The sequence below is a fragment of the Camellia sinensis genome, chromosome 7 (genome assembly GCF_055761805.1).
Source record: "Camellia sinensis isolate YWXY chromosome 7, ASM5576180v1, whole genome shotgun sequence".
Taxonomy (NCBI): Eukaryota; Viridiplantae; Streptophyta; class Magnoliopsida; order Ericales; family Theaceae; genus Camellia; species Camellia sinensis.
The window spans coordinates 418,336-562,514 of record NC_138967.1 but is presented as its reverse complement, the minus strand read 5'-3'; the positions used below and the strand labels follow the sequence as shown (position 1 = coordinate 562,514).

Below are 144,179 nucleotides of genomic sequence, written 5' to 3'. Positions count from 1 at the left end.
AAATAAATTTTCCGCCAACTAATTGTTAACTTTTAGACAATTATCCCTATTGGTTGACTTTCATTTAACTTTTATTTTATAATTCCACATTGAGAAAAGAAAGAAAAAGTGAATTGTTTCACTTATATAAAGTGAATTTTATATTTCCATTTATATAAGCAAAATGAAATTTTAGTAAGAAACCTTCTGATTAATATCTCATACTAATTTTTTTGATTTTTTTAATTTTAAACAATTAAAAAAATTTCAATTGACTAAAAAAATTAAATATAATTATTATATTTTTATTAAATAATATATTATTTGATATGCTAGTTTTTTATATATTACGAGATGACCTGTTATAATTACACTGGTATCGGGGAACCTTTATACACACGAGATGACCTGTTATAATTACACTGGTATCGGGGAACCTTATACACAAGCCTGAGTTTAATTTCAGTGACAAATTGCATTTTGGGTGAACCTTTATTATACATTGGGGAATCACAGAATAGTGGAGCAATTTTTTACAAAACCATGGGGTGCCAGGCAAAAGCTGTGCCGGTGTAACTCACAGTGCGGCTGCCAAACAAGAAGCAATGAAACACCACACAGCAGCATCTGCTTCGTCGAAGAATCCCGTTAAGTTCAGGATGTAAATTTCCTTCTCTCTCTCTCTCTCTCTCTCTCTCTCTCTCAATTTTTCTTATTATTTTTACTATTAGGGTTTAGTTTCTTCTTGAATAAACTTTATCAATTGAAGAAATGGTCGTTTTGCTCGACGAATCCCTTTCCAATGGTAACATTACCTCTTTGGAACGCAGTCCAACCGCTGATAATTTAGTTCCAATCCGTCTGGACATCGAGATCGATGGTCAGAGGTTCAGAGATGCGTTTACCTGGAATCCTTCTGGTATTCAATCTCTCTCTTGAACTTCATTACCCTTTTCCCACTCTCAATGTTACTTTACTGCTTTCGTTGTTGCTTTGTTTTATCATTATTATTGTTTTTAGTTAGTTGTTCCAATCTACTTTTCAAATTCTGCTTTAATTGGTTCCTACATTGGAATGGATGGGTGAGGTGAGGTGAGGTGAGGTGTAATTGATATACATTATCCAGTGGACATGTTTCATATATTGGGTTATCAAAGAGTTTCGCTGTTTTTGTGAAAATAATGCAACGAGGCCAAATAAATTATGCAACTCTGGAATATGATAGTGAAGTTGCATATGAATGTTTTTCTTGTTCGTTCCCTTTTGTGTTGTTTTTTTTTTTTTTTTTTTTTTTTTGTTTTTGCGATATAAGTCCCAATATGAGTTGTTGGTCATTGAAGATCTATAAAATTCTCTTTTACATCCAATGGACTATTCGGACCTGCTTTTGAATATTATAGATCCAGATTCAGAGGTGGTTGTATTTGCAAGGAGGACAGTTAAAGACTTAAAGCTTCCTCCAGCATTTGTTACGCAGATTGCTCAATCCATTCAAGTAAGTGAACAAGTAAAACACAAAATTTAAAAGAAAATAAAAAAACTACTTCACTATCTTATTAATGTTTCTTTTCAAATTTGAATTTTTGCAGTCACAGCTGACAGAATTTCGATCTTTTGAAGGGCAAGATATGTACACTGGGGAGAAGATTGTCCCCATCAAGGTATGTCTTAGTTATCACATAATGCTAGTTGCTTTTTTTTTTTTTTTATATTTATCTTGCTGAACTTTCTTCCTTCTGATATTTGGTCATTAACATCAAGGTTATGAGTGGTGTCGATTGACCCCACTCAACTTTGAAAAATATTTAATACCTACATAGTGTCATGCAAAATTTTAGGGTGATTCCATAAATTGACTCCATAGAATCGTTTACATATATATAGATATCCTTTTTTCTTAAATTGTTGATCTATACATGATTCATTTAGGCAAATTATCAAACACTTAGTGATCTATTCAACCAATTTCCAAACAATCAATCAATTGACCAATTCATGATTTGATCTCTGTCAATTCACAGGATTTTAACATGGAAAACCTCCCAGTTGAGATGAAAAACCACCAGCCAATGGCTGCAAATCAATCCACTGTATAACCCAGTGTTATTAAAGGCGCGCCTAGGCGTGCGCCTAGGCCCAAGTCCCATCCAAGCCCAAGGTTTACGCCTTGTAGTGTTCCAGGCCACACGACTTCAATAAGGCGTGCCTAGGCGTGTGCCTAGGCCCAAGTCCCATCTAGGCCCAAGGTTTGCACTTTATAGTTTTCAGGCCAGGCGAATTCGATAAGGCACACGATTGGTCCAAGGCGCATTAAGGGCCAGGTCTTGAGGGCTTTTTTTATTGTTACTTTAATTAGTTTTGTTTAAAATTTGACCATTGATTTAAGATGATGTAGCTACAAAAGATCCCTACTCTTATTACATATACCAATTATAACTGAATGATTACAAAAGAAGTGTTACAATGGGACGGTGAATCATATCGTTTAATTCCAAGTCCTTTTCTTACTAGGATATTCTTGTGCAATGTGACCATATCCTTGACCTTCATAGCATTAATTCCAAGTCCTTTCCATTCTTCTCAGTTTTAGAACCAATTTTGATCGTCATTACTTTTGTTCTTTTCTTTTGAGTTGATTCTTTGAAATTAATCTTCTTTTTTTGATTATTTTTTTGAATTGCGTTATAATTAGAATCATCATCTCGGGATCAAACTCAATTTATCAATGGACTTCTTTGCATCCCATATGAGAAATTGAAAGCAACACTCTGTTGTTTCTTAGATAGAAGCAAATTAGTCACATAATTTTTTGTCCTCCAGTAGAATAAAAGAATTTCATTAAAAGAGAAAGTTTACATAGTACAGACCAAGGCAAAGCTAATGAAGCCAAAAACAAAACATAAAAGCCAGACCAGTTCGGCCATGGTAGCATGCATCAAGGCAGAGACAAATCAGTATCCCTAGCGGAGGAAAATTAGCAGCTATGTAGAGTGCTAAGTCGGGATAACATGAAGTAGCCCTTCACATGCTAGAGAATGAGCTGCCTTGACTTCCAACCGCTAAATTTTTGAGATACAATCTCCTCCAAAAGAAAACGGTCGCCTATCAATTGCAAGTTGCTGTTGAAAGAATTATTTTGAAACAATCACTAACCGATCGATTGCCTATCGATCTCTGCATTTTGTTTGAAAACCAATTTCAAGCGATCCTTGACTGATGGATCACCTTTTGATCACTTGTCACTGTTGAAGGTGGGATCGATTGCTCTTAAGAGGGATCGATTGCCAGGATAAGGCAATAGAGAATTAAGTGGGAAATCCACCTGAGGAACAGTGACCATTACCCACCCACCACTTGACTCCTTGGTTGATCAGATCCGTACCATAAAGGTGTCTTTTCCAAGCCCATGAGGAGCCAAAAGAAGCATTTCCATGGAGTAGATTATAGTGAGAGCAATATTTGGGCACTTTTGAGATGGATAGATTCGGGTTAGAGAGTAACCTCCAGCATTGTTTGCCCAAGAGTGTTCGTATGGTGAAAATCCCAAAGACCAAGTCCCCCCTCCATCTTTGGAACACAAAGAATGAACCAATCCAACCAGTAATTTGGTTTTTTGTCACTAGTGCTCCACCAAAAGGATGCGATGCAGGATGTGAGGTTATCACAAAGACCAAAAGGAATTTTGAAGGTGGTACAAAGAGAGTTAGGTAAAGTAGAAAGAATAGATTTGACCAAGAGTAGCTTTCCAGCTTGAGATAGAGTAAGTGCTTTCCACCCTTGAAGCTTCTTGTGAAAAGGTATCTAAAATGTAACGGAAGCACTCTTTTTTGTTAGAAGCAACTCTAAGAGGGAGCCTGAGGTAGTGATCTGCTACCACTTTGAGAGGGACAGGAAAGAAAGCCTTGAATAAATGTGTGAACCAATCAGGGACATTAGGGTTGAAGATAATGTATGACTTTTGGAGAATAACACATTGCCTTGAGACATGACTAAAGCTTTCTTTGGCATCATAGAGGACAGCACTACTTCGAATAGAAGGTTGAAAGAAAATGAGACAATCCTCTACAAAGAAAAGATGGGTATGGGGAGGCTATGCTGACTAAGCTTGGTGCCAACACATAGGTTGGATGAGTTAAGGTGATTAATGTAACATGAGAAGGCCTCAAGAAAAGGAATAAATAGATTAGGTGAGAGGGGATCACCTTGATGTAGGCCTCATAAGTTTTAAGATTACAAACCAATTGTTCCACATCGAGTTTGTCAATGTTTTAAATTTTTTCTATTGCGGTAGCCTTTGGTTGGAATCTTTCTGGCAATGATCTCAATGTTTCTAACCACCTTTTCACTTTGGTATTCTCTCTCCTAGGTTGAAACTTAAATTGACAATATCACTCAACTTGGTATAAATGTCAATCAAAGAACTCATTTTCTCCCATCCTTTGAAACTTAAATTGACGATGTCACTCAAATTGGCATAAAAATCAATCAAAGAATTCATTTTCTTCCGACCTTAAGGTTTCAAAACTAGTAGTGATCTTTTGATGTTTGAATGCTTAATGGTTTGGGCTATGAAGCACAAGCACAGATACGGATACGGATACGGGATACAGCGATTTCAAAAAAATGGGGACACGGCGGGGGACACAACAAATTATTATTATTATTTTAAATATATATGTTACGCATTTGCTATGTAGATTAATTTTATATTACCAAACAATCAAAATTAATAAAAACTAATATTAATTTAATGTGTACATAAAGACCATTACATTTAAACATTATAAACATATGTTCTATATATTGTAAACATTATATAAAGAAAAAAATTAAATTAAAATATACATTATATATATATGTATATATCTAATCTAATCATAAAATAAATAAAAAAATAAAGAAGAAAGAAGACAGAGAAGAGATATAATATATATAAACTAAAATATAATATATATATATATAAATAAAAATAAAAATTAAAATAAAAATATCTGATCAACAGAGAAGAGAGAGAAACAAGATAGAAGAGAGAGAGACGAGAGAGATGGCGATCGATTGAGAGAGAAGAGATAGATGAGAGAGAAGAGAGACAGAGACGAGAGCTTTACTACTTACCAGGTCGTTCGGTGATGGAGATTGACTGAGAATCGATGAAGAAGAAGACGGTGAAGAATCGAACAAAAGACACTCACCAGAGGGACTATTCGTCGCCTCACGTTGCCGGAGAGCTTCGTCTCGTTGTATCGCCGGAGGGCTTCGAAGGCAGTCGAATCAGTTCTGTTTAAGTTTGCTGAAGTGAAGAGATTCACGCACAACAACAAACAAAACCTAGGTTGTATATATTTTGTATTATTACAAAATAACCCTCTCATTTTTTTTAAATATTACACTTTGACCCCAAATAAATATAACAAAATTGAAAATGAGTCCCACTGTGTCCCATGTCGTGTCTCGATATGAACATGCGTGTCCCTACACTTATATGCTTAATCTTACTTTAGTATTCAGGTGATGTGGAACTTAGCTTCACAACACCATCCTTGGTAAGAGTAGGTTTTTTCCATCCATGCACAACAGATTGCCAAACTTTGTCATCAATAGCTTTTAAAAATGCTGTCATTTCAGCTTTCCAATGTGAATAGTTGGGAACCCTCAAGGAGTTATGGTCTGATAGTTAAATTGCCTTCTTTTATAGAATCCATGAATATATGAATGAACCGAACCTCGCTCGTATTCTCATTCGTAGAGCTTTGAAAAACAAAGAATGAGTGACCCACTATGATGCCAATTGAAAATCCCTTTTTCTTAAATGGTTGATTTATACTTGTGATTCAATTAGGTAAATCATCAAACACTTGATCAATTCAAGCGATCTCCAAGCCAGCCAATTAGTTGACTAATTCATGATTAGATCCATATCAATTTCTAATTGAGATGAAAAACCACGGTCCAAAGGCCACAAATCAATCCACTGTATAAACAAATGATTTCAAGAGAAGTCTTAGAATTGAATGGTGAGCTTCACCCAACGGACTTAGGGTTCTGTAGCTGCATCTGTGTTCATTGCTCTCTTAGGGATTGATCCAAGAACACTGCCGAATCCATGACAGTCAAGCTACATCTGGAATCCACCTAAAGTCTTTGCTCTTGCCTTTTGGAATCAACCAAAGTCTTCGTTGTCGGATGTGAATTTGATGAAGAAATACCTTTAAGATGGTCAAACCATGCTTGGTGATCAAGAGATAATTTAATCTTCTTCAAGGATTGAGTAATTCTCTTACTAGACCAGTTCTGAGGAGTTTTTGCATATCTATAGAGTGAAACTGAAGGGCTTATATTTGAAATTGATCATGATCTGCACTTTCTAACCAACTTAACTGACTGGGACTGCTCATTTCGTCACTTCATCGCTTGATCGATGAATTCAAACTCTTAGTATTTTGTAACAAGCTCTGATCCAATAAAGTGAAAATCACCTCTGGACAACTACTCGAACAGTGGTCACAAGCTCACTGCAACAAGTATAATTACAATAAAAGAAAAGATTACAATTGAGAATATGTTTGTCAAATGGGATTGCCAAAACTAAGTACTAACATGTATGTATGTATGTATATATATATATATATATATATATTTATATACAATCAGGGTCAATTTTTTGGAAAACAAAACGTAGCTATCCCCCTAGAATTGTAATAATAATAAAAAAAAAGAAACTAATTGGCAATGTTAAAATGAAAAAGAAACTTAAGATCCCATTGCCTATAAAATTTATCGTGTGAAATTGAGCATAAAATGTTGATTATTTATTGAATTTGTTTTGAAATTGTTTATGGAATTCAACTAAAACCTAGGAAAATTGTTAATATTATTTTTTTAATGAATTTGTTCTGAAAATTTTAATTATTGATGGAATTAGGCCAAAATTGTTGGGCAATTTGGTGAAACTAAGTGAAAATTGATATACAATTATTGGGGAAATTACAAGGTTTGACCTTTGTAACAAAATAAGTTTTTAATTTTTTCAATTTAAACTCTAAACTTTGAATTGTTTTCAATCTAAACTATTTGCCTATTTTCGTTAAGTAAAGTCAATATTTTAGCCATTAAACTCAATGAAAATGATATTTTAGACATTTTATGTATATGTACATTGAGTTTATTGACTAAAATACTATTTTTCCGTCAGTTTTATTTAACAAAAATAAGCGAATGGTTTAGATTGAAAATAAATCAAAAGATTAGGGTTTAAATTGACAAAATTGAAAATTCAGGGTTTATTTTGTTACAAGGCTAAAACCTTGGTGTTTTTTTTTTTTTTTTGGTAATTGTCCCAAAATTATTTGATTAGTTGATGAGTCTTATGTTGCAACTATCAATTATTTGGTACAATGAGTTGGAATTTAGTTGTAATCAAGTGAAATTGTTGTGTTCAATGAATTTAGGTTGAAATGGAATTATTTATTGAAGGAATAGCATCAATGTCATCAAGGTTTTTTTTTTTTTTTTTTTTTTGGGGGGGGGGGGGGGGGGTACATGTAATTTGAAAAGCTCGCATTAATTTTCTTGATTTTGTTGAAAATATATGATATTTTAATGGTGTTAAAGTTGATGTTGATATGTTCTACATGTCTAAAAATTTGATTTTTATAATTATTTATGAAATGGCCCCACTAATTAACATACAAAATTATAGTTTTATTGGTGCTTATTCTTCTGTCTCCTTTCCAGCTTGATCTTCGAGTGAATCATACGCTAATAAAGGACCAGTTTTTGTGGGTAAGTTTGATTAGAGAGTTAAGTATTCATAGGTTTGGAAATAGGATGGTCCATGTTTAATAGTGAATGTCTAATGCTTTTGGATTTTACATGTTCTACATTGTTGGTGCTATTGCACATTTTGAATTAAATTGATTGCCAGGACTTGAACAACTTTGATTGTGATCCAGAAGAATTTGCAAGAACATTCTGCAGAGATTTGGGTATTGAAGACCCTGAAGTTGGAGTAAGTAAAGCAAATTAACCATATCATTCGTAGACAATCAAATTGTTTTGGTTGACCCAATGTTTTCTTTTACTTGTTTATATTTGTGCTTAAACGTAGTTATTTGTGTGCCAACAACTTGTGTATTGTGAGGCACCAACCCCCTTGGCCAAGAAGGAAATGGTAGAAACAAAAAACAAAAAAGACAAAACCCACAGTTTCTGTGTTGTTACTTAACAGTTAGCATCAATCGAGCGAGGTTGATTTGGGCTGTGTGTGTCTCAAGCTCATCTTGAACAAATTTTCCTGAGTTCAGATCATCCCATGTGAACCTCATTATCCCTAGTCTAAGCTTGGCCCATTTCACAAAAAGGGAGTTGGAATGCATTCCTTTACAATTTCTCTTAAAATATTGGTGTATAAAACAAAATTTAAAATCCTGATGTAGAGCACAAGGTTTGAAGCCCGGACTTCATCATTGTATTTTAACTTTGGAAGCAAGTACTCAACCACCAAACCTATAATTATTTAGAGAAAGGACAAAATTTAGGATTTTCTTGTCTCAGTGGCTTTTCTTTTATTTCTTTGGGATCATATGTTTGAGTGGTAATATCCCAGTCTTGCTAGGCATTCGAACATCAGAGCCCTAGCCTGCTAGGCACGACAATCAAGTAAGCCCTAGCCTTGTTAGGTATTGAGAAGTTAGTCTTGCTAGGCATTTGAACATCAACGCCTTAGTGTGCTAGGCAGGGCTGTCAAGTAAGCCCTAGACCTGCTAGGCCTTGAGAAGCAAGCCCTAGTCTTGCTATGCATTCAAACATCAAAGCCCTAACTTGCTACGCATGGAAGTCAAGTAAGCCGTAGCCCTGCTAGGTATTGAGAAGTAAGCCCTAATCTTGCTAGGCATTCGAGCATCAAAGCGCTAGCTTGCTAGGCACGACAGTCAAGTAAACCCTGAGATGTAAGCCCCAACTTGCTAGACATGGAAGTCAAGTAAGTCCTAGCCCTGCTAGGCATTCAAACATTAAAGCCTTGGCTTGCTAGACATAAAATTTAAATGAGCCCTAGCTTCTTAGACATTCTTTATGAATTACATGGCTTGACTAGCGCTTTGGGATTAAAACCTATATCAGTTGGCATTCTTTATCAAGGGTCTTCTTCATAAAAAATTTGGTACCTGCTGGAAAGTCTAGCCAAAGGCCTAACTTGGCTAGGCATGATGTGAGAGGTACCCGTGCCAACATGACACGACACGGGTACGGGTATGGGTGCGAAATACGGCCAGGATACGGCTAGATACAAATGGATGAGGCTGAAACTCAAAGATGGAGAGAGAGAGAGAGAGAGAGAGGGCTGAAACTCACCTTTGTGAAGCAAGTTGAGTGGCAAAGCAAGATCGAAACGTGAACCCTAGTCGTGAGGTTGACCAAATTAAAGGAGATCATCGTAAAGTCAATTCCACCCAGAAAATGATCCTAGGGCTTCGATTCCCCTTTGGTCTCGGTCTCTCTCTCTCTTTCTCTTCTATGTTCTCTCTGTTCCCTTTCTTGATCTTAGTCTGCGTTCTCTCTCTCTTCTTCTTTTTGTCTTCTCCTCGTTGTTCTTTGGCCTCTTCTTTTAAATTAGATATATATTATATAATATAAATTAATATAATAATATATAATATTATTCATCTAAAAAAATATTATATAATATAATATAATTTTTATTCCTAAAATAAAAATAATTTATTTTATCATATATAATATAATTTATTTTATACCTAAAATAATTTTTATTTGTTATTTATATTTTATTTGTTATTTTTTTAAATAAATTTGTTATTCCTTAAATTTTTTTTAACCCAACTTCATATAATAAATATATTTTAAAAATAATTATTTAACGTATTTCCGTACCCGTATCCAAATTTGGATCTATATCCACGTATCCTTAATTTTTAATTTTGAAATGTCTGACTCCTAAATACACACCTGCACCCGATACCCACACCTGAGTCCGTGTAATGTAACATGGTATTCAGACATCACATGAAGACATGAGGAGCACATGGTTGTAGTACCTAGCATCCATGTATCACTCCAACCCAGCAACAACATGTTTGGCCATCATAGCAGCATCTCCTCCTCTTCTAGATAGATTAAAGAGTGAAAGTTGGGGAGCAATTGTGAGACACAAGGATCACCATGGTCTTGACCCATATAAGTTAGTAAAATGGGCCAGTCCAACCAAGATGCCCACCAAATAATTGCATTAGGGCAAAGCATCAACCACTATATAAATAGGGACCTCTCCTAGAAGACCATTCTTAGAAACTATAAAGCATGGATACTCCAAAATGGGCAGCGTACGAGTATCGGATACTTCTTGGATACGGATACGCGTTCGATACGCCAGGATATGTATTGGATACGGGAAAAAAGTATCCGATTTTTGTTTTATTTTTTTTTTGAATTTTGGATATGTTTTAGATATGCATGGATATGTAGGAGATATGTTCTGGATACTTTTGGGATACGGCGGGGCAGAAAATGTAATTTTCTAAACTTTTTTGTGGATCAAATCGTAAAAAAATAAAAATAACACAAATTAGATTTAGATCCCTCAAGGCTCAAATCCACAGGCAAATAAGAAATCAAAGAAATTGAAAAAGAAAAAACCTTAACCTTACCTCAAATACACAAATCCAAAAAGTTTGGAAGCAAATCAAGCAAGGAAGGAAGAACTCTAGTTGTTTGATCTCGTTTTTGTCTTGATTGACCACAGTGCAACAGGTTTCTCTCTCTCTCTCGTTCTCTGTCTCTCTTATTCTGTATTTGCTGATCCACTCCCCCCCCCCCTTTTATATTACTCTTTATTATCTATTATATATATGTATTTTTGTGGGTTTTGGATTTTTTTAAGTGAAGTCTTTGGATTAATATTAAGAGGTTTAATATTGGATTTTTTTTTGCTTTAGGTTTTATTTTCATGCTTATTACATTAATAAATTTAAAAGAATAAATAAATTTACAAATGTATCCTCGCCATACCTGTATCTTTCTTTTTCAAATTTTGGCGTATCGCCGTATCTGTATTGTATCGTACACAAATCCCGTATCCGTGCTTCCTTGCTTAGAAAAGAAGGTATGCCCTAAACTCTGCACATGACAGACCACCCATGGTTCTTTTTCTTTCTCTGATAGGTCCTTTATAACTTAGCCATCGGAGTGCCCTCCTGTTGGAAACCACTGGTCGGATCGCATTAATGTTGTTTTATTTTGCAGATTCACATGGCGAAGCTCATCTCTTTCTTGAATCACTCCATCCAAGGTTCTGAAAACCGGACCGGACTGGTCGGTTCGACCAGTTGAACCGTCGACCGGTCGGGGTTCCGGTCCAGATGGACCCTCTAAACCGGCCAGAAATGAAAACCGGCGTTTTTAAGGAGAACCGGAAAAACCGGCGGTTGGACCGGCGAACCGGTCGACCCGAAGCCAGTTCGCCGGGTTGATCTGAATCGGAATTTTTTTTTTTTAATTTTCTTTCTTTCTTTCTTATTTTATATATATATATATACATACATATAATATAAGAATATAATAAAATTTTAATTTGAAACTCTTTTTCAAGAGTCTCCTCTTGTGAGGAATCCCATTAAGAGTTTGATGAAATTATTGTGAAAGTCTTCACCTATTTATAAGAAAAAAACTCTTTCAAAAAAATTCAAGAAATCCATGTGGGATTCAATCAAATGTATTGGATGGAATATTGAAAATTTGATATCCCTCCAAAATTTTTGCTCTCCTTTCAATCAATTTATTTGAATTAAAATTATACGGAGGGAATATTAAATATTTGATTTCATCTTCCAAAATTGAAATTAATAATATTTTAAAATATATTATTATATTTTTCAGTAAAAAAATATATTAAGACAAATATTTAAGATAATTTAATATTTTTAATTTATAATTTTATTACTTATATTTTTAATTAAATATAATTTTAATATATTTATTACGTCACGGTTTGATTCCGGTTCAACCCGACGGTTGAACCGGTGACCCGTCCACCCGATCCCTTTTCCGGTTATTGACTCCACCAATCTATGTGAGCTGATTTTATGCGCTCACATGGACAATTAATTTTTCTCAGCCTTTTCTTGATCCTAATTTAGTTACATCCTGAACTAAGCTTTTTGAGAAGATCTCATTCTAAGAATTTGATTGCTTCAATTTGTTCAGTAAACCATAAAGAGAAAATTTATGAATTCAATTAATTTTTTTTTTATTTAAAATCAATTTATTTAAGGGTCCTATTTGGCCAGAAAAGAGGCAAAACATTATGACCCCATCGTCATTGTCACCTCCTCTATATTTGTGCACACACTTATATCCTCTTCCAAGTGTGTATATGTTTCTTTTTCTGGGGGTGTCTCTTGGAAATAGTCTGTTGTAAACCTAGCATCCAATTCTCAGTTTAACCATCCAATTCTCAGTTTAACCTCAACCCTCCTTTCCCGCTTAAAGTTTCTCATGTTTATTTTTCATTTGTAATTTCTGAAATATATTGCAACCTAAAATTTGACTACTGCCTTGCAGCCTGCAATTGCTGTTGCAATTAGGGAACAACTATATGAGGTTGGAATGTAACGCTCCTTTTGTCATACATTTTTGGTGGACATTATCAAACCTAGCTATTTTACGTCTCCTTACTATTTTAGTACATGTGCTAGATTGCAATCCAAAGTGTAGCTTCAGCAAGGGAAACTAGAATAAACAAGAAGGGTCGCAGAGGGGCTGAACAATTCCCAGCCAGGTTTGTGTTATTGCTTTTACTTTATCTGTTGTTGATCCTATTTGGTTTTGGTTGGGAAGATTGACTACTATCTGATTAACAATGTGAATATAGGTTTGAATATATGTCTGCTTTGTCTTTGTTGCTTCTCCCTAACCAAATTCTTTATCTTCCATCATCTCTCTCACTCTCTCTCTCTCTCAGTAAGGCAGGTGGAACTGCAGTAGACTTGATGAAGTTATTTGGTAACAAATCAAGTGCCATTCGGTAAGGCCTGTTAATTTCCTGCATTTTATAACTTACCAATATATATATATATATATATTGTTGAGCTTGTCATATTAAAGTTCTTGGTCAACATGCCTAGTATTGAGCTTTGTAGTCAACAACAATTTTCAATAGGAGGTATAAGTAGTAGGAAGCATCTAACACATGGCATTAATCTTTTTTTTTTTATGGCATTAAAATTAAAATTTGAATATCCATTGTGGATATCAATTGTACATTAATGATACAATTAGAATTAGTTCCATACAGGAGATTGACTGTAAATCTCTTGGTGCTTCTTCAGGAAGAGAAGGGAATGGGATGTCTATGAACCCATTGTTGATATTCTGTCGAATGAGGAAGTAGATGCCCTTGAAGCAAGAGAAGAGAGGGATGCTCGAACATGAAATTTCTGTTCATTTATGTACCTAAAAAGTAACTAAAGCCACCATGACCACATCAGGAGAGGGGAAGAGAAGATCAAGGTAAAGGACTATAAGCAAAAGATTATTACTATTATATATATGTATATATATATTTTTTTGTGATTTGATTGTCAGATCTCTGTTTATGAAGGTGAAAAAACCATTCTCCTTCAACCTATATGCTTCCATTTGAAAGAAAAACTCCAACGCCACCCCGCCAATTTTGCAAAATCCTGAGGCTCACAGAACGTAAACCCAATTAATCTTATCGATTAGAACGTAAACCCCAACCTCACAGAAGCTTTACATGACTTTTCATTCATTCACACCACTTCATATCGACAGAGAGTTACTAATCCACACACAAATCCCACCCTCCCGGCCAAAAGCATCTTCTTTGATGATGGGAGAGAAGGAATAAAATTTCATTTTCTTAACAAACGAAATCAACTTTTATGTTTAATTACAGGAATTCAATAAATTCTGTAAATCATTTATAATTGTTTGAAATAAAAAATAGACACCTAACGTTTAGAAAAAAAATTCTAAACGGTATTCACTTCTACGGTTTTGTGTTTGCAAAAAGAAAAGATAAAAAAGGCAATTTTCCTTTTTTGAAAATATAAAAAACAAGCCAGCTAGGTGCAAGTTTGCATCTGTCTCTTTGACGTATTATATTCCTGTAATCAAACAGTGATGTTGGTTTCTCTTGTATAGAAAAAGAAAATGAGTTACGCTAGGGTCTTAAATAAATTACTAAATTTTTTACCAAACTACACACATGTGATTTGTGTAGGTTCCATACCTATGTGAGAGGTTTGATAAAAAATTTGATAATTCATTTGGGTCTATAGTATTTTTCAAAGAAAATCTTCATTCCTTCCTCAGTCACTCCCTCCGACCACCACCCATTGCTCAGCACCATCACCAATCCCCACATCTGGTTACTTGCACCTCAGACCACTGTTGCCATCGACTTCCATTGGCTACAACACATGCAATAAACAAATATCAGAAAAAGCCTTGGCAACCTCCTCCAATGGCCAGAATCATGTTAAACCACACCTTTTTTCTGAAAACAAACACCGACTAGCTCTTGACACAAATCATCGGAGCCCTAAATTATAGTGAAGAAAAAAAAGAAGATTCAGAAAACGATCTCTTTGAAAGGCAACCCCTGGTAGCTCCTTTAATGGCTTGAATAACCAATCAGATCAACACAAAATCAACTCTTAGTTATACTCTCTTTTTATTCCATAAATTCCATTGTCAGCTGAAAAGAAACACACACAAAAGGAAAAAAGAAAAAAGAAATTCCGAAATATCAAATAAATTTGTTCAATATCCACCCAGTTATGTTCATATCTTGCATATACACAGGAAAATACACACTTGTAAAAAAGAAACACAGATCAAGCAAGATGAGTTGGCAGGCATGATAAGCTAAGTCAGGTCATCTTCATCCAGTGCCTCCTCTTGTTCTTTGGCTGCATCAACCCTCAGTGCACTCACATCACCAGTTGGCAACTTCCTTGCAAGCCTGATGATCTGCAGCCATTTATTTATTTTGGTAAAAAGCATCCATAAAATTATGCATTTGCCAAATACCTTCTATAAGAAACATACGTGTCAGTAGTAATAATAGCTATTTAACATAAGATGATGCTAATAGTATAGTGGAAAGCTTTTTTCTGACTAGTTCCCTTCATTCTCCCTTCCCTCTTTTGACATTCAGCTATTTCCAGCAGCCAGAAAAGGGATCTTAACAACCAAAAAGTGTTAAAATAAGAGAACTAGACGGTCAATTGGCTGATGCTTGAATACAATGGAAGGAACATTTCCAACCAAAAAGAAAATAATGACGGTGTTAACACAAAAACAAAATGCCAAACAGGAACACTCTTGAAAAGAAAGTGACGACGGAGGAGAGAAGTGGGTTGAACATCTTGTTCACATTTTTAAACTCACTGGTCTATTACCTTTTGTGGGGGGTGGGGATGCAACACGGTATTGTACTGTAATTGAGACCGTAAATTTGCTATACCCCTGAACTATGTAACTTAAATAACTAGTTGGAGAATCTTATTTGTTCATTGCAAATAAGATTGGAAGAGTTAAAAATAGAACACTGGCATAAAAAATAAAAAATAAAAATAAAAAAACCAATTGGAAGAGTACTATTGAAGTCGCATTTTGGGATCAGTGCTGAGCTCAACCACATTTCTGCCTCTGAAGGATGGCTTTTCTTGGTACACGTACATATTCTAAAAATGCTATGGTGTGAGATAACTGATAGTGTGGTACCTCATCAAAGTACTTGAGAATGCAAAACTATATCAATTATCATCTAAGCTACATGGAATCGAATAGGAGTGTCGGGTGAAGGTGTGTATCTAAGTGTCAGATTTTCATAAATTTAAATCTTAGGATCTTGGGATACGTATCCAAAATTGGATATGAGTACCGGGATGTGTCATATACGCATATATATATTGCACATTATATAATATAATATTTTTGTATGAGATGTTGTAAATTATGTGGAAATATACTACAAATTAAATCGGATTTAGGAAAAATACAAAATTTCTATATCTAATTCATGTGAGGCTAAAAATATTGTTTTACTAGCAAATGTGAGTTTTTTCTTCTTCATATGTTGTAACAAATTAAAGGATCTAAGTGTCTAAATTAGATATGAGTGTCGGACACATCCCACACACTTAGAAAATATGAGGACCGAAAATATGAGGAAGAAGGAATATATTTCTGTTATATTCAAAACTTCTTATCTTACAAGACCAAATGACACTCCTTATATAGGAGATATTACAAACATCATTATAACCCATTATATGCCACTTACATATTATATATTACCACTATCTACCACTATCATATTCTATACATGCCACCAACACCACTATCATATTATATACATGCCACCAACACCACTATCATATGCCACTATCTTATTATCTACCACTATCATATTCTATACATGCCACTAACACCACTATCATATTATATGCATTAACACAAATTTCCAGCACTCCCCCTCAAGCTGGTTTGAAGATATCTTCCATAGCCAGCTTGCTAGTCAGCTTATCAAATTGCTTCTTGTGTAGTCCCTTCGTTAGCACATCAACTAATTGTTCACCTGTTGGAAGGTAGGTCATACAGATTATGCCAGCATTGATTTTCTCCTTGATGAAATGTTTATCCACTTCTATATGTTTTGTGCGATCATGTAGAACTGGATTATGAGCTATAGATATAGCTGCTTTGTTGTCACAATAGACCTTCATAGGTGTCGGGTGAGAAAGCTTTAATTCTTCAAGAATTCTTTTAATCCACATTACTTCACAGATTCCATGGGCAACAGCTCTGAACTCTGCTTCTGCACTACTTCTAGCTACCACATTCTGTTTTTTACTCCGCCATGTAACTAGGTTCCCACCTACAAAGGAGCAGTATCCGGATGTTGATCTCCTGTCTGTAACACTTCCTGCCCAGTCTGCATCTGTGTATACTTCAACTTGAAGATGTCCATGTTTCTTGAACAGTAAGCCTCTCCCTGGAGTTCCTTTCAAATATCTTAAGATCTTATAAACGGCCTCAAAGTGCTCTGCCCCTGGTGAGTGCATGAACTGACTTACCATGCTGACTGCAAAGGCAATATCAGGCCGCGTATGAGACAAGTAAATCAATTTCCCTACAAGTCGCTGATATTGTTCCCTCTCTTTGACTTCTTCAGCCTTAGCAGCTTGTAACTTCAAGTTAGGCTCGATCGGAGTCTCCACCATCTTACAACCAAGCATACCTGTTTCTCCAAGGAGATCAAGAACATATTTTCTCTGATTAACGAATATACCTTCCTTGGATCTTGCAAATTCCATTCCGAGGAAATACTTGAGGGCTCCCAGATCCTTAATGTGAAATTCTTTTGCGAGTTTCTCTTTGAGGGCTGCTAACTCTGCTTCATCATTACCAGTTAAAATGATGTCATCAACATAAACAATTAAAATTGCAATTTTACTGTTTTTTGAATGTTTATAAAATATTGTGTGATCTGCTTGACTCTGCGAGAAGCCACAACTGATAACTGCCTTCCCAAAGCGTTCAAACCACGCTCTTGGTGATTGTTTGAGTCCGTATAATGACTTGTTCAATCGGCATACTCTGCCGCTTCCAAGTCTCTGCTCAAATCCCGGCGGTAGGCTCATCAACACCTCCTCTTCAAGATCACCATTGAGAAATGCATTTTTAATGTCAAGTTGATGTAGAGGCCAATCTGAATTTACTGCAAGAGATAACAGTACTCGGATGGAATTTATTTTAGCAACAGGAGCAAACGTCTCCTGATAGTCGATCCCATAAGTTTGAGTGAAGCCTTTAGCCACCAGTCTCGCCTTGTATCTCTCAACGCTTCCATCTGCGTTACATTTTATCGTAAACACCCATTTACACCCAACTGTTTTCTTGTCTTTGGGTAGATCAACTATCTCCCAAGTACCACTTCTCCTTAAAGCATTCATCTCCTCCATGACTGCTAATTTCCAATTCGGATCATCCAATGCTTCCTGTATATTCCTTGGAACAAACAAGTGTGAAATCCTAGATGCGAAAGCTCTATGGGTTTTAGACAGTCTTTGATAGGAGAGGTAATTTGCAATAGGATGTTTAATGCAATTTCGGACACCTTTCCTAATTGCTATAGGAACATCAAGGTCGGAAATAGAAGGAATAGGATTACCTAAAATTTCGATGCCAGAACTCGGGTGGACATTCGGGTCATTAGGATGGACATTCGGGTCATTATTCCTCAGATGAAATCGCTTCCTAGTATAAACCTGAAGCTCAGGATTTAGATCATTTTGTAGTACTTCTCCCCCTAAACAAAAATCTTTTTGACTAGGCACCATAGAACTTGGTTCTCCTAAGTGATCATTATCAGACAGATGTGGTGTTTGTGTAGGATAAATGACATTGGGGAGCGGGATAGAAATATCCCAAAAACGGTCTTCTACTCCACTTGTCTCCCCCTGAAGAGAAGTGTTGGGGAAATAGGATTTTGTTTCCATAAATGACACATCCATACTCACATGAAATTTCTTAGTTTGAGGATCGAAACACTTATACCCCTTTTTGTTTGAGGAATAACCCAAAAAAACACATTTTATAGCACGGGGGTCAAGTTTTGAACGAAATTGACTGGGAACATGAACATAGGCAGTACATCCAAAAACTTTGGCGGGTAAATCAGAAAACAACCTCGTGTCAGGAAAAAAAGTTTTGAGACAATCAAAAGGTGTTTTGTATGTTAACACCTTTGTAGGCATCCTGTTTATCAAATAAGAGGCTGTTAAAATTGCTTCACCCCATAAATATTTAGGAACATGCATGTAAAACATTATAGCACGTGCTACTTCAAGTAGATGTTTATTTTTTCGTTCTGCAATGCCATTTTGTTGAGGGGTATCCCGACATGTAGATTGATGAAAAATCCCATTTTTTTCCAAAAACTCACCCAACTGCTCATTGAAATATTCTGTTCCATTATCAGAATGTAAAATACCAATTTTGGTTTGAAATTGGTTTTCAATCATATTGTAAAAATTTGTGAATAAATTTTTCACGTCAGATTTTTTATTCATCAAATAAATCCAACATAAGTGGGTATGGTCATCAATAAATGTAACAAACCATCTTTTACCAGAAAAAGTAGTGATTTTAGAAGGGCCCCAAACATCACTATGAATCAAATAAAAAGGTTTGGAAGCCTGGTAAGGTTTTGGCAAATAAGTAGAGCGATGAAATTTTGCAAAAATGCAACTTTCACAATGAAAAGAAGAACAATCAATCCCTTTAAATAATTCTGGAAATAAATGTTTCAGATAAAGAAAACTAGGATGTCCTAGCCTATAGTGCCATAGCATTATTTTTTCTCGAACAGAGATTGAACTAGTACTATTAAAGCTCTGAGCTTTTTTATTACTAACAGGTACTTCATCAAAGTAGTAAAGACCTTCAAGCATCCTAGCACGCCCAATCATCATCCCCGAGTTCTGGTCCTGAAATTCACAATGGGATTCAAAAAATGTAACACGACAATTAGAATCCTTAGATAGTTTACTGACAGACAAAAGGTTACAGGCTAAGTTGGGGACGTGAAGAACAGCATTGAGATTAATTTTCTCAGTTAGTTTAATAAATCCTTTTCCTGCAATAGGTGAAAAACTACCATCGGCTATTCTGATTTTGTCATGACCAGAATAAGGGAAATAGGTACTAAATAAATGGGAAAAACTAGTCATGTGATCGGAGGCACCGGAATCTATGATCCACGGAGAGAAGTTTAGGCAAGAGAAGGCTTTAGGATTTCTACCTGTTTGTGCCAACAAAACACTAGGAGTACCGGATGAGGAGTTGGATTTTATCAGCTTTAAGAGTTGATCAATCTGCTCTTTGTTGAAGGAACCTGAATCGGCTTCATTAGCGGTAGGAAAGCCACGATTCTTCTCTCCTTGTTTCCTGCTTTTCCAGTTGACAGGTTTGCCATGGATCTTCCAACACGTTTCGCGTGTATGGCGAGGCTTGTTGCAAAAATCACACCAGACCCGTGGCTTATCATCAAACCTGCGCTGGTAATTTGCAGCCTTGTTGGCCGCAGCATTGCTAATTAAAGCAGAAATTTCAATCGATTCACCAGTACCTGTTTTCTTAAGCATGACGCTCCTTCGGCTCTCTTCCCTTCTGACTTCGGCAAATACTTCGCTAATGGATGGGAGAGGAGGTCTGCCAATAATTCTTCCTCGCACTTCATCGAACTCAATGTTGAGGCCGGCAAGAAACTTGTAAATACGGCTGTCTTCCACAGTTTTCTTGTGGTGGTTGCAGTCGTCAACCGATTTCCATTCGTATGTGTTGAAGATGTCAAGATCCTGCCACAACCTTTTCAACGAATTGAAATATTTGGTGACGGAATCATCTCCTTGACGAATCTCTCCCAACTTCAAAGTTAATTCGAAAACTTGAGATTGATTTCCTAGGTCAGAATACATCTGACTAACATTATCCCACAATTCTTGTGCAGTAGTATAGAACATGTAATTAGAGCTTATATCCTCCTCCATGGAATTGACCAACCATGTCATAACCATGGAGTTTTCAGCGTCCCAACTGTCGAACAGCGGATCATTAACAGCAGGAGCCTTCTTGTCACCAGTGATGTAACTGATCTTTCCTTGCCCACGGATATACATCCAGACAGATTGTGACCAGCGGAGAAAATTATCACCATTTAGGCGGATGGTGGTGATTTGGACAGAGTGAGAGTTGGACGTTTTCACCGGAATGACAGCGGCAGGGGTTGAAGTGGTTTCAGATGTGACTTCCGACATGGCTATGACGGTTTTAGGGCTGCTGTGTTTTTTGTTGCTCTGATACCAACTTAGAAAATATGAGGAAGAAGGAATATATTTCTGTTATATTCAAAACTTCTTATCTTACAAGACCAAATGACACTCCTTATATAGGAGATATTACAAACATCATTATAACCCATTATATGCCACTTGCATATTATATATTACCACTATCTACCACTATCATATTCTATACATGTCACCAACACCACTATCATATTATATACATGCCACCAACACCACTATCATATGCCACTATCTTATTATCTACCACTATCATATTCTATACATGCCACTAACACCACTATCATATTATATACATTAACACAAATTTCCAGCACACACCCTCCTTACCCATGTCATATCTGGTGGGCACAAGTATGCTGGGAGGAAATAGATGAGCCCATGTAACATAGATTATCATTTACTAACTTTGATCTCATTTCCCTCCTAGAACCACAAAAGCAAATAAGGATGAGGATGATCTTCAACCTTTTTTTTTTTTTTTTTGACGAACAATGATTTTCAACCTTGAGGTTCAACTTTCTAACTACTTATTGACAACTACATTCTTGCAACCACCGTTATCAATGATCATACTGTAAATGCAGCCGTCAATGTTGCAAGTGGTGTAAAAGATATTGGTACACAATCATTATCTTCATTTTCTTGCTTAGGTGTAAGAGGAGTCTTCTTGACCATGAGTTCAATCTCGACTATTTCCAATTTAATGCCTCACTAGTTGGACGGTCAGCAACTTGGCAACCCATCAACTTTTGGGAATATGTCAGGTTGATGTCCCCGCCTACCCCCAGTTTGTCCAGCAGTTCTATCAAAATATGTTTACAAATCCCGATTTCCGTAATTGTTTGAGGATCATAGTCGACAGCATTACCCTCACCATCCATCCCGAGGACTTGGCCACTATCCTTGGGTGCCACCGCACACATCTCCGCAACTCCTCATTCCAAGACTATGATGACAAACTGCTAGTCACTCATCTCATACAGACTGACTTTCTAGACAGTGTGGGTGATGCTAGTCATACTTTTGTTCACCGCCACAATTTGCCACCCCGGCTTTGGTTGATTGATGTCATTTTCTGGCAGAACATTATTCCTTTGGGATATAAGGAGGAATGTCGCGGTGCTTTTATTTGGGCTCTTTATCATTTTGAGTTCAAATTTTGGGTCGATGTCACGCATCTTATTTGGGATCAGATGTACGAAATCATGACAAATGTGCAAATCAAGCAAACCTAGAGCTCTCAAACTTGGATTCTTCCATTCACCAACTTGATCACTCACCTCTTCCGCCGTCACTCAAGCTGTCAGTTTGATCCTAAGGAGGAGGTCATGGTGGTCTTGCAGTATACCAAGCAGACTTAGCTTCACAGTTTGTCTCGCATGCCACCTCTTCAAATGTAGCCTCTCGCCACCCATGTTGACCCTGAGGGTTTGGGTGATGATGTTCCCATGGCTGATCCTACACATGGCATTGCTACCAACGCTCCTACTGATCCACCTGCACCCGTCTTTATAACTTGTGCTGATTATAAGGCCCTTCATCATGAGCACATCTACCTTCAACAATATGTTGATACCCTTCAGACCGATTTCTCAGCTTATCGGGACCTCTCAGCAGCGTTACAATGCCTTTCAGGCATATATGTAGCAGTCCTTTGTTGATATGTAGGCTCTTATGCATTCTCTTTTGCGGAGTACCACCCACCACCACCACCACCACCGTCACCTCAGTGACACCATACTCTTCATTGCTCTGTTCTTCTCAAGCTATGCTATCACTATTCTCCACACTACGGATATTTCCCTTTTCTCTTTCTTTTGTTTTATTTATTTTTTGTCGAGTTTGTATATATATATTTGTTTAACTTTCCTTGCTCTGCACCTCCTATCTTCTCGTATATATATTTTCTCATGTGGCATATCGGGTCTTCCATTGCAGGTCATTGTGCTCCACCGTTAGGGGTGTTTCTCTCACTTGCTCTTCTCCCACTTCTGACTACTTTGGTGCTCTTCTCTCCTTCTCTTGGTCGCTTAATTTCCTTGTTATTTGCCAGTGAGGGCATTGCCATGTTTAGTTGGGGGTTTTGGGGGTTTTGGGGGAGGGGGGGAAGGGGGGGATTGTTGACGTTGTTGTCATATATTTGCACTTAGGCTTGGTCAATGGGATTTATGCTTATTATAGAGTTCATATGTGAATATGGTTGTACTACACTCTTTACCGTTTTGACCATCCTAGTTTGCTTAGGCCTTCGATTGATGGTGCGTGAGTTAGATATTTTTGGGTTATTCATAACCTATGAAATATAAATTCATTTCGGTATCATTGCATGAGGATTGTTAGTATCACTAGTCACTTTGTGCACTTACATGCACACATTTGGTTATGGTAGTTGAAGCCGACATTTCCAATCATGTGTTGCTTCCAACTGCTTATGATTACTTAGGTTTTGAGAGATTAACATGGGTTCTTGTATAAAAAAACAAAAAACAAAAAACAAAAAACAAAAAAAAAATTGACTAGTTTAGGTTTGTAGCATTTTTAACTTGAGTTATTAAGCCTGTTGGGATGTCTCTACACCTAGTGCCCTAAGTCCATCTGGATTGGGACTCATTGGCCTAACACTTGCTACAAAGGTTAATTAGAAAGCTTAAGGGACCTAGACATTGTACAATGTAGCCTTTTTAAGTCGAGTTATTAAGCCAGTTGGGGTGTCTCTACACCTAGTGCTCTAGATTCGTCTAGATTGAGAGTCATTGGCCTAAAACTTGTTACATGGGTTAGTTAGAAAACTTAAAAGATTCATTCATTAAGGGAAAAAATAAAAAGAAAAGAAAATTTGGGACCCGTGTTTGATTTCAAATATTCAAGACACTTAGTTTGTTGGGAGTTAGTACATAAGTAAGAGATGTTGCCTTTCACTCCACACCAAATCTCACTTTACACGAAAGCAACATGTGATACATTCCATCTGATTGTGATTCGATGCTGTTTGTTTGCATATTTATGGGCTCATGAATAGTTTGAAAATCCATCTGACTTGTTTGCTTGAAATTGATCATTAGTAAGGGGCTGGTTTTGATGAAAATGGAGTGGTGCCAAGTATTTGTGTATAAACCTATGCTAAATTTCAATTCCTTCAATCAAGTATGATGTTTGTGGGTACCATCTCTAGAAACCCTCACGAGACTTCACTCATCCACTTGGGTAACATTGTGGTTTAAAAGACTTGTTGCATATACTAAATGTAATCGTGAGCCCTACAAAAGTGGCTCAGATAGGTTTTGTTTTGTTTTGTTTTGCTTTACTCGAGGACTAATAGTGTGTAAGTTGGGGGGGAGTGATCTAAACCAAAATATTACACTTTAAAACTCTCTAGCTTATATTTTTAGTCTTTTAGCTTATGATATTTGACACAATAAAGTATTTTTCTTCCGCTTCAAGGTAATATCACTCTAGACACAAAAGGATTGCAAAAAGAGTGAAAAACCATGATTGAATAGATCCGCTCAAGCAGAATTCACAATCCGCACGAGCGGATTTTCTTGAGCCAAGTTTCACCTCTAGGTTGATCCACTTGAGCAGAATATTTAAACCGCACGAGTGGATTTGCCTCGTTTTGCATGCACGCGTTTTTGACTCAAAATTGATTGGAGGTGATAAAAAGAGATTTTGGGCACTTGTTTTTGGATCCAAAACCCTAGAGAAGTTTGCTAGAAGCTAGAGAAGAAAAACAATCATCAATCCATGTCATTCTCTTCAACCTTCAAAGTGTTTAATCTCTCCATGAGTATCTAAGCTTTCTTCTTAGGATTGAGATGAAACTCTAATCAAGTATCATGTAATTTTGTATTTTAATTCTAGTTTTTCTTTGGAATTGGATAATCATTGTATGATCGCTTTTAGATATTTTATTCAAACAATCTTTTCATTCGATTTATGTATTCAATTTATGTGATTGAGAATGCATGATCATGCAATTGTTTTACTTTTTTGTATATACAAACTGTGAGGTGAGTCATGCTTAGGGAAGATGAGTTGTGTCGTAACCCTAGTTTAGTGTGGACGATTCATACCAACCAAAGATGATTCGTGCCTACGTTTTGAATATACTCATCCTCTTGGCGATGTTATCGCAGGTTGTAGCGAAGATACATCATTATTATCCGGGCCATTGATTTACTAGAATTGGGTGTTTAAATTACGTGATATGCAATTAGTACTGGATTCGAGATCCTAAGTCTCTTTTCCAATTCAGAACAACTCTTTTTAATTGTAATTAATTTAGTTTTAATTTAAATTCTCATTAGTAAAAATCAATCATCCTCTCTTCTTCAAATTAATTTAGAAATTGTCAATTGAATTGATACAACTCAGCCCAAAGTCCTCGTGGTTCGATATCTGGACAATCCACTGTTCTGCTGAATTAGTATTTTGTTTAGTTCTTTATTTTTTATTGAAAAACGACTAATCAAGCAAGTCCATCTTCCTCACTATCCCCTCTAAACTCTCCATTAGATGGTTGGTCATAAATAAGAACGTCATCATTGCAATCTTGCTTCACTACTTTCTTAATAGGAAGCGCTTTGCTCTTGTTGTTGCCCAAAGTCTTGCGACAATCCAAAGACCTATGACCCAGGTCTCCACACTTAAAAGAACTTAAAACCACAACTTTGGGGTGAATTCCGGCTTCCGAAAACCCCATTAGTGCGTTGAATTTTCACCGAGGCAGACCCATCCACACTATTCGATGAAAGACTAAGGACTAGCCTTGGAAGCAGGCAGTGGATTAGCCCAGCCTAAAACCACCTTGGATATGCCCTCGAAGGTGTTGTCTTATCCTATAAACACCTTGGCTTTGTTGCTTCTCAACTGTCAAAGCTCTATTGTAAGGCCTGAAGATGGACCACAAAGTGTGTAGAACATGCACATCTTGAATATAAGGCTCCAAGTTGCTAATAGATCTTGCAGCTATTTGTTCCTCACTCTCATTGAGGCCAACTCGAACAAGAAGTTGGTGGAATGTTTCTGTGTACTCCTCAAGGCTCCATGTTGCTTGAGGTTATATAAGTTCTTGTAAAAGGTTTGCAAGTAATTGAAATGCAAGAATTGCTTCTTGAGTTTCTTTATTTCTCCCTCTTAGATCTTGCCCTTGTGTCAAGGTGTGCCCATCCAAGGGTCAACACCTTGATGCCACACTCATTTGTGCCATTTGGAGAGCCAAAAGCATGCCCAAGAAGTTGTTAGTGTAAGTGCAAGCCAAGGTCCAAGGCATGCCATAAAGCAGCCCAACCACAGCAGGCCACAGACTTGCCTGCCCAGCAGCAACATTAGGCTAACTTTTGGAGGGTCAAATGTCATCTTTTTGTCTTGTAAATTTTTATGTAAATACCTTAGTATTAAAGGTGTTTTGGGTCTAAGTATTGAAATTTTTCTCTTTTTGTAGAATTTTTAAAAATCCATTATGACTCCTCAAATATAGTGGATGTTTCCTCTTGCCAACTAGGAAATGGCTTAACAAGCTATATTAAGGAGGGGGTACCCAAGTGTTGAACCAAACCACTTGCGCCTTTAAAGTACCCCGACCTAGCCAATGGTAAAGCAACTTTTGTAGCACTTTTGGTGCATTGTTCAACTATTGTAATAACTTCTTTTGATCAATGAAAAGTTTATTTCGCCTTTAAATTGTACAAAGTTTTTCTAGTGTTGCTTGCTTTAATTTTAGCTTGTTGATTGCTATCTTATGGCTTGTCTCCAAACTTATTGGCTTATCAACTAATTAGTATTGTGTTTGCTTGTCTTTACAAACCCTTTGAGCATTATTGGCGGGCTAGTGAAGAGAGTTAACTAGCGCCACATACACTTGCATATCTATTGGCAAGGCTTCTACACAGCCGGTGTGTGACAGTTGGTATTAGAGCCTAGTCTATTTGGCTTTCTCTATTATTGGCTTTCTAAATGGATGCTGCTGGCAACATCAACCCATGCAAATGGAGAGAATTAAGCTCTTAGAGCAGCGTATGGACAATATGGATGCCTTGGCAACTTCATTAGCCAACCTTGAGCGACGGTTCATGATCTTAAGAAAACTCATGGCCTTACTCAAGGGCAAGATTGGGAGGATGTTGTCACTGAACTCAAGCTAGAGATTGAAGATCTTAGTGGCCGGGTTGGGGTTCTTACCCGTGCCTTTGGCAACGCACCTGGTGGTGGCATGGAATTCCCTAGGGTGCGTGTGCCCGAGCCCCGTGCCTACGGTGGCGCCTGAGATGCCAAGGAGTTAGACAACTTCTTTTCGACATGGAGCAATATTTCAAAGCTGTGAAAGCTGAAGCTGAGGAGACAAGGATTTCTATGGCCACAATGTATTTGTCCAGTGATGCCAAGTTGTGGTGGAGGACTAAACATGATGAGATGCAACGCGACTTATGCATAATTGAGACTTCAGAGCAATTTAAGTATGAACTTAAACTCCAATTCTTCCCTGAAAATGTTGAGTATAATGCCCAGCGTGCTTTGCGAGATCTCACACACACCGGCACTATAAGAGATTATGTGAAACAATTCTCTGGGCTTATGGTAGACATCAAAGACATGTCAAAGAAAGACAAGCTCTTCTTCTTTCTTAAGAGATTGAAGCCATGGGCTAGAGTTGAACTTCAAAGGCAAAGAGTGCAAGATTTAGCCCATGCACAAGCAACAACTAAGTGCCTTATGGACTACGCCGAACCTAAGCAACGGGGATAGTGGTTCCCCACGCAAGAGTAGGAGAGGTGGAAAGTCCCAAGGCTATGGCAAACCTAAGAATGGAGGAGCCAACACTTTTACATCCAAAACCCATTCAGGTGGAGGACAATGGCAACAAAAGAGCTATGGTGACAAGGCAAAAGCCCCTCAACAATTATCTACAAGCAAAGCAAAGGGCCCTATCTCTTGTTTCTTATGCAATGGGCCACATTGGTTATCTGAATGTCCATAAAAGTGTGCCTTGAATGCTTTAGCAACGGTACTTGACCATATCTCTCAACCAAGTGACTATGATAGTGAGGAAGAAGACGTGCTGTCTAGGCAAAGTGGCAAGGGTTCTAAGGTAGCTGGCTCTAGAGTGGGAGCCTTTCATATGATGAATGCCATGGAGAAGAAGGCGTCTACAAAAAGGCCTAAGAAAAATGCTAGGAGTGGCAAAGTAGGCAAGTATTCGGATCCTAAACAGCTTGTGGAGTCTAAAGATAAAGGCAAAGTGAAGAAGTCCATGTATAGTGGGGAATAATCAGGCAAGTTGAACAAGAGCAAGTCATCCAACAAAGATTTGATGTTTGTGGATGTAAAACTCAATGGGAAGCCCCTCCGTGCTTTGATTGACATAGGGGCCATCCACGACTTTGTTGCTGGGACGAAAGTTGAAAGACTTGGGCTATCTTTAAAGAAGGATGGCAACCACATCAAGGAGGTTAACTCGGCAGCGCAGCCCATTTATGGGGTTGCAAAATCTATTCATTTGAAGGACAGCACTTAGGAAGAAAGAGTAGATTTTACCGCAGTACTCATGGATGACTTCCAAGCCATCCCTAGGTTGGATTTCTTGAGAAGCACAAAGACGACAGTCATACCTTATTCTAATAGTATGTGTGTTATGGGGGATAAGCCATGTCTTATTCTTGCTATGGCCACCAACAACAGTGACCGGTTTGTCTCAATTATGCAACTCAAGAGAGGTGTTAGGCATGGTGAACAAACTTGGGTTGCCGCATCAAAGTTGAATGAAGCTCTTGAATCTGCTCTTGTCCCAGCCACAGTCAAGAAGGTCTTAAGGCAATTTGCAGATGTTATGTCTGAACAGTTGCCTAAGGAGTTGCCTCCACGCCGAGGTGTGGATCCTGCTATTGAGTTAGTGCCAAGGGCAAAGTCACCAGCTCGTGCACCGTATAGAATGGCTATTCCTGAGTTGAATGAATTAAGGAAGCAGCTTACAGAGTTATTGGAAGCAGGCTTCATTAGGCCATCCAAGGCCCCATTTGGTGCACTTGTCTTATTTCAAAAGAAGCATGATGGTAGTCTTCGCTTATGTATGGATTATCAGGCACTCAACAAGCTAACCATCAAGAACAAGTATCCCTTTCCCCTAATTGCGGATTCATTTGATCAATTGAGCATAGCGAGGTATTTCACAAAGCTAGATCTTTGATCGGGGTACTATCAAGTAAGAATTATGGAGGGAGACGAGCCTAAAACCACATGTGTTACTCGCTATAGTTCCTATGAGTTCTTAGTCATGCCATTTGGCTTAACCAATGCCCCAGCAACATTTTGCACCATGATGAATGAAGTTTTTCAAGAGTACTTAGACCAATTCGTGGTAGTATACTTGGACGACATTGTCATTTATAGCTCCACTTTAGAAGAGCACGTGGAACATCTCATAAAAGCATTGGTCTTGTTTGGTGTAGCTGTTAAAACAGATTATAGATTATGACTTTAATCAGAAGCTGTTAATCTGTTTGGTATAACTGTTGGATTATAGATTTAAATTGTTAAGTAGTGTTTGTTAAATAAACTGTGAAGTAGCTTTTTTAATTAACTTTTATTTTTTATTATTCATTATTTGTCTACATTTCTCATAAAAAATAATAATAATATTTTATAGTCCGTTTGTGTCTTTTTCTACTTTTAAGAAAATAAAAAATCTAAGAGTATAACCGTGAATTAACATGTCCACAGCAGAAGCTGATAATCAGATGTAAGGAGTGAGCAGCTTCTCAGAATCAGCTTTTTTGACTTAAAATAAGTTGTTAGAATCAGAAGTGGTTTGAAATAAGTTTAACCAAACAGTCCGAAATAACTTTTTAAAAGCCAGAAGCCATAAGTTGGCTCAAAAAAGCTCCACCAAACACCCCTATTGTCCAAGTTAAGGGAGCACAATCTTTATGTCAAGCTAGAGAAGTGTTCTTTTGCCCAAGAGAGGATTAAGTTCCTAGGGCACATTATTGAGCATGGATGCATCAAAATGGACCAAGAGAAGGTCAAAGCTATTCAAGAGTGGCAGCCACCCGCTAATGTCTTGGAGTTGCGGTCATTCCTTGGGTTAGCTAATTATTATCGCAAGTTTGTTGAAGGTTACTCAAGACTAGCTTCCCCATTGACAGAGTTGCTAAAGAAGGGCAAGCTATATGTTTGGGCAAAAAAGTGCCAACAAGCCTTTCAAGCCTTGAAAAAAACTATGTCAAAAGACCCTGTTCTTGCTCTACCAGACTTAGGTAAAGCTTTTGAGATACAAACTGATACATCTGATTTTGCTTTGGGTGGTGTTCTTTTGCAGGATGGTCACCCAATTGCCTATGAAAGTAGGAAGCTCAATGATGCCAAGCGAAGATATCCAACTCATGAGAAAGAGTTGCTTGCAGTAGTGCATTGTCAGAGGACTTGGAGGCACTACATCTTGGGCTCACGGTTTGTTGTAAAGACTGACAACAAGGCAGTTATCCATTTCTTAACACAGCCCAAGCTAAGCGCACGACAAGCACGATGGCAAGAGAAGTTGGCAGAGTTTGATTTTGCCTTAGAATACAAGGCTGGTGCCACCAACCATGTTGCTGATGCACTAAGTAGGAAGGCGGAGCTTGCCATGTGCCATCAAATATGTTCACTTACTTCCATTTCAACCAGCATCGAGGAAAAAATCAAGGCTCATCTAGACAAGGATGCTATGGCAGAGAATCTTATGAACCTTGTCAAAATGGCAAGACTCGCCAATTTTGGGTGCAAGATGGACTTCTAATGACAACAGGCAACCGCATCTTTGTACCTAGGGCTGGTAATTTAAAAAAGACACTTCTTAGGGAGTGCTATGACACACTTTGGGCAGGACATCCGGGTTGAGAGCGAACATTGGCCTTGGTGAAGCAAGGATATTATTGGCCCCAGATACGTGATGATGTGTAAGAATATGTTCGCACTTGTCTCACTTGACAGCAAGACAAGGTTGAACATAAGAAGAAAGCAGGCTTGCTTGAACCTTTTCCCGTGCCTAAACATTCGTAGGAAAGTGTATCACTTGACTTCATCATTGGACTGCCTAAAGTGGGAGACATCGGGACTATCTTGACTATTGTGGACCAGTTCTCCAAATATTCCACCTTTGTAGTTGCCCCAAAGTATGTTTCAGCAGAGGAGACTGCCCAACTCTTCTTCAAGCACATTGTTAAATATTGGGGTGTGCTTAAAAGCATTATTAGTGACCAAGATTCATGTTTTGTTGGCAACTTCTGGATGGAGTTATTTAAGCTGCTTGGGTCACAACTTAATACTTCATCAAGCTACCATCCAGAGACAGATGGACAAACTGAACGCTTTAACTATATGCTCGAGGAGTATTTGCGCCACTTTGTCAATGCTAATCAACGAAATTGGGTGCAACTTCTTGATGTAGCACAGTTATGCTTTAACTCTCAAAAGAGTAGCTCTATGGGGCAAGAGTGCTTTTGAGTAGTGAATGGACAGCAGCCACTGTTGCCCCGCACAGTGGATAGACCTTCTAAAGGAAAGTCTCCCAGGGCTTACCAATTTGCTAAGGAATGAAAGAGAAACCAAAGCAGCAAGTAAAATGAAGAAATAGGCTGATGAAAAGAGGATGCCACTTAAGTTTAGAGTTGAGGATCAAGTTCTTGTCAAGCTCAACCCTGAGCAACGCAAGTTCATGAGGGGAAAAGACAAAAGGCTAGTGCGCAAGTATGAGGGACCGGTAACCATTTTGAAAAGAATTGGCAAGTGTGCTTACAAGATAGATGCTCCATCTTGGCTGAAAGTGCACCTGGTTTTCCATATGAGTTATTTGAAGCCTTACTATCCAGACAAGGAAGGTCTAACCTGAAATGAGCTGAAACACCAAACCATCATAGCCAAAGCAGGAAAAAAGTCTGTTGAATCTATCTTGGCCGATCGGGTGAAAATGGTTTCCAAGAAGAAACAAAGACAATACTTGGTGAAATGGAGAGGCCTTGGAGATGAAGCAATCAGCTGGAACGGGAGGCAGACTCTTTGGCTTTTCAAGACGAGATTGATACTTATTGGGCAAAGTCATCGAGGGCGTCGACCGTTCAAGTGGAGGAGATTGTCAAGGTGCGCCCATGCAAGGGTCAACACCTTGATGCCACACTCATTTGTGCCTTTTGGAGAGCCAAAAACATGCCCATGAAGTTATTGGTGCAAGTGCAAACCAAAGCCCAAGGCATGGTGTAAGATAGTCCAAGGCATGCCATGAAGCAGCCCAGCCACAATAGGCCACAAACTTGCCTGCCCAGCAATAACTTTAGGCCAATTTTTATGTAAATACCTTAGTATTAAAGGTCTTTTGGGTCCAAGTATTGTAATTTTTCTTTTTTTTTGTAGAATTTTTAAAAATCTATTATGACTCCTCAAACATAATGGATATTTCCTCTTGCCAACTAGGAAATAGTTTAACAAGTTATATTAAGAAAGGGGTACCCAAGTGTTGAACCAAATCACTTGTGCCTTTTAAGTATCCCAACCTAGCCAATGGTAAGGCAACTTTTATAGCACTTTTGGTGCATTGTTCAACTATAGTAACCTTCTTTTGATCAATGAAAAATTCATTTCACCCTTAAACTGTGCAAAGCTTTTCTAGTGTTGCTTACTTTAATTTTAGCTTGCTGCTTGCTATCTTGTGGCTTGTCTCCAAACTTATTGGTCATCAACTAATTAGTATTGTGTTTGCTTGTCTTTGCAAACCCTTTGAGTATTATTGGCAGGCGAGTGAAGAGAGTTAACTAGCGCCACACATACCTGCATATCTATTGGCAAGGCTTCTGCACAGCTGGTGTGTGACACCTTGCCATGGCGTTGCCTATTCACTTGCCATTGCTTCCATCAAGCATAAGCTCTTCCCTTGAGACGAATTATCACTAACTTCACGTTCTCATTAGAAACATCGATATACTGAAAAACATGTTTAATAGTTTTGAGCCAGTCCACAAATTGATCCAGATTGAGACTTCTATGAAATTTAGGAAACTCCATCATAATGTTGATCTCCATTTGTATTTGAAACATTCTGAATTAGCTTGGCAACATTGTGGACCACCAAGAGAATTCTCAAAAGAACAGTGAGCATCCTTGGTATATTTGGAAGCATCACTATCATCGATAGGAGCTTACAAACGTTGCACTTAAGAAGCATGGACATGGATGTGGACAGGGACACAGACACGGACACGGTGATTTATAAAAAAATGGGGACATGGACACTGACAAAATTAACAAAAACTAACACTAATTCGATATAAAAAAAAAACCTCACTCTTAAGTTAACTTTTATCGTTTATTATTGTTTTTCTCTATGAAAGATCTATTAATTATTTAAATATAAACAAAATGTAATAAACATGCAACATTCATCAAAATCACTAAAGAAGATAAGACAAATACTAATTGGCGTGTCCCTAGAAACAAAATTAATCAAATAAAGGGACATACGTGTCCGACACTGCTACAACCCTATTTTGAGTGTCAATGCTTCAAAGAGTTGCACCATTTCGGTCAACATGACAATTCGCCTTCTCAACTTGGCAATTTCATCTCTTTGATATGAATTCCCATTGTTCCTCCCAATCCTCTGTTTCTCCCAAATTCGCAGCAAAACCTCTACCTACCTCCTCTTCTTCCCCTACCTTGTTGAGCCATCAATTCTTGATATTGGAAAACAAATGTATATTCAACTTGGACTGAGACAAGCAACACTACACTCAAGGCTATGAAAAAAACACTGGTCCAAACAAATTTGCATTGTTTGGTTTACACTGTTTTTGAAAATTGAGTTTTTTTTGTGAATTTTTAAAAATATTTTATCTAATTTTTTTATTTTTTAGACACGTCTAATCTATATACACTTAAAAAAATAGAATATTTGTGAAAAAAAAATTAAAAAATTCTCCAAATACAAAAAATATAAAATAAAACAGACAAAAATTTAACATATTTTCGTATTTTATTGTATTCAATGAATTTTTTAAAGATTTTTGTATAAATTTTATACTTTTTAAGTATTTCAAGATTAAGTGCATCCAAAAAGTTTTTTTTAAAAAAAATCATTAAAATATTTTAAAACATCACTGAAAATAGAAAAAATATGAACCGACAATCACCAACATAGGACACACAGCAATGGAGACACAAACAACAACAGGACACACAGCAATTCAGACAATCACCAACATAGGTCTGAAATCATGATTCAATACAAAATCAGACTCCTAATCGATCGCCAGGTCAATTATGCAATCCGTGACTTTGTAGCTAGGTCGAAATTGAGCTACGAGGCCATATCTAGATCAGAATCAAGATCAAAATTTGTTTCTCAAAACAGAGACAAAATTGAAGTCAAAACTTGATTCATGAAGTCTAATCTAGATTGCAATCAGTTCGGGAACTCAAATCAAGGTTGAATCCATGTGAAGTCAGATCGAAATAAGAAAAAAGGAATTGTGAGGTCGAACTCAACAGATTCTCGTTGCAATATAAGAATCACAACAACGAAGTCGATTCATAGATCATGAATGTGAATCAAAGGCCGAAATCAGATTGCAAAGTCCACTCACAGACCAAAATCAAATTGCGAAATCAAATCTGAGATTGAAACTAGAAATTGAAGCTCAATCTCTGGTGAATCGCAAAGCACTGAGAAATTGTAAGTCTTGCTTGCTCGAAGTGGCTCAACTAAGGGCTCGAACCACTATAATCAACTGATCAACTCTTCGACACTAGGCTAGGTCTTCAAAACACCATTCAAGTCTCACGAGGTAAGTGATATGAAAATCAAATGCTGAATTAGGGTTGAAATCTAGTTCTCACAATTGAAACAGAGAAATCCTTCTCAATTCATGTGATCAATATCTACGGATAAAAACAAAGGAATGAGCCTTGGGCGCTGGTAGCAAATGATGTATCAAAGGATCAAAGAGAAAATTTCCAATGACAAATTACAAGAGCTCAAGATCTGAAAATACAATTAATTGATCAACGGTTAATTAGGAGGTATCTACACCCTATTTACAGGCAATTAACATGACGACTAACGAAACAACTAATTAGCCTCCGTTTGGGAAGGGGTTGACTTTTTGGCTTTTTGACTTTTTTGGTTATTTTAGCCTGGACTAAAAAGTTTGGTTCAGGAAGGGTTTTTTAACTTTTTGACTTTTTTGACTTTTTTTGTGAGAGAAGAGTGTGATGATTATGGGTTGGATGTGATGTTTTGTTTGTTATGGCTAAAATAGCCTATTTTATTTTTTGTAGCTAAAATAGCCAAAAAAGCCCAACCAACTTCTTCCCAAACGGTGCCTTACATATATTAACTACTTCCCTCCGAGCCCGCCTTGAAATTTTCGGAGTCCAAAGCGATAATCAATTAATAAGTATCGTTTAATTCTTGTTTTTCTTATATTTTTAAAAGTAAATAAATTAATAATACTAGCATAATTTAGTTTTTTTTTTTACAAAATAATTTTCAGTGGATGACAATGTTAATTATTTTAAATGGGTCTTTTAATTTTTCAATGGATCAATTTATTTTAAGATAATTTGGGTCTTCCTTAATTTTTTTGGGACTTAATATATTATACTAAACTATAATAGGAGAGGCCTCTCTTTTGGGTCTATTTTCAATGGATTACAATACTATTTTTTTTAATGGGTCTTTTAATTTTTTAATGAGTCAATTTATTTTAAGTTAATTTTGGCCTTCTTTAATTTTTTTTGAACGTAAAATATATCTAATATATTTTATTAAACTATAATAGGAGGGGTCCCTTTTTTGGGTCTATTTTGAGGGGTCTTAGATTATGACCTTGTGGGCCTATGCCCAGGGCCGGCCTTGCTTACATCTTAAGTGGGAAAGAAAGAAAGAGTGAGGACAGGGAGATCACATGGGTCATATGCTAGTGATGTGTTGAAAAAACAAATGAATTTGGTGTATTTGGTTACAAGAAAAGAATAATATAGAATTTAATTAGGGATTGTTTGTTCACAAATTAGTGATAGAAATTTGATTTTGTGTTTTCAATCTAGTTCTATCTTGACCAAATTAGGACTAAATCATGTTCCAAGTTATAATTAATCTTCCTAATCAACCTCCATTTCATTCCATTCTTTAGTTTCACAAGCTAAAGAATCCTTCTATTAGTTTCACAAGCTAAAGAACAGTGGTCAATGCCACCCTAACTTTTGCCAAAATCAAAACCTCAGACCTTTCATTTGTTAGCAACGGGTGATAACTGCCTGTGGCAGCCATTTTGTGTATGCAAATAACGTAATTTAACTTGGAATTGATAAGCCTGATCTTCTAACTAGATCGGTGGAATTTGGAGCATACAGAGATAATCACAGTGAGCATACAAAAATAAACCATGACTTTGCAGTTCTCAGCCAATTTCAACCAAGATTCCAAGCCTCAAATGGAACTTAAAAGGTGACATAAATCAAAAATTTCCCAATACATATTGCTTGTGTAGGGATTTTAGGCCTCAAGTAACAGACATCGCGCACCATGGCATAGCAATACACTTGGAACACAAAAAAAATCAATGGCCAAAGAAAACAAAATGGAAACATGTTCATAAACACTCAGCAGTTGGGACCAAAAAATTGTTCTGAAAAAAAACACAACAACTTCTCTTCAACGAACTAAAATTAAAACCTAGAGACTATCAAAATGATCAGCAGCAGAGCTCATTGATTCATTTGATCAAGGGGCAACCACAATCTGACCTGCAATTTGGTCAAGATCTCGTTGGCTAGTGGATGTGATTCTTCTCCCACTGATACAACCAAACCACAAAAAAAAATATAAAATAAAATAAAATAAAATAATAAATTAGCGAACTAATTGACAACCTAGCAATAAGATATATGCTTAAAGAAAATCATGCATTATATATTGCTTGTAACTGATTCACATGTATGTCTAACGAAGATAAAACATCGTCTTAATAATCACCAAACTGGATATTAAATATAGCTCATAATCAAGAAATAAATGAGTCAATAAATAAAATAATTCGAAAAGTAAATCATTAGCTTACCCTTTCACATCAATGTCAATAATGTTCATCATTTGCAATTACTGAAGAATGTGACGAGCAACGGCCCCACTGCTTTTGCAGAAATGAGGTGGACAACTTCCATTCCTCTTATTTCCACCATAAATCCTCTGAAGGCACCAACACCAAGACCCTATCTCAGGTATATCTTCGTTGACATGAAATTTGCCATAAATTTTGGATAATAAACAACCAGGAACCATCTAAGTCACAATAAATGACCAACAAATTTCAAATCATTCAAGCAACACCAACATAATTGTGAACAAGCATGTGCTCACCGACACACTAACTCACCCATAGAGAGAGCTTACTAGTTCGGATATAATACCAATCTGAATCATAAGGGGCAAGCTCCTTGAACCTACCAGTCTTCACAATGTCAGTCTAGTGAGGTAGTTCCATCTGCTCAAAATCAATGAAAGAAAAGAGCAAGCAAAATTATGATATCTACAGCACTACTGAAACCCAAACAGAATCACTTCAAAAAATATCAATTTCATATCATAATGTTCCTTTAAGCAGCAAAATTACAAAGGAAAAGCATAATTTTCATTTATACGGTACATAATGTGTCCACCAAGAGAAATGTTTTACTTTAAACATCTACTGATTATAAAAAGCATTCATCAACAACACAAACAATACATAGAAACATATATATATACACACAAACATTTATATTAACGTTTAGTGTATCATTCCAATTTTCCCACAATTAGACTCCACATTTGCACATTTTTCATATAATTGGAATGCATAGCCATATCCCAAAATAAATGCAAGGTTTTAAGCAAGGAAACAAGCAATATTAGCAAAAGGGGCTGTTCAAAGTCCAATACTAAATCCATCATAGCAATCCAAATAATATTACATGTGTATGATCAGTGTGCGAATACCACGCAGAAGAAGATAGCAGCAAGATGGGTAAATTGAGACATGCATAAGGCTTTTTTTTTTTTTTTTTAAACAATAATTTATGTCTGACTTACATTGGAGATTGACAAGTTGGATTCAACTAGATTATTTGCAATTTATATTTATTAAGCCAAAATCTAATTTTCTATTTCCTTAAACTTTCATGGCATCCAAATAGAGAAACTATCGGTGTAGAATTTGACATTATATGTCACGACCCCATTCTGCCCCTAGTAGAATGGTGCCATGATGGCCAGTAATCGAAGATTACCGAAGGCCAACTTTCAAAATTCACACACAATCAGAGTATTGCTTATGGGGCTAACTTGTGCGGAAGCAATATACACAATGTAATTAGTCCATAAGAGCAGTGCATAAGTTAAATGGAATGGCATACATCTTTATGTAGCTTTAATACAACAAAATGAGGTACAAAAATACATTTTGACCAAAAGGCTTCTCAGCCATCAAATACAAAATACAATGAAACACAACTAAGAAGCATAATCTTCAAGATGCTGTAATAGTGCAAGATCCAAAACAAGTAGCAAGTACATCTAGGCGTCACCGCCGTCCTGCTCGTCACCTACATATATATAGAGAGGGGTGAGCTTGGATACTCAGTGAATGGTATAAATAATAGAGGTTTTACATGAATAATATCCGAAATCTTTATCAAATCAAGGCACATTACATCTTGTACAAAATCCAAGGGCAAATCAAGTTTATCTAACAAATCTTTCAAGTCTCAACAATTAAAGTCTTTCAAGGCTTTCAAGTTCCAAGGGATGACATTAACAAAGGTTGTGCTACAAATGCTTATAGTCCCCTAGCACGTACGGACTTCTAAAGATTGTGTTACAAATGCTTATAGTCCCCTAGCACGTACGAACTTTCAAAGATTGTGCTACAAATGCTTATAGTCCCCTAGCACGTACGGACTTTCAAAGATTGTGCTACAAATGCTTATAGTCCCCTAGCACGTACGGACTTTCAAAGATTGTGCTATAATTGCTTATAATTCCCTAGCACGTACGAACTTTCAAAGATTGTGCTACAAATGCTTATAGTCCCCTAGCACGTACGGACTTTCAAAGATTGTGCTACAAATGCTTATAGTCCCCTAGCACGTACGGACTTCCAAAGATTGTCAAAACCAAAGCTAATACTTGATACACAAAATAGGGATAGTCATTCATGCTTAACAAATACTTTTCCAAAACAAGCAAGGTAAAGCTTTATCAAAACTTAATAACATAACTTTATTAAAAATACCACTCACATAGTTCTTCAGACGTCGGGATCAAGGCAAGTCCAAGTCCTACAAACACATGGCAAAGTCTATTGAATGCACTTCTTAAAACAAGTCTTGCATGCATACAGATGATCTCGGCATCCTTCAAAACCAAGCTAAGTCAAAACAAAACACTGTTTCTCATCTCGGGAAAACATGCTGGGCGACTGCCAGGTCTAGGTCGAGGTCCCACACCTCCTTGCCGAGGTGTTGCCTCGATGGCCGCATTCAAGGAAATGAGGTCGGGAAAATCTGGGTTTCCCTCTCTTGAAGAACATACCGAACATGAAGAACATGAACATGAGGAAGATGAATACAAGATCATAATTTGCTATAACAAAATCTGAGATTTCATGCTATGAATTCAAAAACATGGACCTAGGTACCTATATTCAAGGATCTTGCGAGAACAAACACAAAACATGAATCCTAATGCAACCCTTACGAATCAAACAAGACTTTTTCTTCAAGAACACATGAACACTATTTTCTTTTTCTAAAACCAACTTTAAACCAATGCATGACATGCTAAACAGGTTCGATCGTGCAATGCAGCTTGATAAACATGAAGAACAACAAGAGTAAATCAAGAATCTAACCTCAATGCACGGATCTAACGGTTTGATCTCTAGGAATCAAGCTCGAAAGCCCACTCTCTCACTCAAAAACTTCTTCTTCTTCTAGAGCTTCTCTCTCCTCACAAACAAAGACATATAGCAAATGATACATTTCTAGGTCTGCTGGCTGACTTAACACTCAGCTGGGACAAGTGGCACTACCGGGTTGGTTCTCCTCAAAAAGGTGGCTGAGCGAAAAGACAAGACTATGACAAAGTGTGTTCAACAAGCAAGATGGCATGGGCACTCCGGCGGGTAATGATCTCGGCTAAGAACAATACATCGGCAAGTAGGGGAACAATGATCTCGGCTAGGAAGGACAATACTTGGCTAAGCTGTGCCACACCTTGGCCCAGATGTGCCACACCTTGGTCTAGGTCATACCACTCCAGGACAAGATCACTTAGGTGCAAAGGTAACATCTCGGCCTAGATAATACACATCTCGGCCTTGGTGATGAACACCTTGGCCTAGATAATGACATCTCAGCCAATATGTCAGGGCGAAGGTGGAGGTCAAACAAAGTGGTTCCAAGATAATTCTAGACTGAAGATGACCTCGGCTAAACTCACACCAAGCAAGGTACAAAACATGCGAGAGACACTTGAGCAAGACAAATCAAGGTTTGCAAAGATGCAATATATCAAGACAAGATCATGCAATATATGCAAGCATGACTAGGGTAGAGTGAGGGTCGTTACATTATACCTTGCCTGATCACTTGAGCTGGGCAGAGTAAGCCTTCACAAACTCGTGAGGTGAGATGTCCTTGACTGATTTCGCAGTCGCCATGGCTGGATTGATGCAAAGAAGAACAAGATGTCGCAGGCGATAGAGACGACTGGAGGGACGTCCACCCCCATGTCGGGTGGAGTCCAGTCGTCAAGGATGACTTTTGCGGATGTCGAGGATATTGCTGGGTTGACAGCTGGTGAGAAGCAAATTTGAACTGAAGCAAAACTGGGATGGCCGATCGTCCGGTAGGATGTCCGGTCAATGTTGTGCTGGACTGTTTGAACTGCTGTACTAGACTGATTTGGACCCTGTTTTTGGGATGTAATAATCACTTGATTAAGCATATATATTTACTCCAAAAATATATTTAGTATAAGAATTTTGGTAAAAAATAATGGAATAAAATATAAGTTTCAATATATTTTTCTTTTCTAAATAAATCAAACAAGGAATCAAAATAATCATCAAAATAAATAAGTCCAACAAAACTAATAAGGGGGACTTACGTGTAGGTCCTAACAAGTGGATTTATTGTCCAATAAGTTCTATAATAACTAATGACATTTTTTACTAAATACTATTAAAATCACTAATTGTTAATTTTCAGCGACAATATAAAAATTGTCACAAAAAATGTAATTAATTATAAGTTTTAGCGACAGTTTAAAAAAAATCATCACAAAAAAGTCACTAATTCACAACTTTTAGCAACAATTTAAAAAATTCGTCATAGAAAAAGTCACTAATTGTAAGTTTTAGTGACAATTTATAAAAATCATGACAAAAAAAAGTCACTAATTGTTAATTTTTAGCGACATATGTAAAAAATAGTCACAAAAGATATATTTTTAGTGATGATTTTACTAAGACTTATTTTCAATAAGACTTGATGGGAATTAAGTCCAATTATTAGGACCTATTGGTAGTTTACCCACCTAATAATATTTCATTGGTTAAGGACTTAAAATAAAAGATTGTTTGGGATAATATATTTTTTAATTTTTTACGAATAAATATGTAAAAAAATAAAAAGATAATATAACTAAAAAAAGATTTTAAAAAATAAAAATATGTGCTAATATCCAACTTTCCAAACAACCTCTAATTCACCTCTGGGTGATAGAATAATTTCCTTTTTCACATATACACACACACCCCCTCCTACCTATAAGTATTTCCAATTTTTCATCAAATCTTTCATCAAATTGAAATTTAATAAAAATTTTAGTGAAATGAAATTTAATCATTTTATCAAACTTATATCAAATCAATGAAGAAACAAAGGTAGCGTTTGGTTGAATTTTCTAAATATGATTTGAGAATAAAGTTGTATTTTGAGTTTGTGAGTTTTGGAATTAGAATTTGAGTGTGGAAAATTTGTTTGGTTATAAGTTTTGAAAAGAGTTTTGAATTGAGTTTGAAATGAATGATGTGACATATGATATTTAATTCAAAAACTTACAACTCATAACCAAACACATAACCCAAAATCCTATTCAAAACTCATAAAAAAATTTAAAAATTTTCTAGAAATATTTTTTATTTAAAATATAAAAATAACAGATGCAAAAAAAAAAAGAAAAAAAAAACAAACCAAACACTATTCTAATCAATCGGCCAGACGTCCGGGTTAGCCAAATTTTCCTGCCTAGAAAGGAGTTTTCAAAAGTGTGTATAGAATTATAATTTAAAATCTCAAAACAAATACCACACTGAAATCAATGGGTGGAAATGTGTTGAGAGAGCTTCTCCAAACATAGCCAATTTTTTTGTCAAATTAAGGATGAACCAAATCTTTCACTAATTGTTTGGGATGGACTATATAAGTACACTTTTTGGATAAAAAAATAGAGAAAAAAAGATGATTCTTTGAGATAACTTTTAGACTTTTTACGAAAAAATATGTATTAAAATATTATATAAAATAGCAAAATTACCGTAGTACCCCTATGCCCTATGCGTACTGACATTGATACTCTAAGGAACAAGCACAGATTGCTTTGAAATGAGATGGTGCCTTCAAAAGATATATATAGGATGAGGCTTCCTTATATATATTCATTGAACTGGAAGGTACTCATGGGTCCCATTTCGATAATTCGAACCGATCAATGTATAGAACTTGTCGAGTACTATATGGCTGTAAAAAACCACATTGATCAATGTGTAGAAGTTACTCATTTTATTCATTAATTACCGAGTCGCCACCGAGTCCAACCTCTCCACCAAGACCGCCACCATCGAAGTCTGGATCGACGCCAGAAGCAGGTTCAAGACTAATCAGACCAACGACACTGCTCATTTTCTAGAGCATATGATATTCAAGGGCATTGAGAAGAGGACTGCTAGGGAATTGGAGGAGGAGATTGAGAATATGGGGGGACATCTCAATGCTTATACTTCCAGGGAACATACTGCTTATTATGCTAAGGTTATGGATAATGATGTGCCTAAAGCATTGGATATATTGGCCGATATTCTGCAGAATTCTAAGTTTGATGAGAATCGGATTAATCAGTAGTGTGATGTCATTTTGAGGGAGATGGAGGAGGTAGTAACATTCATTGTTTGATAAAGTTTGTGTTTTGCTTCAATTTTCCTCATAATTTGATTTGTTTTCCGGGAATGATTCTATATTCTAATTGTTTGATGTAAAAAGCCACTGCACTATAGACCACATGAATCTTTGGTGGCGTAAATTGCGTATGAGAATTATTAGAATTGGTGTTAATCCTAGTAAAGAACATAGTCAATAGGAAAAGGCGCATCATGATTCACAGGGTAAACGGTAAAGCCTATGTTACATGGGGAATAAAAACCAATAATAGTTTGTTAAGGTAGTTATTGTTTTAATAATGAGAAGGGGATGCGAACACTAAGGAGTTGTTGGATGATCAAAATGTTTTGATTTTAAGAAAAAGGAATACAATGAGTTCTATTAATTGCTATTAGTTGCTTGAGCAGTTGAAAGGAATGCCCTAGTGTGACTGACCTCCTTGTGCTTTACTTTTTCCACCCTTTGCATTAATGTACCAATAGATGCTGATCGAGTCAGTTTTCTGAATGATGAATGCCTTTGCATATTCATTTGTGGTCTTGTGATTTCATTAATTAAATCATCTCTATATTTTGTTTTAACAAAAAATTCTAATTGCATTGTCATTAGTTATTTCATTTTTTATTGTGATGCTTGTATATTATTTATTATAGGTCGAAGGGCAAACTGACGAAGCAATTTCTGACCATCTGCATGCAACTGCTTTTCAGCACACTCCTTTGGGCAAAACCATTCTTGGACCTGCTCAAAATATCAAGACGATCACCAAATATAATCTTTAAAAGTATATATCGACACACTACACTGCGCCTAGAATGGTAGGTGATATTCATATTGATTGTTAAGTCTACTTGGTTGGTTGGTTGGTTACATGCTGCTTCGCCGTCATTTTATCATCAATTATTTTACTCTATTGACTTACTTATTGAAGTCTTAAGCATTGGTCTTCTATTTTAGGTAATTACTGCTTCTGGAGCTATGAAGCATGAGGACATTGTTGAGCAAGTAAAGAAATTGTTTACCAAGTTGTCAACAGATCCAACTACAGCGTCTAAATTAGTTGCTAAAGAACCAGCAATTTTTACAGGTTCCGAGGTGTGCTTATATCATATAAATATTTCATGATTTGTTTAATTTAAGCATTCTCTTCCATCTTGTCTTTCTACAAAATTTATTAATTGGCATTCGTTATGTGAAAATCAAGTTAGGATAATAGATGATGATATAGCTTTGGCATAATTTGCGATTGCTTTCAATGGGGCTTCTTAGACGGATCCAAATTCCATTACTTTGATGGACATGCAGTCTATGTTGGGATCTTGGAATAAGAATGCAGGTGGTGGGAAGCACATAGGGTGAGCTATTTGAACATCATTTGTCGGGTTTTAATAACTAAGTTGGATATTTTCCTGTTATATAACCTGTGAGCACATGCATTAATTAGTTTTTGACAATTTGTAAGCAGTTCTTAGCTTGCGCAGAGGGTTGGCATTAATGAGATTGCTAAAAACATGATGGCCTTTAACACCAACTATAAGGACACTGGTCTATTTGGTGTTTATGCCATTGCCAAGGTGAGATTATGTCCTATAATTATGATTTTGTTAGTTTCAGGGCCTTCTTTCCCTCTTCATAGCATGTTCTTTCAAATTTTTATCATTTTTTTGCCATGACTCCATATTTTGTTAGCAAATTGAGAACATCTATAAGTCACTCCCTGAAATGATTGGGTTGTATCTCTTGTTCCCTTTTGTTCCATTTCTTTCCTCACTCACTTTTCTGATGGACTAGGTCCCCATTTGGCACTATTGTGTGTTTGGCTTGGAATTACTTTTCTTTCCCTTGAAATAATGCTTTAGGTTGTGTTTGGCTGCATCTAAAAGTACTTTGACGTGTATAGGCTCCCCTGAAGGCACTTTTTTAGTGAAATAAAGCATACAAGAGGATATGCAAGTGCTTTTGAAGTGCAGCAAATAAACACTCCTAAGACTTTTTACAACAATATCTTCTATAGAGCTCTTAACTTATTGGAGGCCTATACACCACAAAACAGGTCTAATAAGTGAAACATATTATTGGATGTTGAGGGGGACACTGGTTGCTTGCATTCTGGGTGAGTTCAGACCTGAAATATAGTCAAAAGTAAAACAAAATAGCCCAGCTGGTTCTGTTGTGGGTGATTTAGGTATGTCAGAAATGGAAAAAGGGAGTACTGTGCCAGAGGATTAGGTTCACCCCTTCCAGTACCCTTTATTGGCACGGATTAACACTAGGATAGTGGTTATGGCGTCTAAAAGCTTCTCAAAATCAAGAAGGGGGACACCAGGAGAGCAGGGAAAACTGCAGTAAGTCAAGCGAGAAGAATAAAAGGGTGACAAGTGCAAAAAGTTACAGTGGAAATTTTGAAAAATTGCAATTCTTTCTCTCCATAAATTAATATGATACCAAGCTAACTTTTAGAATGATTTCCTTTCCATTAATGTCTTGGGATCAAACTGTTATGGCTTAATAGCCAATACCTTAGAACTCTTGATCATGGTAATCTATAGCAAAAAAATTAAGTATCAAGATTTTGCTTAGACTGAGATGCCCATTAATCGTAATTTTAGAGCATCACAAACATGATAAAAACAACTATCTGTATTGCCCATCAGTTTCCACATCTGTCATGTGGAGCTTTAGTGTGATTGATTTTAATTCACAATTGATGTTGTATGTTATGCCTCAATAATTCTCGTTATTCATTTTCATTTTAGCATTTTGTTTTTAGCCGGATTGTTTGGATGATCTGGCTTATGCAATTATGTATGAGATGAGCAAGTTATGTTATCGAGTTTCTGAAGTTGATGTTACTCATGCTTGTAACCAGGTAGTTACCAGTTCTTGTACTGAACCTTGATATTATCTGCTTGTTTGTCCTCAGGTTTTAAGTGCTTTTAGTAAAACTATATTGCATATATATATATATATATATGTATATTGTTTTGTAATTCAAAAACAATACGACATATATGGCTACCACCCTAATTTGTGGATCAATATGCCTTCCATATATGCTCAAGTCTTAAGTCTTTATTTCTTTATAGTTGAGTTTTGGAGATAATGAAAGCCATAAGTTATGAATTGAACTTTCAATATACTTCTATTAATGACTAAGAAATAATTATAAAGTTGGGGATGTTTAAAACTGTTTTTGGTCCACCAAGCAAATAACCCTTTGCCAAGCTTCCCATATTTTGCCTGTAGTTCTAACGTACCTTAGATAAGTATTTGTTGTGCCAAAGTGAGTCAGAGCTACATCATTTGTTGAATAAAATGTGTTATCCACATTTTTTATTACACACATTAAAACTAAAATATGGACAAATGAGGTGTGGTAGATTAACTTGTATCCATGCAACATGCTTAGTTTTATGAAAGGGAAATCGATTTTAGCTTGGCCACTTATTTTTTATCTTGTGGTGTTCAGTATATTGGCATTCACTTACAGTTCTATTGCACTGCAGTTGAAATCTTCTTTGCTGCTTCACATAGAAGGAACCAATCCTGTTGCTGAAGATATTGGGCGCCAGGTAAAGTACTTGATGCATTTTTCATTTGCTTATAGTAAAAAAAAGGTGGATAAAATAAAATGAAAGAATGCCTTGTATGTTACTTGCAGAAAATGAAAGGATTCCCTTGTATTACTTTTGAATCTCTTGGATTGTCTACTTAAGAGCCTGCTAAGTGAGTAGCGTTGGATAAAGGCGGTTTAGTTTAGTTTCTAAAACATGGACTCTTTTTGTCAAATGATAATTACTCTCATGAAATGTTGTCAGAAGACGCAAGCTTTTGTTTTCAAAAATTTTCCTTCCCGGTAAATACCTAGATTGTTTGGCGTAATCCATTCTGTTCTTGCAGCTACTTACGTACTGGAGAATAATCCCATTCGTTGAATTGTTTGCAAGAATTGATGCTGTAGATGCTAGCATTGTCAAACATGTGGCAATTCATTTTATATTTGATCAGGTAAGGATTAATGCATCCCCATTGCTAATTGCAAATTTACCTACTATGAGGGGAAAATGTTAAAAAATTATTATTTTCCTCCGTACATTCAATATTTGTTCTAAGTCATGTTTGGCCTTTTTGCAAGATGTTGTCATCGCTGCCATGGGACCCATCCAAGGTTTACCTGACTACAACTGGTTCAGGCGTAGGATCTACTGGCTCCGTTACTAGGTTCTTTCGCATTTAGTTTTCTTCATTATTACTCCTCACCTTATTACCTTTTTCATGTGGTCTCCAAAACATTTTGCTATTTCATAATGCAAACCAAATTCCTCGGTGAGTCCCTTGGAGGGTGGCCCCTTTATTTAATTTTTGTTCCCGGATATTTTCTCTGTTACATTGTTCTATCAGTAAAAAATAATTAAGCTGTTTTCAGTGATGTAAGAGACATCAGTGTAGCCAGTCAGACTTTTGAATGTTCAATTTTTTTCATGGCATTAAAGCTTTGGGTGTATTATTACTTACAATTCTCATATGGGTGAGTGCTATGTGATGATACAAGCCCATTCAACTTTTTGTGTGCTCATGTCCCTATTAATAACTCTGGGTGCCATGAAATTGAGCTTTGAGTTTTGTTTTGTAAATTGATCATACTTGTGTAGTTTTTGAGCCAGAATGAATGATAGGCACGAGTTGACAACTCTGAAGCTTTTCATCTCACCACCACTCTATCTTTACACCGCCAATGGGCTTCTAGCTAGTGGAGGGCCTCACATATGAGAGGTTGGGGGTATAACTATCTCCAGCATTGCTTCTATAGCATATCTGTACAACTTGTCACTTATTGCAATTGTAGCTCAGTAGTTCTCCTTCGCCACACCCTTAATAGTAGGCTAGATATATAAATTCTATTGGAAATTGTATATATAAAAAATAATTATTATATCTGCACCAGTGTTGCTCCATAAGCTTCTAAATTGTACCTACTCTCCTTTTATATAAGTTGATTTGAGAGAGAATGCAGTTACAGTCATAATGGTTGTGGATTACATTTAGCAATTTCTATTAAATTTGCCAGAGAGAGTTGAGTGATGGTAAAATCCCTCACTCTCTACACTCCCCAGGGTCATTATAAAAAGATACACAAGTCTCCTAATCATATGACGAGAATTTCAAAGTCTACCATATGAACCATATTAGAACTCACCAAAGAATTATCATTGCATGAAAGTAAGTAATGTCACATTTGCAAAGAACATCAGGAAGCCCACATTTTGGCTCCATCCATATCTGCACATCTTACCTATATAACATGTTGGTTTATCAAATTATATGCATATTCTCTCATATGCTAATCACATTTAAGATGTCTAACCACACAAGGAGTTGCAACAATAATGACGAACCAATGAGTTCTGTCTCAACATGGCACATACACATTAAACAATGGACAAATAAATGGGATAATCAATACCATTGACCCAACCAACTTACATGATTTCCAAAAAAAAAAAAAAGTTACATGAGGGAATCAATTACACAAATCGCTCCTCTGCCACACAACCTTGTGAAATATATGGCAGTACTGGTTTTGCATCAATATTCTATTACCTTTTCTGTTCTTAATTCTAACCTCCTTTTTTTTCTTTTCTTCCCCCCTTCTTACATAATATACATGATGTTAGATTTACCTGTAAATGTATGTACAAACTACGACCATTGCCTACCTCTACTACTGTTGTTTTTCCTCCCACTGTTATTTAGCCTCCGGGCCCCACTTCTACTTCCTTCCCAATCTTCATCATCATCATAATCTTCATCATCCCTGCCTGCACCACACCTAGACCTCTCCCTTCTCCTCGAAGGGGTGTGCAACTATCACCTAATGGGTGATGATGATGACTTCGAGATCCAATGGTAAGTGTTATATAAAATTGACCGGGTCCATTCATCTATCCTCAGATTTGTTGCATAATATTCAGGACACTATTCGTGGGTTATGTTATGTCAATAAGGCAAGCATCAAATTATGCTACTAGTACTGTTTGATCATTCCCTTGTGGAAGTAGTGGTATATTGATAGTAATAACTGACGTACCATTTTGTGACCAAACTTACCTTTGCATATAGAGAGCATTAGCACCTTCCAAACTAGGGCAGGATACCCTCCTTTCTAGGACTGTGTTATTGTCTCTTTGAATGATTTAGTGAATCCTAGAGTTCATTTCTAAATTAGGACAGGGCAACCCTTACCTCCCCCAATAGGCATGAATGCAAATTATGTGCTTATGTGATATTTTGAAAATGATTTGATTTGATTCGAGGGATCAATAATCAGAAAGACAGCGATTTCATTCAAAAAATTTGGGGAGTCTGATATAGCAGTGATTTGATTCTGTGGCAATCCGAGTTATTTGGGGCAATGATCCAATTACAAAGATTTGGGGCTTCAATTTAGGTAGTGATTCATATTTTGAGGGTGGTTTCCCAATTTTAAACAATTTGAGTTTGAATTTGGGTTCTTACCTTATTGATCCAAAAAAAAGGAAAAAAAGAGAGAAGAATTATTGCCTTTTTAAAATTTAAATCCCAAATAAAACATGTGATTATAGAATAACTTCTAAAAAAAAGAAACTTTCTAACTTAAGTAGAGCCTTGGATGTTCTGGAAGGTGTTTGATTGAATAAGAATCTTTAAGTCATTGACTTTAGGGGGAATTTCAACTTTTATGAAAAATGGTAGATAAGAAAGTGGTGACCACATATTCAAATTTGAATAAAATTCCAAATCCCCTAAAAGATATTTGACAAAGGAGACAATTGTTTGATTAGATACTTGGAATAAAATCCAAAGCTCCTTGGGAGCAAAGAATTTTGAAAGAAAACCCGAGTAGAATTTAGAAATTATGAAAAGTTTTTGATGAGACAAAAATCTTTAGGTTTTTGACATTAGAGGGAATTTGATTTTATGGAAAAGTGTTGATAAGGAGGTAATGACCGAGTCTTTCACTTTGAAATGAAATTTTGAATTTCCTTAGAAGACATTTGACTATAAGGTAACTGTTTAATTGATTTCTTCGAATAAGATCTTAAATTCCTTGGAAATATTTTGAAAATAAAATTTTGAGTAGAGTTTGGAAATAATGGAAAGTTCTTTTCATCAAGTAAAAATCCTTGGGCCACTGATTTTAAGGGAACCTTAATTTTATGGAGAAATGTTAGACAAGGAAGTGATGACCAAGTCTCTCATTTTGAACAAAATTTTGGTTTCTCTATAAGATATTTGGCTAAAGGATGATTGTTTGATTGATTCCTTGGAATAAAATCCGAACTCCTCAAATCTTTTGGAAAAAAAGAAGAAAGGAAAATTTTGAAAATTTAAATAAAAAAAGATACTTTATTTTGAAAAAGGATTTTGAAAAAAAATTGAAGTTGAAATTTGATTTTGAAAATAAATTGGGGCACATTTCGGGAAAACAATAAATAATGGAAAGACAATTGTTTAGATTGATCACTCTGGTAGGATTCCTTAACATTCCTCAAAATTCCGTTGGTTGGGTAACTATCACCTAATGGGTGATGATAATGACTTCAAGATCCAATGGTAAGTGTTAAACAAAATTGACAGGGTCCATTCACCTATCCTCAGGTTTGTCGCATAATATCCCAGACACTATTTGCGGGCTATGTTATGCCAATAAGGCAAGCATCAGATTATGCTATTAGTACTGTTTGATCATTCCCTTGTGGAATGAGAGGTATATTGATAATAATAACTAATGTACCCTTTTGTGACCAGACTTACCTTTTGCATATAAAGAGCATTAGCACCTTCCAAACTAGGGCAAGATACCCTCCTTTCTGGGATTGTATTATTGTCTCTTTGAATGATTTAGTGAATCCTATATCTCATTTCTAAATTAGTATAGGTCAACCCTACCCCCCCTCAATAGGGATGAATGCAAATTATGTGCTTATGCGATATTTTGAAAATGATTTGATTTAATTCCAGGGATCAACAATAAGAAAGACAGTGATTTCATTCCCAAAATCTGGGGAGTCTAATATGGCAGTAATTTGATTCTGTGGCAATCTGAGTTATTCAGGGCAATGTTCCAATTACAAAGATTTGGGGGTTCAATTTAGGCAGTGATTCATATTGTGATCAAAATTTGAGTAATCAGTAGTAAATTAGGGGGATGGTTTCCCAATTTTGAAGAATTTGAGTTTGAATTTGGGTTTTTACCTTAGTGATCAAAAAAGAAAAAAAAAATTATTGTCTTTTTAAAATTTAAATCCCCAATAAAACATGTGGTTATAGAATAACTTCTGAAAAAAAGAAATTTTCCAACTTAAGTAGTGCCTTCGAGGTTATGGAAGGTGTTTGATTGAATAAGAATCTTTAAGTCATTGACTTTAGGGTGAATTTCAACTTTTATGAAAAATGGTAGAGAAGGAAGTGGTGACCAAATCTTGAATTTTGAATAAAATTCCAAATCCCCTAAAAGATAATTGACTAAGAAGACAATTGATTGATTAGATACTTGGAATAAAATCCAAAGCTCCTTGGAAGGAAAGAATTTTGAAAGAAAACCCAAGTAGAATTTTTTAAATTATGAAAAGTTTTTGATTAGATAGAAATCTTTAGGTTTTTGACTTTAGAGAGAATTTGATTTATGGAAAAGTGTTAGATAAGGAGGTAATGACCGAGTCTTTCACTTTGAAATGGAATTTTGAATTTCCTTAGAAGACATTTGACTATAAGGTAACTGTTTGATTGATTTCTTCGAATAAGATGTTAAATTCCTTGGAAATTTTTTGAAAACAAAATTTGAGTGGAGTTCGAAAATTATGGAAAGTTCTTTTCATCAAGTAAAAATCCTTGGACCACTGACTTTAAGGAAACCTTAATTTTATGGAGAAATGTTAGACAAGGAAGTGATGACCAAGTCTCTCATTTTGAATCAAAATTTTGGTTCCCCTATAAGATATTTGGTTAAAGGATGATTGTTTGATTGATTCCTTAGAATAAAACGCGAACTCCTCGAAACTTATGAAAAAAAAAATAAGAAAAGGAAAACTTTGAAAATTTAAATGAAAAAAGGGACTTTATTTTGAAAAAGAATTTTGAAAAAAAATTGAAGTTGAAATTTGATCATGCACTTTTGAAAATAAATTGGGGCACATTTCAGGAAACAATAAATAATGGAAAGACAATTGTTTAGTTTGATCACTCTGGTAGGATTCCTTAAAATTCCTCAAAATTCCCTTGGTTCGGCAACTATCACCTAATGGGTGATGATAATGACTTCAAGATCCAATGGTAAGCATTAAACAAAATTGACAGGGTCCATTTACATATCCTCAGGTTTGTTGCATAATATCCCGGACACTATTTGCGGGCTATGTTATGCCTAACATTGATAGTAATAACTATCAATGAGAGGTACTATTTAGTACTGTTTGATCATCCAATGGTAAGCATCAGATTATGCTATTAGTACTGTTTGATCATTCCTATGTGGAATGAGAGGTATATTGATAGTAATAACTAATGTACCCTTTTGTGACCAAACTTACCTTTTGCATATAGAGAGCATTAGCACCTTCCAAACTAGGGCAGGATACCTTCCTTTCTAGGATTGTATTATTGCCTCTTTGACTGATTTAGTGAATCCTAAATCTCATTTCTAAATTAGGACAGGGCAACCCTACCCCCCCCCCAATATTGATGAATGCAAATTATGTGCTTATGTGATATTTTGAAAATGATTTGATTTGATTCTAGGGATCAACAATCAGAAGGACATTGATTTCATTCCCAAAATCTGGGGAGTCTAATATGGTAGTAATTTGAGTCTGTGGCAATCCGAGTTATTTGGGGCAATGATCCAATTACAATGATTTGGGGGTTCAATTTAGGCAGTAATTCATATTTTGATCATGATTTGAGTAATCAATAGTAAATTAGGGTGGTGGTTTCACAATTTGAAAGAATTGGAGTTTGAATTTGGGTTCTTACCTTAGTGATCGGGAAAAAAAAAAAAAAACCTTTTGCATATAGAGAGCATTATCACCTTCCTAACTAGGGGATGACACCCTCCTTTCTAGGATTGTATTATTGCCTCTTTGAAAGATTTAGTGAATCCTAGATCTCATTTCTAAATTAGAACAGGGCAACCCTACCCCCCAATAGGCATGAATGCAAATTATGTGCATATGTGATATTTTGAAAATGATTTGATTTGATTCCAGGGATCAACAATCGGAAAGACAATGATTTCATTCCTAAAATCTGGGGAGTCTGATGTGGCAGTGATTTGATTCTGTGGTAATCCGAGTTATTTGGGGCAATGATCCAATTAGAAAGATTTGGGGGTTCAATTTAGGCAGTGATTCATATTGTGATCATGATTTGAGTAATCAGTAGTAAATTAGGGGGGTGGTTTCGCAATTTTAAAAAAATTGGAGTTTGAATTTGGGTTCTTACTTTACTGATCGGAAAAAATAAAATAAAATAAAATAAAAGAATGATTGACTTTTTAAAATTTAAATCCCCAAGAAAACATGTGATTAAAGAATAATTTCAAAAAAAAAAGAAACTTTCCAACTTAAGTAGAGCCTTGGAGGTTATGGAAAGTGTTTGATTTAATAAGAATCTTTAAGTCATTGACTTTAGGGGGAATTTCAACTTTTATGAAAAATGGTAGATAAGGAAGTGGTGACCAAATCTTCAATTTGGAATAAAATTCCAAATCCCCTATAAGATATTTGACTAAGGAGATAATTGTTTTGTTAGATATTTGGAATAAAATCCAAAGCTCCTTGGGAGCAAAGAATTTTGAAAGAAAACCTGAGTAAAATTTTAGAAATTATGAGAAGTTTTTGATTAGACAGAAATCTTTGGGTTTTTGACTTTAGAAGGAATTTGATTTTATGGAAAAGTGTTAGATAAGGAGATAATGACCGAGTCTTTCACTTTGAAATAAAATTTTGAATTTCCTTAGAAGACATTTGACTATAAGGTAATTGTTTGATTGATTTCTTCGAATAAGATTTGAAATTCCTTGGAAATTTTCTGAAAATGAAATTTGAGTAGAATTCGGAAATTATGAAAAGTTCTTTTCATCAAGTAAAAATCATTGGGCCACTGACTTGGAGGGAACCTTAGCTTTATGGAGAAATTTTAGACAAGGAAGTGATGACCAAGTCTCTCATTTCAAATAAAACTTTGGTTGCTCTATAAGATATTTGGCTAAAGGATGACTGTTTGATTGATTCCTTGGAATAAAATCTGAACTCCTGAAAACTTTTGAAAAAAAAAAGAGGAAAGGAAAACTTTGAAAATTTAAATAAAAAAGGGACTTTATTTTGAAAAAGGATTTTGAAAAAAAATACAAGTTGAAATTTGATCATGTACTTTTGAAAATAAATTGGGGCACATTTCGGGAAACAATAAGTAATGGAAAGACAATTGTTTAGATTGATCATTTTGGTAAGAATCATTAAAATTCCTCAAAATTCCCTTGGTTGGGCAACTATCACCTAATGGGTGATGATGACGACCTCGAGATCCAATGGTAACTGTTAAACAAAATTGACTGGGTCCATTCACCTATCCTCAGGTTGGTTGCATAATATCCCGGACACTATTCGCGGGCTATGTTATGTCAATAAGGCAAGCATTAGATTATGCTCTTAGTACTCTTTGATAATTCCCTTGTGGAATGAGAGATATATGGATTGTAATAATTGATGTACCCTTTTGTGACCGGACTTACCTTTTGCATATAGAGAGCATTAGCACATTTCAAACTAGGACAGGATACTCTCTTTTTTAGGATTGTCTTATTGTCTCTTTAAATGATTTAGTGAATTCTAGATCTCATTTCTAAATTAGGATAGGGCAATCCTACCCCCCAGTAGGCATGAATGCAAATTATGTGCTTATGTGATATTTTGATAATGATTTGATTTCAGGGATCAACAATCAGAAAGATTGTGATTTCATTCCCAAAATCTAGAGTCTGATATGGCAGTGATTTGATTCTGTGGCAATCCGAGTTATTTGGGTCAATGATCCAATTACAAAGATTTGGGGGTTCAATTTAGGCCGTGATTCATATTTTGATCATGATTTGAGTAATCAGTAGTAAATTACGGGAGTGGTTTCCCAATTTTAAAGAATTTGAGTTTGAGTTTGAGTTTGAATTTGAATTTGGATTCTTACCTTAGTGATAAAAAAAAAAAAAAAATAAGAAAAAGAAGAAGATGGTTTCCTTTTTAAAATTTAAATCCCCAAGAAAACATGTGATTAAAGAATAACTTCTAAAATAAAGAAACTTTCCAACTTAAGTAGACTTTTGGAGGTTATGGAAGGTGTTTGATTGAATAAGAATCTTTAAGTCATTGACTTTAGGGGGAATTTCAACTTTTTTGAAAAATGGTAGATAAGGAAGTGGTGATCAAATCTTCAATTTTGAATAAAATTCCAAATCCCCTAAAAGATATTTTACAAGGTGACAATTGTTTGATTAGATATTTGGAATAAAATGCAAAGCTCTGTGAGAGGAAAGAATTTTGAAAGAAAATCCGAGTAGAATTTTAGAAATTATGGAAAGTTTTTGATTAGACAGAAATATTTAGGTTTTTTGACTTTAGACAGAATTTGATTTTATGGAAAAGTGTTAGATAGGGAGGTACTGACCAAGTCTTTCACTTTGAAATAAATCTTTGAATTTCTTAGAAGGCATTTGACTATAAGGTAGCTGTTTGATTGATTTCTTTGAATAAGATCTAAAATTCTTTGGAAATTTTTTGAAAATAAAATTTGAGTAGAGTTCGGAAATTATGGAAAGTTCTTTTCATGAAGTAAAAATCTTTGGGCCACTGACTGTGAGAGAATCTTAATTTTATGGAGAAATGTTAGACAAGGAAGTGATGACCATGTCTCTCATTTTGAATAAAATTTTGGTTCCTCTATAAAATATTTGGCTAAAAGATGATTGTTTGATTGATTCATTGGAATAAAATCTGAACTCTTGAAAACTTTTGAAAAAAGAGGAAAGGAAAACTTTAAAAATTTAAATAAAAAAAGGGACTTTATTTTGAAAATGGATTTTGAAAAAAAATATATGTTGAAATTTGATCATGCACTTTTGAAAATAAATTGGGGCACATTTCAGGAAACAATAAATAATGAAAAGACAATTGTTTAGATTGATCATTATGGTAGTAATCATTAAAATTCCTCAAAATTCCCTTGGTTAGGCAACTATCACCTAATGGGTGGTGATGACGGCTTCAAGATCCAATGGTAACTATTAAACAAAATTGACTGGGTCCATTCACCTATCATCACGTTTGTTGCATAATATCTCGGACACTATTCGCGGGCTATGTTATGTCAATAAGTCAATCACCAGATTATGCCATAAAAAATGTATATTTTTACGATTTACAAAAATATGTCGTAAAATATTTATACTTAAGACTTCATATATTTCATGTTATAAAATATTATAGCTTTACACGACATGCTAATGAATGTCGTGAAAACTTGTACAAAAATAAATAAATAAGTACAATCTGATTTTTTTATGGCATGCAAAAATATGCGGTAAAAAATATATATTTTCACGACATACAAAAATATGTTATAAAATATTTATACTTAAAGACAACATACATTTCATGTCGTAAAATATTAAATTTTATATGTTTTTGAATTTAATGATATTTTTAGAAAATAAAAAAATATTTTTCCTTCTAAGTATATATAAATTATTTGAATTTAAAAAGTAAAAAAAAAAAAAATTTATTTAAGAACTTATGCCGCACTTCTTTTCATTCTAAATCCATACCTCTTTTTATTCCAAACCGTCTCATTCTCTAGAGAAATTATATGTTAATTATAAATAATAATAAAAAATTCTAGAAGTTCTTAAATACTTATAAATTTCTAATAGATATGACAATTTTTTTATTTTTTTTCCAATAAACTAGATATTCTAGTTATAATCTAGATTTTTTTAATACAAAAATAATTTATAAAATTACATCTTTTTTCCTAAAATTTTCTACTCCTACTCCAAATTTCATTTATTTATTAATATTGTTAAAATTACACATTCTTTGCATTTCAATTTTTTTTTATTAATATTGTCATTTGTTTTTTTAACAGATTTATTGCAATCTGATTTAAAATAACAGTTTTTTTTTTTTTTGGAACAGATTTATTAGCAAACTGTTAGCCCACATATTTTCTTTTTGTATATACGTCTCTCTCTCTCTCTCTCTCTCTTCTCTCCATCGACATCTCACACAAACACACGAGCACCACCAGCGACCACCACCAGCCACTGCCCCTCCGATGATGTTAGTTACACGAGCACCAATCGATTGATTCCGAGCTTGGCATTTGATTTTAATTCCGAGCCTCGTATTAATTCGGTGACAGCCTTGGATTGCATCCCTTATTCGATTAATTCAGTTTCTCCTCTCTCATCTCTCTTTGATTTTGATTTTGATTTCTAGGGTTTTGATTTTGATTTGATTTCTATTCAATTAACCTAAATTTTTCTCCCTTGTAGTTTCATTTCAACTTTATGATCTCAAGCAGCAAGGATTCATAGAGAGACAGGAGCTTATGAGGTATTTTGAATTGTGTTGTGTTTATGGCTCTTCAATGAAAATTTCTATTGATTTGGTTATGTAACATGTTTTGATGGTTTGAATGTCTCTGTTCTTACAGAATTTTTTTCCAATTGCTAGTTGAATTTTGCTTTGTTCTGAATTTTGATGGAGACATTAGTTGCTTAGTTAGTATTATTAAATTTAACTGCTATGCTTGACAACTGATTCACTGTATGCTGTATTACTTCTACAACTATGTAATATTGAAGTTCACACTATTTCATGGGTTTTAAGAATCCTATGAGCCCTTGCCTGTGCTCGAAGATCAACCTGATAGGACACCACAGAAAATATATACATATATTTAGAATCAATAAGTTATAGTTTGAATGTAATTGACAATTAAGCAGTCTAGACTTGGTGCTCATCTTCATCATTGGTAAGTTGGGGGTCTCGAAGTAAACAGGAAGTAGGCATAACCTATGACTAAGCCAGTTGTGGTGGTGAAAAATGCAATTGGCTCCATAACATCCCATGAGAATTCCCAGAATGTAAGACGAAAAAGAGCCCGACCTGCATGATAGCCAACCCTAGCCCTGACTGGAGGATGTGCCGGACCTGCTTATGTGCCAGCATGTCGATTTCTTCCTTCTTCTCCTGGAACTTCTTTAGCTCATACCTCCTGGGGTCATCTTCAAGTGTCAGGGCAAGGGGCACTGCTCTTCTAACCAAATCCACCACCTGAATACGTAGAAGTAAATGGAACAACAAAAATCAATTTAAGTAATAATATCAAATATGTAAGGCTTCTAAACAGAAAGGACCATGGCTGTAAGAATTGTGTGATTCATGATTAGATTCATACGTTTTGATATGAGTTTCAACCAAAAAGATGTTTCGCCCCTCTATCAAGAAATAAAGAGATCAATTAATTATATTAATGAACTTAATTATATATACATGTATATATAATTTAGTTCTATTGATATTCATTTTATTTTAAACATTGTGTGTATTTTTATATGTATATATACATGTATAAGAATATGTTATTTTTTCATAAATTATATTAGATTATATTAAATAAAGTGCTCTTATGATTCATGATTCACTATTGTAGCAAAACGATTCACGGTTCGGTTCGCTATTTGACAATAATGGAAATGACAGATAGATTGGGAGAAAAAAACTTTTGAGACTCACCAAAATGAAAGTTCATATCGTGTCAACAACTCAAGCCAATTTATCCCAGTTGGATAGCCGATACAAATCTAATCAACATATCTACAACATTCAAGTAGGCTAAATAAAGAAAGAAACACACCATCCACGGGTCAAATGTTTCATTTCAACAGTCTAAGAGGTACACTTGCAGAAATAAAAATCACCATATGGAGAGAATAATCATAGAAATAATAAACCTCTAAGAAGGAAGGTTAAACTAAGAAGAAAAAGAAGAAGAAGAAATGGCAATCATAATTATGTCTAGTTGGACATGCACACATTATGTATTGAGTGTACCTCATAACTTTGCATAAAACTCTCATTTTATGTCTAAAACACTCTACATTAGTTGATAAACACAATTTTACTCTAAATAAATAAAGTACTTAAGAAATATGAAATCAAGCCATAGTTTGGTATCCTCTTGGACATGACAATTAGATGATATGACACACTTAAACACAAACCTGTACACAACACTCGTACCCAAGTCTAGGTATCCATATATGATATACCACACAAGAACTTGGCACCTTTTGCATTGTAACACAATTTAAATTGAGGCTATACCAGTAACTGGTTGCTGGAGATAGTCAAACTTGGGTTTTAATCACTTGATTTGCAAGATATCACCTATTGTTTAACTGATTCCATCTCATTCTATATGGCAGATGGAAGAGTACATCTTATGTTTAATGCTGTTGGGGACATTGCCAACGGCAACATTCACTATGTCAACCGAATCATTTCTGATTTTAAAGTTCTTCACGATCAAATGCACAATCTATGAAATTGAAAACTAAACTTTGAGAAAGTACTCATTTAATCTGTCATGACCTTATCTTGACTCTTTCATAATATATTCAAAATACAATCAAGTAATAAACATTTGACAATCCAAAATCTATGACAAACACAAACTAAGAACTTGGAAGTGCCCAAACTTCATTAATATGGTATTGTGCCTTTGATTGATCAAAGCATTTCATTTAACATAGATTGGGCTCTGTAGAGGGTTGCTAGCTGCATTTTCATCAGTTTGATGAAGGAGCTCTTAATCAGCTAATGAAAAGGACATAATTTTAGAGCTGTAAGCAGAAAGTTTTAGATAGCATCATAATCCTGTAATGACAAAAAGGAAAAAAATTAAAATAAAATACTACAAAGTAACAGCAGAAAAAACAATTGAGAGGGGAAAGGAGGATAAGCAAGAAGCATGAGACAAAGGCTTGAATAAGTAATAATTGTGCAACCAATTGAGTGAAGTGATTGCCAGAAACAGAGATTAACCAAAACAGGTTTGAAACATCATTACACAATTAGCATTTGGGTATATCACCACCACTGGTTTAGTCATAGGTTATGCCATCTGCACCTTTAGATGCATCTAGACTTGGTGCAAATACTAATGATGAAGATAAGCACTACGTGAGGACGGATTGTGAAGGTGTGGAAGTGTTGCATGATTAATGAGAAGTAGGAACATTTGATTTTCATATAACCGAATGCTTGTTGGGCTTGACTAGTTCTCCTTTACTATTAGCTGTGATGCAATCTTTTAAAGAATTAGTTTTAGGATATTTTTTTCCATCTTGTGTGAAGTGTATTTTTTCAGATGAACATGATAATTTATTATGATTATTATGTTTTGGAGTCTTTTTGTGAGGTAGTAGATTATGTGAATTTTGTTACACAATGAAAACTTAGGTGCTTTGGTTTGATGCGAAAAACTATTTCTGCAACCCAATAGTGAAGGAAATGGTCATGTAATTGGTGGTACAGAATTAATGATGTGATATTGTTGTTGCACCAACTGGAATATCATTCTATTTGTGCTATGTTAAATCGAGAATAGGCTTTCTAATATGAATGTTTATACCTGTGACTTGTGATTTATTTGAGTGCAGTGTCAGTTGTGGAAATTTAATATTTGTATGATGAAACCTACACTTTGAATGAATCTCAACCACACTTGTGTTTCTTCATATTTTTCTTTGTTTGAGTTTCTTATCCCTAGCATTACTCTTACCAAAAACTAATCAGGTAAGTCCCAGAGATTAGGCTAGACAAGACTTGTTCAATTAGGTAACTAGGCTAGAGAAGATGAGTTCAATTAGGCTAGACAATACGTCTTCAATTAGCAATCTTTCAAATTGGAGATGGAAGGCAAGAACACAGAAGGTATGATTTCCTATTAAAAATTGAAGGAAACTAAGTTTCTATTAAAAAAAATTTGGCTGTAAAACACTGCTTTAGGAGTTTAGAACATTTCTAGTTAATTAGATTGAAACAGACTAATCACTATCATCATAAAGAAAAAGAAAAAAAAGTTTAGCAATTCAGCTAGTAACCTTACTTGTATTAGTGTTAATCATCCAAGACAATGACCCCAGGCTCTGATTTATTGGTGCTTTCTTCAGTTGGTTCATCGGCACTTGAATCCACATCATCTCTAGTTCCATATTTTACGTTGCATAACATATTGTTTAGACCAGACGTATTTTACATTACATCAGTTTCTTCAACTTTAACTAATGTATTAATGCATTGATATATTTTCTAGTATTGCATTTCCTATATCAAAGGTCAAAGCCTGATGTTTATTATTACATTTGCATTATGTTACTCCACCAGAAGTAGCTTATTTCCGTTACTAGAGCATAACATATTGTTTTGTGAAATTCTTATTAATTTGCTGATCTAATTGTTATTGTGAGTGCCCATTTTCTTATTAACAGTTGAATCTTGAAATTGTTAGGCAAGGTTATGTTTCTGTATATATATATATTATATTTTAAAAATAACCTTCTACGGCATATAAAATTGTCATAAAAAGTGTAATGATTTACGACATGCAAGAAAATGCCGTAAAAGATTATATATGACATACTTTGTATGTCATAAGTATATTAAAAATGACCTTCTACGGCGTACAAAATTATGTGGTAAGAAGTGATGATGTATGACATGTAAGAAAATGCCGTAAAATATTATATACGGCATGCAAAGTATGCCATAAATATATTCAAAATAACCTTCTACGAAATGCAAAATTATGCCATGGAAAGTATGATGATTTATGGCATGACAAAAATGTCGTAAAAAATAATATATGACATACAAAATGTCATTAATGTTTAATTTATTACTTTTTACAACTTTACCTGCATGTCGTAAATGATGCTAAACTTTTCACGGCATGTCATATAACGGCATTTGTGTGCATGCCGTGAAAGAGTTTTTACGACATGCATTGCAAGTCGTAAAAATTCAATTTTATTGTAGTGTTGTATCTTTTGTTAAGTAGCATTTTCCTTTTTGGATCAATCTCTATTTAGAGACTTTGATCGTCAAATGGTCCCAACAATGGTTTGTTGCTCTTAGTTTCTTATTTGATAACTTTGAAGTATGGAACTTCCCTTGGATCTTGTGAATTTTCTCATGGATTAAAGAGGTCTAATGTTGGGCTCATTTTTTATTTTTATTTTTAATTGCAGTTCTGTCATCGGTATCGGGCTTCAAGATAGAGTACAAAATTTGAAAAATGGTAACTTGTTGTCATTTAGTTTCGCTGCTTAAGTTTTGAGACAATGTGCTGGCTTTACTCTCCTAATTGTCACTGCTTTCTTCTATGTAGGGGAAGTGCTATTGCTTGCTTGTGTCATATTGGTTGGCCTGTTTGCATTGCAGCATTATGGCACCCACAGGGTAGCTTTTATGTTTGCACCAATTGTGATTATCTGGTTGATATCAATTTTTGCTATTGGGTTGTACAATACCATATATTGGAACCCGAAAATTGTTTATGCAATATCTCCACATTATATCATCAAGTTCGTTAGTGATATTGGTAAAGATGGATGGATTTCGCTTGGAGGGATCCTTCTCTCCATCACAGGTATATGGGATCTGTGCACTTGTGCCTTGTTCCATGTTTTCAGATATGAGTGGTGTTATGAGTTTGGAAAATTGAAATTTTAGGTAGCATTTGGTTTAGTTTTAGAATTATGATTTGAATATGGAGTTGTGTTTTGAGTTTGTGAGTTTTGAAATTATGATTTGAAAAGAGAAAATTTGTTTGGTTATGAGTTTTGAATTGAGTGTTGAATTTTTGAAATAAGAAAAGTTATTTGATTATGAGTTTTGGAAAGAGTTTTTAAAGCTTAATTAAAAAACTTAAACTCATAATTAAACACACAATTCAAAATTCTATTGAAAATTCTATTCAAAGCTCATAACCAAACTCTTTTTAAAATTTAATTCAAAAAAATAATTATTGAAAAAACTAATTTTTTTATTTAAAAAATTAAAAAAATTCCGAAAATATTACTTTTGATTGTATATTTGGTTGGAATTTTTTTAAAAATTGTTTTGTTTAAAAATATTTTTTTATTTTTTAAAAATTTCTATGACAAATTAATTTTTATTTAATTTTTTTTTTGGGTAATTTTAAATAAATGGTCAAAAAAAAAAAAAGCACTGTTCTGGTCAACCGGGCGGACGACCGGGTAGACCAAAATTCAAAACCTCCCTGCCCTGCCAAACATGTTGTCAAATGAGTTTTGAAATGTGGCCTTGGTATCAATTTTTTAAAACTTAAACCAAACAAAGTATTGAAACATAAGGGTGGAATCATGTTTCCAGAGTTAAACCAAACAGAGCCTTAGTTTTTCTTTTCTCTTTCTCTCATTTTCATGAATCTAGACACTGGTTATTATTTGTTGAATGTATACAATATTTTACTTCATGAACCAAAGAATACTGAATCTTTTCTTGAAACATGCCACCTTAATCACTGAGCTTTTGTGTGGTCTCATCAGGTACTGAAGCTATGTTTGCAGATCTGGGGCATTTCATTGCGTTGTCAATAAGGGTAAGTCCTTTTTTTAAGGTACACGGTAAGTCTTTATCTAACCTATATTCTGGAAAGTGGCAATAGGAATTACTGAGGTCAGATGTTGATAATAAAAATGGGTTATTGGTGTAGTTGTACTCTGATGCTCAGTTGAGAACCCACGATATTTTTTCATTTCTGTTAGGTCTTTATGCTAACTTTTGAGCCAGTTTGTTTAATCTTGCATTGTGTGTGAGGCAGAAACTAAAATTTGAACCACCACTGGTCCCAGCTATTGTGGTTTGCATCCTTGTGTGTCTTAGTGTTCAAGCCTGGCATGTGCGTAGATATGCTAATCACTTCACCCAGTCTCTCCTTTATTTATTGTTTTGCGTTACATGAGGTGTCTGTGGATATCTCTGATCTCTTCATGTCAGTTGCACACATGGCAGATTTCATGTTGTGTATATGTCGGATTAAAGATTTACATGTGGCTTCACACGTCTATCGTTTATGAAGACATGTCTAAGTGATTTACTTAGAAAAGACTTATCCCCACCAAGAAATCTATGCCACGCAGCGCATGATGTACCGCAGTGATTTAAACAGTGCCTCAAATGACTCATTCAACTATAGCTCACCGTGATGTTTACACAGCAGGATGTCACCTCCCGCGGAAGGGTTTGCCATGCTCCTCTCCCAATACCTAAGTTAAAGAGGCAGGACTATGGTATTCTGAGTTTTTCAGCATAGCGCTGTAGGACTCTGGGATTGACTGGTTTTCTGGCTAGAGACAAAGTTATCACTTGGCATGTCATCCTGCAGGGGGACATTGTCTTTGGTAAATTCATTTGAGAGAGAGACCACACCACGGAGTTTCTTGTACAGATGCTTGGGGATCAAGGTAAAACCCAAGGGATTGATATGCTCTGACACATGAGCTGACATATGCTAACGAAATTCCAAAATATATGGGGAATTCGTCATTGTGGATCATGTGACCCTCCTATAAATAGATTAGACTTTTTCATTTGGCCCATTTTCTCACTTTGACCCTTTGTTTTGCAAATCTGCAACTTGTTTTTCAAATTGCAACACTTGCAGCCCTGTGATATGGATCAAAGTGAAACTATTAGTTTTTCAGTTATATATATATATATATATTTTTTTTTTTTCACTTAGGCATTTATATTCAAAATTTTAAATATTTTTTCTCATGAAATTAAAATGTTAAAATTGTTTTTATTGTAGACTTTTTTTTTTTTTTTTCTTTTCTTTTATTTAGATGCTTTAACTTGGTGACAAAATAATTCATCCATACAAAATTTAATTTTCCACATGTATTGTTATCTTTGACAGAAAAATTAAGGGTAAATTACACAGACCATCTCGGAGATTTAGTAATAAAATATAGCAAGTCTCACAAGGTTGACATAATTACACTAACCTCCCTCGTAATAAGGCTAAAATGACCTAAAAAAATACAGATGGTGTGTAGACAAAGGGATAATCATTGATAAGATATATATTTTAATGTAAAAAAGATGACAACATCATTTTTCTATCAATTCGGCTAACAAATGATTGATGGAAAGAGTGCGAAGTGTTTTGTGAATTAAAATCCTAAGGGAACATGATGCAACGGGAAACGCAAATAGATAAAGGTAATGATCTTAGAGAGCGTTGATTCAAGGATGGATACCGGAAGCACGATTCTTCTCTAGACTTGTTCATTCGCAAAGAAAACCAAGAATAAAGGCTCAATAGTGGTTGATTCTCAAAGAATACCCAAGTTTGGAAAGAAGACTATAAAATCGAAATTGTATTAATTCTTAAAATTTGTTTTTTCCCCTAAGATTGACAACCCTTATTTATAATAAAATAAATCTAATTCTTATAGAACAAGAAACTAATAAAATAGGAAAACTAATTAAATCAACACAATTTAAGAAATGCAAACATTCTTAGATTCTATACTAAACTAGAAGATTCCTAATAAAATACTAACACCAAAATAAATAAAATAAAATAATTTGAAATTCTAAAATCTTGTCTACATCATTCTCCCCCACTTGAGAAAACTCGTCCTTGAGGTTTCATTATTCGAAACAATTTGATATGTCTACACTTGTCCACAATCACTTTGTATTTAAGATTAATTTTCTCAAATTTGAATTTTAAAGAATTGTCTTCCAAAGTTAAATGATCACCAAAATGATTCCATAATTCTTAGTGATTATCTGTTGGTTTATTTCGATCCACAATCGGATCTAGAATAATTTTTTATGTGAATGGCCACGCAATTGTATCCTCTTGTTCAAGGACTTGGTTCACGTGATCTGTATCCTCCTTGGATGCATGATCCTTCCTTAGTCTTTGTTTGTGGAAACTCAACACGTTGAGATCATCATCAATTGCCCCTTCTTCCACAGGAACAATCGTAAGCTTTGATACCACCTGATGCAGTGGCAAACACAAAATAGGTAAGGTAAGGTAACAATCTTAGAGACCGCCAATTCAAGAATGAATACCGGATGCAAGATCCTTCTGTAGACTTATTGAATCACGAAGAATATCGAGAATAAGGGCTCAATAGCGGTTGATTCTTAAAGAATACCCAAGGTTAGAAAGGAGTATAAACTCAAATTTGTATTAATTCTCAAAATTGTTTTTCCATAAGGCTTACAACCCTTATTTATAATAAACCCAATTCTTCTAACATGGATACTCATAGGAATGATCTTTTAATGGAGGAATCTCCTAATCATAGGCTCCAGAGGAACAATGTTTGTGGTCATGATGGTGATGAGTCTGAAAAGTGGCTGTGGAAAATGAGTAAGTACGTGTCTTTCCCTTTGGAGGAGGATGATGTACCTCATTTTACACAATTACTTGACACTCTTGGGCTGGCATTAGTAAGTAAAGGTGGGAAGAAGTTTTGGTCTAGGAAGGGGGGGGGGGGGGTTTACATTTAAGGGGGGTGGTAGTCATAGAGGGGGGAATGGGACAAGGGGTGATGATGGTTCTCGATGAAGATCTTCAGTTGGAATGTTAGAGGACTACGGTCTCGTAGGAAAAGGGACGTAGTTAAAGATATTTTGAAAACGCAACAACCAGATATAGTGATGTTTCAAGAGACAAAGTGTGAGGAGTGTGATAGGGTTTTTATTAGGAGTGTTTGGGGGACTCGATTTAGGAGATGGGCTGTTTTGCCTTCTACAGGGAGATCCGGGGGAATTTTGATTATGTGGGATGATAGAGTCGTATCGGAGTGTGAGGTAGTTGTTGGGGTATTTTCATTGTCTATTAAATTTAGGAATAAGGAATGGTGGCTCACAGGGGTTTATGGTCCTAATAGACCCTGGAGTCAGCAAGATTGGTGGGATGAGTTAGGAGGATTATTTGGGCTTTGTACTCCTAATTGGTGTGTGGGTTGGGATTTCAATGTGGTTAGGCTCGCTTCGGAAAAACTCAATGGGGTTTCTACCAACAGGAGTATGCGGGATTTCGATTCTTTTATAAGGGAGTGTGAGTTGATTGATCCTCCCTTGAGTAATGCAAGGTTCACCTGGTCTAATCTTCAGGAAAATCGGGTGTGTCGCAGATTGGATAGGTTTCTTCATACTTTAGGATGGGAGGAGTTATTTCTGAACATAAGGAAAGAGGTAAGGCCTAGAGTAGTGTCAGATCATTTTCCCGTGATTCTTGAGAGTTGTCCCTTTAAATGGGGTCCTTCCCCATTCAGGTTCGAGAATATGTGGTTGGAAAATCGATCTTTTAAGGAGTTCTTTAGAGATTGGTGGGAAAATGGTAGAGTCCATGGATGGGAGGGCTTTAAGTTTATACAAAAGTTGAGAGGTGTCAAGGATAATTTAAAAGTTTGGAAACGTGAAGTTTTTGGGGATTTAGGTGCGGTGAAAATGGGGTTAGTTCGGGATATTGAGGAATTAGATGTGAAGGAGGCTGGGGAGGGTTTATCTAGAGCATTAAGGGAAAGGCGGTCTATGCTCAGAATGAAACTGGAAGAAATTGTCTTTGAGGAGGATGAGACAAGACAGGCTGTATTTGAGTGTGAAAGAGATAAGGCTCGAGGTCCGGATGGTTTTTCAATAGCCGTATTTCAAGATTGTTGGGATATTGTAAAAAGTGATCTCTTGAGAGTGTTTGGTGAGTTCTTTGAGAGTGGGAATGTTAATTTGTGTACCAACGCATCCTTTATTTGTCTAATTCCCAAGGAGGGGTCGGTCAAGATTGGGGATTTTAGACCCATTAGCTTGGTTACATCTCTCTATAAGATTTTAGCAAAGGTGCTTTCTAGGAGACTTAAAGAGTTGTTCTTGGGGAAACTATTTCCTTGGCACAAGGTGCGTTCGTGTAGGGTCGGCAGATATTGGATGTAGTCTTAGTGACTAACGAGGTTGTAGAGGAGTATAGGGGGCAACGTAAGGAAGGCGTTGTATTCAAGGTAGACTTCGAGAAGGCATATGATCATGTTGATTGGGGCTTTGTGGATTTTGTTTTGGAAAGAAAGGGGTTTGGAGCTAGGTGGAGAATGTGGATTTGGGGGTGTTTGTCGTCATGCAATATGTCGGTCATTGTGAACGGTAAAGCTGGGAATTCTTTTCAGGCATCTAGGGGTCTAAGGAAGGGTGATCCTTTATCACCATTTTTGTTTATTTTAGTTGCTGATGTGTTGGGTAGGATTATTGATTTAGCTAAGGATAAGGGTGTCATCGAGGGGTTTGTGGTGGGAAGGGATAGGATTGGAGTTACTCATTTACAATTTACGGATGATACTATATTCTTTTCATCAAAGGAGGAAAATAAAGTGGGGGGTTTACTACAGATTTTGAGAATTTTTGAAATTGTGTCGGGCCTCAAGGTCAATCTTAACAAGAGCAGGGTTGTGGGTATTAATCTGGATGATAGCTATGTGCATAGGGTAGCGGATGTGTTGGGATGTTCCATTGAATCCTTTCCCATCAAATACTTAGGGCTTCCATTAGGAGGAAATCCTAGATTGGCGTCCTTTTGGGAACCTGTTCTTGTCAAGATTGGGAAAAGATTGGAGGGATGGAAGCGAGCTTTGTTGTCTAAGGGGGGGAGATATATTTTGGTGCAATCCGTATTAGGATCTGTCTCTATTTATTTCCTGTCCATCTTTAAAATCCTGGTTAGCATAGGGAGGAAGATTAAGAAATTGGTGAGAGACTTTCTTTGGGAAGGGTGTGAAGAGGGCACAGGGGGTCATTTGGTTAGATGGGATACAGTTTCTCTTCTAAAGGAGAAAGGAGGATTAGCTATTGGAAATATTGTTGCTAGGAATGTTGCTCTTTTGGGCAAGTGGTTGTGGAGATTTCTGAGTCAAAGTGAGTCACTATGGTGTTCAGTTATTAAAAGCAAGTATGAAGTTCAACCCAATGGTAGAGATTCTAATGTGGTTAATAGAGGCAATTGTCGTTCACTGTGGAAATCCATTTCTCGTTTGTATCCCCTTGTGTCTAACTACTTTTCGTTGAGAGTGGGGAATGGGTGAACATTCGCTTTTGGGAGGATGTTTGGTTAGGGGATATCTCGTTTGCTAGATCTTTCCTTCTTCTTTATCGGTTGCTTTGTTCTTTAAATGTTTCAATAGCATCGGTGGCTTGTTCTTCTATGGCACCCATCTCTTGGAATTTTGATTTCATTAGAAATTTGAATGATAGGGAGGCGGGGGAGCTGGCATCTTTGTTGGTAGTGCTTGAGGGGGTCTCTCTTTCTTCATCTTGTGATATTAGGATGTGGAATTTGGGCTCTTTAGGGGTCTTTTCATGTAAATCATTTTTTGATAAGCTCATTGATAATCCCTCTATTTCCTTGTTTCCTTCTTATAAGATAATTTGGAAAGCGGATGGCCCTCATAAAGTGAAGTTTTTCATGTGGTCTTTGGCTCAAAGGGTGTAACAACTAATGATGTTCTCCAAAGGAGAAGGCCTAATCACTCTCTGTCCTTAATGGTGTGTGATGTGCAAGAGGAATTTGGAGGAAATGGATCATTTATTTCTTCATTGCCCGATGGCTTGTGTATTATGGCAGCGATTGTTTAGCTTATGCGATGAGCAGTGGGTTGCTCCGTGGGAGTGCGTTCAGATGCTTCTTATTCGGTTTACAGGGTTAGGGAGAACCAAGAGAGGCAAAACAATGTGGACAAGCATTGTTTTTGCTATTTTTTGGGCCATTTGGTTGGAGAGAAATGCTAGAATCTTTGATGGCAAGGAAGCAAGTGTAGAGGCTTTGTGGGATAGGGTAGATTATTTGGCATCATTTTGGGCATTTGTATCTCCTCCTTTTAAAGGAGTTCCCTTGTTCTTGATCTCTAGGGATTAGGCTGCTATTTGCCTTCCTTAGGGGGATGAGTTTTATGTTTTTGTTTTGCTCTTTATCTTCCTCTCTTTGTATGAGGACTCCTTGTCCTCTTTCACACTTTCACATTTTTTAATAATAAAGTTTTGTTGTTGCTCTTCAAAAAAAAAAAAAAGAAACTAATAAAATAGGAAACTAGTTAAATATACACAATTTAAGAAACATAATAATTAATAAAGTGGTAATACCAAAATAAATAAAATAAAAGTGTAAAAATTCTAGAATCTCGTCTATATCAGAATACAGTGTAATTATGCCAAACTTGTGAGGATCAATGTAATTTTTTCAATCCTCAAGGGAGTTTAGTGTAATTTACCCAAATATTATTGGTTTCACTTTAGTTGGTACCATAGGGGTTGTAACTGTCACATTTTGAAATATAGGTTCACATGATTTATTGTGTGTCATGGTGTGCATCCCTATTTATTATGTGCAGGTGTTAATTTGAACATTCTTCTTGTTTGTGCAACTCGCGTTTGCATTTGTTGTATATCCCTGTTTGGTTGTACAATACATGGGCCAGGCTGCTTTCCTATCTAGAAATATCTCATCCATTCCTAAAAGCTTCTATGACTCAATGCCTGGTTTTTGCATTTTTACTTGACTTGGAATTCTTTCATGCATTTTGTTCTTGAAGCCAAATTTAATCTTAATCTACTTTTAACTGTTGGTTGTCTTGCAGATGTTGTATTTTGGCCTGTCTTCATTATTGTCACTCTAGCAACTATTGTTGGAAGTCAGGTTATCATCACCGCAACATTCTCCATTGTCAAGCAATGCCATGTCCTTGGGTGCTTTCCACGAGTAAAGGTTGTGCACACCTCAAAACATATTCACGGGCAGATATATATACCAGAAATAAACTGGATCCTCATGATCATTACGTTTGCTATAACTATTGGGTTTCACGATACAACTTTAATTGGAAATGCTTATGGTAAGTTGATTGATTTTGGAAATCGCATGATCTCGTTCTCTCAAATCTTTGAGCATTGCATTGAGCTTGCGTGTTTGCTTGTACTGTTTATTTACAACTTTAAAACTTTCTGTCCAAGTGTTGTTTGGTGGATTGGAGAGGAGTGATTTATTTACCAACTATTGTTTTTATACTCCTATTTTAAACATATGAGATTTGTGTACTCACCTAAAACACAGGAAGTAAGCATGGGTATACTCCTATTTTAAACATAGGGGCAGAACTATGATTATTTCGTGGGGGCACGTTGGAAGAAACCCATGTATATCTCACATATGTAGTATATGATATCTAAAATAAATAAATAAATCTATATATGGCCTTACCATAGCATTTGAAATGCTACACATACCAACATGTTGTACATTGCGCTCCAAAAATGACCACCTTTATTCATTCAACCAATTAAAAAAGTTGACCATCAGTTTTTTTAATATTTTTTTGATAATCCCTTTCAAGTTAGTTTTTTTTTAATATAAGAGCATCTCGAACAATGATAGTGAAATTTTTTTTCCATAATTAGCTTTTTTAAAAATTTATTTATTTTAGCTATTCACTTTTTCAATTCACACACTGACAATACTCTCCACTTAAACCATCTTTCATTAAAATATTTGTTCTTTCTCTTTTGGATAAATTTGTAAATAGCTTGATCATCAATGACACATTGGGAATAAAGTAATAAAAAATGAATAGCCCTGTAATAGTACCTTGCCGAAGGAAGCTAGCAACTGTAGCTTTCATCAAATTGTTGGAGCATTTGATGAGACTGTTGGAGGTCTTTTTTATTGTTTTGGCTTGCTATTTGGATTTAAAATGCAAGGCTGTAGGAGATGCTCTAATATGGTAGGTGTTGGAGAAAAAATGCATGACCAAAAGGTATATTGATGTGATAAAAGACATGTATAATGGACTTGTGATTACGATTAGAACACCTGCAAGAGAAACTAGTGAATTTCCAATTACTATAGGATTGCATCAAGGGTCAATTGAAGTCCTTACCTCCTATTTTCTTTAGTCAATTAACTAAACACATTCATGATGATGTCCCATGGTGTATGTTATTCTCAGATGATATTGTTAAACCCAACTAAACGAAGCCTTAAGTCCCATCAAATGGGGTTACCTATATTAATCCTTCTTCTCCACTCGACTCTATCAGAGGCTGTTTGATTAGTCAAAATAAGGAGATTCGTATCTTTATTTATTACACTAGCCCATGTTAATTTAGGCCTGCCCTTTCCCCTAACACTTTCATCTACCGTCATTGTGTTGCATCTCTTCACTACTGCCTCTGCTAATCTTCGTTGTATATGACCAAACCATCTCAATCTATTCTCTCTCAGCTTATCTTTTATCAGTACTTCTTTTACCCATTCATGAACATTTCTAACTCTATTTTTTCTAGTTTTGCCACACATCTATTTTAGTATTCTCATTTCAACAACACTCATTTTATCTACATATTATTTCTTAGTTATTCAACATTCCGTGCCATACAACATCTTTGGTTTAATAGTTGTTCTATAGAACTTTTTTTTTATTCTAGTGGGTACTTGTTCATCGCACATTGTTTCTTAGTTGCCCAAATGCACTCTTCCACTTAAGCCACTCTGCCTTAATTCTATGAGCCACATCTGCTCTAATCTCCCTAGCTGTTGTGATGATCGACAATACCAGCAAAATTGAAAGAATTTTTTTATAGAACAACTATAAGGCGAACAATGCTTTACAGGACAAAACGATGGGCAACTAAGAAACAATGTGTTCACAAGTTGGTTATGTACAACAAAGACCTATAAATGCATCAGTTAGAAAGAGTGATATGATTACTATAAATGGAAATGTTAGGACTTACATGAGATGTAGTTGTAAAAAAATAATGAATTTATTTAATTTAACTAAGCATATAATCCTTGACAAAGTAGAATGGAGAAAAGTGATTCATGTAGTTGACCCCACTTGAGTGGGACTTGAGGCTTAGGTTGGTTTGATTTGGGGACCATCATTTATCCAAAATACAAAATTTGATTAATTTTTAATTGTTGTTTTGTAGTAAATATTTTGTAATTATAGTAGTGAAATCATAAGTATTTCATAAACCGGGAGGTTCATTCTTTATTAATTGTTTGTATTTGTAATTCTACTTGAAATGATTGTAATTTAATTTGATTAGATGACCTCAATATGTGTTTATGATGAACATTAGTTCTAGTTATAATTAATGTTGAACAGTTTAATATGGAACGATGGGATAGCTTCTTTTTCTTTCTTTCTTTCTTTCTCTCTCACTTTTATTTTACATACATGATAATATATATGATAAATATTAGTCTAAATTTAGTTGTAATTGAATGATTATGTAATTAAATTGACTTGAAATAATTATGTTTAGTGAAATTTATATGAGATTACGTTGTAATTGATTGTATGATGCAATTCATTTGAAATCATACACATACTTGATCTGTCAAGGAGGGAGGGAGGCGAGATAGGACACTGCTTGGCACCCCCGAAATGATATCCTAGTTCCACTTAGATATGAAGACCTAAATGACTGCCCATTGACCCCACTTCAAAGGAAAACACAAACAAATAAAAAAAATCCATAAAAAAGATAAAGAAACAAATAAATATATAAATAGAGAGTAGGAAGTACTAGAGCTAGATGAACGAACTTGTGAGTTGCATAGAAACACAGATATTTCTAGATTTTGATTTTGCTCTTCCACAAAAGAAACATAAAAATAATAAGTAAAAGAGAAATTTGGAGACACTTGTAAACACTTCTACATGCGGGCACATGGTTGCACATGGTTGCACAGTTCATGCAGATAACAACAAGTTGCACTCTAGATTTTGCTTTTTGTTAGATCACAAGCATAGATTATGCCTGTAAGTCAATCAGTTATTAGCTAGGATGCATGAACACTTCTGCGGAGGAAAGGTGTCATGTCTGACTTATGTCGGATACTAACGCTCTTCGAACACTCCTAAAAGCATGTTCGACACTTCTCCAACGCATTTCAATTAAAATATCAAATCCATAATATCGGACACTTTACAAACACTTCTTGAACCCTCCAAACACATCCTGTATAATGAATCTCTTCACAATAATAATGTTTTCCATTCTTCATAATATAATTTATGCACTCTAAATATGTTTTTAAATATTTATGAGATGAATAAATCATTTGTATTACAAAGTTTTATATTTGTTTTGCATGCTATAGAATGTAATTCCCATGGAGTGGTATTTTGATGTTAAAGTTATGAAATATATAGCTTGTTAACGGAATTAGTGTTATGTTACATATTTTTCATTAACTTTGAATAAATAATTCACATATGTGACGTAACAAATTTGTAAAATTATAAAATTTTAAGTTGTCCCAAGTATGTATCATGTCTTGTATTTTTTTGAAAATCGACGTGTCGATGTATCCATGTTTGTGCTACTTTGGTTATAAGGTTATTACTATAAGGAGTGTCCATTGAGGGAGCTAGAAGCTCTTTACATCTGCCATTTTAAAAACAATAGCAGGAAGCAGGAGGAATGCTTTGTTGTTCTCTCTCTCTCTCTCTCTCTCTCTCTCTCTCTCAGTTTCTTCTTGAGGGTATCTTACTTTTCTGTGGTTATGTTTGTTTTGAAGGAATTATCCTTATTATCTGGTTTTTGGTTCCTTGACCTCGCTTGCATGACAGTTACGTTTATCACAATGTGTCTCGTGGCACTTGTTGTAGTCTTCGTCTGGCAGAGAAGCATTCTACTAGCTGCAGCATTTCTTCTCTTTTTTGGGTTTATTGAGGGTGTCTACCTGTCATCTGCACTCATGAAAGTTCTTCAGGGTGGCTCGGTTTCTCTTGTTCTCTCCTTCATCTTTATGGTCATCATGTATGTCTGGCACTATGGAACTCGCAAGAAGTATAACTTTGATCTTCACAACAAAGTTCCATTGCATTGGCTACTTGGCCTGGGCCCCAGCCTTGGTATTGTCCGGGTGCCAGGAATAGGACTTGTGTACTCAGAATTGGCGACAGGAGTGCCTGCAATCTTCTCTCACTTTGTGACAAATCTCCCAGCATTTCACTCTGTTAGTTTTTGTTTGTGTAAAATCTGTTCTGGTACCCCATGTCTCCCCTGAGGAACGATGCCTCATTGGCCGTATTTGCCCAAGACCCTACCGGATGTACCGGTGCATTGTGAGGTATGGGTATAAAGACATTCAACGAGATGATGGAGACTTTGAGAACCAGCTCATCCAAAGTGTAGCAGAGTTCATCCAGATGGAGGCAGTAGAGCCAACATTATCAAGCTCTGACAGAGACACTGCATCATTTGATGGGAGGATGGCTGTCATAAGCACCAGAACTATTCAATCAAGCTCATGCTTGATAGTATCTGAGCAAGAGGATTGTGGTGCATTCAACTCCATCCAAATTAGCAAGTCTTTAACCCTTCTGAGTTTGCGGTCTTCTTATGATGATGAAAATCCTCAGATGAGGAGGCGCCAAGTGAGGTTTCAATTGCCACCAAACCCTGGGATGGACCCTTTGGTTAGAGAAGAGCTCTTGGACTTGATCCAGGCAAAGGAAGCAGGGGTTGCATACATAATAGGCCATTCTTATGTTAAGGCAAGGAGATATTCGTCATTTTTGAGAAAGCTTGTTATTGACATTGGATATTCATATCTCCGAAAGAACTGCAGGGGCCACTACTAGAAAAATCACCTTTTGCTACCGTATAATTTGCGACCACCTGATTATCAGTCTCAAATAATCAATTTATCCTTTATTTTCTTTTATTTTTTTTTCTTTTCCTTATATTTGCCTGGCCCTTCACAAATATTGATCATTGTCTCTCGTACGTGGTCTCACTATCTCTCTCTCTCGGTCTCACATTGGTATGAATCTCTCAATCTCGTTCTCTCACTCTCTCTCTTCTTTCGGTCTCACTCTCTCTCTCTGTCCCTTAGTCTCGTTCTCTCTCTCTCTCTCTCTCTCTCCTTGATGTTCTTCTCAAGCTTGTGCTCTCTTTGTTTCTTATACATATATATATTCTAAAAACACAATTAACTTTTCCCGATACTTTCGAACTCGATCATTGAAGGTATGCTCTCTCTTTCTCTCTCTCTCAAGTTTCTTCTTGTTTTTAGGTTTGAATCTACACCTAGGGTTTCGATCGAGTTCAAGGTACTCTCTTTTAGAAGGTACTCTCTCTGTTTCTATCTTCCGTCGTTTCTTCTTATTTTGTGATTTGAATATGCTCCTAGGGTTTGGATCGACGGATGACCCTTGCAATATTCAAATTTGATGATTTATATCATTCCATGAATGCAATTCAATTTTATTTCTTCATTTCATTTTTTGTTCCTAAGCCTGAAAATTCAGCATGTTTGTGTTTTGTCTGACCTATTTCTCCATTTTGCCTCTGTTTATCTGCTTAGAAATTGTCAAAAAAGAGAACTGAAGAAATTGAGTTTTATTCTTTAGCTCTGTTTTTAGTCCCTTTGAATGAAAATTAAGATGACAGTTTTATGCTATAAATTTTTCTTATAATATTTATAGTTTTTGCCTAGGTTTTGTTGTTGAGAAAATGCCGGAAAAGAGATTCTATTTCATGCTTTACGTTTGTTTTAGTTCTTGAGAATGAAAATCAGCTAAAGTTAGAGCAAAATTTGAGTTTTATGCGCCAGGTTGGTCTGATCATATGTTTTGATTTTGCCTATGTCTGGTTGCTTAGCAAATGCTGGAAATGGGAAGAAAAGGAAATCGAATCTTATGCTTTAGACTTGTTTTAGTTAGAAATTTCTACTTAATAGAGCCAAAATTAATTAAATCATGGACATCCTTGGGTCTTCAATGTTTTTGTATTGTTGAATAGAACTGATAGAAACGCTGTTGGGGCAAGTTTTGATACATTGTTGCTCAATGATAAGGAAGAAGTAAATTAATTCTTTGTAGCCCTCCAGTTTTTTTGAACAAGAAAATTAGAGCAATATGTGAATGTTCAATTGGTGCACAAATGCAAACCAAACTAATTATGAAGCGGATGGCTCTCTCTTTGTAAATGTCAATATATCATAGGTATAAATGCTAGCTGTATTCGGTATGTGGGGAGAATTAAATCTTCTAAAAACTATAGGATGATAAAGCATGTGAAATAAGACCAAATTTGCACTACAGGTTGTTAACAAAGTTACACCAATAGAAGTTTGCATACTTCATGTGGATAGCTAGTGCTTTTTTTTTTTTTTTTGAACAATTGGTGCTCGTGAAACTTCTGTTATGCTACCGTTGCAATTATTGGAGTTTCCAAAATAGATTAGTTTATTGCTATTGATAGTTGATTTGTAAAAAATTTGCACTTTAGGTTGTTAACAAAGTTACACCAGCTGAAGTTTGTATACTTCATGTGGATAGCCAGTGATCATGCTTTTTTTTTTTTTGAACAATTGGTGCTCATGAAACAATTACTTGAGTTTCCAAAATAGATTAGTTTATTGTTAGTGATAGTTGATTTGTAAACCACTTGTTTTTCCTTAATTGAATAGTAAATTGAAATAAAAAATTAAAAAAAAAATTGTGGCGTTCTTGTTTTTCCATTCGTAGATTTTTTGATTTTTGCTTTTGAGGACACTTGTCCTTCTTTGTACTTCTCTTTTCTTCTTTTTAATAAAATTCTTCTTTTGTTGCTGATAAAAAAAATAAAAATAAAATTGAAATAAATTTTTTTACGGTATAATAAAAAAAAAAGTTCTAGCTTCTGAACAGATTGTTTAAGAGAGGATTTTTTCTACTTGATTCCTATTTCCTCTTCTTCTAGCATCATTTCTTCTTTAAATAGCTGAAAATTTAGCATCAGCTTTGTGTTGTCGTTAGATTGTATTAACCTGATGAAAAAAGCAGGGCCTGTTGCCTTCTTGTGGGAAATCATTTTTTCATTGTTATTGGGTGAACCTCTTGAGTATTTATGATTGAATGTTCAGTAAATGATTGGACATTATAATTAATTTAAGTATGTTAGTTCATGTTTTAAAATTGTAATAGCTTCTAGATTGGTGTTTTAGGCTGAGCTTATGTTAGAGAGAGACATTTCTAGAAACCATAAATGCTATATGAAAGAATAACCACATGGTTTATGTATTTGCTGTGTCTATTGCAATGGCTTTTACGGAGGAACAATATTGTTTATTAAGTGATGTGAATTATACAATTATTCTCTCTGTCGGCTATGTAATTATGCTAAGAGTAACCATGCACATGTTTTAGCTAATGATTCTTTGTTTCTTGTCAAGTATCTAACTGATTTTTTCAGCATCTTCTTTGTTTGAACTATTAAGTTAGGTAATCTAAAGCCCAGACTCAATAGCTCAAAACATTGTTCTACATTTAAGCTCGATTTCATCTCATGTCTCTCATTCAACTTTAGAAAAAATTTATCTTTAAACTTGCAATCATATAGCAACCAAAAAAAATAAAAATAAAAATAAAATTTGTGAACATTTCTTTGTGGGGAAATTTTTTGCATCACTTGATGTAAGGCTTGCTTGTACTTGTTTGGATTAGTCCATTTTTTTTATGCTGCAGTTTATGGTTTTGATTACTCTTTTTTTTTTTTTCTTTGATGGGGTTTGATTTGATTACTCTTACTTAATCATGTTATGCGTAGAAGCTGTCAGGAAGATTGATTTCCATTGTCAGTGAAGAGGGCCCATTTTAGATTATTGGCCATGAAGAGAGGATACCAAGAATCTTCATCGTCGGGTTCTCTTAGACCGCCTCAATCCAAAATCAGACACAACCCAGAAGGTATTTTGTGGTTTTTTATAGACAATTCATTTTGTCTATGGTTTTGATTTGTGGATTTGAGTAAATATAGATTTGGGTGTTTTGGTTTCTCTGTTAATTGCTGGAGCTGAGCTTTTGGATGGTAAGAAATCAGGGGAAACTGAATGGGAACCCCTCCAAAAAAAAAAATTCTCAACTTTATTTTGTATATTTTTATTTTAAAGTATGTTTTATGAAAAGGGGAAAAAAATATAATGTGGAAAATTGATTGTCTACTATCTTGCTGCATTTTGGTAGCAGCCGGACATAGTATATTAGTATTGAATTTTGGTAGTTATAGGTTATTGTGTTATGGTCAGGTGATGCCCATTTTCTAGAGGATGAGAGTACAAAGGTATTTGCCAGGAAAGTTGCTGACCATTATAGTGCTAGGATGAATCAAACTCTAGAAGAGCAAGGGGCTAGTCCTATTATTCATTTAAAGAAACTTAACAATTGTGTATGCCTTTCGATCTCATCAAATTCATTGTTCTCTTTAGAACCTATGATACATGAAGTATTAACCATTGAAGTTATCAATATTTTATTTATTTATTTATTTATTTATTATTTTTTTAATGCTTCTGTGAACAGATTGAAAGTGTATTAATTCAACTTTATGCGCACCGAGGAGACGCAGTTCTTGATCTTGCTTGTGGCAAGGTACTATAGGTCCCTTATACTGTTAAAAATGGACAGTTGCCTTGTTCAAATGTATCTATCTAGGTGTGTTTTTACGCAGATATTTGAAATTATATTCCTAACTTTGAGAAATTTGAAATTTAAATTGAGAAGGCAAAGAAGATGCTGAAGGTAAAAAACTGAGATGTATCCTACAATATATATATATATATATATATGTATATATATCACTTTGTTAACGTTATTGTTTGGCACTAAGTGCTCGAATGAACAAGCACTGATTAGCAATACAAATGGTCAATTATTATTTATAATAGCCTTTGAAAGATTTGGTTATGATAAATTTTGGAGGAAATAACTATTGACATTGACAACCTGAAGCTCATCTTGTTATGATAGCTTGTGGCTCTGCTTTGGAGGTAATTTATATTGTTGTTATCTCTTTTGAAGTTGAGATTTCTGCGATGCTCTTCAATATGATTTTGATTAAAATTTCAGCATTTGATAGATAGATAGATTGATAGCATTGCACCAATAGAATGGTTACAAAAGAAAAAACCTGAATTCTACCTTAAACAGAGAAAAAATTATTTTAATCAAGGAGAATGGAATGTGAGGTGAAAGGAAGAAAAAAGAATAAATCAGTTTAGTGGCTTTCCACACTAAGGTTTAGGATTATTTAAGAGATGATTTTTTCTACTTGATTCCTATTTCCTCTTCTTCTAGCAGCATTTCTTCTTTAAATAGCTGAAAATTTAGCATCACCTTTGTGTTGTCGTTAGATTGTATTAACCTAATGAAAAAAGCATGGGCCTGTTGCCTTCTTGTGGGAAATCATTTTTTCATTGTTATTGGGTGAATCTCTTAAGTAGTTAATGATTGAATGTTCAGTAAATGATTCAGTTCTATCTTTCATATTGTAAACACTTAGAAAATATGAGGAAGAAGGCAACAGGTAATTATATGCCACTATCTACCACCAACACCACTATCATATTCTATACATGCCACTATCTACCACCAACACCACTATCATATGCCACTATCTTATTATATGCATTAACACAAATTTCCAGCACTCCCCCTCAAGCTGGTTTGAAGATATCTTCCATAGCCAGCTTGCTAGTCAGCTTATCAAATTGCTTCTTGTGTAGTCCCTTCGTTAGCACATCAGCTAATTGTTCACCTGTTGGAAGGTAGGTCATACAGATTATGCCAGCATTGATTTTCTCCTTGATGAAATGTTTATCCACTTCTATATGTTTTGTGCGATCATGTAGAACTGGATTATGAGCTATAGATATAGCTGCTTTGTTGTCACAATAGACCTTCATAGGTGTCGGGTGAGAAAGCTTTAATTCTTCAAGAATTCTTTTAATCCACATTACTTCACAGATTCCATGGGCAACAGCTCTGAACTCTGCTTCTGCACTACTTCTAGCTACCACATTCTGTTTTTTACTCCGCCATGTAACTAGGTTCCCACCTACAAAGGAGCAGTATCCGGATGTTGATCTCCTGTCTGTAACACTTCCTGCCCAGTCTGCATCTGTGTATACTTCAACTTGAAGATGTCCATGTTTCTTGAACAGTAAGCCTCTCCCTGGAGTTCCTTTCAAATATCTTAAGATCTTATAAACGGCCTCAAAGTGCTCTGCCCCTGGTGAGTGCATGAACTGACTTACCATGCTGACTGCAAAGGCAATATCAGGCCGCGTATGAGACAAGTAAATCAATTTCCCGACAAGTCGCTGATATTGTTCCCTCTCTTTGACTTCTTCAGCCTTAGCAGCTTGTAACTTCAAGTTAGGCTCGATCGGAGTCTCCACCATCTTACAACCAAGCATACCTGTTTCTCCAAGGAAATCAAGAACATATTTTCTCTGATTAACGAATATACCTTCCTTGGATCTTGCAAATTCCATTCCGAGGAAATACTTGAGGGCTCCCAGATCCTTAATGTGAAATTCTTTTGCGAGTTTCTCTTTGAGGGCTGCTAACTCTGCTTCATCATTACCAGTTAAAATGATGTCATCAACATAAATAATCAAAATTGCAATTTTACTGTTTTTTGAATGTTTATAAAATATTGTGTGATCTGCTTGACTCTGCGAGAAGCCACAACTGATAACTGCCTTCCCAAAGCGTTCAAACCATGCTCTTGGTGATTGTTTGAGTCCGTATAATGACTTGTTCAATCTGCATACTCTGTCGCTTCCAAGTCTCTGCTCAAATCCCGGCGGTAGGCTCATGAACACCTCCTCTTCAAGATCACCATTGAGAAATGCATTTTTAATGTCAAGTTGATGTAGAGGCCAATCTGAATTTACTGCAAGAGATAACAGTACTCTGATGGAATTTATTTTAGCAACAGGAGCAAACGTCTCCTGATAGTCGATCCCATAAGTTTGAGTGAAGCCTTTAGCCACCAGTCTCGCCTTGTATCTCTCAACGCTTCCATCTGCGTTACATTTTATCGTAAACACCCATTTACACCCAACTGTTTTCTTGTCTTTGGGTAGATCAACTATCTCCCAAGTACCACTTCTCCTTAAAGCATTCATCTCCTCCATGACTGCTAATTTCCAATTCGGATCATCCAATGCTTCCTGTATATTCCTTGGAACAAACAAGTGTGAAATCCTAGATGTGAAAGCTTTATGGTTTTTAGACAGTCTTTGATAGGAGAGGTAATTTGCAATAGGATGTTTAATGCAATTTCGGACACCTTTCCTAATTGCTATAGGAACATCAAGGTCGGAAATAGAAGGAATAGGATTACTTAAAATTTCGATGCCAGAACTCGTGTGGACATTCGGGTCATTAGGATGGACATTCGGGTCATTATTCCTCAGATGAAATCGCTTCCTAGTATAAACCTGAAGCTCAGGATTTAGATCATTTTGTAGTACTTCTCCCCCTAAACAAGAATCTTCTTGACTAGTGAAGGTGTAGGTGAATTTTAACAGCCCCCCGCAAACTCAAGGGGGATAGGAACTAACCAACTTGAGTTTGGAGAGAGTAACAAAATTGTATGTATTATTGATTGATTAATGTAAGAATTTATGTATTATTGATTGATGTCTTGATTGATAGATTACAAGATTCATGATTCCTATATATAGAAGAGGTGTAGTGGATGGTGTGTAGTGGATGGTGATAGTGGTGTAGTGGGTTAGGTTTAGTGGAGTAGGTGAGGTGGTAGTGGTGGTAGGTGATGGTAAATTCTAACAGCCCCCCGCAAACTCAAGGAGGATAGAAACTAACCAACTTGAGTTTGAAGAGAGGAACAAAACAAGAAAATACATAAAAATAAAAGAGGATAAGAGACACTGTATGGTCGTGTCAGACCATTGGTGAAGACACTGGATGGTGGTGTCATAACGTTGTAGAGGACACTGTATGGGGGTGCCATAACCATGTAGAGGACACTGTATGGTGGTGTCATAACGGTGTAGAGGACACTGGATGGCGGTGTCAGACCGATGTAGAAGACAGTTTATGGGGTCATGTCGGACCGTTGTAGCAGACAATGTTGTGACAGTTGTGGTGACAGTTTACGGAGTCTTGCTGGACCCTTGTAGAAACTAACCGGAATCAATGTCGGGACAGTTTACAGAGTCTTGTCGGACCCATAAAGGAGCTAACCGGAATCAATGTCGGGACAGTTTACAGAGTCTTGTCGGACCCATAAAGGAGCTAACCCATAAAGGAGCTAACCGGAATCAATGTCGGGACAGTTTACAGAGTCTTGTCGGACCCTTATAAAAACTAACCGGAATCAATGTCGGGACAGTTTACAGAGTCTTGTCGGACTCTTAAAAAGTTGCACCCTCAAAAGGTGTGCCCAATTTTGTCAAAAGGCGTGCCATCAAAAGGCGTGCCCAATTCATCAAAAGGCGTGCCATCAAAAGGCGTGCCATCAAAAGGCGTGTCCACTTTGTCAAAAGATGTGCCATGAAAAGGCGTGCCAGTTTGTCGGGCGGCAAGAGGCGTGCGATACGCGTGGCTGCCTCGGCTATTTAACCAAGACGAAGGCTGAGGCTGAGGCATACCATTCTGAAACCTCTGAAACCAACCCTTCGCTGAAAAAACTCTGCCTCTGCGGAGAGAGAAACTGTGGAACACTTTGTTGCCATTCTGTCACCAACCCTTCCGAACATTACCAGCCTGAAATTGCTATTTCGCTGAAACACTTAGCAACCCAAAAACATGGCCTCTTCTTCCCGTCCAGCTACCCAGAACCTGCTCACGCTCTTTCCAGAACTGAACGAGCCCACAAGAGAAATAACTGGTGCGGTGGCCAGTGAACCTCAACCAAACACCTCTGGTTTTGCTCCATTGAACTTTCCGATGCGGTCGGTGGAGCAAAAAATGGCGGTGCAAACTGATATTGAGGCTAATCAGTATACTCTGAAGTCATGCGTGGAAACCATGACGGCGGTCACAAATTTGTCGAACCGGCTGCAGAGTAGGACAAATGAGGTGCAGCATTTAAATTCCCAGCTGGCTCTGCTCCAACGCATGTATAAGGATGCGCGAGCAGAGATAAGTGTGCTGAAAGCAGAAAATAAGGAGCTGAAGCGGAAGGCCACTGTGATGTTCCGATTTGGAGGTCCGCCGTATGCTGCAGTGGAGGAGTATGGAGGAGTGAACGTGCTCGGCGGCGTAGGAAACACGGAGGCAGCACCGTCAAGGGCCGCCCAAGACGGAGGAAAGAAGAAGAGATCTGCAGCAGAGTAGAGAAGAAAAATCCCACTGTGGGTGTTGGGTGTGTTATGGTGGTTTTTTTTTTTTTTTTTTTTCGTGTAAAATTATGATCGGGGTTGATCCTGACATGAATAAAATAAGTGTGTTTGGCAAACTCGAATGGTAGGTGTGGTAAGGCAGAAAAATCAACTGGAATGAATTTTTTTTTTTTTTTTTTTTTTTTGTGAAAATAATAATAATAATAATAATAATAATAATAATAATAATAATATTAATATGGAAATCATGAGTGGGCGGTGGTACAAAAATATTGTGTAGAAAAAGAGGGAGATGGTGGAAAAGAGAGGCCACTCATGTTATTAAAATAAATTAAGGAATTAAAAAAAGTGATATTGGTTTTGTTTTCAAAAAGATGGATTAAAATAAATATAAAAAAAGAAAAAGAAAGTGGAGACCATGATGAAAGGTGGGAACAAGTGTGCTGGTGCTGTGTTGTAATGGTCAGAAAGAGAGATAAGAAAATAAAATAAAATAAATTTCAAGGTGCTGTGTTGTAATGGCATTGAAATATCCACCATCATAAAGAGTATCAGTGGTGCTGCATATGTTTATGAGCATTATTTGAGGCCTTTCTTTCTTAACCCACAGCAGACTGTTAACGTCTAGTATGTCCCAAGGAAGAAGGACATCTTTAGTAAGCCAGATGACATTCTAACTGCTGCTGAGAAGTACATAGAAGAACATGGCCCGGAAGCATTTGAGAAGCTTGTTAGCAAGGATAGGGAAACCAAGTTCAGGAGTAGCAATTACACGTATTTTGATGAGGACCACAGCTATTGAGCCTTGTTTGGCTGAGGGAAACACCTTTTTTCCGCTGCTGTTAGGAGTATCTTTCCGGTGGAGAAGCTGCTATGGACTATTTGGGGAGAGTGATGTCGAAAGCCGGAGCCTTGGATCTCGCCACCGGCGTCGGCGGAAAGATCGAGAAAGACGATGTTCTCTCCGCTGTCCAGAAGTATGAGCAGTATCACGGCTACTATGATGCCGAGAGAGAATGAGATGTTATGAAGATATGATGAGGAGGTAGGTATGTAGTAGACAATTCTAGCGGACTAGGTTGAGGTCCGGCGGGCGGCCAAGGCGAGGTTGCCGCCCGCCGGTGAAGCGAAAAAATATTAAATTCTTAACCTTGCTCTGATACCATGTAAGAATTTATGTATTATTGATTGATGTCTTGATTGATAGATTACAAGATTCATGATTCCTATATATAGAAGAGGTGTAGTGGATGGTGTGTAGTGGATGGTGATAGTGGTGTAGTGGGTTAGGTTTAGTGGAGTAGGTGAGGTGGTAGTGGTGGTAGGTGATGGTAAATTCTAACAACTAGGCACCATAGAACTTGGTTCTCCTAAGTGATCATTATCAGACAGATGTGGTTTTTGTGTAGGATAAATGACATTGGGGAGCGGGATAGAAATATCCCAAAAAACGGTCTTCTACTCCACTTGTCTCCCCCTGAAGAGAAGTGTTGGGGAAATAGGATTTTGTTTCCACAAATGACACATCCATACTCACATGAAATTTCTTGGTTTGAGGATCGAAACACTTATACCCCTTTTTGTTTGAGGAATAACCCAAAAAAACACATTTTATAGCACGGGGGTCAAGTTTTGAACGAAATTGACTAGGAACATGAACATAGGCAGTACATCCAAAAACTTTGGCGGGTAAATCAGAAAACAACCTCGTGTCAGGAAAAAAAGTTTTGAGACAATCGAAAGGTGTTTTGTATGTTAACACCTTTGTAGGCATCCTGTTTATCAAATAAGAGGCTGTTAAAATTGCTTCACCCCATAAATATTTAGGAACATGCATGTAAAACATTATAGCACGTGCTACTTCAAGTAGATGTTTATTTTTTCATTCTGCAATGCCATTTTGTTGAGGGGTATCCCGACATGTAGATTGATGAAAAATCCCCTTTTTTTCCAAAAACTCACCCAACTGCTCATTGAAATATTCTGTTCCATTATCAGAATGTAAAATACCAATTTTGGTTTGAAATTGATTTTCAATCATATTGTAAAAATTTGTGAATAAATTTTTCACGTCAGATTTTTTATTCATCAAATAAATCCAACATAAGCGGGTATGGTCATCAATAAATGTAACAAACCATCTTTTACCAGAAAGAGTAGTGATTTTAGAAGGGCCCCAAACATCACTATGAATCAAATAAAAAGGTTTGGAAGCCTGGTAAGGTTTTGGCAAATAAGTAGAGCGATGAAATTTTGCAAAAATGCAACTTTCACAATGAAAAGAAGAACAATCAATCCCTTTAAATAATTCTAGAAATAAATGTTTCAGATAAAGAAAACTAGGATGTCCTAGCCTATAGTGCCATATCATTATTTTTTCTCGAACAGAGATTGAACTAGTACTATTAAAGCTCTGAGCTTTTTTATTACTAACAGGTACTTCATCAAAGTAGTAAAGACCTTCAAGCATCCTAGCACGCCCAATCATCATCCCCGAGTTCTGGTCCTGAAATTCACAATGGGATTCAAAAAATGTAACACGACCATTAGAATCCTTAGATAGTTTACTGACAGACAAAAGGTTACAGGCTAAGTTGGGGACGTGAAGAACAGCATTGAGATTAATTTTCTCAGTTAGTTTAATAAATCCTTTTCCTGCAATAGGTGAAAAACTACCATCGGCTATTCTGATTTTGTCATGACCAGAACAAGGGAAATAGGTACTAAATAAATGGGAAAAACTAGTCATGTGATCGGAGGCACCGGAATCTATGATCCACGGAGAGAAGTTTAGGCAAGAGAAGGCTTTAGGATTTCTACCTGTTTGTGCTAACAAAACACTAGGAGTACCGGATGAGGAGTTGGATTTTATCAGCTTTAAGAGTTGATCAATCTGCTCTTTGTTGAAGGGACCTGAATCGGCTTCATTAGCGGTAGGAAAGCCACGATTCTTCTCTCCTTGTTTGCTGCTTTTCCAGTTGACAGGTTTGCCATGGATCTTCCAACACGTTTCGCGTGTATGGCGAGGCTTGTTGCAAAAATCACACCAGACCCGTGGCTTATCATCAAACTTGCGCTGGTAATTTGCGGCCTTGTTGGCCGCAGCATCGCTAATTAAAGCAGAAATTTCAATTGATTCACCAGTACCTTTTTTCTTAAGCATGACGCTCCTTCGGCTCTCTTCCCTTCTGACTTCGGCAAATACTTCGCCAATGGATGGGAGAGGAGGTCTGCCAATAATTCTTCCTCGCACTTCATCGAACTCAATGTTGAGGCCGGCAAGAAACTTGTAAATACGGCTGTCTTCCACAGTTTTCTTGTGGTGGTTGCAGTCGTCAACCGATTTCCATTCGTATGTGTTGAAGATGTCAAGATCCTGCCACAACCTTTTCAACGAATTGAAATATTTGGTGACGGAATCATCTCCTTGACGAATCTCTCCCAACTTCAAAGTTAATTCGAAAACTTGAGATTGATTTCCTAGGTCAGAATACATCTGACTAACATTATCCCACAATTCTTGTGCAGTAGGATAGCACATGTAATTAGAGCTTATATCCTCCTCCATGGAATTGACCAACCATGTCATAACCATGGAGTTTTCAGCGTCCCAACTGTCGAACAGCGGATCATTAACAGCAGGAGCCTTCTTGTCACCAGTGATGTAACCGATCTTTCCTTGCCCACGGATATACATCCGGACAGATTGTGACCAGCGGAGAAAATTATCACGATTTAGGCGGATGGTGGTGATTTGGACAGAGTGAGAGTTTGACGTTTTCACCGGAATGGCAGCGGCAGGGGTTGAAGTGGTTTCGGACGTGACTTCCGACATGGCTATGACGGTTTTAGGGCTGCTGTGTTTTTTGTAGCTCTGATACCAACTTAGAAAATATGAGGAAGAAGAACTCCGAAAATATGAGGAAGAAGGAATATATTTCTGTTATATTCAAAACTTCTTATTTTACAAGACCAAATGACACTCCTTATATAGGAGATATTACAAACATCATTATAACCCATTATATGCCACTTACATATTATATATTACCACTATCTACCACTATCATATTATATACATGCCACTATCTACCACCAACACCACTATCATATGCCACTATCTTATTATATGCATTAACACAAATTTCCAGCATAAACCATTGTAAAGTTTAGAATTGTTTGACTTCTTATTCTGTATTTATTTATTAATTGTTTGATTTCTTATTCTATATTTATTTATTATTCTTTGGATCTTTGAATTTGTTTCCCATGTAAATAGAATTAGAATTTATCATCCCATTGCCTTGATTTTTTTAATTTAAAATTCCAATCTGCATATCAGGTTATTTTCATTTCTGGTAATAAAAGAATACTAAAGATGTGAGCTATAGAATTTCTCCATTCTGATAACCTTTTGTATCACTTGCCCATTATTGATGTATAGGAAATGAGTTAATTTTATAATAATCTAACCAATAATTACATGAGCCACAACTAATTACTATTATTAATTTTTTTATAATAATCTTTTGTTATTTGTGATATTTCGATATTTCTTCGGAAGATGATTTTCTTATGGCTTCTTATTTGCAATATTTTGATATTTCTTCAGAAGATGATTTTCTTATTGCTTCTTATTTGCGATAACTTCCAGGACTTTCGACTTTCTGGTTCTCCTTTATCTTCCTTCTTATATGTAGTTACGTCCATATCTATGTTTGTGTTTGTTTATCTCGGTTATATACAATTGTTACAATTACTGTTAAAATACTAGTTTGAACATCAATTTATATTCCTGTCTTGATTTCTCAACAACCAAACAGAAAATATCCACAGACAATTCTTGACTATTTTGTGTGTTTGTAAAGCATTAAACTTTTTAACATTGCATAAAAGATGCCTTTGCTTGCATATCATAGGGATAGAGAACAACAATAACTTATGAATATCAAATTCCTCTAAAACTTAACATGATATATAAACCAGAAATTGACAGTCACTACAAATATTGCATTCCGATCCGTAGCCTATATAACAAGAACACAAAATGAGCATAAACACTCGTTAAAACCAAAATAGAGCGAGGCTCATGCGTAGGCAACTGGAAGAAGTTCAAAAAAAAAAGCTACTACGTCGCATATAGAAAGCACTGCTAAATCCTACAAGTAGTATCATCAACAAAATACTGAGACCCCTCATTTACAAAAGAACAGATTCATCGATGACTTTGAAAATCAAAATCCATTCTCCTGCAAGGGCTCACTTAAGAAAGTGTGGATTCATCAATCCCGCAATCTCAAGAAACCCAACTCGGTCTCGCTCTGCAAAAATTTTCTTCAGGTTTTCATCACAGATTATGACCTTCTTGTTTTCAGGATCGTAACAATAGGAAGAAAAAAAACATGTCAGCATAAAAAATGATAATTGAATAAAGGGCATTTCATTATTGTCACGTAATATGCGCGAGAATGTGGAATCTTGTAGATTCAGTGAATGGTAAAGACTTTAGTAATGACACAATGCCTACTCTATATGTGATAGGTGAGTGAAGTTATGGTCATTATGCCCAAAACAACTGATTAATACATGAAAACCCTGAGTAAAAATATTTAAAGGAAGTTAAAAATGCACCTGTTGGTCAAACTCAGCACGCTCCATAGCCCTCACATCGCTATGCAGCACCAAATCAACCGGTCTTGTGATTTCTTTGACGGCAGGTTTTACTAAGCACTGTAATACCATCGACCACATCAATTCAAATGAACTTGGGAGAGTCCAGACATGCATATTAGGCTTATTACTTAACTGTCGACTACAAGCATTCGGCAAAGCATGGCATAAAATAATTCAACCTGGCATTTTTGCACCCCAAAAGAATATGTACATTCCCAATAATATTTCATTTTTTTCGGAAGTTGATAGCATTTGAAATGAGTTGCTTTTTTCTGTAGTTGTTCAATCTTAACCTCAGTGATTATGGTGTTTTGACTTCATTTGGAAAGATGACACAAAGTCTATAAAATTTGTTCGATATGGATTTTGGCATAGCACATCCAACAAAAAGCATATATTCATGCTACACATTTCAACAAAATATTACATATGAAATTAGAGAGAGAAACATTTGTACAACGAAGCGAAACTTCCATTTTTTTCCTCCTCAAATTAAATAGAATTACCTCTGGCTCATATGTTGTCCATGGGAGACCTTGTGCAATTGGTATCCGTTGCTTTTCCTCCTCCATCATCATTTGTTGTAATTTCTTGACAAATCCTTCCTCCTTGTATCTTCCCCTTTGCTGCAATAAAAATCAATCACTGAATCTACCAAAAACCCATGCCCTCATTTGGGACCTTTGGTGGAAGTCGCTGGAAGAAGAAGCAGCTCAAAGCAACCTACCAAAAACCCTTCAAGCTTCAAATAGAGGTGTGTGTTTATGGTTTTGTGAAATTGACTTTTGCTTTTAATTCCTTCTGTCTTTGCCTCAATTTACTTGAAATCATGTTAATTTTGGTCATTGATTTTTATTGCAGTTGAGTGGAAGATACAAGGAGGAAGGATTGGTCAAGAAATTACAACAAATGATGATGGAGGAGGAAAAGCAACGGATACCAATTGCACAAGGTCTCCCATGGACAACATATAAGCCAGTAAGCCAGAGGTAATTCCATTTAATTTGAGGAGGAAAAAAATGGAAGTTTCGCTTCGTTGTACGAATGTTTCTCTCTAATTTCATATGTAATATTTTGTTGAAATGTGGAGCATGAATAAATGCTTTTTGTTGGATGTGCTATGCCAAAATCCATATCGAACAAATTTTATAGACTGTGTCATCTTTCCAAATGAAGTCAAAACACCATAATCACTGAGGTTAAGATTGAACAACTATAGAAAAAAGCAACTCATTTCAAATGCTATCGACTTCCGAAAAAAATGAAATATTATTGGGAATATTCAAATGGCAGCTTGTGGATTTATATATATATATATACATATTCTTTTGGGGTGCAAAAATGCCAGGTTGAATTATTTTATGCCATGCTTTGCCGAATGCTTGTAGTCGACAGTTTAAGTAATAAGCCTAATATGCATGTTTGGACTCTCCCAAGTTCATTTGAATTGATGTGGTCGATGGTATTACATTGCTTAGTAAAACCTGCTGGCAAAAAAATCACAAGACCGGTTGATTTGGTGCTGCATAGCGATGTGAGGGCTATGGAGCATGCTGAGTTTGACCAACACGTGCATTTTAAGCTTCCTTTAAATATTTTTACTCAGGGTTTTCATGTATTAATCAGTTGTTTTGGGCATAATGACCATAACTTCACTCACCTATCACATATAGAGTAGGCATTGTGTCATTACTAAAGTCTTTACCATTCACTGAATCTACAAGGTTCCACGTTCTCGCGCATATTACGTGGCAATAATGAAATGCCCTTTTTTCAATCACCTTTTAATTTTGCTTCTGTGATTGCATATTAGGTGGCTGAGAAGATGGGCCTTATTGAACAGTACAGGGAGGAAAGGGAAAGACAACAAAAGGTACCCGACAGAAAAAACGTCATGGGTGTGTTTTGGTGATATTAGTCTTGGCAGTTTACTGATATATGTGTGCATGTTGGATTTTGCTCCTGTAGTTAGCAAAAGAAGAGGAAATCAGGAGACTAAGAAAGGAGCTCATTCCAAGAGCTCAACCCATGCCCTATTTCGACAGGCCTTTCATCCCTAGAAGGTACCAGATAAAATCCAGAATTTTTAAAATCTTCTCTTGCTATACATGGCGTTCCATTTGAATATGGATAACCAAAAAACCTACTGAATAGAAAAATTTTCTAGTAGGTTTGGCCTATAGGACACATGGTGTGTCTTTTCAATATTAGAAAAACATATGATCCACTTGTTTCTATTTTCTATACAAGAAGATATCATGTCTATTTTGGTGGGCGCGGAAAGCTGAACCTGCCATATAACTTCTCCTACTAATGACTTCAAATAGACCCTCTCCTTCAAATGATTCTTAAAAAGCAATATGTAGTTTGTATGCATTGCTTTCTTTCTTCTTTTTTTATATACATTTTTTCCTCTCAGTGTCACTTACTGTAGTTGCAACTTTTCCAGCATATTTTATTGATCAGGTGTTGTTTTGGATCTCCAATTTTGTAAAATAAACCTCAAATCTAGAAGTTTTCTAATGCATCATTTGACTGGCATAAGCGGTGTAAACATAACGATGTCCCTTGTTTGTTTCGGGTTATTTTCAGGTCGATGAAGCATTGCACCATACCTAGAGAGCCAAAGTTCCATAAACCACCACAACACAAGAAGATCAAGTGTGGCATGATATGTTCACACACCAACAGTGAAATGCAGAGAAGGAAGAAAAATCAAGATTTTTCATAATTTTTTTGTTGTCAATTGCGTAATAATGCTGAACTTTTTTTTCTTCTTTATATGGTCTCCAATATTCCTTGTGTATATGAAAGCAATCAATTTAATTGCAATTTTGATGAAACAAGTGATGGTAGTGTTTTATGCACAATTGTGTGTTATTTCAATGAATATTATCTCATAATCATTCATTTCTCTAGTGTTGTTATTTACCTTGTTTTCTTTTTTCAATCTTTGAAGCACAAGTCATGTATGCATCTTTATTTGAAGTTTTGCTCTTACCCTTTGTTTGTTTGAGCATTTTTTAGATACGTGTTGGCTAGACTAATCACATAGAAATCCAAACAAAGCCTATATATTTAATTAGCACAACCTCAATATACACATTTTGCTGACTTCTTCTAGTGTAAGACAAGGCAAACTTGGGTAGTTAGGACTTAGGACAGGAATAATGAAGTTTAGTTCACACCACTTTCAAAACAAAAAAAGAAAAGTCGGTGATTAATATGCCTGTGACCTTGCTAATTCACTCTCTCTTGAAAAGTATGATCCTTGTATACTCGTGGCATTTCCTATCAACTCTATAGAAGAACTTCGTAAGACTGGACTTTTTAGAGAAAATGAATGTTTGGTATATGTTCAGCTAACATGTCCTTTAAAATCATAAAGTGCTTTTGTGCTTTCACCATGTAAATACACATTTGGTGACAAAATCTCAAATGTATTGAAATGACTTTCATCAAGCATTCTCCTTTACAAAACTTAATTTAAAATACAATAATTGTGAAGGGAAAAAAACACAGGATAAAATTTGACTCATTGGGATGGTTTATGTTTTTAGGATAGTATCGAAAATGTTACAAGATACAAGTATATAAGGATAGTATTGAAAAATAAAAAATTATAATTCCACACTTGGCAGCTAGTAATTCACGGTAGAATATCTTTCTATTATTTTCACAAGCTAAAGAATCTTTCTGTTAGTTTCACAAGCTAAAGAACAGCGGTCAATGCCACCCCAACTTTCGCCAAAATCAAAACCTTAGACCTCTCATTTGTTAGTGACGTGTGATAACTGCCTGTGGCAGCCATTTTGTGTATGCAAATAACTTAATTTAACTTGGAATTGATAAGTCTGATCTTCTAACTAGATTAGTGGAATTTAGAGCATACAGAGGTGATCACAGTGAGCATACAAAAATAAACAATGAATCTGCAGTTCTCAGCCAATTTCAACCAAGATTCCAAGCCTCAAATGGAAGTTAAAAGGTGACATAAATAAAAAATTTCCCAATACATATTGCTTGTGTAGGGATTTTAGGCCTCAAGTAACCGACATTGCGCACCATGGCATAGCAATACTCTTGGAAATCAAAAAAAATCAATGACCAAAGAAAACAAAATGGAAACATGTTCATAAACACTCAGCAGTTGGGACCAAAAAATTGCTCTGAAAAAAAAACGCTGCGACTTCTCTTCAACCAACTAAAATTGAAACCTAGAGACTATCAAAATGATCAGTAGTAGAGCTCATTGATTCATTTGATCAAGGGGACGCGAACACTAAGGAGTCATTTTGAGGCAGATGGAGGAGGTAGTAACATTCATTCTTTGATAAAGTTTGTGTTTTGCTTCAATTTTCCTCATAATCTGATTTGTTTTCCTGGGAATGATTCTATATTCTAATTGTTTGATGTAAAAAGCCATTGCACTATAGACCATATGAATCTTTGGTGGCATAAATTGCATATGAGAATTATTAGAATTGGTGTTAATCCTAGTAAAGAATATAGTCAATAGGAAAAGGCACATCATGATTCACAGGGTAAACAGTAAAGCCTATGTTACATGGGGAATAAGAACCAATAATAGTTTGTTAAGGTAGTTATTGTTTTAATAATGAGAAGGGGACGCGAACACTATGGAGTTGTTGGATGATCGAAATGTTTTGATTTTGAGAAAAAGGAATATAATGAGTTCTATTAATTGCTATTAGTTGCTTGAGCATTTCAAAGAAATGCCTTAGTTAGTGTGACTGACCTTGTGCTTTACTTTCTTCCACCCTTTGCATTGATGTACCAATAAATGCTGATCGAGTCAGTTTTTTGAATGATGAATGCCTTTGCGTATTCATTTGTGGTCTCGTGATTTCATCAATTAAATCACCTCTATATTTTGTTTTTACAAAAAATTCTAATTGCATTGTCGTTAGTTATTTGATTTTTTATTGTGATGCTTGTATATTATTTATTATAGGTTGAAGGGCAAACTGACGAAGTAATTTTTGACCATCTGCATGCAACTGCTTTCCAGTACACTCCTTTGGGCAGAACCATTCTTGGACCTGCTCAAAATATCAAGACGATCACCAAATATAATCTTCAAAAGTATATATCGACACACTACACTGCACCTAGAATGGTAGGTGATATTTATATTGATTGTTGAGTCTACTGGGTTGGTTGGTTGGTTGCATGCTGGCTTCACTGTCATTTTATCATCAATTATTTTACTCTATTGACTTACTTATTGAAGTCTTAAGCATTGGTCTTCTATTTTAGGTAATTGCTGCTTCTGGAGCTGTGAAGCATGAGGACATTGTTGAGCAAGTAAAGAAATTGTTTACCAAGTTGTCAACAGATCCAACTATAGCGTCTGAATTAGTTGCTAAAGAACCAGCAATTTTTACAGGTTCCGAGGTGTGCTTATATCATATAAATATTTCACAATTTGTTTAATTTAAACGCTCTCTTCCATCTTGTATTTCTACAAAATTTATTAATTGGCATTCTTTATGTGAAAATCAGGTTAGGATGATGATGATATACCTTTGGCAAAATTTGCGGTTGCTTTCAATGGGGCTTCTTGGACGGATCCAGATTCCATTGCTTTGGTGGTCATGCAGTCTGTGTTGGGATCTTGGAATAAGAATGCAGGTGGTGGGAAGCACATGGGGTGAGCTGTTTGAACATCATTTGTGGGGTTTTAATAACTAAGTTGAATATTTTCCTGTGATATAACCAGTGAGGGCATGCATTAATTAGTTTTTGACAATTTGTAAGCAGTTCTGAGCTTGCGCAGAGGGTTGGCATTAATGAGATTGCTGAAAACATGATGGCTTTTAACACCAACTATAAGGACACTGGTCTATTTGGTGTTTATGCCATTGCCAAGGTGAGATTATGCCCTATAATTATGATTTTTTTAGTTTCAGGGCCTTCTTTCCCTCTTCATATTAGGTTCTTTCAAATTTTTGATATCTTTTTGCCATGACTCTATATTTTGTTAGCAAATTGAGAACATCTATAAATCACTCCCTGAAATGATTGGGTTGTATCTCTTGTTCCCTCTTGTTCCATTTCTTTCCTCACTCACTTTTCTGATGGACTAGGTCCCCATTTGGCACTACTGTGTGTTTAGCTTGGAATTACTTTTCTTTCCCTTGAAATAATGCTTTAGGTTGTGTTTGGCTGCATCTTTAATGTACTTTGATGTGTAGAGGCTCCCCTAAAGGCACTTTTTTAGTGAAATAAAGCGTACAAGAGGATATGCAAGTGCTTTTGAAGTGCAGCAAATAAACACTCCTAAGCCTTTTTACAACATCTTCTATAGAGCTCTTAACTTATTGGAGGCCTATACACCACAAAACAGGCCTAATAAGTGAAACATATTATTGGGTGTTGAGGTGGACACTGGTTGCTTGCATTCTGGGTGAGTTCAAAACTGAAATATAGTCAAAAGTAAAACAAAATAGCCCAGCTGGTTCTCTTGTGGGTGATTTAGGTATGCCAGAAAGGGAAAAAGGGAGTACTGTGCCAAGGGATGAGGTTCACCCCTTCCAGTACCCTTTATTGGCAGGGATTAACACTAGGATAGTGGTTATGGCCTCTAAAAGCTTCTCAAAATCAAGAGGGGGGACACCAGGAGAGCAGGGAAAACTGCAGTAAGTCAAGCGAGAAGAATAAAAGAGTGACAAGTGCAAAAAGTTACAGTGGAAATTTTGAAAAATTGCAATTCTTTCTCTCCATAAATTAATATGATACCAAGTTAACTTCTAGAATGATTTCCTTTCCACTAATGTCTTGGGATCAAACTGTTATGGCTTAATAGCCAATATCTTAGAACTCTTGATCATGGTAATCTGTAGCAAAAAAATTGAGTATCAGGATTTTGCTCAGACTGAGATGCCCATTAATCATGTTAAAATCCACCTACTCTCCACCTACTTCACCCACTTAAACCTACTCCACTAAACCTAACCCACTACACCACTACCACCTCACCTACTCCACTAAACCTAACCCACTACACCACTACCACCTCCACTTCACCTACTCCTTACCTACTACACACTCACCCTCTTCTATATATAGGAATCATGAATCATTGTAATAGATATGAATATATATCAATCAATAATAATACATCAATTTATTTTACATGGTACCAGAGCAAGGTTAACAACTTAGTAACTCCGCTTCACCGGCGGGCGGCAGCCTCGCCTTGGCCGCCCGCTGGACCTCTACACATACCTTCTTTATACCTTCGTTGGCATCATCCCTTCCAACCCTCTGCATCTTCTTCTTAAATTCCTCTTGCTTGTCTCCCTCCAGCTTGGGTGTCCACAACTTGATGTACTTCTTTATATATGCAACGAACAGCTTCTTATCAAAAGGAGGTTGCTCCTGGAGCCTGAATGTGTCAACAATATCAACCACTCTGACGGTTTGATCATCAACACAAGAAGAAGAAGAAGATGATGTTGTTGGGGAAGAGACCTCGTCCTCCGATCAAGAGGACTACCAGCATGACTGAATTCACCTTGGATCTATCCATTGGCGACGCCCCTCCCTCCGCCGGCTTCGATCACCGGTACTTGGGTTCCGCCACCGCCGTCTCACCACGAAACCACCGTCGGAATTTGGCTGATTTCGTGGAGACCCCTCACTTTTTGAGGTCGCGACATCTTCATGTACAAAGAAGATAGTGCTTTTTGCAGTCTAGAGTGTAGACACCAGCAGATGAATCAAGACTGGTTCCCACCCAGAACCAAAGCACTGCTTCTCTCTCTCCATATACATCACCAACCCCGTTTTACATTTCTTCTCTTATTTCTTTATTTTTTTCTTTCCCTTCCTTTACCACCACTCACCCATGTGATCCACTCTACCCAACACAAATAAAATAATTAACTAACTAAGCAAATGAATTGCACCCTCCTCGGGCCACCCATTTAACTATTCTTATTATTATTATATATATACTTTTCTCTTTTTTGCTTTTTAATCACACCCATCCACCGCCTCACTTTTATTTTTTATTATACAAATTAATTGGTGCTCTCTTTTTATTCATTATTATATCTTCATCATCACCATGCTTATCATTTCATCCCCATCTCCATATATATATATATATATATATATTTTTTTTTTCTTATTCGATTCCCTTACTTTTCACAAAAAAAAAAAAAAAAAAAAAAAAAAAAAAAAAAAAAAAAAAAAACAAACAAACAAACAAACAAACATTCCTCATTCCACAACCTCATTTTATTCATGTCAGGGCTCATCCCGATCACCATTTTACACAAACAAAAAAAAAAAAAAAAAAAAAACAACAACAGCAGCTTTGTTTTCTTTTCTGCAGACGACCACACACCGACATCTCTTCTCTACTCTGTCGCCAGTCTCTTCTTCTTGCCTCTATCCTGGGCGGCCCTTGACGGTGCTGCCTCCGTGTTTCCCACTCCACTGGGCATGATCACTCCTCCCTGCTCCTCCACTACAGAATATGGCGGACCTCCAAAATGGAACATCACGGTGGCCTTCCGCTTCAGCTCCTTATTTTCCGCCTTTAGCACACTTATCTCTGCTCGCGCATCCTTATACATGCGTTGGAGCAGAGCCAGCTGGGAGTTTAACTGCTGCACCTCATTTGCCCTACTCTGCAGCCGGTTCGACAAGTTTGTAACCGCAGTCATGGTTTCCACACATGACTTCAATGTATACTGATTGGCTTCCACATCCGATTGCACTGCCATTCTTTGCTCCACAGACCGCATCGGAAAGTTCAACGGAGCAAACTCCGGGGCGCTTGGTTGAGGTTCCAGTGCCACCGCACCAGTTCTCTCTCTTGTTGACTCGTTGAGGTCGGGAAAGAGGTGAGCAGACCGCGGGACGACGAAGCCATTTTCTGGGCAATAGCGTGTTACAGAATATTACCGAGTTTCTCTCTCCGACAACGAAGAGTTTGTTTTTCAGAGTTTTTTCTCAGTTTCTTGTCTCAGCCTCTGCCTCGGCCTCCGCCTCCGTCTTGGTTAAATAGCCGGGGCAGCCACGCGTATCGCGCGCCACTTGACGCCAGACGACAAACGGGCGCGCCAGCCAAGGCACTCACGTGCCTCGCCATCATATCTGGCACACCTTTTTATGGATTGGGCACGTCTTTTGATGGCACGCCTTTTTATGGATTGGGCACGCTTTTTGATGGCAGGCTTTTTTATGGATTGGGCACACCTTTTGAGGGTGCGACTTTTTAAGGGTCCGACAAGACTCTGTAAATTGTCCCGACATTGATTCCGGTTAGCTCCTTCATGGGTCCGACAAGACTCTGTAAACTGTCCCGACATTGATTCCGGTTAGCTCCTTTATGGGTCCGACAAGACTCTGTAAACTGTCCCGACATTGATTCCGGTTAGCTCCTTCATGGGTCCGACAAGACTCTGTAAACTGTCCCGACATTGATCTGTCCCGACATTGATTCCGGTTAGCTCCTTCATGGGTCCGACAAGACTCTGTAAACTGTCCCGACATTGATTCCGGTTAGTTTCTACAAGGGTCCGACAAGACTCTGTAAACTGTCCCGACATTGATTCCGGTTAGTTTCTACAAGGGTCCAGCAAGACTCTGTAAACTGTCACAACAACTGTCACAACATTGTCTGCTACAACGGTCCGACATGACCCCATAAACTGTCTTCTACATCGGTCTGACACCGCCATCCAGTGTCTTCTACACCGTTATGACAACACCATATAGTGTCCTCTACATGGTTATGACACCCCCATACAGTGTCCTCTACAACGTTATGACACCACCATCCAGTGTCTTCACCAATGGTCTGACACGACCATACAGTGTCTCTTATCCTCTTTTATTTTTATGTATTTTTCTTGTTTTGTTACTCTCTCCAAACTCAAGTTGGTTAGTTCCTATCCCCCTTGAGTTTGCGGGGGGCTGTTAAAATCCACCTACTCTCCACCTACTTCACCCACTTAAACCTACTCCACTAAACCTAACCCACTACACCACTACCACCTCCACTTCACCTACTCCTTACCTACTACACACTCACCCTCTTCTATATATAGGAATCATGAATCATTGTAATAGATATGAATATATATCAATCAATAATAATACATCAATTTATTTTACAAATCATAATTTTATAGCATCACAAACATGATAAAACAGCTATCTGTGTTGCCCATCAGTTTCCACATCTGTCATGAGGAGCTTTAGTTTGATTGATTTTAATTCACAATTGATGTTGTATGTTATGCCTCAATAATTCTAGTTATTCATTTTCATTTTAACATTTTGTTTTTAGCCGGATTGCTTGGATGATCTGGCTTATGTTATGTATGAGATGAGCAAGTTATGTTATCGAGTTTCTGAAGCTGATGTTACTCGTGCTTGTAACCAGGTAGTTACCAGTTCTTGTACTGAACCTTGATATTATCTGCTTGCTTGTCCTCAGGTTTTAAGTGCTTTTAGTAAAACTATATTGCATATATATATATATATTGTTTTGTAATTCAAAAACAATACGACATATATGGCTACCACCCTAATTTGTGGATCAATATGCCTTCCATATATGCTCAGGTCTTAAGTCTTTATTTCTTTATAGTTGAGTTCTGGAGATAATGAAAGCCATAAGTTATGGATTGAACTTTCAATATACTTCTATTAATGACTAAGAAGTATTTATAAAGTTGGGGATGTTTAAAACTGTTTTTGGTCCACCAAGCAAATAACCCTTTGCCAAGCATCCCATATTTTGCCTGTAGTTCTAACTTATCTTAGATGAGTATTTGTTGTGCCAAAGTGAGTCAGAGCTACATCATTTGTTGAATAAAATGTGTTATCCACATTTTTATTACACATTAAAACTAAAATATGGACAAAGGAGGTGTGGTAGATTAACTTGTATCCATGCAACATGCTTAGTTTTATGAAAGGGAAATCGATTTTAGCTTGGCCACTTATTTTTTATCTTGTGGTGTTCAGTATATTGGCATTCACTTACAGTTCTATTGCACTGCAGTTGAAATCTTCTTTGCTGCTTCACATAGATGGAACTAGTCCTGTTGCTGAAGATATTGGGTGCCAGGTAAAGTACTTGATGCATTTTCATTTGCGTATGGTAAAAGAAGGGTGGATAAAATAAAATGAAAGAATGCCTCATATATTACTTGCAGAAAATGAAAGGGTTCCCTTGTATTACTTTTGAATCTCTTGGATTGTCTACTTAAGAGCCTACTAAGTGAGTAGTGTTGGATAAAGACGATTTAGTTTAGTTTCTAAAACATGGACTCTTTTTATCAAATGATAATCACTCTCATGAAATGTGGTCAGAAGACACAAGCTTTTGTTTTTAAAAATTTTCCTTCCCTGTAAAGACCCAGATTGTTTGGCGTTATCCATTCTGTTCTTGCAGCTACTTACGTACAGGAGAAGAATCCCATTCGTTGAATTGTTTGCCAGAATTGATGCTGTAGATTCTAGCACTGTCAAACGTGTGGCAAACCGTTTTATATTTGATCAGGTAAGGATTAATGCATCCCCATTGCTAATTGCAAATTTACCTGCTATGAGGGAAGAATGTTAAAAAATTATTGTTTTCCTCCGTACATTCAATATTTGTTCTAAGTCATGTTTGGCCTTTTTGCAGGATGTTGCCATGGGACCCATCCAAGGTTTACCCAATTACAACTGGTTCAGGCGTAGGACCTACTGGCTCCGTCACTAGGTTCTTTCACATTTAGTTTTCTTCATTATTACTCCTCACCTTATTACCTTTTTCATGTGGTCTCCAAAACATTTTGCTGTTTCATAATGCAAACCAAATTCCTCGGTGAGTCCCTTGGAGGGTGGCCCCTTTATTTAATTTTTGTTCCCAGATTTTTTCTCTGTAACATTGCTCTATTAGTAAAAAATAATTAAGCTGTTTTCAGTGATGTATGAGACAGAGATCAATGTAGCCAGTCAGACTTTTAAATGTTCAATTTTTTTCATGGCATTAAAGCCTTGATTGTATTATTACTTACAATTGTCATATGGGTGATTGATATGTGATGATACAAGCCCATTCAACTTTTTGTGTGCTCACGTCCCTATTAATAACTCTGGGTGCCATGAAATTGAGTTTTGAGTTTTGTGTTGTAAATTGATATACTTGTGTAGTTTTTGAGCCAGAATGAATGATAGGCACGAGTTCATGACTCTGAAGCTTTTCATCTCACCACCACTCTTAATCTCTACACCGCCAATGGGCTTCTAGCTAGTGGCGGGCCTCGCATATGAGAGGTTGGGGGTATAACTCTCTCCGACACTGCTTCTATAGCTTATCTGTACAACTTGTCACTCATTGCAATTGTAGCTCAGCAGTTCTCCTTCGCCACACCCTTAATAGTAGGCTAGATATATAAATTCTATTGGAAATTCTATATAAAAAAATAATTATTATATCTGCACCAATGTTGCTCTATAGCCTTCTAAATTGTATCTACTCTCCTTTTATACAAGTTGATTTGAGAGAAAATGCAGTTACAGTCATAATGGTTGTGGATTACGCATAGCAATTTCTATTAAATTTGCCAGAGAGAGTTGAGTGATGGTAAAATCCCTCACTCTCTATACTCACCAGGGTCATTATAAAAAGATACACAAGTCTCCTAATCATATGACGAGAATTTCAAAGTCTACCATATGAACCATATTAGAACTCACCAAAGAATTATCATTGCATGAAAGTAAGTAATGTCACATTTGCAAAGAACGTTAGGAAGCCCACATTTTGGCTCCATCCATATCTGCACATCTTACCTGTATAACATGCTGGTCTATCAAATTATGTGCATATTCTCATATGCTAATCACATTTAAGATGTCTAACCACACAAAGAGTTGCAACAATAATGACGAACCAATGAGTTCTGTCTCAACATGGCACATACACATTAAACAATGGACAAATAAATGGGATAATCAATACCATTGACCCAACCAACTTACATGATTTCCAAAAAAAAAAAAAAAAAAAATTTACATGAGGGAATCAATTACAAAAATCGCTTCTCTGCCACATAACCTTGTGAAATATATGGCAGTACTGGTTTTGCATCAATATTCTATTATTTTTTCTGTTCTCAATTCTAACCTCCTTTTTTTTTTATTTTCTTCCCCCCCTTCCTAGATAATATACATGATGTTAGATTTACCTGTAAATGTATTTACAAACTACTACCACTGCCTACCTCTACTACTGTTGCTTTTCCTCCCACAGTTATTTAGCCTCCGGCCCCCACTTCCACTTCCTCCCCAATCTTCATCGTCATCATAATCTTCATCATCCCTCTTCTCGAAGGAGGCCGTCTCCTCTTGATGTTCGCTGTGTATGTTGAATAGTCAACAGTGTCTTCCTTCAAAGCAGTCTTGAATTCCTGCACAGTAAAAAAAAATTTGTAAAGACAGAACAAGAGTTCCACCTCATAACAGGCCAATCGATTCTTACACAATGCCTTTTTTTTTTTTTAAATATTATGATTTTGGGTTTTTTATCGAGGCGTATCTATCAAAATTCCTCCATTAAAAGAAAAGATAAAACTTGCTGAGTCATTAGAAGGAATCCTAGCAATTTCTAATGAGTCCGGATTCTCGGCGGCCGTTCTCGGCGGCCGTCCCAACAGCCCCCCAAAACGACGTCGTTTTGGGGGTTTTTTGATTTTTTTTTTTTTTTTTCTTTCTTCTTCCTCGTTCTGGCCGAACCAGAGGCGAGGGGAGGGGAGGGGAGGGGAGGGGAGAGGAAGAAGAGAGAGAGGGGGAGGGGAGGGGAGCCGCCGGTGGGCCGGAGGGGAGGGGAGGGGGGCCATAATCACCGGGGGAGGAGGAGGAGGAGGCGGAGGCGGGCCGGAGGCGGAGGCGAGGCGAGGCGAGGCAAGGCGACGATCGTCCGACCTGCGACGGCGACCCTTCCCTCCCCTTCCTCTCTCTCTTCTTCCTCTCTCTCTTCGGCCAGAACGAAGAAGAAGAAAAGAAAAAAAAAAAAATTCAAAAACCCCCAAAACGACGTCGTTTTGGGGGGCTGCCGGGTAGGGCGGCCGGGTAGGGCGGCCGAGGATCCGGATTCATTTCTAATAGGGTCACTGCTAGCTTCAAACCAAGTATGTCAAATGTCAATCAAGTGAAGTACAATGATGCTTGTCGCTGTACACGATTCAACCACTTGAGCAACAGACAAGGTAGAAAATCTATAAATGCAATAAAGCTACAATGCATGTTCATAACAGTTTATATCTATGCTATTAAGAGAAGGAAAAAAAAGAAAAAGGATTTGTAACCAAGCACATGGAAAGACACTGATCATACTTTCTAACAAAGACGCACAAAGAGAACTAGATAAGTAAAAAGGTAGATGTTCTTCATTATGCATGAAAACTTTGCAGTGACTCAAAATGTCGGTGCTCACACACTATCTGATATCTTTGCAACACTTCTTGATGATTGATAGCCAGATCAATGCGTGTTTCATTGGTGTTGAAGGGAATGTTCTGCTTTGAGAGAGCCTCCCCCAGTTTTAGGGGTTCATTTGGAGAGAGTTCCTGGTTAAAGACAGTAAGATATTGCACAAAAATTAGGATCATATATGCCACTGTAAAGCAACAAATCTAAGATACAAGACAACAGAAACCACTCCAAAGAAGATTTACCTGACATCGTGTATCATTTAGACCATACACAATTTTTAGATGCCTCTTTAGTTTCAGAAGTAGCTGTAGCGCAATAGCCGAGAGACAGTCAGCCTGTATAAACACCACAAATTTGAATGCCAAGTGAATTGCATTAAGTCCGAGAATGCAAATTTGAATCCATAGAAGACATAAAAGGCAGGACCTTTAAGATTACCTGTATTTTCTGCAAATCATCTTCAGATATGCCACATGAATTGCATGGACTCCTAGAATGCAAATTTGAATCCACAGACACTGAATGATTAGAAACAGGCTCATCAGCTGGCTCTTCCTTAAATGTCCCATTAGGATCCGCTGATATAGTATGACTGGAAACAGGTTGAGAAGATGGCCACTGCGGAGTTATCCCATTACCATGCACTATCTTTGCATCTTCTTGTAACGAATGCAGAAAGGCTTTCATATTTGCTTCACATGTACCGGCTCTAACCTGTATAACTCGATTTATGGCATAAATCAAGTAAAGCAGCTCATCAGGCAATGTGAAAGGGAGTAAAGCAAGCATTTCAGTACAGTACCTGGGAAAAGCAAATTGAAGTCAATATATGTAGTAGAACCACACAACTCTAGGATGGGCACTAAAGAAATAACTCACATCAGAAAAGGGATGACTGAAGGATTCCAGCTTGGAGTATCGAATTTGCACACTACCGACGACATTAATTTGTTCCTTGAAACACGATTCCCACGGATCAGCTTGTAGATTCGAGAAACACCAAGCCTTGCATAGTTGAAAGAGCCATTATCGAATTTCCCTTTCATACTATCAGGTACCTTGAGTTGGACTTTTGGGTTTGAATTTTCAGAACTTCCACCCATGGACCTAATGAAAATAAAGGGCATTTGAAGGCCATCTCTCAAACGGCTTTCAAAAAATGCTGGATATCTGGAAGGATGCTTTCAATAGTTAGAATAATCAGATTAACAAGGTACCCAAAATTTGGAAGCATATAGAGGGAAATACTTTTCATTCATATTCATCAGAAGATGATGAGCCAGCATTGAGTTTGCCTCCTCAGGACCTGTTTCAAGGGCAATAAGGTATGGGACACAAGTAATAGGATAAACTAGGCCTTGACGTAGCACAATGTAAAGGTTACAGTAGATACTGATAACAGTAAGATCATGAATTTCACATGAGAAACTCCATTTATGAATTCCAGGCCAGAATGACCAAATGACCAGTAAATCCACAATAAAAAATAAAAAAAATATTAGTCTGAGACTTCCTTCTCATGTTTCAGTAAATAATTAATATTTCTGTATACTGATTGGCTTGTTTGGGCAGACCAGTTCACTCATTTGAATCCAAAAATTTAGACAAACAACAAAGGATAAGAACACGGACAAGATTTTACCTTCACAGCAGATTGGCGAACTTGTTCATTCACATCTAAAAATCTTCCTAAGATGTTATCCCAATACAATTGAACTATTCCCCAACAGATATTAGTATCACCGGCACCTGCAGCAACAGGAACACTATGGCCACCATCTACGGAATAATTAACCGTATTATTACTGGTATTATCAGTTGCCATTTGACTTTCTGCATCAAGAAGATACTCGTAGATTTTTTGCAACGCTTGCATCTGTACAACAAATCAATTTAGTATATGGACAGGAAGGCAAGAAAGAAAACAGAAAGAGAAATTATTACCTTAAGTCGCATGTCAGTACTAGAAGAGAGTGTTGCCTCCAAAATTTTCCCAACATCCTTTTCCAACACATATTCAGGCCTAGCAATCAAAACATAACCTAATGCCTACAGAAATTCAAAACTTACAAGTTAAATAAGACGAGCTAAAATCTCTCCCTCCCTCTTCCGTGGTGGGGGTGTACACGCACATTTATGGGCAAATGCTGAAGGGGCATACCTGCATGAAGATACTTTTTAAACAAGTTGAGGCTGTTCTTGACATCTATATTTTTGTTACTGGAGCAGGATGTACTCAGCAAAGAGTTTCCATAACGAATAAGCAACCCAAGGCAGAAAAGAGATCGCCCAACTAACTGGAATTTACAGAAATTCAACAATTTCTAAGTTTGTCAAGTAAATAAATAATTTCTCAGATAATCATCACAAAAAGCATTAAAAATTAAATCAACCAAAGGAATAATTTATCAGCAAAAAAAAAAAAAAAAAAAACCCAAAGGTATGATTTTAAACTGCATACGCAATTTTCTCTGCATAGGAAATGGTATATCAAAGGGGTAGTCCAAAGCAGACCATCAGCCATGATGCAGAATGATTCTGAAAAATAAAGCTATAAAAAGCTATGGTCCATTTTCCAATAAATTATATAATAATCCAATTGTCTAGCAAGTATGTCCAACTCAATTGTGAATGTCAACAAAACAGAGAAGGGTGGTCCAATGGGTTACGAGATCCTTCTCATATGAGAATAATTGACAAGTTAAAGTTTTCAATAGTTACAACAGTATCTTAAATTGGAAACAGATGGCTTTCCAAAGCGAAAAAACTAGGATAACAAGCATAGGTACTATAAGGGGAAAATATAGAAGATAAGGTCAACCAAAGCTAATAATGTTCAACTACCTCTATGATCTACAACCTATTGAGTGACAAGGTCAGACCCCATCACGAGTATACACATTTCAAAGAGATCTCTTAGGGGAGGGTGGGAGAAATTGTCCCTAGAAGATTCAGTGCTTGGGAGCATGAAGCAAACATTGTGATATATATAGAACAATTCTAACAAAAAAAGCATGTAAATTCAAAACAATGCAGAAAACCAAAGTTTTTAAAGGCGAATGTGTAATGTAAGACATTTTACCCCTCATGAGGAAAGGTGTAAGCCTTAAGGTGTTGAGGCACAAGCATTTCAAATTTCAAAATTTTATATTTAGTAAATAATTTAAATATTTTAAAACAATAAATAAATATATCAAAATTAAATATAAAGGTGTAAATACTTTTCTTCAGAAGGAAGCTTTGTGTTATTGAAAGTGAAATTAGTATTTTTAGCTTTAGTGATTGAGTTTCTAATTGAGCATCAACTTTGTATTTTTTTCTTGATTAGTCATTTACTTAATTTTTCCTATAGAATATAGTTGCAAAATGAGTTTTTTTATTTTTTATTTTTTACGTTTAAATCATCTACTGGACTAAGTTTAACAAGAGCTTAAGCTAAACTTTTCATATGCGTACTCCTCACATGCTTATCCATAAAAGGCGTACAAGACGCACCTAAGGCACATGTCTCAAGACTTTGTGCGCAAGCCTTTGGGGAGTAAAGCCTAAAAATCAAAGTCTTGAGGCGTTTTGCCTTAGCCTCAGTAAAGTCTTTTAAAACTTTGTAGAAAACATAATTTTCAACTTTTGTAAGAAACAATTTACAAAGATCTCTTTCCCTACAAAAAGCTGATAATAAGTTGTTACAATTATTGCAGTGATTTTTCAACAAATATTTTTGTGTTCTAAAGAGGAAATTGTTTTAGTTGTTAAACCCCTCTGAACCCTTCATCATTCTTTGTGAAGAGAGAATCGTCGATGATTCCAACCACTCAATGGTTTCATGGATGGCTTATATCCTTCTTCCTTTTTGGGGAAAAGGAAAACCACAGGAGGGCAAATGGATTTTTTGCTGGGAAAAAAAAAATACAAAAGATGTAGTTATTTCAAAATATCCAACAACCTGCTTGTTATCAAATCCTAAGGCATCCAAAGGCTTGAAAAACAACTGAACAAGATACTCAACTACAGCTGAACCTTTCCCTGCCACTTTACTTATAGAGCACAGGCACCTAAACAGAGAAGAGAATCAACTGGTAAATATAATAAAGTGTAAAACATTAATTTTATGGAGCACACGTTTAAAATTATGCATCAATTCATTAAACTTGACTCAACTAAGAAAACATTATCTCAGTTTGAGATGTTACTATTCTTTCCCACCATTCCACTATCTCTATGGCCATACCCAACATTATTAGCTACGAGATAAAGATGACCTAAAATGGCAGGGAAAAGATGCACTTATTTGGATCCTAACTCCATATATGGCTTATAAACCCATCATCATTACCTTGTTTATTAGGATCCTCTCAGAAAAATGATCTTTACCAAACCAAACCTTGCATCCCAATCAATTGGAGTTGGCTGTATGAATCCTTTTTTGTCATTCTACTATATCAATGGCTATATACCCAGCTATTTTCTTATTACAACATCCCATGCCAATTTAAGTCTAAGATTCAAGGGTCACTTCTAGCCAGTGTAATTGTGATATCCCTGTTCCGTAATATGCTAATTGGTCCTTAACATGAATGTGATTATGTGTTTAGTATGATTCTGTGTGCCAATTATGTGAATATATGTGGTTTTAAATTTCTATCTGTTCACCGTAGGAATATCTGTTTGAAGCGTCTTCTCTGGAAATTAAATAGAAGGCCTTATCGGCCACAGAAGCTGAAATTGATTACGCCATTGTGATTGGCATAATTTTAGAGCCTACGGTAAAATTGAATTGGAAGTTGATTCGGATCAGATTAAATTGACTTAATTAATCAATTAAGTGCTCAATTAGCTAATATTAAATTAAGGTGCTTGAGTGGGGTTATATAAGAGACCATTATATGCTCAATTCCCTTTTTTATTTCATCTTTGGCTGAAATCAACTCCCTAGAGAGAGAGAGTGTCACAACCCGAACCCGTCCCTCTGGGTTAAGGCCATAACCAGCCAATAATCACGAGATTACCAACGGCCTCAAACCAAATAAGACAAAACTCATCAGAGTAAGAGGGGCCAAACGGAAGCAATTTTAAAACTTTGTCCATAGAGCCGTGCTTATATGCACATCATAACATTCCAGACATACATATGTTAATAACTCACAACAGAAAGTATAGTAACATAAGTACTGTACAGACAGGATCATTCAAATCTAAGCCAGCCAAGCAAAACTACATACAGACGTATTCAAAACTTCGCCAACCTGACAAAATGTAAATACATGACAAAAGGGGCGAAGACGGGTCTCATGCGTGAGACACAAGGGCTGACTCTCTCAAAACCTTAGTTGTTCCGTACAGACTTCACTGAGGCTGGGTCTGGACTTCTCTTGGCTCACCTACAAACACATGAATGAGCGTGAGCGATAGCCCAATGAATAATATCAAATAAAGAAAATACATTGGAACAATGTACATCAAACGGCCTTGGGCCCAATTTACATTTTAACTAGTATATACATACATAGACACATGTAAGTTAAGCAACTGAGGTTCCAAAATGACCTTAGGTCCATTTATTTCTATCAAAACAACCTTAGGCCCATTTATTTATATCGAAACGACCTTAGGTCCATTTATTTATATCGAAACGACCTTCGGTCCATTCATTCGTTCATGTTAGACTTTTGTCCACAATCCCAATTAGCAACTCATAAGGCTTATAAGGGAATAAACAGTTGGACATTGCTAAGCTTTCAAATATCGATATTACTCACAGTGATCTGCTTGTGGATTTGCCCTGGAACTTAACCCTACACATTTCATGAATACAAAAGGGTCACTAACAGTTCAATCCGTTCTTTAATTCACACATTTCTCTTTAAGCTTTATTCTTATCTCGTTAACTCATTTACAATGCTCAATGCATGCCTAAGAGTGCTTACAAGTGAAAGAGAATGGAAAACGAAACACAGAACGAGCATACCAAATTTCAAAAAATAGGGTCCACGCTCGAGCGTGGACTTACCTGCTCGAGCGGACCCAAGAGGCCTGCAAAAGTACTGGTTGCATCAGAAATATGCTCGAGCGTTAAATAGGGAGCTCGAGTGGAAGGCCTGTCAAAATAGCTCCCCCTCGCTCGAGCGTGAATTACCCCGCTCGAGCGGACATCAAGTCTGCAAAAAGTACTGGGAGCACGCATTTCCTGCTCGAGCGGCAGGTTCCCCGCTCGAGCGGATCTCAAAATTCTGGAAAACCCAGAATTGTGTTCTTGAGCTTCACTTCGACTATCAACCAACAATTTATGCATGTTATGGCTCAAATTACTCATAGACATGTACTAACATGGTACAAGCATAATTTACAACATATTGAAGCTCAATTTCATAATTTATTTGCATGCATGTCCCAAAATATCACAACCTTATCACCAACATGCTCAAATTCAAACATTCAAGACTTATACTCCCATGATTTGTACATGCATGCCCTTATTGATTTCATATTCACTTCAAATAATGTAATTAGTGCTCATTCCCATAAAATTTAACAAAGACATGCTTGCATGTGGGATTATACTACCAATCTTTCATAATTCCACAAATTACATGCTAGATTTGTGATTCCATGGGAGTTCATTACATGCATGCACATATCAAGCCTCAATTCCAACAAAATGATCTCAAATCATGCTCTTGATCACAACAACCCTTGAACACACAAGATTACACATTAAACTCATGAATTCAAGAATCAATGCTTACCTAGAGGCTCAATCTTTACAATTATGGCCAAGTCTTGCACCTAGCCTTCCCAATTCACAATTTACAAGCCAAAATACACCAAGATGCCTCCTTTTCCTCTCAAGGTCGGCTCTCTCTCTATTCCAAGACACAAAATCTGGTTTTGAGCTCAAATGTACAAATTGAGTGTATATGGCCTCTCACATAAAGTCCCACTAACCATTACTTAATATTATTAAATAATTGGGCACTAAATTCATCAATTTAATCGATTTAATCTGACCCGAATCAATTTTTAATTAAATTCCACCGTAGGCTCTAAGAATTATGTCAATCACAATGGCGTAATCAATTTCGGGTTCTGTGGCCGATAAGGCCTCCAATTTAATTTTCGAAGCGGAAAATCAAACAGATATTCCTACGGTGAACAGATAAAAATTCAAAACCACATATTTTCACATAATGGTGCACCAAATCATATCAAAACACATAATCACATTCATATTAAGGACCAATTAACATATTACGGAACAGGGGTATCACAGTCTTTCCCCTTTTAGGAAGTTTGGTCCTCCAAACTTAATTTACCTTTAGTTGAAACAATTCAGAACACTTTTCATTCAACGGTTCCAATCCTTTTGATAGTTACCTGCTTAGTCTCAAAATCAAGCAACACTCTATTCTCAATCATTCAAAGACTCAACTTTTCCTCCATACAAGACTTGTATGATGTCACACCAAATCTAGAGTGTAGGCTGTGGTTGTAAGCAAGGTCTGCCAACAATGGATAAATCTCCCAAACTCCCCGAAAAATCTACTGCACATATTTGGAGCATTTCTCCCAAAAGTTCTTTCTAATTATACATCGATTTTCGGATGGAAAACAGCGCCAAATCACAATTTAGTCCCCATTGGCTCTTAAAGGCTTGTTAGAATCCAAACACATTTTAGGGTTCCTGTCTAAACAATAGATATTGGGACCCCATGCAAACAAGCAACCTTATCGATGTAACAGCGGCTAATCTACAAGCATTACACAAAAGTTTCACAGGGAGGAAACGAGCAATTTAGTAATCCATACACAAAACTCAAACGGGACTTGTACCTTGGGTGTCCAAGGTAGTCTCACAATGAAATTCGTAGTTACATATTCCCATTTCCATTTCGAAATAGACAGAGGGTGTAGTAGTTCCACCAATATCTGTTATTTAACTTTGACTTGTTGGCACCGAAAACATTTAGACACAATTTCAACAATTTCCTTCTTCACAATAGGTCGCCAACATATTTATTTCAAAAGCCAACTAACTTTACCATAGGAGTTCGGTCTATTCCCTTGTCACAAAAGTTCAATTCATTCTCTAACAATTTCGCAATTCATAATTTGATTTGGCATTTAATTCGGTTTCTCATCACAGTTATTCAAGGTTAATCAAAAGTCTTTAGGAATTTAAAGTGAATCCGGCACAAATCCCCGAGTCAACAAGGATAACAACGAAACAATCCACCACACGACATGCGTAACTCATGTATCCCCATAGTACCAATTGTAAAGTACAATAACACTAAAGCAGTCCATTTCTAACATAATACATGTCCCCTCAATCATCCTACAGTTTACAATTCAGTTTAATATTCAATTCACGGTTCTATCGAGTCTCTCCACATCATCTAATAGTTGTCCAAAGCATAAGACAATTCATGCATTAATCCTCATGACGTCAAGGGTAATATCAAAACAATCAATTACATGTCAACCACAATTTACACATTTTCGGAGCCCCAATTACAGAATATGATGACACTAAGCAGTTATTTACAAAGCGTACTGAATTCACACACTTACGGATAATCAGGATCGTTTTCAAAGCTTCTTGGATGTCAAAACATCTACATAATACCAAAAGATGACATTCCGAACAAAACAAAAGAATAATCATCTTGGAATCAAAGCACACCCGTTCATGACCATCGGTGGCCGACTCGGGATCGATTAGACAAACCCACCCGTACAAAACCGTCGGTGGCAAAAGAGATTGTCAACAAAAGTGCTACATAGGCTTAACGTCCCCTTGCACGAAAGGACGTTTCGAGAATGTCATCAAAACAAACGCAATATCACTTACTATAACCTGATTTCCCAAAACCAGATAACACTTTAAGCAAATGCATGAAACATATTCTGATTAGTCGAGGATAAATATTCAGTACAGTTCACAATCAAATCAATCTGTCATCATCGGTTCCCATAGCGTCAAACCAACAAGGACAGGACATTATACAAACATTGTTCCTTACGACACCCAATCACGGGATTTGCACAATTCGGTTCATTTTTAACACATATGTCCTCGATAGTTGGGGGTTGGTTCTTAACGGTGTTCGTGGTTAGATTAATTTATGGATAGCCCATAAAAGGTCTTTCAAATAAGTCAAGTATTCCCAACGAATTCAAGTTTTGGGTCTATCAATTTTTCTATCAAGGATAATCTGGCTATTAATTTATAGGCAATCCTCAATCCCTTTTTTTACAAAATTAAATCAGATAGAGGGTCTTATCAAACCAATCCCGACACAGGTCTTGCCAAATTAAATCAAACAAAGGTTCTGTCAAATTATATCAAATGAGGGTTCCATCAAGGCAATATCAGGCAAAGGTTCTATCGGTTCGAATCAGATAAAAGTTTTCTCAAATAGGGCACATTCGGTTCTGTAAGGCATACTTCGTTTGCCTAGGTACATGGTCGATAGTTCCTCAATTGTCCCAAGTTCATCAATTCTCAAAGTCATATCAGAATCATTCACTACAACAGTTCATATCAAAGTGTTCCAAGTTATGTACAATACGGTATTGTCCACACAAGTTCAGGTATAGTTGCATGTGCATGCAGTTATTCATATAAGGAGGTATGTACCATAATCAGTACAGTAGTTCCCAAACAAGTCTCACATACAAGAACATGGTGCACAGTAACACATTAAACAGAACTCCTCAGGTATACATAGTATAGGATTGTTACGCAAAAGTTCCAAATTAGCCACAAGAGCATAGGCTTATGAGTCGAGCCCAGTATAGTCACGTAATCCAGTCAATTTTCTACCAGTTCCACATACATGATCCGTAATTTGCAGAGTTTATTATTTAGGGTGCTCAACTTAGTTATACAATCACAAGGTCACAATTCCGGTGGTTTAGTCATTGAAGACAGTAGTATAACAAATCACCCTGAGCAAAGGTTTAGATGTACAGGTGCATGTGCGGAGTTAATCAATATCCTAATACATATTTCACAATTTTCCCAAATGAAGCATACATATTCAATGAATACGGTCTCGATCTGATGGGTCTAACCAATCTAAATACACATGCAGCAGACACGAAAGGATATGCCGATTCGAATCAAATAATATCCCAAGCAAAGATGTACACATGTACTAATTCAAAATCAATCAACACATAAGCATTCGTTTGTAAACAATATAGATACCTGGGATAACAATCACAGTATTCTGAGTGCTTTCTGGGATGAGCGTAATTACTCTATCCTGAGTAGCAATTCCTACCATTGGTACGAATCTAGCTGAGGCAGAACATTTATTCACATTGCTCCGTTCGGGAACAATCCCTTACCATATGGTCCATTTTACCACACCTATAACAAGCCCCCGGAATTCGACAACGACCCCTCGGTGTTTCTTACACTGGTGGTGGCAAAAGTTCTTGCCATAGCAGCAACTGACGTTGTTGTCTTAAGATCTCTGTCATTTCTTGTACCATTCTTCCCAGTCTATCAAGTCGGGCTATGGAAGAGCTTTCCAGTTCGTATGCCCTTAATTTAACCACCCTCTACACATATTCTCATTAAACCTTGCCAATTACTGGGATGTCCAATACAAAAATAAACACAGATACACATTGGGAACATTCGCACATAGGCACATTGTTATATTCTCATTTCACATATTGTATGCAATTAATCACATATGTAACAGATAATTGCATACTTATCAGATATCGCATGCTGAACATTTACTAAGTAATTATATACTCAAATCGTGTTCATATTTCACATAGACACCCGTAGGCAGAATTGAATGCACATAAGCAACTTTTCATGGTTCATATATTCATGTATGTGCATTATAACTTGTTGTACACATTAGTGTAACAATTCATATCTCATGTTCAAATCATGTGTGGTACTTCCTTTAGCGTAACATATCATGTTGGTCAAGCATATCAAGTTTCATAATGGAACCTCTGGTACCGGATAACATATCTCATACATAGGCCGCGGTATTGTTTCCCCCGGGCGAGAGCCTGTGCCACAGTATTTTTTCCCTCGGGCTAGGGCCTCATGACCATAAGCCACAGTATTATATCCCTTGGGCGAGGGCCTCTGCTAAGGATACCACAATTACGTTCAAAGAAATTGGACAATCATCCATTCATACAAAACATAGCATTTCAGGGAACTTGTCATTTCGTATCATAAAAAAAATAAAATAAAATAATAATAATTAAAGTTAAACATGTTTTACAGAATTATTACTCACCATCTGATTAAACTTGCATTATACTTAATACAAAAGATTCCCAAGTATGCACATACCAGAGAGCATACCTATTCAAATGGTAATTCACAGATTTATAGCACATAACTGTTCATATCAAAATACTTAAGCAAATTCTTGATGCTTCCAAATTCATATTTATCACATGAATGCATCCTAGATCTTTTCTAGACACTTATTGCTCTTTTGGACAAGTGTGTGAGTTATTAACTCGTGCTCTGATACCACTCTGTCACAACCCGAACCCGCCCCTCTGGGTTAAGGCCATAACCGGCCAATAATCACGAGATTACCTACGGCCTCAAACCAAATAAGACAAAACTCATCAGAGTAAAAGGGGCCAAACGGAAGCAATTTTAAAACTTTGTCCATAGAGCCGTGTTTATATGCACATCATAACATTCCAGACATACATATGTTAATAACTCACAATAGAAAGTATAGTAACATAAGTACTGTACAGACAGGATCATTCAAATCTAAGTCAGCCAAGCAAAACTACATACAGATGTATTCAAAACTTCGCCAACCTGACAAAATGTAAATACATGACAAAAGGGGCGAAGACGGGTCTCATGCATGAGACACAAGGGCTGACTCTCTCAAAACCTTAGTTGTTTCGTACAAACTTCACTGAGGCTGGGTCTGGACTTCTCTGGGCTCACCTACAAACACATGAATAAGCGTGAGCGATAGCCTAGTGAATAATATCAAATAAAGAAAATACATTGGAACAATGTACATCAAACGGCCTTGGGCCCAATTTACATTTTAACTAGTATATACATACATAGACACATGTAAGTTAAGCAACTGAGGTTCCAAACACATCATACGGCCTCGGGCCTAATTCATTCGTTTCATTGTCAAACTATTACTCGTGTCAAACTGGCCTTCAGCCTTTTCAAACTTTCATATCAAACTGGCCCTTAGGCCCATTTACACTTTCGTGTCGAAACGGCCTCTGGCCCATTCATTCATGTCTTGTCAAAACGACCTTCGGTCCATTCATTTATGTCAAAACGACCTTCAATCTATTCATTTGTGCCAAAATGACCTTCGGTCTATTCATTTGTGTCAAAACGGCCTTCGGCCTAATCACTTATGTCAAAACGGCCTTCGGCCCAATCATTCATGTCAAAACGACCTTAGGTCCATTCGTATATGTCAAAACGACCTTCGGTCCACTCGTTTCTATCAAAACGGCCTTCGGTCCGTTCATTTCTGTCAAAACGACCTTCGGTCCATTCGCTTACGTCAAAACAGCCTTCGGCCCATACATTCGTGTCAAAATGGCCTTCGGCCCACTTATTCATTTCAAAACGACCTTAGGTCCATTTATTTCTATCAAAACAACCTTAGGTCCATTTATTTATATCGAAACGACCTTAGGTCCATTTATTTATATCGAAACGACCTTCGGTCCATTCATTCGTTCATGTCAGACTTTTATCCACAATCCCAATTAGCAACTCATAAGGCTTATAAGGGAATAAATAGTTGGACATTGCTAAGCTTTCAAATATCGATATTACTCACAGTGATCGGCTTGTGGATTTGCCCTAGAACTTGACCCTACACATTTCATGAACACAAAAGGGTCACTAACAGTTCAATCCGTTCTTTAATTCACACATTTCTCTTTAGGCTTTATTCTTATCTCGTTAACTCATTTACAATGCTCAATGCATGCCTAAGAGTGCTTACAAGTGAAAGAGAACGGAAAACGAAACACAGAACGAGCATACCAAATTTCAGAAAACAGGGTCCACGCTCGAGCGTGGACTTACCCGCTCGAGCGGACCCAAGAGGCTTGCAAAAGTACTGGTTGCATCAGAAACACGCTCGAGCGTTAAATAGGGAGCTCGAGCGGAAGGCCTGTCAAAATAGCTCCCCCCCGCTCGAGCGTGAATTACCTCGCTCGAGCGGACATCAAGTCTGCAAAAAGTACTGGGAGCACGCATTTCCCACTCGAGCAGCAGGTTCCCCGCTCGAGCGGATCTCAAAATTCTGGAAAACCCAGAATTGTGTTCTTGAGCTTCACTTCGACTATCAACCAACAATTTATGCATGTTATGGCTCAAATTACTTATAGACATGTACTAACATGGTACAAGCATAATTTACAACATATTGAAGCTCAATTTCATAATTTATTTGCATGCATGTCCCAAAATATCACAACCTTATCACCAACATGCTCAAATTCAAACATTCAAGACTTATACTCCCTTGATTTGTACATGCATGCCCTTATTGATTTCATATTCACTTCAAATAATGTAATTAGTGCTCATTCCCATAAAATTTAACAAAGACATGCTTGCATGTGGGATTACACTACCAATCTTTCATAATTCCACAAATTACATGCTAGATTTGTGATTCCATGGGAGTTCATTACATGCATGCACATATCAAGCCTCAATTCCAACAAAATGATCTCAAATCATGCTCTTGATCACAACAACCCTTGAACACACAAGATTACACATTAAACTCATGAATTCAAGAATCAATGCTTACCTAGAGGCTCAATCTTCACAATTATGGCCAAGTCTTGCACCTAGCCTTCCCAATTCACAACTTACAAGCCAAAATACACCAAGATGCCTCCTTTCCCTCTCAAGGTCGGCTCTCTCTCTATTCTAAGACACAAAATCTGGTTTTGAGCTCAAATGTACAAATTGAGTGTATATGGCCTCTCACATGAAGTCCCACTAACCATTACTTACTATTATTAAATAATTGGGCACTAAATTCATCAATTTAATCGATTGAATCTGACCCGAATCAATTTTCAATTAAATTCCACCGTAGGCTCTAAAAATTATGTCAATCACAATGGCGTAATCAATTTTGGGTTCTGTGGCCGATAAGGCCTCCAATTTAATTTCCGAAGAGGAAAATCAAACAGATATTCCTATGGTGAACAGATAAAAATTCAAAACCACATATTTTCACATAATGGTGCACCAAATCATATCAAAACACATAATCACATTTATATTAAGGACCAATTAACATATTACGGAACAGGGGTATCACAGAGAGACCCGAAATTAGAGGGAGAGAGGGGAGATAATTCAAGTTTGGTCTTGAAGCTTGAATATTTGATGGCCAACTCTAGATTTGACCATAGATTGGAAGAATTGAGCCTCTAGGTAAGTGAATTCATGAGTTTAATGTTGTAAATTGTGAATTCAAGTTTGAATAATGGTCAAGAACATGAATCAGTTTGATTATAAAGAAATTGAGATGTATTTTTTGAATTTAAAGTCAATGGATGCATGCATGTAGGAAATTACTATGAATTTCCATATTTGAGCACAATGTGTATGACCCATGTTGAATTTTTGGTTTAAGTCCATATATTTGATCACCTCTTCACCAATTAAGTTGAGGATATTGTGTATATTCCACATGCAAGTGCAAATCATGGAAGTATGAACCTTAAATGTTTGAATTTAGTGTGTTGGTGATGAGTTTGAGTCAATTTGGGACATGCATGTGCTTGATTCATGAAATTGAGCTTCATTGGGTTGTAATTTGGGGTTTATACCATGTTAGTACAAGTGTATTTGAAGTTTGAGCTATTGCATGCAAGAAATGTTGGATGGAATGTCGAGTTGAAGCTCAAGAACATAGCTGGAAAACCCAGAAAGTTTGGTGCCCGCTCGAGCGGGGAAACCGCCGCTCGAGCGTGAAATCTGGGCTCCTAGTATATTTTGTAGACATGGTGTCCGCTTGAGCGGAGAAGTTCACGCTCAAGCGGGGAGCCATGTAGCGAGGCCTTCCGCTCGAGCGCCCAACTTCACGCTCGAGTGTAAATTTGATGTAACTAGTACTTTTGCAGACCTCATGGGTCCGCTCGAGCGGGGAAGTCCACGCTCGAGTGGGGACCCTGTTTTCTGAAATTTTGAAAAGGCATTCTATGATTCATTTTCCGTCCTCTTTCACTTCTAAGTACTCTTAGGCATGCATTGAGCATTGTAATTGAGTTAAAGAAATAAGAATGAAGCCTAAAGAGGAAAATGTGAATTTAGAACGGATTGAACTGTTTATGACCCTTTTGTGTTCATGAAATGTGTAGGGTCGAGCTCCAGGGCAAACCAACCAACCGACCACTGTGAGTAATATCTTAACAAAGATACCTGAAATATGTTGTTGTCCAAATTACTTACTTCTACGTAAGTTTTGTAAGTTCGTTGATTCGATTGGTGGACAATGTTGCTATGCCAAATGAATGAATGGGCCAAAGGCCGTTTTGACATGAATGAATGGGCTAGAGGCCGTTTTGACATAAATCAATGGGTCAAAGGCCGTTTTGACATGAATAAATGAATGAATGGGCCAGAGGTCGTTTTGACACGAATAAATGAATGGACCAAAGGCCAGTTTGATACGAATAAATGAACGGGCCAAAGGCCTATTTGACATAAATGAAAATATGAATTGGGCCTAAGGCCGTTTGAAGCATGTTGTTCTACATACTGTTTGCCTACCTCCTTTATTTGATATTATTCACTGGGCTTTCGCTCACGCTCATTCATGTGTTTGTAGGTGAGCCAAGAGAAGTTCAAACCCAACCCCAGTGAAGTCTGTGAGTAACAACAAAGGTTTTGAAGAGTCAGTCCTTGCGTCTTACGCACGAGACCCGTCTTCGCCTTTTTGTCATTCTGCTATATTTTGTCATGTGGGCGAAGTCTTTGAATATGTTATATATAGTTTTCTTGGGTTGACTTAGGCTTATATGATCCTGTATGTACAGAACCTTGTGTAGTACATATTTTGTTGTGAGTTATTAATATGCATACGTATGGTTTGTTATGATGTGCTGTGTAAGCACAACTCTATGGACAAAGTTTTAAATTGCTTTCGTTTGGCCCCCATTAACTCTGTTAAAATACGTTTGGTTTGGTTTGAGGCCGTAGGTAATCTCATGATTACTGGCCGGTTATGTCCTTAACCCACGGGGGCGGGTTCGGGTCATGACAGTAATATGGTTTCAAGTAGACTTCTTACAGGGAGGGATCTTTGTACTTTGTACAATTCTTGTCTTTTTTTTTTAAAAATCTTTGTAGAGCATTGCACTCTCATGTTGTTATCATATTATTTTTACCATCTTTCTTCATCTTTCTAGGAGATTTATCCTTCTTTTGTACCTTCTCTTTCAAATTTAACTTACTGTTTCCTGGGAAAAAAAAAGAAGAAGAAGAAGCCATCTCCTTCTAATATAATTCCTTGTTTCCAAAAAACAAAGGTGTAGAAAATCATGAAGTATATGAATGTCTACTACTTACTCACAACAGCCAAATTGCATGATGGCCAAGGATCCAAGTTGTACAATTTTGATAAATGTACAAATACGACCAACAAGACCACCACCCTATCATGCATGATCAAGGGCAATGGAGACCTAAGAAAGTGGCACATTTCATCACTTTTGAGTATGAAATGTCCCATTTTCCTTGTGTTTAAATCAACGTCCGATTTGAACACATGCAATGCAACACAACGACATGCTTATCTTGTCACTTTTACTTGTCAATTTTGTTTACACATTTTTATTACCAAATCATTCTTTAATCAATTTGTCCATTAGTGAGTGTTCTCTAAAGTGAAGGAAGTGTCAACTAGGGGATAGTGTAAGGTAAGAGAAAAATCATGCCTTTGATACTGAACCCTCAAAGAGGATTAAACCATTGAGCATGACCTCAATCTCAAGCTTAAAGGATCCCAAGCTTGAAACAACCCTTAAAAGCAAATGAAAGGGTGAAGCAAAGAGGGAGGTTGTAGAGATTTAGGTGCTGAAATTGAGTGATAAAAGTAGTAAAAACATGCAGCCAAGTCACACCAATGATGTTTAAAGCCTTAAAACAACAAGCTAGTGCAAGGATTTACACTACAACTACACAAAACAAAGTTCAAATGAACCAAACAGCCCAAAACAGAGCTAAAGTAGGCTATTTTAGAGGCTAAAACCTGCTGGGCTGAAGCTAAGTTAAGCTAGAAAAACATGCTAACATGTGAAGCTAACTAAGTATGCAAACAAGACATAAGAAGGGGAGGCTAACCCCTCCAATCTTGGACTTCAAAATGAGATTTTTGCCACTAAAAAACCTCTAAAATTCAGTGGTTAAAAGGCCCAAAAAAGTTGGCTTGAAAGTGATGGACAAAGGCACAAAAGCTTTATAAACTAAGAAGCAAGAAAGGTGAACCACCCCCTAACTAAAAAAGGGCTCAAACCACCATTTTAAGCCACAAAATAGAGCTTTTTACAGTTCAAAACCAGCCCCAAATACAATTGAAAAATATAGAAAAACAAGATAACAAGACTAGTATTCTACCTCTTGAAGCAAAGAACACTTTAGGCACAAGTTCAAGTTAAAACCACCTTCAAGAGCTCCAAGAAGGCCCCAAGAAACCTCAGCTCAAAGGTGAGAGGATTTGGTTTAGGAGAAGTAGGCAAAAGTGTAGAGAAACTAGGCAAACACACATAACTTTGCACAAGAGAGAGAGAGAAACTTAGAGAGAGAGAAAATTCTTATGTCTCAAATTTTTCTAACCCCCACACATGAGAGAGATGGGTCCTATATATAGAAAATACAAATTTCCCTCACAGACATCCAGCCATACACGTGTAGGAAGATCCATGAATCTGTGCAAACAGTTGGCACAAAATATCATAAAATATTTGCAGTATACAATGGTGGCCGGCAAGGCTTCATTGATGGTAGGCAATGCACATCAATGGTCGGCAAAGGAGAAGTAGTGGCCGACAGCCTCCAAGGATGGCCGACAGGCCATAAGGAACTTCAGGCTAAAAAGACCCAGGCATGGTCCAAAGATGAGACAAAATGGATGCAGGGTTTGAAATGCTCAAAGCTGTGGCATTCCGTTAGAGACTTTGCACATTCAGCAATCAAGCAGACTCATCATTGGATGTACCTGCAAGAACATCCAAGTCTTAAAGGGCTGTAAAAAATGGGATGTCTACAGTTGTCCCTCTTTGACAGAACTTGGAGTCATGAAATGACGTGAGTGAATGTCAAAGCCCAGAGATAACCCATTTTGACAAAGCCGTAAGACTTGGACAAATAATCAGGACACAAAACAAATGATTGTGCCCGCAGGCTGCCTACATATCGCTTCGCAAGGAATCAAACCAGCGTAGTTCTTGGGTAAGATGCAAATGATATGCATGATGCAAGAACATAACTTATGATCATACAATGAGACTGTGCAATGAAACATTTAAATGCAAACACAATGCAATGAAAATGCCACAGTTAAACAGACCAAAACAGGGCACAACAATCTCAATCATAAGAAAGAGTGAACAAACACGCCACTCGGGGGAATTATGAGCCAAACCAAATTTCATGCAGAAAGGATGTAAGAAAATTATGGGAATTTAACTACGCGATGCACAGGAAAGACAAAGAACAACAAAATCATCGTGTATACCCGAGATGTCAAACAAGATCCTAACACGTTGCACGCAGAAGAAAACAAGGATGGTGTGAACAGCGGAACGCACCTGAATGTTTTTAACTGAAGGATGGTAACCAAAGGATGGTATGAACATCAGGACACACTCAAATGTTTTTAACCGAAGGGAGGTAGCTGAAGGATGGTATGAACATCAGGACTTACTCAAATGTTTTTAACCGAAGGGCGGTGTAGACCGCCCGGAACTCTCTCCGCGCGGCCCCCTTTCGGAGAGGGCATGAATTGGGGTTCTAGCTACTATAGTTCGGACTCCTGTCATGGTTTTGAATCTAATCTCACAAAGTGCAATGTAAGACTGATAAATCACCAAAGAGTCCAAATCTGGCAAATCGTTTTGGAAAATCGATTTTAATCAAAAAGCGCCAAACATGGACTGCTTTGCCAGATTACAGAGTTGCCACCTAAATTTTTTATTTTGAGAAATTTAGGAAACCCTGACTCGTGCCTAAAGCCACGTTTCTGTCATCACCAAAGTTGTCTCAGCTCGGGAACTTGAGTACGAGAGGGGAAGGTCCTGAAATGAGCACCCCCGCTCGCCCGATCAAAGATCGACCTCTACTAAACATGATATGTTGTTTTTGAAAACATATGTGTTCTTGTTTGATTATTAGCTAACTTACTATGTGATGCGCACAACACACAAGTATAGATTAAATCGCTCGATTTGGAACAAAATAACTCATGTTTGTTTTCAAAAATGGTTTGAAAGTGCTACTTACAAATAGGCTACAGTGCAGATTTGCCACCCTCAGGTGGGCTTTAAAACATGATTTTGCCACTTCGCAAAGTGGGCTTAAAACTCACAATCATCGAGTTGTTCCAATTCAGGCAATCAAGCCTCCACCCACAGGCATTCATGCAGTTAATCACTTAAGCAAATAGCCTCATGGCAAGCATGCTGTCATGGCAACATTCACACTCATGCAAGTATGCTAAAGCGTAAACACTTACAGTGTACTCCGAGCCAAAACAAAATACTAGTTAGAAATCATGCATGATCTTAGCTATGTCGAAGATGCCTAATGCAACGCATGCAATACTGCAACTAATAGTCTCGGCTATCTAAGATGGCATATGAATGCAACACTTGATAACATGCCTTGGAACACGTATTCAAGAAAGTGTATTGAAATACAATGTAGTTTGAATGATGCGCTGAGCCCGGTGCATGCAAGACAAATGAATGATGCACGCATGCAAAGCATAAGGTATGCTAATTGAAATATGCCCTAAACTAACCATCAAAAGCTGATAAGTAAAAGTGAGAAAGAAATGAGGTTGGAAGACATGCACACACAGACGCACACTTATTATAACATTTGCCCTCCCGACGGAGGGCCCGAATGAATTAGCTAAGCTAATCTTAAGCTAAGCTAAGTAACTAATCTAATTAAGCTAATTAGACTATTACAAACCAAAAGGAATAATTAGTATACTACTTACTAATTATTACAACACTTAATTAATTAACAAATTAATTAAATACACAAATTGAGATGCTAATTAACAATTAAAGCTTTAAACTAGGCTACCCCAGCAAGTTGAAGAAGTTGAACATGCATGCTCGCATTTGGTTTCTCGCCCTGAAAAGCTCTCTGGTTTGGTCTCTTGGGGCTTTGTCTGCACGGTGTCTTCAAGATCTTGCTGCTGAAACTTACCAAGACAGTGCTGGGGATTGCACCAGTGGCTTGCCGGCCATGAAGAGCTTCTACCGGCCACCTGCTGGCCAAAAATGGGCCTTTGCCGGCCAACAATGCAAGGGTGCCGGTGATCAATGTGGCACTGCCGGCCACTGGTGTGCTGTGACACCAAACTGCAACAGAGCACAAAACAGAGGAAATGGAGGGTCTCCCAAGGGTATGTACATACTATGCCACTTCATATCACCTCAAAACATCAAGGGAGAGGCATCATTGGATCCAAGACCATCAATCAAGCATCGCAATGCATGATGGCCAAAGATCTAACTTGCGCAAATTCGATGAATGCATAACCAACGAAACACTAAGTCCACGGCCTTATCATGAGTGATCAAAGGCAATGGAGAGAGACAAAGGAGATTGGCTCACTTTCATCACTTTGAGTATGAAGTGAGCCAATCCACCTTGTGTTCAACATAACGTCTGGTTGAACACGATGTAATGCAAACAACATGCTCATCGTGGCATGAAATACAAGACTCTAACATGCAAACAACGCATGCACAACATGTTGAGAGACTTAAGCATTAAAACTAGTGAAGGATACAACATTAGGACCATGCAATACAATGCTCAATGGACTAAACCAGCCCTAAACAGGCCTCATGCATGCCAAAACAGTGGCCAAGATGATCTGAAATGATAGCATGAAAGGCAAGAGAATGATGTTCATGCATTAGCTCACAAACAAGGCATAATGCTCAACTCTCAAACACAATTAAAGAGTGATAAACATGAGAGTATAACAAGGCTATATGCTTTGAAATTATGTGTTAAATGATGCCATATCACATAAACATCACAAATAAGGCATGCTAGAATACCTAAAGCACAAGGCTAGTAAAGAGCACTACACAAGAAGTATGCAATACATAGCCCAAACAACCAAACCAGCTCTAGATAGAGCTCAACCATGCCAAAACAAAGGTTAAAACATGCTGAAAAGGAAGCCCAAAAGCTTAGACAAGCATGCATATGTATTGGGTCATAAATAAGGCATAACACACAACCCTCAAAAGCTATGAAGAAGTGAAGTATATGAGAGTGTGACTACACTATATGCACTGAAATTACATGCTAAATGGTGCCATACCATGCAAACATCACATCCATAACATGTTAAAGGCCTCAAAACTCAAAGCTAGTCAAGGCCCTTTACACTATAACCATACGAGGCAAGCCTCAAAGGGCCAAGACCACTCAAAACAGAGTTAGAGCATGGCAAAACATGAGTAAGAACATGCTGAGGCAGAGCTAAAGCATGCTAGAACAATGGACTAACTCATGAAGCATACTATGCTAACAAGCAAGATTGCATTAGAGGTATAAGATGTGAGCAACCCATGATCAAACAAGCCAAAAAAAGAGTTATGGCAGGTCTACAAAGCCACAAAAACATGCTTGAACAAAACCACAAAGAAGTAGAAACACATGCTCATTTGGTGGGCCATCAACATAAGCAAACAAAACAAGAGAGGGGACCGCCCCCTCCTATTTGGGGCCTCAAAACTACATTTCCACCACTGAAATTCCTCTGGAATTCAGTGGTTAAAAGGCCAAAAAGAGATAGTTTAAATAGCCTTAAAAGGGGGTACAAAAACAAAGCTGAAAGAGGAATATGCTCACCTTTGAAGCACAACTTTCAAACAGCAACTTCTCTGAGCCAAAACCAGTTTTTTGAGCCCAAACAAGACCCTCAAGTATCTCAACAACAAGGTAATAGTGTTTTACTAGGTGTTGTAGTGCAAAAGTGAAGACAAAACACACTTTCAAGGCTAAAATATAGAGAGAGAGAGGATTTTAGAGAGAGAAAGAGAAGAAAATATCTCAACTCAAAATGTTGTCCCCCTTGTATGCATATAAAAGACCTCTATATATAGGAGATACAAGGAACCTTCAAAGCAATCCAGCCCTCCACGTGCAAGCAGATGGTCTATCCAGCAAACAGCTGGCTCAAAAATATCTAAAATATATCTGTTGAAATAATGGTGCCGGCCGGCCATTAGTGGTGGCCGACAGTGCCTCATTGATGGTCGGTAGGGCCTATCTGTGGCCAGCAGGACAAATACCATGGCCGGCTGCCCTTGATCATGGCCGGCAGTGCACTAAAACAAGCACTAGGGAGGGACCAAAGCATGGTCCAAAAATGGGACAGAAATGAAACAGGGTTTAGAAAGCTCAAACCTGTGACGTTTCGCTATGAAATTCGAGTGCTCGGCGAATAACCAAACTTGCCACCGGGTGTACCTGCAAGCATATCCAATTCTTGAGGACGGTCAAAAATAGGGTGTCTACTGGCGGTAACCGAAGGATGGTATGAACATCAGGACACACTCAAATGTTTTTAACCGACGGAGTTATCCTAACGTGTTACACACGAGAGGAAGGAGAGTAAAAAGATATGATTCGAAGGGCACGAATGATTTTACCTGGAACTCCCTTGAATGGACTGTACATACAATATTGTTTGTCTGTGCTGGCTCCGCTGAATGAACCATACATACAACATCATGCTTGTGTACAAAAGCGTGCTATGTAACGACAGTGCATTTTCTATGCATGAAACAAGAATGAAAGCATATTCTATGCAACAATAGAGAAGTGCATATTCTATGCAATAATGGAGAAGCGCATATTCTATGCATATGTAACAAATAGGAATCGCATATTCTATGTAAGACAACAGCTGAGATATAACGGCATGTTCTATGCGAACCAACCAATTTGAGAGCACATTCTATGCATGATTGGTAACGGGAGCATATTCTATGCATGATTCAAAGGCAAATGCATATATTCCAGACATGATTCAAGAGCGAAAGCAATAAGCATGTTCTATGCATAATGCAAGAGCGGAAGAACATTCTATGCTGCTAAAGTAAGAGCACGTTATATGCGGTAGTGTACGTGGAATGCACGCTCCATGCAACAACAAAGAAACACATATTCTATGGAATAACAAAAGCATATTTGTCAAGACCAATTCAAGAACAACTTCCGATTTACCTCTTAGAAAAGTTACAATATGTTAAGAAGGATACACCTTGCTTATGTTAATGAGTGACAAACATCGTGCACTGGAAATGCAGTTCTGAGCTTCCATAGAGGCATTCTGAACTCAATAATGAACAATCCCTTCAATTTTGAAATCCAAGGACACAAAACAAAACCAAGGACACAGAGGAGACCCTTGGAAACCCACCGGCCATAAGAGGGGGCCGCCGGCCACCTGCCGGCCATTGGCGTGCCTTGCCAGCCACCAATGTGCCTTGCCGGCCATCGATGGCAGTTCGGGGCAAAGCTGTCTTTTCATGCACCGACTTTTAAATACATGCCACTAGGACTCATTTCCTCACACCCTCTTGACCGAAAATGCTCTCTCTCTCTCTCTCTCTCTCTAGGTGCTTTCCCTTTCTAGATCTGAGCATTCTACGCATGTCACGACCCCAAAACGCCCCGAGTGGTTTGGTGCCGTGATGGCCAGTAATCTGAGATTACCGAAGGCCAACTTTCAAAATTCGCACACAGATAGAGTATAGATATATATATGGGGCTCACAAGTGCGAAAACAATAATTTAAAAATACAAGTGGTCCATAAGAGCAGTACGTAAGTTACATGGAATGGCATACAACTTTACATAATATTACAACTTGGATACAAATATAATGAAGTACAAAATACATTTTACATCTTGATCAAAAGGCTTCTCCAGCCGACATGTGTAAATTACAAGCATTATAAGTCGAGAAGCATAATTTTCAAGATTGCTGACATGAATACAAGTGAGGCCGACATAACCAAAAACCCAAAACAAGCTTGCGAGTCACACCTAGGCGTCACCGCCTTCCTGCTCATCACCTACATATATATATATATATATAGAGGGTGAGCTTGGATACTCAGTGAATGGTATAAGAAATAAAGGGGTTTGCATGACTGGTATTCAAGATCTTTATCAAACAATACATAACATAGTTGGTACAAGTCAAGGGATGAACCAAGTCCATCTTCCAAATCTGTCAAGTTTCAAAGGATGCTTACTAACATCATTATAATACAAGTGATGACATCTCGGCAAACAAAACCCACGCGGTAAACCACAGTGGCAAACAAGACAAGACAAGGCAAGACAAGGGAGATATCTCAATTCAATGGTGTCGTTGCATTATAGTCCCTGGACACTAAGGACTTGTGCTACTAATGCTTAGAGTCCCCTAGCACGTACGGACTTCCAAACTTTGTACTACCAATGCTATAGTCCCTTAGCACGTACGGACTTCCAAACTTTGTGCTACAAGTGCTTATAGTCCCTTAGCACGTACGGACTTTCCAAGAATGTCATCAAAACAAGATATGTATATATTTCCCAATTAGGAACAACCATTCATGCTTACAAATACTTTCCAAAACGAGGCAAAACAAGACTTTATCAAAGCATTATAACATAGCTTTATTAAAAATACCACTCGCTTAGTTCTTGAAACGTCGGGGTCAAGGCAAGTCCAAACCCTACAAACACATGGCAAAGTCTGTTGGATGCACTTTCAAACAAGTTTCACATGCATGTAGATGATCTCGGCATTCCTCAAGACTAAGTCGAATCAAAACAAACATAGTTTTTTATCTTGGGAAAACATGCTGGGCAACTACCAGGTCTAGGCCGAGGTCCCACACCTCCTTACCGAGGTGTTGCCTCGATGGCCACATTCAGCGGAATAGAGTCGGGAAAAATCTGGGTTTCCCTTTCTTGAAGAACATGATGAACATGAAAAACATGAACATGAGGGAGATGAATGCAAAGATCGTGATTTGCTATTAAAAAATCTGAGATTTCATGCTATGAGTTCAAAAACATTGACCTGGGTACCCATATTCAAGGATCTAGTGAGAACAAACACAAAAACATGAAACTTAATGCAAACTTTCAGATCAAACAAGACCTTTCTTTCAAGAACACATGAACACCATTTTCTCTTTCTAAAACCAACTTTAAATCGATTCATGACATGCAAAACGGGTTTGATCATGCAATGTAGCTAGATGATCAATAAGAATGACAAGAGTAGATCAAGAATGTAACCTCAATACGCGAATCTAATGGTTTGATCTCTAGGAATCAGGCCCGAAAACCCACTCTCTCACTCTAAACTTCTTCTTCTTCTTCTAGAGCTTCTCTCTCCTCACAAACAAAGACATATAGCAAAATGATGCATTTCTAAGTCTGCCGGCTGACTTAACCCTCTACAGAGGCACGTGGCAGCGGCTGGTTGGTGCTACACAGAAAGGTGGCTGAGTGACAAGACAAAACTATGACAAAGTGTGTTCAACAAGCAAGATGGCATGGGCACTCTGGCGAGTAATGATCTCGGCTAAGAACAAGACATCGGCAAGTAGGGAATAATGATCTCGGCTAGGAAGGACAACACTTGACTAAGCTGTGCCACACCTTGGCCTAGATGTGCCACACCTCGGTCTAGGTCATACCTCTCCGAGACAAGACCACTTAGGTGCAAAGGTAACATCTCGGCCTAGATGATTCACACCTCGGCCTTGGTGATGAACACCTCGGCCTAGATAATGACATCTCGGCCAATATGTCAGGGCGAAGGTGGAGGTCAAACAAAGTGGTTCCAAGGTAATCCTAGACGGAAGACGACCTCGGCTAAACTCACACCAAGCAAGGTACAAAACATGCTGAAACACTTAAACGAACAAGGACAAGACTTGAAATGCAAGTTTACAAGACAGAATCACATGAATGCATATGAGCATGGTTAGGATAGCGTGAGGGTTATTACATTCTACCCCCCTTAAAGAAGTTTGGTCCCCAAACTTAAGTTACCTTGGTTCGAGAATAACTCCGGGTATCGGACTTTCATTTCCTCTTCCATTTCCCACGTAGCATCCTCGCCGTAATGCTCTTTCCACTCAATCTTCACCATCGGTATTGCTTTATTTCTCAATCGTCTCACTTGTCTATCGATGATGCGTACCGGCTCTTCTTCATAGCTTAGGCCTTCATCAACCACAATCCTGAAATGATCGATCACGTGTAGTGGATCCCGTATATACTTTCTCAACATCGAGATATGAAACACATTATGAACTTGACTTAATCTTGGTGGTAAAGCAAGTCTGTAGGCAACCGGGTTAACTTTCTCAAGGATTTCAAACGGTCCAATGTAACGGGGTGCCAATTTACCCTTCTTCCGAAATCTTGAAACTCCTTTCATCGGCGAGGTTTTCAGGAACACATGATCCCCTACTTCGAATTCTAACTCCTTCCTTCTCTGGTCGGCGTAACTCCTTTGTTGGCTCTGAGCGGTTCTGATTCTCTGTTGGATAAGCTTAATCTTTTCGGTTGTCCTTTGAACTAAATCGGGGCCGATCAAAGCTTTATCTCCTACTTCGGTCCAACATATCGGCGATCTGCACTTTCTCCCATACAAGGCTTCATACGGCGCCATGCCAATGCTAGCTTGGTAGCTGTTGTTGTAAGCGAACTCTACTAATGGCAAATGCACTTCCCAACTTCCCTTGAAGTCCAATACACACAGTCTAAGCATATCTTCAAGTGTTTGAATTGTTCTCTCTGTTTGGCCATCGGTCTGCGGATGAAAAGCTGTACTAAACCTCAATTCGGTCCCCAAAGCCTTATGTAAACTCTGCCAAAATCTAGAAACAAATTTTGGATCTCGGTCTGACACGATGGACATCGGCACACCATGAAGTCTAACGATCTCATTCATGTACAACAAAGTAAGTCGATCAACACTGAACAAAGTCCTAACCGGCAAGAAATGCGCTGACTTAGTTAACCTGTCGATTATAACCCAAATCGAATCCATTCCTTTCTGTGTCTTCAGCAAACCAGTCACGAAGTCCATGGAGATGTCTTCCCATTTCCACTCAGGGATCGGCAAAGGTTGGAGAAGTCCTGCTGGCCTCTGATGTTCCACTTTCACTTGTTGGCAATACAAACACTGAGACACGAACTCGGCTATCTCTCTTTTCATATTCGGCCACCAAAAGGTTTGTTTCACATCTTGATACATCTTGGTGTTTCCTGGATGAACTGCAAATCTGGATCCACGAGAGTCTTGCAAAATCCTTCTTTTCAATTCTGGGACGTCGGCCACGCACAATCTTTCTTCAAATTTAAGCACTCCATTCTCAAGGGTGTAACCCGACTTCGACTTGGTGGTCATCTCGTTGGCTACTTTCTTCAGGAATCCATCCTCCATTTGCCTTGCCTTTACCTCCCCAATAGTAGTCGGCTCCACTGAAATCATGGTTAGGCACGCCAGACTTCCCACTGACTTCCTACTCAAGGCGTCGGCTACCGAGTTTGCTTTGCCTGGGTGATACTGAATCTGTATGTCGTAATCCTTCAATAATTCAAGCCATCTTCTCTGCCTCAAATTCAGTTCCTTCTGGGTGAACAAATACTTCAAACTCTTATGATCTGTAAAAACTTGGCAAGAGGCTCCATACAAGTAGTGGCGCCAAATCTTCAAAGCAAACACCACAGCTGCTAGCTCTAGATCATTGGTGGGATAGTTCTTTTCATGAAGCTTCAACTGACGAGATGCATATGCTATGACTCCGCCCCCTTGCATTAATACACAACCCAAACCCTTATGTGAAGCATCGCTAAAGATCTGAAATTCCTCATTACCCAACGGGAGTACAAGAACTGGTGCCGTAACTAACCTCGTCTTCAACTCTTGGAAGGCTGATTCTCTATCATCGGTCCATTCATATGCTGCTTCCTTCTTAGTTAGTTGTGTCAATGGTACTGCTATCCTTGAGAAGTCCTTCACAAACTTTCTGTAATAACCTGCTAAGCCCAGAAAACTACGAACCTCGGACACGTTGGTCGGCGTCGGCCAATTCATAATGGCCTCAATCTTGCTCGGATCAAATGATATACCCTCTTCATTAATCACATGCCCCAAAAATGAGATGCTGGAAAGCCAAAACTCGCACTTACTCAACTTGGCGTACAGCTTCTTGTCTCTCAAAATTTGCAAGGCAAGCCTCAGATGATTCTCGTGATCAATTGTACTCTTGGAATAGATTAGTATATCGTCAATAAAAACAACTACGAACTCATCTAGATACGGCTTAAACACTCTGTTCATCAAGTCCATGAACGTTGTAGGAGCATTGGTCACTCCGAAAGGCATTACCAAAAATTCGTAGTGGCCATACCTTGTCTGAAAAGCAGTCTTCTCAATGTCCTCGGCTTTAACCTTCAGCTGGTTGTAGCCTGACTAAGGTCAATCTCGGAAAAGACTCGTGCCCCTTGTAATTGATCGAGCAAATCGTCAATCCTAGGCAATGGGTACTTGTTCTTGATGGTTACCTTATTGAGTTCTCTGCAATCAATGCAAAGGCGAAGTGTGCCATCCTTTTTCTTAACAAATAAAACGAGTGCTCCCCATGGTGAAGTGCTCGGCCTAATGAATCCCTTATCCAAAAATTCTTGTAACTGTAGTTTCAGTTCTCTAAGTTCAGCTGGGGCCATCCTATAGGGTGTTTTGGAGATAGGTTGCGTTCCCAACACGAGGTCCACAGTAAACTCTATTTCCCTATCGACTAAGTGGCCAAGTAGCTCATTTGGAATGACGTCAGGAAATTCCTTAACAACTGGTATGTCGGCTAACTCAACACTTCCATTCAAATCACTTAGTATACTGCACAAATAACCCTGACACCCTTTTTGGATCAACTTATAGGCTTTCATGGATGAGATTAAGTAGGGTGGGGGCACTACTCCCTTACCCTGGAAAAAGACCTCGATTTTGTTTGGGGTCTTCAATGTAACGCTCTTAGTAACACAATTAATGGATGCACGATGCGCTACTAACCAATCCATTCCCAATATGACATCAAAGTGAATCATGCTAAATGGCATCAAATCAGCTAATAATTCTACATCCTCAATCATCACAACACACGCCCTATATATGGATGCAATAAGTATATGTGGGGATGTATTTTCTGAATACCAACACGTGGCATGGTGACGCCGACGTGTCAGCGAGGTGCCACGTGTTGTGGTAGTTATGCCAAGGTTATCTTTGGCGAGGCCGAGGTGATCTCCGAAGATGTCGAAATCTGAGATAAGCGGATAAATGGATAAGGGGCAAGAGTCCTAGATAAAAGAGAAGACTTAGCCAAAATAAGGGTAAAACTCTTAGGGAGTTTATCTTTATCTTTTGAAAAGTCCAAAGTCAGTATTGAATTGGAGTCCGTAGAAGTCAGGCTTCTAGTGGGACTTGGATTGAGTAAACTATAAAAGAGAGGCACCCCCGTGGGTCTAAGGTACGTAGTTTTATGCTTAAGCTTGTGAGTTTAGCATTTGATTATCTTTGAGAGATATACTGACTTGATCGTTGGAGTGCCCCCGGGTGGAAGAGCCACCGCCGGAGCCTTTTCTTTCTGTTACAGGTTTGCTGAAGCCATCTATTCTACCGGTGCTCTCCAGCTGATTACTAGGCGGGCAGTGTGGTCAGAAAATTACCCACACAATTTGGCGCCGTCTGTGGGAATCTTAGAAGAATAAATGGCCAGTAACGGACAGAAGGAAAACATTGGGGGCAATACTCCTGCTGGGAGTGGCAGACCAATTGACCTTGATGTTGAAGGAGACAACCACAATGCAGAAACTCATGACCAAGGCCACGTCGAGAAAGACGTCGGCCAGGAGGGCAACACTTCAAAAAAGACAGACCAAGGCAAGTACTATAACGAAGATAACCTTCAGGTATGGAGGGATAGGTGCCTACGGAGGGATGAGGAAGTAAAAGACTTGGCAAACAAGTTGGCGGACCTACAGTCGGTCGTCAACTTCATGATGCAAAATAATGTCATGCAGCCACCATACTCGCTGCAGGACACACCGATGCCAGCAACCAATGCCCAGAAGGGAGGAAGAAGAACAATCCCCGAAGTCCCTCAGCACACCAGGAGCGGAAGGCACTTTTACCGACCTTCCAGGGAAGACGGACGAGTGGAGCCGAGACGAGAAGAGTCCCGAAGGACGTATCATACGAAGGATCCAGAGCCCAAAGAACATCGCCATGTTCAAGGGCAGGAGCTTTGCTTTGACACAACACACGGAGAGAGATCAAAATGAGCCCACTACGAGGCCGAAAGTAGTGTGCTGAAGAGATTGAAATCAAAAGATAGCCGAGCTCTAGGAAGGAGTAAAGAAGACTTGAGAGATTACCTCAAGAGGAGGCAACAGAATGTTGAAGCTGAGGTAACCTCCCCAGTTAAACCGAGGACACCATTTTCGGTGGAATTAGACAAATTTGAAGCGCCAAAGAGATTCAGTATGCTGAGGTTCCAAATTTACGATGGTAAGTCAGATCCCCACTTTCATGTTGGACTATACCTGAACTCAATGGCATTATACAGTGGGAACGAGCCATTGCTCTGCAAAGTATTCCCCTCATCCTTTGGGGAAATTGCATCCGATTGGTTCCATAAACTACCGAAGGGAAGCGTAAAAACGTGGGAAGGCCTGGCCGAGATGTTTGTGGCCAGGTTTGTGATGAACAAACTACAGCCCTTGAGGGTCGATGCCCTGATGGCTTTAAGAATCACCAAGGAAGAAGGCCTTAGGGCCTACGCGAAGAGGTACTACGAGGTGTTCAATCGAATACCCGAATGCAACCAAGAAGTGGCGGTCGTATGTTTCAAGAACGGCCTGAAAGATGACTGCCCACTACGGAAGTCTTTGGCAAAAACATTGCCAAAAAGCATGGAGGAACTCATGGCGAGAATTGAGAAGTACGCCAGAGCCGAGGAAGATACGTCGGGAAATAAAGAGATGAAGTAGGAGAAGGGAAACGGCTCGCCGAAGCGAAGCCGAGGTAACAACGGGTCGACCAAACAAGAAACAAAATTGAAGGGTAAACAAGTAGTGACAAGGGTGTTCCGAATCTCTATCCATAAAGTCGTAGATCAAATACGAAATCAACCCTATTTCAGGGCACCGGCAAGAACACCAGGAGAATTTATGGGAAGAAACGTTGGTAGGTGCTGTGCTTACCACAATGAAGAAGGACACCCAACTCAGGGTTGCAGAGCCTTAAAAGCACACTTAGAAGACCTAGTAAGGCAAGGCCATCTGAGGGACCTTGTTGATGAGACCAGGACAAGAGAAGAACAGGCAAGATTGCCTTAAGCACCTGCAGCTCCGCCTCCCCCGGCACAACAACCACAGGCAGGAGGACCACGGGTGGTTAATGTCATTCACTCAAAAGTGAACGAAAACGACATTCGGGGAGAAACCCAAAGAGTAAAACACCTGCAACACGTGAACCAGGTCAGGAGGGCGACGAAGAGCGCTTCTTTCTTCTAGGCTCAGGCTTAGCCGAAGAAGAGGAAAGAGAACTGGAAGATTTTTTAAGAACAAACATAGAGGTGTTCGCCTGGACACCTTACGAAATGCCTGACATTGACCCCGAGGTCACTTGCCACAGACTGAATGTCAACAGATCGGCAAAACCTGTAATTCAACAAGCCAGAAGACCGACGTTGATGCACGTCGAAGCAGTAGAAGAAGAAGTAAATAGACTTTTGGAGGCCAGGGCCATCCGAGAAGTTTACTAACCGACATGGCTGTCCAACACAGTAGTGGTGAAGAAGAAGAACGGCAAATGGAGGGTCTGTGTAGACTTTACCAGCCTCAACAAAGCTTGCCCCAAAGACAGCTTTCCTCTACCCAAGATTGACCAGCTAGTAGATGCTACTTCACGACATGAAATGATGAGTTTTCTGGATGCATACAGGGGGTACCATCAGATTGCCATGTACCCTCCAAACGAGGAGAAGACTGCGTTCATCACCCCTAAAGGCCTGTACTGTTACAAGGTAATGCCTTTTGGGTTGAAAAATGCAGGGGCAACTTACCAAAGGTTAGTAACAAAGATGTTCACGCACCCGATTGGCAAAATGGTAGAAGTCTACATCGATGACATGGTCGTGAAGACCAAGGAATCTAAGGGTCATCTTGCCGACCTAAAAGAGGTCTTTGATATACTCAAAACATACCGGCTCCAACTCAACGCATCAAAGTGCGCGTTTGGAGTTGGATCAGGTAAGTTTTTAGGGTGTTTGCCCTGGGTTAGTATGACCTGGAGTTCAGGCCGAGAACAGCAATCAAAGGCCAGGTTTTAGCCGACTTCGTGGCAGAATTCATGCCCGAAACCATCGAACATCGGGCTCCGTTGAGCTAGGATGAGCATTGTCCCAGCAAGCAAGGAGAATCCCAACCAAAGGCAAAAGAGCAAAGGAAGGAAAAACTCAGACCCTGCAGCATCTACATCGGTGACTCATTCAGACTGTTTGTCGATGGAAGTTCGAACCGACAAGGAGCAGGGGCAGGAGTACTGCTGATATCTCCAGATGGAGAAATAATAGAACAATCCATCCGTTTAGGGTTCAAGTCCTCAAACAATGAAGCGGAATACGAAGCATTAATTGTAGGGCTAAAACTGGCAGCAGCAGCAGAAGCAGATGAGGTAATAGTTTTTTGTGATTCACAACTTATTGTTAACCAATCAACAGGAGAATTTGCATCCATAGACGAAAGGATGTCGGCATATGCAAAAGAGGTCATCAGATTGGCAGCCCTATTCCAGAACTGCCGACTACTCCAAGTTAGCCGAGATGACAACACCCACGCCGACGCGTTGGCTAACCTGGCAAGTTCAATGCAGACTGGAAAAACAAGAACAATTATGATCGACTATATGTCGGGCCCGAGCATAGAACCAGAGAGCACAGAGCAGCAAGCAATGTGTGTGGACATGGGGCCAAGCTGGATGGATGCAATTGTTGCATTCCTAAAAGAAGGAAAGTTGCCAGAGGATCGTAAGGAGGCACACAAAGTCAGATTGAAATCTGCAAGATTCAGTCTGACAGAAGATGGACATCTTTACAGAAGGTCCTTCACTGGACCCCTTTTAAGGTGCGTACACCCTTTGCAGGTTGAAGATTTCCTATATGAAATTCATGAAGGAATTTGTGGAAGCCATGCTGGGGGCAGATCATTAGCCCACAGGGCCATTACCCAGGGGTACTGGTGGCCCTACATGCAAAAGGATGCTGACGCCTACATAAAGAAGTGTGAACAATGCCAAAAGTTTGCATCTTTGATACATCAACCAGCTGCTGACCTGAACCCAGTATCCAGCCCCTGGCCGTTTGCCCAATGGGGCATGGATCTTGTTGGAGAACTTCCCCAGGCAACTGCGCAGAGAAAATACTTACTGGTAGCAACAGATTACTTTACGAAGTGGATAGAGGTAGAACCTCTTGCCAAAATCCGAGATGTGGACGTTAAGAACTTTATATGGAGAAACATCATCACCAGATTTGGGATTCCCACAGCAATAGTTGCCGACAAAAGAACACAGTTTGACAGCAAACTCATCAAGAACTTTTGTGCAAAATTCAAGATTAAGAATTACTTTTCAACACCAAGTTTTCCCCAAAGCAATGGGCAAGCAGAAGCATCCAACAAAGTAATTTTGGATGGAATAAAGAAGAGGCTGCAGGCAGCAAAAGGAAAGTGGGTAGACGAGTTGCCTAACTTACTTTGGGCATATCGGACTACGCCGAGAAGATCAACAGGGGAATCCCCCTTTGCCATGGCTTATGGCACAGAAGCAATCATCCTATTGGAGATCGGCATCCCAGGGATCAGAACCCAGGGAGTAGAGAATGGCACCAATGACATACTCTTAGCCCGAGATCTGGATCTGTTGGAAGAACGAAGAGAGAAAGTTGCAATTCAGCTCGCAGTATACCAGCAACAGCTTGCTAGAGCTTACAACAAGAAGGTCAGTCCAAGAGATTTCCAAGTTGGCGACCTGGTCCTGAGAAAAGTCGTCGGCAACAAGAAAGATCCCAGAGAAGGCAAGCTTGGCCCAAACTGGGAAGGATCCTAAAAAATTACTTCAGTATTAGGCAATGGAGCTTATCGGCTTGAAGATAACGAGGGCAAAACACTGCCAAGACCTTGGAACACTTGTAATTTGAAATTCTTCTGTCATTAGATGCGTAGTATTTTTGGCCGATGTCATCAATAAAATCTTTTCCCTTTTCTTAAAACACATATATTTGATAAAGTTACATATTGGTGTTTTTGGAGACATGAACAATGAGAACCCAAGTAGAACTCAGGTTCACATTGGGGGCAGAGAGAAGACAGAGACACTTAATTCACTTGTTGAAATTTATAGCAATTTACAAGTTGGAATTAAGCTGATTCCTTATCTTCACTTGTTGAAATTTGTAGCAATTTACAAGTTGGAATTAAGCTGATTCCTTATCTTCACTTGTTGAAATTTGTAGCAATTTACAAGTCGAAGTTAAGCCGAGATTATTCCTTAATTCACTTGTTGAAATTTGTAGCAATTTACAAGTTGGAATTAAGCTGATTCCTTATCTCCACTTGTTGAAATTTGTAACAATTTACAAGTCGAAGTTAAGCCGAGATTATTTCTTAATTCACTTGTTGAAATTTGTAGCAATTTACAAGTTGAAATTAAGCTGATTCCTTATCTTCACTTGTTGAAATTTGTAGCAATTTACAAGTTGAAGTTAAGCTGAGATTACAGTTTCTCTTCACTTGTTGAAATTTGTAGCAATTTACAAGTCGAAGTGAAACCGAGGTTATAGTTTGCACACTTATAGCAATCTACAGGTTGGTCCAACCAAAGAAGATGCTTAACACTTGTTGAAATTTGTAGCAACTTATAAGATAATGTTAAGCTGACATGTGATCATCTGTTGAAATTTGCAGCAATTTACAGGTTGAGGTAAAAGCTAAGTATATTGTTTAAACACTTGTTGAAATTTGTAGCAATTTACAAGTAGATCATTGTTATAACTTGAGAAAAATTTACAGTATATGTTAACACTTGTTGAAATTTGTAGCAATTTACAAGTAGGTTAGACCGAGATCACTGTTTAAATACTTGTTGAAACTTGAAAAAAAAAAAAAAGTTTTCAAAGTTGGCATTGAATAGTATATGTTTTACACTTGTTGAAACTTATGAAAAGTTTGCAGGTCAGTATCTTGCCGAAGTAAAACTTGTAGTTATTAAACCCGAGGTATGTGACCCCGAGAAGATTGCACAAAGGTGGCAAGATATGAAAGGCATACAAAATATTCTAAGTATAGAACCATACAGAAGCAAATCAAGAGAAATTAAAAGATTGAGGCATCCATAGAAAAACAGTTGCAGCTGTATACAAAAGAAGGCACTACGGCCTACCAGAAGAAAATTGTTTTGAAGTAACAAAGAAAGGCACATCGGCCATGAAAGGAAGCTTACATTGTCCAGAAAACAAAACAAAGTACAAGGGTGCAAAAGAAAAGACATGAAAGTTAAGACTTTTCAACATCAGCATCTGGCTGGATCTGAACTTCAGAGGTCTCCTGAAGAGATACCTCGGCTTCCTTATCTGCAGCAATTTCGGCATCAATCTCGGCAAGAGTTTCGTCAATACTCTTGTTGACTTGAGGAACGTCGGACGAACCCTGCTCCGGGGTAGCTTCCTTGGCAACTGCATCACCATCTTCATCTTGAGTCAGGTCCAAGACTTGCTCATTCAGAGAAGGAGACTTAGCCCCAACAGCCTCCCTGGGTTTCCTTACCAAAATTTTAGCCTCATCCTTATCCTCACCTCCATCTTCATCCTCAAATTCAGAAGCATCCTCAGGTTGACTTGGAGGTGGTGGTGGTGGGAAGGGAAGAGGGATAGCATCGGCATTGCGGAAAGGTGAATCAGCAGCAAGATCAAGTTTCTTTATCAGGGACATCCAACCAAGGGAGAAGCCCCTGTTGCATGCCTGCCTGACCTGAAGTTTGTATTCTTCAGTGACGTCAGCCATACCCTGGGCGTATGCCTTTTCGTCGGCCTCCTTAATTTCGACATCCTTGGTGGCCAGGGCCTCCTGCAGCTCCTTTTCAGCTTGGGCCTTTCTGTCCTCGGCCTCTATCTTCTCGGCTTCAGCAACCTTCTTTATGGCCTCGGCTGATTCAGCTTTTTCTTCGGCTATCTGTTGGGCCTTAGTTGCAGCCTCGGCCTGGTCTTCCAGCTTCTTCATTTTTAGTTGAAGACCTTTGTTGGTCTTCTGCAGGGCAGAAAACTCCTTCTTCATCTCGATCATCCTTTCCCAGTTCTTAAAAATTGCACTGAAAACGAGTGAGCATGCTGGATGGCCTGAAAGAAAAACAGAAGAATTAGAAAATATTTTAAGTATGAAACAGAAAGAAAAACAGGAACACTTACTTGAACGGAGTGCTGGAGCATTAAGGCGTAGTTCTCATACTCACTCATCTTGGTATTCCGCTCAAGATCGCCTGGGAGGAGCAGAGCAGTACTGAGTGCCACGCCGACGTTTATATCATCGGCGTTGTCGCTGGCAAGGACAGGCTTATCTTCTAGAGTAATCTCAGGTGTCCAGGGGACTTTTGGTATTCTGGAGCTCGAGGTCGTCGCAGACGATGACCTCGGCTTCTTTGACTGTGTGGACTCAGAGGGTTGGGTTTCAGCAGACCTTTTTGCAGGAACAGAAGAAGTCTTCTTACTCCCAGCCAATTGTGAAATTGGCAGAGTATCTTCAGTCTCAACTACAGTGGCTTTAGCCTTGGGCTGAGCCTTTTTGACTCTTTTTGGCTTTGGTGGAGGCATGGATTGGGCTGGAACAGCATCAACGTCGGCAGGTAGGTCGGTTAAGAGATCAACAGCAACAGGCTTCGGGTGACCCATCTCAGCAGTCTTGACAAGTCGTCGCTGACGTTTTCTTTCTAGTATTGGGATTAAGTATGGGGCTGAAGTAGATGGCAGATCAGCTGGGTCAGAAGTGGATCCTTGGTCTGCTCGTGATGTGGAAGCAGTGGGAAGAGTTGTGGCAGAAGGTGGAGAAAGACTCTTCTTCTTCTTCTTCGGGACGTTGGGCAGAGTGGATTTGTACATAGGAATAAAGTTCAGAAGAAGAGGTGCTTTCCTTTTGTGGACAGGCAAGTCCAGGAGCTTTTTTAGGTCCTTGCTAGGAACGTAAGATTGGCGAAAGTCTTTCGCTGGCTTGCGAACATCTGCATGAAGAAACAGACATTAGAAACAGATAAAATATTGGAGACTTGAAAAGAAACAACTAAGTAAATAACACTGGGCTCTTACCCTTTCCCTCTTTAACCGTTCGAGGAAGAGGGTATAGATGGACATCTTCGTCTGGGGCAAATTCCCAATTTCCAGAGACAATGAAGTAGTCATCTCCAGCCCCCTTGTTGGAGTCTGGGAGGTTGGCTATGATTTTGAATTCAGTGGACCTTGGCTTGAGGTAGTAGACGTAAACTTTTTCCTTCAGGCTAAGGGGGCACATGGTGTAACAATACTGTATGTCGGCTAGGGTGATTCTAACGTTTTCTTGTCTGGCTAAGGCGATGATACCAAAAATCACTCGATAAGAGTTTATGGCAAGTTGCATAAGGTTCAACTTATAATAATGCAGAATCTCGCGAAAAAGAATATTAAGTGGAAGCCGAAGTCCACACTCAGTAAAGGCTACAATAGGGAGAGGCATGGTGTTTTCGGTAGGCATGATGGTGTCATCATCCCCAGCCGGTCTCAGGTGGACATCGGCAGGAATAGAGAACTCCTGCCTAAAGTACTCAAGTTTGGTCGGGATATTAACCCTATGTCTCCACATACCCATAACGTCGGCCTAAAAACAGAAGGCTAGGTTTCAGAAAGAAGGTGCTCTTAAGGGGTTATCGGGACCTCGACAAAACCCTAGGTATATACTGGTAAGGATTGTTTCAGTTTTCCCTAAAAATTGAAGGTACTATAAACAAAACCCAAACCTAAATCTATGAAGGCAAAGATTGAAAGCAAAAATTAAAGGCAGTAATCTGGAAAACAAGAAACAAAGAACGACGTTTCAGAATCAAAGAACAGAGGTATGGTTCTCAGAAGCGAAAGAAATACAGAAGTAAAAGGTCAAGAACAGTGGCAAGAAAAGTGTTGAAACAGTGCAAATGTTCAAAATATCAGTGAAATCATGGAATAGACGCATCCAGATGAATAGTTCAGCAAATCAAAGGTTTGAACAGAGCAACAATGGCAATAAGCAAACAAAAACACATAGAAGAAATTGGGAATGAGAGGAACAGAGGCTTATTAGAACAAATGAAGCCGGAATGAAAGTCGCTGAGGTAAGGCAACGGTTACAGACACGACGGAACGGCGAAAGCTTCGCTGAAATGGAAGAATAAAGACGGTTATAGAGCTTGAAGCTAGAGTAATGGCGGATTTGGGAAAGTTTAAGAGAGAGAGAAAGCCAGAAAATCAAGTGCAAAAGTAAAAAAACGAAGAAAGAAGTAAAGTTTTATCAAAAAATTGAAACGGCGTCAAAACAGGGCATTTATTGCGCCTGGAGGAACATGTGCGTCAGACGGCGCAGACAGATTAAGATGGCTAATAAGCGCATCGCCGGCACGGACCAATAAGGTAAAGACGCGTAAGAGAAACGGTTGAGAAGTGATGCATGACAGATCATGCGCGTGGGAAAGTTCATTCGAGTTCTTGTTCTTGAAAACAAGACATATCGGCTTGACAATATCGGCCGAAGAGTTCTTACGCCGAGGTACTGGAAGAAAATACAGATATAGGTTCCATCACCTCAGAATGCCGAGGTAATAGAACCTAGGGGGCAGTTGTGGGGATGTATTTTCTGAATACCAACATGTGGCATGGTGACGCCGACGTGTCAACGAGGTGCCACGTGTCGTGGTAGTTATGCCGAGGTTATCTTTGGCGAGGCCGAGGTGATCTCCGAAGATGTCGGAATCCGAGATAAGCGGATAAATGGATAAGGGGCAAGAGTCCTAGATAAAAGAGAAGACTTAGCCAAAATAAGGATAAAACTCTTACGGAGTTTATCTTTATCTCTTGAAGAGTACAAAGTCAGTATTGAATTGGAGTCCGTAGAAGTCAGGCTTCTAGTAGGACTTGGATTGAGTAAACTATAAAAGAGAGGCACCCCCGTGGGTCTAAGGTACGCAGTTTTATGCTTAAGCTTGTGAG

At 37.5% G+C, this 144,179-nt stretch overlaps 5 protein-coding genes and 6 pseudogenes across 14 annotated transcripts; 9 read left to right on the top strand and 2 right to left on the bottom strand.

Moving 5' to 3' along the window:
- Positions 1-330: 330 nt before the first annotated feature.
- LOC114277437 (chromatin structure-remodeling complex protein BSH) lies at positions 331-13,574 on the top strand. 4 transcript variants are annotated; one of them, XM_028219333.2, is made up of 10 exons: positions 331-640; positions 810-898; positions 1,380-1,474; positions 1,569-1,640; positions 7,714-7,761; positions 7,904-7,987; positions 12,553-12,591; positions 12,687-12,769; positions 12,953-13,015; positions 13,320-13,574. In XM_028219333.2, exons 1-10 carry the CDS (start codon positions 585-587, stop codon positions 13,420-13,422), a joined length of 732 nt encoding a protein of 243 aa, XP_028075134.1. In that variant the 5' UTR covers positions 331-584; the 3' UTR covers positions 13,423-13,574. The 4 variants fall into 4 exon arrangements, with proteins under 4 accessions (XP_028075134.1, XP_082733387.1, XP_028075135.1 ...); XM_082877261.1 differs by lacking the exon at positions 7,904-7,987; XM_028219334.2 differs by lacking the exon at positions 7,714-7,761 and having other exon boundaries at positions 350-640.
- Positions 13,575-36,340: 22,766 nt separating this feature from the next.
- On the bottom strand, positions 36,341-40,618 carry LOC114277436 (small ribosomal subunit protein eS19x-like; annotated as a pseudogene).
- A 3,034-nt stretch (positions 40,619-43,652) lies between these two features.
- Positions 43,653-47,521, top strand: LOC114277427 (putative mitochondrial-processing peptidase subunit beta, mitochondrial). 2 transcript variants are annotated; one of them, XM_082877269.1, is made up of 8 exons: positions 43,653-43,936; positions 44,076-44,213; positions 44,323-44,473; positions 44,584-44,692; positions 45,889-45,987; positions 46,625-46,690; positions 47,019-47,126; positions 47,232-47,521. In XM_082877269.1, exons 4-8 carry the CDS (start codon positions 44,630-44,632, stop codon positions 47,337-47,339), a joined length of 444 nt encoding a protein of 147 aa, XP_082733395.1. In that variant the 5' UTR covers positions 43,653-43,936; positions 44,076-44,213; positions 44,323-44,473; positions 44,584-44,629; the 3' UTR covers positions 47,340-47,521. The 2 variants fall into 2 exon arrangements, with proteins under 2 accessions (XP_082733395.1, XP_082733394.1); XM_082877268.1 differs by having other exon boundaries at positions 43,745-43,936; positions 47,254-47,519.
- A 9,841-nt stretch (positions 47,522-57,362) lies between these two features.
- On the top strand, positions 57,363-102,122 carry LOC114277435 (putative mitochondrial-processing peptidase subunit beta, mitochondrial; annotated as a pseudogene). The gene is made up of 15 exons (XR_014334881.1): positions 57,363-57,559; positions 57,700-57,760; positions 63,787-63,839; positions 70,885-71,139; positions 78,854-78,993; positions 79,332-79,471; positions 79,606-79,674; positions 95,050-95,214; positions 95,355-95,496; positions 95,601-95,748; positions 95,859-95,967; positions 100,405-100,500; positions 101,125-101,190; positions 101,518-101,625; positions 101,752-102,122. The product of XR_014334881.1 is annotated as a putative mitochondrial-processing peptidase subunit beta, mitochondrial (transcript).
- LOC114277426 (uncharacterized) lies at positions 66,521-69,336 on the top strand. The gene is made up of 3 exons (XM_028219325.2): positions 66,521-66,715; positions 66,836-68,164; positions 68,428-69,336. The coding sequence occupies exons 1-3, from the start codon at positions 66,521-66,523 to the stop codon at positions 69,334-69,336; spliced, it is 2,433 nt and encodes an 810-aa protein (XP_028075126.2).
- LOC145788918 (potassium transporter 4 pseudogene) lies at positions 70,717-75,326 on the top strand (annotated as a pseudogene).
- LOC114277443 (small nucleolar RNA snoR74) lies at positions 78,081-78,187 on the top strand (annotated as a pseudogene).
- On the top strand, positions 80,453-80,558 carry LOC114277444 (small nucleolar RNA snoR74; annotated as a pseudogene).
- LOC145794928 (microtubule-destabilizing protein 60-like) lies at positions 88,553-92,988 on the top strand. Its single transcript, XM_082877270.1, has 5 exons — positions 88,553-90,828; positions 90,936-91,063; positions 91,888-91,947; positions 92,043-92,137; positions 92,667-92,988. The coding sequence occupies exons 1-4, from the start codon at positions 90,739-90,741 to the stop codon at positions 92,044-92,046; spliced, it is 282 nt and encodes a 93-aa protein (XP_082733396.1). The 5' UTR covers positions 88,553-90,738; the 3' UTR covers positions 92,047-92,137; positions 92,667-92,988.
- On the top strand, positions 96,991-100,316 carry LOC145794577 (FCS-Like Zinc finger 6-like; annotated as a pseudogene).
- Positions 102,123-103,039: 917 nt separating the features above from the next.
- LOC145794926 (sister chromatid cohesion protein SCC2-like) lies at positions 103,040-107,539 on the bottom strand. 5 transcript variants are annotated; one of them, XM_082877267.1, is made up of 9 exons: positions 106,708-107,539; positions 106,491-106,595; positions 106,189-106,422; positions 105,605-105,716; positions 105,426-105,551; positions 104,985-105,260; positions 104,789-104,881; positions 104,548-104,680; positions 103,040-103,522 (listed from the first exon to the last, which is right to left on the bottom strand). In XM_082877267.1, coding segments are annotated over exons 4-9 (699 nt in total). In that variant the 5' UTR covers positions 105,674-105,716; positions 106,189-106,422; positions 106,491-106,595; positions 106,708-107,539; the 3' UTR covers positions 103,040-103,520. The 5 variants fall into 5 exon arrangements, with proteins under 5 accessions (XP_082733393.1, XP_082733391.1, XP_082733392.1 ...); XM_082877265.1 differs by having other exon boundaries at positions 104,985-105,348; positions 106,708-107,513; XM_082877266.1 differs by having other exon boundaries at positions 105,605-106,422.
- Between the last annotated feature and the right edge of the window lie 36,640 nt (positions 107,540-144,179).

Bases quoted from the DNA above. Each gene is read 5' to 3' on its own strand.
- LOC114277427 (XM_082877269.1), top strand. From the start codon at position 44,630: ATGATGGCCTTTAACACCAACTATAAGGACACTGGTCTATTTGGTGTT. The intron at 45,988-46,624 runs GTAGTTACCAGT...ATTGCACTGCAG, and splicing joins TTACTCATGCTTGTAACCAG to TTGAAATCTTCTTTGCTGCT. The intron at 47,127-47,231 runs GTAAGGATTAAT...ATTTGTTCTAAG, and splicing joins TTCATTTTATATTTGATCAG to TCATGTTTGGCCTTTTTGCA.
- LOC114277437 (XM_028219333.2), top strand. From the start codon at position 585: ATGAAACACCACACAGCAGCATCTGCTTCGTCGAAGAATCCCGTTAAG. The intron at 12,592-12,686 runs GTTGGAATGTAA...TACATGTGCTAG, and splicing joins TTAGGGAACAACTATATGAG to ATTGCAATCCAAAGTGTAGC. The intron at 12,770-12,952 runs GTTTGTGTTATT...TCTCTCTCTCAG, and splicing joins GCTGAACAATTCCCAGCCAG to TAAGGCAGGTGGAACTGCAG.
- LOC145794928 (XM_082877270.1), top strand. From the start codon at position 90,739: ATGCCCTCATTTGGGACCTTTGGTGGAAGTCGCTGGAAGAAGAAGCAG. The intron at 90,829-90,935 runs GTGTGTGTTTAT...TTTTTATTGCAG, and splicing joins CCTTCAAGCTTCAAATAGAG to TTGAGTGGAAGATACAAGGA. The intron at 91,064-91,887 runs GTAATTCCATTT...ATTGCATATTAG, and splicing joins TATAAGCCAGTAAGCCAGAG to GTGGCTGAGAAGATGGGCCT.
- LOC145794926 (XM_082877264.1), bottom strand. From the start codon at position 105,673: ATGCCCTTTATTTTCATTAGGTCCATGGGTGGAAGTTCTGAAAATTCA. The intron at 105,349-105,425 runs GTGAGTTATTTC...TGCTTTTCCCAG, and splicing joins TCAGTCATCCCTTTTCTGAT to GTACTGTACTGAAATGCTTG. The intron at 104,681-104,788 runs GTAAATCTTCTT...GTCTTTAACCAG, and splicing joins TAAATGATACACGATGTCAG to GAACTCTCTCCAAATGAACC.
- LOC114277426 (XM_028219325.2), top strand. From the start codon at position 66,521: ATGGATACTCATAGGAATGATCTTTTAATGGAGGAATCTCCTAATCAT. The intron at 66,716-66,835 runs GTAAGTAAAGGT...TTCTCGATGAAG, and splicing joins ACACTCTTGGGCTGGCATTA to ATCTTCAGTTGGAATGTTAG. The intron at 68,165-68,427 runs GTGCGTTCGTGT...AATTCTTTTCAG, and splicing joins AACTATTTCCTTGGCACAAG to GCATCTAGGGGTCTAAGGAA.